The 144,179-nt window shown below is 43.4% G+C and overlaps 1 protein-coding gene and 1 non-coding gene across 19 annotated transcripts; one reads left to right on the forward strand and one right to left on the reverse strand.

Moving 5' to 3' along the window:
• Positions 1-3,063: 3,063 nt before the first annotated feature.
• On the reverse strand, positions 3,064-117,507 carry PWWP2A (PWWP domain containing 2A). Of its 18 annotated transcripts, none has more exons than XR_008707400.1 (5): positions 36,669-37,324; positions 19,307-20,271; positions 7,584-7,703; positions 4,965-5,160; positions 3,064-4,334 (listed from the first exon to the last, which is right to left on the reverse strand). XR_008707400.1 is itself a non-coding variant. In XM_055561261.1 (5 exons), the coding sequence occupies exon 5, from the start codon at positions 20,202-20,204 to the stop codon at positions 18,591-18,593; it is 1,614 nt and encodes a 537-aa protein (XP_055417236.1). In that variant the 5' UTR covers positions 20,205-20,271; positions 29,169-29,329; positions 31,383-31,452; positions 33,593-33,656; positions 79,334-80,157; the 3' UTR covers positions 17,612-18,590. The 18 variants fall into 18 exon arrangements, 17 of the variants coding, with proteins under 17 accessions (XP_055417198.1, XP_055417305.1, XP_055417189.1 ...); XM_055561261.1 differs by lacking the exons at positions 3,064-4,334; positions 4,965-5,160; positions 7,584-7,703; positions 36,669-37,324 and adding exons at positions 29,169-29,329; positions 31,383-31,452; positions 33,593-33,656; positions 79,334-80,157 and having other exon boundaries at positions 17,612-20,271; XM_055561223.1 differs by having other exon boundaries at positions 3,064-5,160.
• LOC129642616 (small nucleolar RNA SNORA33) lies at positions 25,940-26,069 on the forward strand. Its single transcript, XR_008709869.1, has one exon. It is a non-coding gene; the product is annotated as a small nucleolar RNA SNORA33 (small nucleolar RNA).
• Positions 117,508-144,179: the final 26,672 nt, after the last annotated feature.

Here is a 144,179-nt window from a genome sequence, read left to right on the forward strand (position 1 = left end):
TTGGCTGCCAGAGCTCAGTCTTGCTGAGCCTGCAGCCCAGGGGTCACTGCCAGCCCACAGTTCTGTCCATGTTGCTCTCGGATCACTTCTGCTTTTGACCCTGCCTTACTTGTTAAGGCACTGAAATCTTCCTCTAATCCTCCTATGGGTGTATACTGTGTACCTGATAACACATTCCCACACCCTAGGAAAAATCTCCTGGAAGCAATTTCAGTGAGATGTTCTCATCCTTTGCAGCCTACCCCTCTCTGCACTTCAGTAGTAAGCAGCTTAGTCCTTCTCTCATCTGAATTTCCTTTAGAAAAGGAAGCATTGATATGTGAACATTCCACCAGAAGTGGCTGGAAGTTCTCTTTCTTCAGGGAAGCTGCACAGCTAATGCAGAGAATGGCAGTTTCCAGTCACTATCTGTTGTCTGGAGAGCAGCCTTGAGCTCATACTAGACTGAGTCCATTAGTACTCCTGAAAATGAGAAATGGGTTACTTGCTACCAGCCAGCCCATAGAGCATCAGAGTGACTGCTTAAGAACTTCCAAAGGGCAATCAAGGAAACTAGAGGTTAGTTTATGAAAACTAGTGAGGATGTCCTCATACTTCAGAGTATCAAAAATTTCAGTCTTCCTGTGAGTTAGTAATTTTTAAGGTAAACATGGGTACGTGGGGTTTATTTCTTATACCAGTCTGCCTTTACAGATGTTTGAAATGTTCTAGGGTTAAAAAAAATACTCCATTTTCTTCTAATTTCTCAACCCTCTGAGGGCTGCAAGCTAGGAATAAACTCCCGAGAATTTCTATCGGCCAGACTAGAATTAGACTCCCTACAGCTTCCTTTCACATTCCCTCCCTCCTTAGCTGAATGAAGCACGGCAAAGCCTGTCACCCCACTGCCAGGGTAGCCCACAGCTAATAATCTGTGGTGAGATTGAGTCCCAGCTGCCAGTTGTACCTTGCTAAAAAAAAAATACAGCCTACCCAGATGGCAACCCCAAATCAGGCACTGGGGCTCCTCCAAACATGTCATGATTGACAGATGTGAAGGGAATCAACCCAGATGCTCTTCAGGAAGCCTTTAGTTCCAGGTGTGAGGAGCCAGATCTGCAGACAGTGGAACCTCCTAGTACCAGGTGGAGTGCTGTGCCAGTGGAGGTCCGCATCTGACACCCCACCTCATCACACCAGGCACACTGCCCTCCAAGTCAGAAATCAGCAAGTATGAGCGTCGTCAAGCAAACTAAAGAGGAGGAGGAGGCCACGGTTGGGAAGCAAGGGAACAGTGTGAGATGGGAAAGTGTTTACATTTCAAAGGATGGAGGCTTTGGAGGACTCGCTGGTACTTAGTCTGAAGGACACAGGACTGTTGTGTAGGGATAGTTTGGCTGCCCAGAACAGATACGCTATCTGCAGTGCTACCTCAGGGAGTTAGCTGGGAAACTGTCTTTATTTCCAAGAGCCGTGTGACTGACTGGATTCTCAGTCAGCTCCAGAGGCCAGGAGGCAGCTTTTCCAGCCACTCCCTTTCTACCGGCATGAAAGCAGCTCTGTGGAAGCGCGTTCTGTGAGGTTGCTTTGTGTCTCACTGAAGCCCCTGGCCCTGTGTTTCTAGAGCAGGGACACATCAGGCTCCTCTTTACCTCGGGGCACTGCCCATTGCTGAATCCGTTTGCCTCCGTTAGGTTACAGGTGTGGGCGGTCTGCTCAGTATCCACAGGCTTCAGGCCCTGGGCACAGGCAGAATTCAGAAAAGTAGTATTATTCCCTGAGTGAACTATAGAGTTCCCTGCACCTGTGTTTTTGGCCTTGGCTGAATAGGAACTCCAGCTAGTTGAGTGAGACACCTGTTTTCCATACCTCATCTTGGCCAGTGTGGCCACTAAGTGATTCTTCTGTCAATAAGGTAACTGATAGAACTAAGATTAAAATACATGTCTCTACTGAGTAAAGCAGGTTATTCTGTACTGCAGGCAGATTCTTCACTGACTGAGCTACAAGGGAAGTGCCTGTTGAGATAGAAGCATCATCCTAATATCACCCACTCACTTTGCCTCCTCTATGTGAGGTTGCTTCTAAAACCGTGCTCCACAATGCAATGAAGGGCTAATCCTAGAAGTATTAACTCTTTAGGACAATGACCTAGCCACTGGTTTAGCCAGCTCTTTCTTCCTCTGGCACAGAATGCCTGAGTTGTATTCTTTCATCCCAAGGTCATCACCCTTTGATATCAAAGCAAAGGCCATGAAACTTCTTTGTGAATAAGCCAAGATTTGGCAGGGTGCTGTTCACCAGAGAAAAGTATGCTTAAGAAACACTTACAGTATACTCTCTTCAAAGCACTGAGGGAAGAATCATTACTTGAAAGAGTAGAAATGAGCTGTCACGTATAAAAGCAAGAAAACGGCTTACTTTTATGTGCAGTGACATGCCAGCATTCCCAGGGAGATACTCCAGTGGCTTCCTTCTTACACTCATTTAGGTAAACTGAAATGGGAGAATGTTTGCAGTTAAAGACTCTTGTGTATATACTCTGGAATAACAGGCAGCCTTCTAAAGGATTGTTTTACTTAAATGAAAAAAAAAAAAACAAAACAGAATTTACCTGACTTTAGGTTTCTAGATCAGCCTTTAAAAATCTCAGCTGTCCGGTAGGTGTCCAGAGGCTAATTTTTCCTGACAACTGAGTGTTTTTCGTCAAACACTTGACCTCAGATTGGAGGTACTCAGCTTTTAAAGAAGCCACCATTTATCCATAAGAGTAGAACTACTTGAAATTAAGACAAACCCAACAGTAGATGTTTAGTTACATCCAGCTCTGAATGGTAGATTATTTGTTTCTATCAGAAAACAGTAATGTTTGTGCACAAGTTCCTTATTAAGCTAGTTTCCCTTCCTCCATCCTTGGTCATAAAGACATCCCATAAAATCTCCCAGTGATTATAGGTTGTTCTCCTAAGGAAGCAGTGCTGCTTAAAAACAGCTTCCTAGAGAACAAGTGGTTGAATCTTAACAGTTTAAAAATAATCTTTAAAACCTAACTCCTAAGTAGTAAACAAATAGTTTTTAAATAACTAAATTTTAAAAAAATCAAGACTTTATTGAATATATGTTACACAACATTCTTTAACATTTAGGTCTCAGCATAGTTTAGATGAGAAACAATTGTTGTCATTCAAGTCTACAAAATGAAATAGGCTTGTGAAGATTTGAAATACAGATGAAGGTAGCATGAAGCAAAGCTTAAATATTAAGCAACTAAAGCAATGAAGGTGAAATAGCAAACATGGTATGTCTAGATTTTAAATACCACCAAGTTTCATTTTTCAAAAAATGAAAGTCTGGTTTATAACACACACCACTGAGAATTGTCATAAAAATATTTAGATACTTAAAACCTGATCTCTCCCAGTTCTTTTTGCCTTTATGTTACTTCGTCATTTCCATCACTCTGCAATTAGAAGTTTTGATTACGCAAAATCTGCTGTGATCTGGGAGTTATCAGAAATGAGCCTGAAGTGGTACTGCTGGGTTACGGATCTGAAAGAACAAGAGGGACCCCAACCTAAGCTCTGGGCCAGAGCAGAGCGTCGCTTGTGTTTAGAGCTTCCTGCTGCTGCAGTTCCTGAGCTGACTCTTTCAGACTTGATCAAATGTACAATGACTTCATGATAAAAAATTTTCTATAAAGACAATCTTAGAATGGAATCAAGACTTTTAGTTACAGCGTAATTAGGGTTGGCATTAAACTCGCTAGAAGCAAGACTGCCTACCTTTTCTAGGGTTGTAAAACAGATCCTAGCTGGTATAGTAAATGTTCTAAAACTTACCCAGAACTGTGTGTTAATCCTGAGTGTGTGGTTAATAAGTAATTCCAAACACATATAGTAAGATTATGCAAAGTTTGAGCACTGAAGCCAAATGCTCAGTTATCATTTATGTTGCTTCAAATGAATTTTGTATTTTTATTTTTGGCATTTTTTTCCTTTTGTATTAAGTAATCACTATGGATTACCTTTCTGGTTTAAAAAATAAATCAGTATTGCCACTAAAAAACTTCAGGTATATTATTAAAAGTACGGCACCATCAAATATAAAATGCCTTAAAAATGTAGTACTAACAAGTTCATCTGGTTTTCTCAATGTTTTCTCCATTCATTAAAGAAAAAGTAAGGTGTTTTATAATGTGTAATTTTCATAGATAAAACATTATGGTCTCTGTGAATAAGAATTCATACTTTATGCATGAAAACTTCACCGTCTTTATGGTTCCTGCTGCTTGTTCCCCAGGATCAAGTCCCATCGGACACCTCTGAGGAATTCTTGCACTTAGAAAGAGGGGCTCTCTGTGGAGAGAGGTCAGTATCAAAATTCAGATATTATCACCTTTTGTGAACTCGATAAAATCAGTAAGGACAGGAAGAATAAAGCCTTTCCAGCTCAGCAGGATTAAGAACTAGTTCCTACAGAGTATGTTTTCACTCCAAGATTGACAATAGCCTATCCACTTGGAGTCAGAATTTGAAAGTTAAGAATGTAGTTATGAAAATGTGCAGAAAACATTAAATACTGGTGGCAAATAAATACATCTTAATATGTTCTAACAAGCAAATGTATATTTAAGATAACATAGTCCTGCTTTATTAAAGAAAAGATCCAAATTTTCTTGGTGGGGTATAGGGACACTTTACCATCCTTTTAGTAGGATGTTAGATAATCGTTTCTGAGCTGATTAACAGTAAACCTTGGAGAAAGCAGTTTTAATATGAAAAATAATTCAGCATTTCTGTCATCATCCTGTGCCTTTTAGGCGTGTCCAAACTGTACTGAGAACTTCACGTTCAAAAGAAGGTACTGTCAGTGATTCTTCACACACAGAATTCAAGAGTTCTTTGCGTATTTCACATCACTTTCCTCCTCATCTCATGCATAATTTATTGCAATAGGTTTTTTTTAATAAAATATTCCCCTAATACCTTTTCTTCAGTTTAATATAGCACAATATGCAAGTGCCTCTTTATAGACTGTTGGTTTTAATCACTGCCTGAACATTTACTTCTTAGTGCAGCTTTAAAAATCTGAGTCTCCAATTTCATTCAGTCCTGATGCTCTGGTGTTCTCTGTCATTGTGGTACAGGTCCATGAAACCAGCAGCCTGCTAATGTCTTTGTGCTGAAATATAGTAAAGAAAAGGAAGAAAATGTAGTTAAGCACAAGTAATTATGATAAAAATGATGTCCTTGTTTTTTAAGCCCTATATAGATTGTGGGATCACACCTGATTTTTTACTTAAAATCAATTAAATTTGACCAATGTGCATTTTTTTGAGAAAACAACTTATTGCCACTATAAACCAGCAGAAGCATTCCTATTCTTTCCAAAGTATATCTGGCCAAATTCCAATACAAATAAAATGGTTATCACCATCACACAGTCGATCTGCACTTGAGTATATTTTTCAACACTTATTTGTGAATGTTTGCCTAATAAAAGGGGGATTTTAGCCTTGTCCTTTACGCTGCCATTTCACAAGTAACAATATAAAAGTTTGCAAGTCAGTTTTGCTGCTGTGGACCATGAAACACCAGCAGTCTTCCTCTAGCACAGGCTACCTACAGGATTAAGAAGCAAATTTATATACAAAACCAGGTAAAAATTGCTGCAGATGACACTGTCTACACACATGTAAGAACGAAACAGAGAGAGAGGGGTGGAGGGTGCCTCCCCGGGGTAGACACGCAGCACATCCAAAGGCATCAGCAGTACTGTTTTGCAGCCAGAAGACAACTGGTTCCATTGACCACAGTGTCCTTGTTACACCAGCAGACCAAGTTACCAGCAGAGCCACTGTGCACTGTACCTCCAACAGAAAGCCCGACTCTGAACAGAAAATTTATATAGGACGAGGCTTACCAAAATCACTGCTAAGGAGCATGACCAGAAGGCCCAACATTACAACCTCACTTTGATCCCAGGAAGTGGTACAATCCCACTGAAACCCTCTACAGTTGCCTTTCCAACCTGGAAGCCTAAGTACCAGTAAGGGTTTGAGTTCCAAAAGAGGTGATCTCTGGAAAGAATGATGATTTTTTGTCAAATGTATTAAAAAAAAAAAAAAAGATATGGTATCTTCAGTGGAATAATAATAGACAAAGCAAAAAGGGAAAAAGGAAAACCATCCCCATCCTTCCCAGTATTTGACTTCCAAACATTTCAGAGTAGGTGTAGTTCTCATTTTTTGATAGCACTCTTGATCTTATGTAAACTTCCCAGTGCTGCCAGGCTTCATTCACTTACTGGATCAAGGCTTATAAATTTCACAGGGCATTCTATCACATTTCTTCTCCAGCAATAGAAAGTTACTTCTAGCCATAAATACTGCACACATCAAAACAACACTAGTCCATGCTTACTAAAGCAATGGAATCATTAACATGATTTTAAAATCTGACATTGAGCTAAGAAAAGTTTTTATTTTCTAAGACTATTACACTAATATAATACTAATAAATTTAGACTCATGGAAATTTGGAAGTAAATATCCCCATTGTATAAACTGAAAGAGAAAAAAAGGTAAAGAGCCAATTCTATATACAATTCTATTTCTATTTTTGACTCTCCCAATATCTGGCTTCAACCTTAGTGAGGCCTATTCAAGTTGGCAGGAAAGCCAAAGATTGAAGTTTACTATTCCTCCTGTGGGAGATGAAGAAAACTGAAAATGCTATTCCCTCAAGGGGTCACCAGTACCTAAGACTCCTACACAATATTTAGTCCAAAATATTCTAGCCACAATCTCTGATCCAAAATGTGCCATTCTGACCTGGTTTGCAAATTTCAGCTCATACACAATGATACAGCCCAATTACAGCTCTTCACTAGCTTCAAACAGCAGAGTTAAGTAGCATTAATTCAAGGAAGCAAAAAAAAAAAAGATCCTAAATTCAAAAGCAGCATGACAACAAAAATCCCTAAGCCCTTCCTGCCTTACAAAAGCCCCAAAGAAGCTTTTTGTGCATTATCCAAGGAGGTTTTACTAAATGTGAAGAAATAGATTACAGCTGTACTTCAGCATTATCTTTTGCCACCGTCTTGAATTTTGACTTGCCTTATGTAAATGACAAATGAGGTTGATTTAATTCACTAAGTGTATGTTTATATACAGATATATATTCTTAATATATATATTAAGTAATGACTAAATAGTTAATGAATATAAAAGAGACAAAGGACTGAGAAAAGACAAGTCCACTAGTTGACTTTCTGTGGGGCCTCAGTCACTACTTGACATAATTCTGCAACTGGACACCCAGCTTCTCCCACCCTAGGAGATAACTCCTCTCCATCATGAAGTGCTCAGGAGGCGGCTCTCCTTTTTTTTTTTTTTTTTTAACACAACAAGTAATAGTGACTGAAAGCTATTTTCACTCACAAAAACTATCACCAATATGAGGTACACCCAGCTACCAAGGTCAATGAAAACAAAGGAAAAAGAACCAGTGCATTCTTTTATGTCTAGCCTAATCTACTTAGGGAATGATAAGTGATGACATGATGCCCTCTTCACTTTGTGGCAGGGCTTAGCACAGACAGACCTGCCCGTTTCACTGTTAACTTCAATGCTCCCAGTCTGAATCCACAGTGGTCTGTCAGACACTGTAAGGGAGCAGCAGCGCTCGTCACTGTCTGATGTAATAGCTGCCATTTGTTGAGACCTATGGTAGAAAAAACCAAGTTAACAAAAATAGAGCATTTGAGTTCTTTTTCATCCATTTACCAAAAAAAAAAAAAAAAAAGACTAAAATTCAGTTGAATTTTCACAATGAATTTATTCTAGATAGCTTGCTGGCTTCACACAATGGCAAGCGCTGGTAGACTCGAGGTGTGTACACACCAGTCTTGGCCAGGAGAGGGCACTCTCCAGCCCAAGTCAGTTGAGCCGCAAAATGCCTTAAGGCTCATGAAAATGTTGCCCGCCAATGCTAACTCATGGTTTAATTCTGACAAAAATCTTGTACTAGCCTAACACTAGCCTAGTGGTGAGAGAGTCCTGATTGTCTCAGTATTCAACAAGGGCCAAAGCTGTCATCCCTACCTGCATTAACGAGCTCAGAGACTCTGCTTTGAAGAATCGCCAAAACTGCCTGAATCCCTTTCTCTGTAATGCCAGTGGCACCTCTTCGTACCATTCACAGCTGAACTTACTGTGAGGTCAGACCTGCTTGAAATAGGTTTGACAAGGAAAGCTTTCTCTGAGGCTTTCAGAAGAGAGACCAAACACCAAACACTAAAGGGTTACTGTTCAGCCTTATTTTTTATTAACCTATTTGCTTGTTTCTTTTTCTCTAAGTACAGTATATAAGTAAGTAACAACTCATGTATCATATGAGTGTAGGCCACTCTGGGATCACTGATTTAGATAATGTCCAGTCCTATAATATTAAGTTCTAAATCAGAAATAGTAGCTAATCAAAACCTTAAAAAAGGCTTTTCTGATACTGAAAAAGAAGAAACTTTACACACCTGATCTATAAACATGATTACTTACTGAATTTTAACTCAACAGATTTCTTAAATGATGTTCAATAATGAGGTTATTTACCCTTTTGTTTATGGGAAAACAAATACACTATCAGCTATAACCCAACAGCAATCACACAAGTAGAAATATGAATGCACAAAAAATTATCTTTTGAACCTCTCTCCCTCCATGGGTAAAACTTAGGTTTCAACAATCATTCTAAAGAATCTCCTTTTCACATCTAGGCAAGAGGAGGGTCAAAAAGCTGCATCAAAGAATAATCTTACCCTATGCATTAACCCCACCAGTGCCCAGAAATGCTGTGTAAAATATTAACATGCAAGACCCCAGTCCACAGAGCCTGGCCTGTGAGTCTTGTGCTAATGCTGAGTTTCCCCTCAAAGCTTTTAGGGTCTCAAGGTTTTTCTTTAGAATTGACCACACAGGATCCATTAGGAAGAACCAGGAAACCCTGACAGTGAGGTAGTAAATAGGAGAACCTCATGAAAGGCAGGGATTTCACTGGAAAGAACTTATTTTTGTCCTTTTGAAGAGAAAAGCTTACATGCAACAATGGCAACTACTCCCTGGGATGCAAGCAAAGACATAAAGGGGCAAACCAGAACAGGGTAAGAATTTTCCTTTTTTAGAGCACATGAAGATGAATGAAATAGAGGAGGTCACACTCGTAGAGCAAAGCCCAGAATTAAAAACTAAAGAACTAAAATTACATACATCCTGCTGCCTCTCTTAATACAGTGTAGCATGATGCAACATGAACCACCAGGAAAAACATTTTACAGTAGACATTCTGGTTTTTCAGCCTCAATGCTGTTTTTCTAACCAGTTCTTTTTTAGGGTTTTAGACAAACTGCATAGTTCTTCCCAGCATTCCAGGACGCCCACCAAGATGTGCCACTCCCAGCTGGACTCCCTGCTAAAAACTAAATGGTGAGGGGAAATCACAGGTTGGTAAACAACAGCACCTCAAAAATGAGCCGCAGATAGAAATGACTACTCTCTGGAAAATACAACCACAACACACACAGATCAAGGCCTTGGAATGTGAGGTATTTCCCTGCTAGAAATGGGAAACAATCTCCTACTAAAATCACACCAGTGGCACTAAGAAGGAATGTTCAAGTTAATGTCCACTTTTTCACCAATTGGCAAAAGATTAAAATAATAAACACTGAGGTTCCAGGAAACAAGAAAACCAAAAACTGCTAATTTATGCTACTTAAAAGCTGACAAGTATACCTCTGTAGTTCTAATGCCTTTGGAAAGTCTTCCTAAGAGGACTTCTGCCCCACTGAGCCCCACCAGCTCAGACGCTGCTCATGCCTTTGAAAGCCTTCTGAGATGGTGACTGGTCATTAGTACACAAGTGTCTGAAGCACAATTACTCTTCCTCATTCAAGAGCTGCAGTGTTCATGGACTTCTCACTATAACCTCCATGACCTCCAACCCAGTTGCTCTCCACAGGCGACTGTTGAGACTACTCAGATCATGCCACTTTTAGGTATCTAATCATACTATGATTAGTGGGATTTTCAGATTTAAAAAATGGAAACCCACTCCAATACTCTTGCCTGGAAAATTCCATAGATGGAGGAGCCTGGTGGGCTACAGTCCATGGGGTCGCAAAGAGTCGGACATGACTGAGCGACTTCATTTTCACTTTCAGACAAGAAAATTTAAGTTTTTTAAAAAAGTTTATACTGCATGTATGTTGCAGAAAGATACTATCCGAAGCTACCAGAATGAAATTTCTATGCCACATACACAAAGTGGTAGTTATAACAGCAAGTATTTATGTTAAGTCTTATGGCCAGGCACTTTATTGCACTGAACATTTAAATTCTCACAATTACCTTTTGAAGAGGTAATATTTTTCTCCCCATTTCACAGATCATGACACTGAAGTAACCTGCCTAGGATCACACAGCTTGGAAGTGGCAGATCCAAGTCAGGCTTTGCATAGGAAGCCTATCTAGCTCAAGAGCCTGTACTTTCCACCATGTGCCTGAAAAAGTGAAAAAGACCGATCCTTTGCTCAATTAAAAGACTGATACCAAGTACTATTAGTGCAAAAATGTTAACAAACACTCCAGCTCACCTGCATCTGGCAAGTTATAGTCTCATAAGTATCCATTTCTATCATTTACACTCAACAGGATGATCCTCTCACATTTCTTAAAAAAAAAAAATGAAGTCTCCCCAGGCAAGCAGGGGAGGGCGGGGAGGAACCCTATTATAAAGTACAATAGGTAACGTACCTGGGGGAACGGGGTCGGGGGAGGGGATGGGGGTGTGCTCCGTGCTCCTTCCAAGCTTTTTCAATAGCTTTTGTGCTCAGTTCGGCAGCACATTTATCAAGCTTTTTTGGTAGCTTTTAAGTGAATCTTTGTGCTGCAGACAACTAAGTGAGGGATACTGAGGATTACAAAATTATTTTAAATATTTAAACAACAAAAAGACCTTGCTAAACCTTGATGTGCATTATAATTACAAGTTTTTTAGTTTACATGAAAAAATTATAATACAGCTGTAACACTTGGCTATGTTAACTAGGGGTACCTAGTTTTACTTCTAGATAGCTACACCGGATAGAAAAAGAATCATAAGGAGGTTTAAATGATGGTTCTGGTAATAAAAGCGCTCTAAGATTTCTAAGTCAATAAAAGGAAGTTAACTGTCACATTCTTAAAAGGAAAATTCCATTTTTTAATGAGATCTTACAAATATCAAAAACTTAATATTTATGTTCAAACTAAGCTTAAAGACAAGTAATTTTAGAACTGGCCAGTTTTCAACATCAAAGTTTTATGGTTTCACAAACCAAAATGTCTAAAACAAAAGGCCCACAAGTTAGACTACATATACTACAGCCATCTAATTTATTCTGTGAACAGTGAGAATTTGACTCAAATTCACTGTTTCAATAAATCCTGGTAACTTCTGAATCTGGTTTCATTTCCTTTACACATCCCCACAACCAGTCCTTAATTTATGCAAATTCAAGTTTGGCAATTAGTTTTTTCAAAGATTAATTAGATGCATTAAAACCTGACTCTATCCAAGATGGATTTTAAGACAGGGTATAAAAATTCAGTATTTCCTACCAGAGTGTGATAAACAAGATGATCTTAGAATTCCAAACAGAATTATCTACATATGTCAAGGAATATGTTTTTTCATTAGTAGTACTGACATAAAAAGTGGAAAAACAGTACCCATATTATGAAAATATGGTAAAGAGTGGGATGGCATGTAAACAAGTTTTGGAAACTAATTAATTCCATTACTAAAATCATTTAAATGATTTTCATATTCACAAAATTGTTTTTGTCATTAGGAAGTGATGGTTTTAACCCAAAACCTACTCTGGTAAATACAGTCATAAGCAGGGCAAAGACTAAGAGAGTTTTGCCAAGAAAATGCACTGGTCATAACAAACACCATCTTCCAACAACACAAGAGAAGACTCTACACATGGACATCACTGATGGTCAACACCGAAATCAGATTGATTATATTCTTTGCAGCCAAAGATGGAGAAGCTCTATACAGTCAGCAAAAACAAGACCAGGAGCTGACTGTGGCTCAGACCATGAACTCCTTATTGCCAAATTCAGACTTAAATTGAAGAAAGTAGGGAAAACCACTAGACCATTCAGGTATGACCTAAATCAAATCCCTTATGATTATATAGTGGAAGTGAGAAATAGATTTAAGGGCCTAGATCTGATAGATAGAGTGCCTGATGAACTATGGAATGAGGTTCGTGACACTGTACAGGAGACAGGGATCAAGACCATCCCCATTGAAAAGAAATGCAAAAAAAGCAAAATGGCTGTCTAGGGAGGCCTTACAAATAGCTGTGAAAAGAAGAGAAGCGAAAAACAAAGGAGAAAAGGAAAGATATAAACATCTGAATGCAGAGTTCCAAAGAATAGCAAGAAGAGATAAGAAAGCCTTCTTCAGCGATCAATGCAAAGAAATGAGGAAAACAACAGAATGGGAAAGACTAGAGATCTCTTCAAGAAAATCAGAGATACCAAAAGAATATTTCATGCAAAGATGGGCTCGATAAAGGACAGAAATGGTAGGGACCTAACAGAAGCAGAAGATATTAAGAAGAGGTGGCAAGAATACACAGAAGAACTGTACAAAAAAGATCTTCATGACCCAGATAATCACGATGGTGTGATCACTGACCTAGAGCCAGACATCCTGGAATGTGAAGCAAGTGGGCCTTAGAAAGCATCACTACGAACAAAGCTAGTGGAGGTGATGGAATTCCAGTGGAGCTATTCCAAATTCTGAAAGATGATGCTGTGAAAGTGCTGCACTCAATATGCCAGCAAATTTGGAAAACTCAGCAGTGGCCACAGGACTCGAAAAGGTCAGTTTTCATTCCAATCCCAAAGAAAGGCAATGCCAAAGAATGCTCAAACTACCACACAATTGCACTCATCTCACACACTAGTAAAGTAATGCTCAAAATTCTCCAAGCCAGGCTTCAGCAATACGTGAACCGTGAACTTCCTAATGTTCAAGCTGGTTTTAGAAAAGGCAGAGGAACCAGAGATCAAATTGCCAACATCCGCTGGATCATGGAAAAAGCAAGAGAGTTCCAGAAAAGCATCTATTTCTGCTTTATTGACTATGCCAAAGCCTTTGACTGTGTGGATCACAATAAACTGTGGAAAATTCTGAAAGAGATGGGAATACCAGACCACCTGATCTGCCTCTTGAGAAATTTGTATGCAGGTCAGGAAGCAACAGTTAGAACTGGACATGGAACAACAGACTGGTTCCAAATAGGAAAAGGAGTACGTCAAGGCTATATATTGTCACCCTGTTTATTTAACTTCTATGCAGAGTACATCATGAGAAACGCTGGACTGGAACAAACACAAGCTGGAATCAAGATTGCCGGGAGAAATATCAATCACCTCAGATATGCAGATGACACCACCCTTATGGCAGAAAGTGAAGAGGAACTAAAAAGCCTCTTGAGGAAAGTGAAAGAGGAGAGTGAAAAAGTGGGCTTAAAGCTCAACATTCAGAAAACAAAGATCGTGGCATCCAGTCCCATCACTTCATGGGAAATAGATGGGGAAACAGTGGAAACAGTGTCAGACTTTATTTTTCTGGGCTCCAAAATAACTGCAGATGGTGACTGCAGCCATGAAATTAAGACGCTTACTCCTTGGAAGGAAAGTTATGACCAACCTAGATAGCATATACAAAAGCAGAGACATTACTTTGCCAACAAAGGTCTGTCTAGTCAAGGCTATGGTTTTTCCTGTGGTCATGTATGGATGTGAGAACTGGACTGTGAAGAAGGCTGAGCGCCGAAGAATTGATGCATTTGAACTGTGGTGTTGGAGACTCTTGAGAGTCCCTTGGACTGCAAGGAGATCCAACCAGTCCATTCTGAAGGAGATCAGCCCTGGGATTTCTTTGGAAGGAATGATGCTAAAGCTGAAACTCCAGTACTTTGGCCACTTCATGTGAAGAGTTGACTCACTGGAAAAGACTCTGAAGCTGGGAGGGATTGGGAGCAGGAGGAGAAGGGGACGCCAGAGGATGAGATGGCTGGATGACATAACTGACTCGATGGGCTTGAGTCTCAATGAACTCCGGGAGTTGGTGATGGACAGGGAGGCCTGGCGTGCTGCGATTCATGGGGTTGCAAAGAGTTGGACACGACTGAGCGACTGATCTGATAGTTCTTAAAAATGGGCACCACTCGCACAGTGCAGGACTATAGGTTGGTTAGGAAGGAATGCTGGAAACCAGGCTGCCAGAACAATACCACCCAAACTTAGAAGATTTCTATCCAAAACCAAATTACAGATGGATAATAGTGACTACTCAACAATGTGGATGCACTTAATGCCACAGAACTGGTTAAAATGGTAAACTGGGTTAGGTATATTTAATGTGTTTTTAAATACCAAAAAAATAAAATCTCAGCAAATTACAATGATCTATTAATATGAGAAGAAATGAGTTCCACCTACAGTCACAAAAAAAGTAAACAGGAAAAAGGCCCTGTTTGAGTCTATAAAGGTTAAGTCTCTTACTTGAGTAAACAAAGAGCTGAGCTGTTTCTCATCTCAGCATCAACTCTCCATGGTAAAAACACCAAGACATCCTGGAAAACTAAAAATGCATAGATCATCTATATCCCCAGGACTTTAACTGCTAAAGCTTCCATCTGTTAACATTTCTGTTCACTCTTTGTTGAAATAAGGTATACAGTAAACATACACAAGCAAATAGAGTATAAAGAGCCCAGTAACTAAGTCAGAATGAGGTAAAGTAATTGAGAGAGCTTAGCTGTTTTATTTCTCCTGACAACTGGCACGGCACCAGCCTCCTGTTCTATTTCTGAATTCCCTCTATCAGGCATTTTAATTGTTTTAATATCAATCATACTTGTACAGTCCCAAATAAAAAAGTAAATTTGTCCCAACTACAAATAGGGTCTTCAGAGTTTTCTGGCAAATCCCCTACTGGAGACCACCACTGGATACAAATCAGAACACTGTCCTGACTTTACATATTACCAACTTTTCTAGACATTTCCCAGTCTCTTCTCTGCTATGAGTAGTAACAAATGTGAACCAATGCAGCACGAAGTATAGAGAAATTCACAACTTACAAGGGAAAATCTTATTTTTTAGATCCAAATGATTGGTTTCTTAAGGTATTCCAGTTCCCAACTCAGGTATTTAAGGATGTATATGTATATAATGGAATGTAAATGTGTTCTAAAGCATAAGCACCAGCTCAAATAGGGGTGCAACTCAGTACATTCATTTAGTTGATTTTAAGTTCCATATTCCTTTGCCTGCAGTCCACCCTCATATCTATATTCCTACTGTCTTTTCTACTCACTACTATAAACTTTATTCAATATCCAAGTAGGGACACTATCAAGTCCTGCAAATGGGCTTCAGACGAGTGAATTCTACTTTCTCTGTTTCACTGATAACTTAGATCTCTGGTTCTACATCTATAAAGAGCTCCTTCCAAATTTAAACCAGACTCTTTCTGATCTATAAATTCTAGAAAACTAAAACACACTCTGATGCTTTACATTTAGAAATAGACATCTCTAGCCTTCATAGCTTTTACTTTGCTTGGTTTTTCACCCTTGCTAATCTTGTTCTAACCAGTCTTCTTGGATCACTAGAGACTTGGCCGAAGCCTAGTATTCTCTCTGTTCAGGGGGAAATACCCACTTGGTTGTCTCCATAGATAACAGACGGTAAAGAAACCACCTGCAACGCGGGAAACCTGGGTTCAATCCCTGGGTTGGAAAGATCCCCTGAAAGGGCATGGCAACCCACTCCAGTATTGTCTGGGAAATCCGATGAACAGAGGAGCCTGGCAGGCTACAGTCCATGGGGTCACAAAGAGTCAGACACGACTGAGCGACTATGCACAACACAAAGAGCTAAGTGTCTCCTTTTTTGTCATTAAAAAGAAACTTAAAGAGAAAAATGACTACAATTACCCAATCCAATTCTATCTCCATCTACAGTGGACCCTGGACAAATATATCTTAGCTGCTTAAAAAGTTTCTCTTTGAATTAAAACACTGTTTAGTATGCAGCTATTGGATTAGTGTTTAGAACATACATCTTAAAGATTACAGAATTTCTTTCAAACTAGTTTCCTTATTGAAAATTCAGATGAAATATACCAGACTGCTGGTTTAAAACTGAGGGCTTAGTTGGCATGATTAGAGATCATGCACAATTGTGATTATGCTTCAACTTTTTCCTCCAAGGTATGGTATCAAATTCAGTTTTACTTTTATATTCAACAATCATGATTTTTTTCTTCTTTCCCCATGGCTTCTGAAACAAATTTAGTTCATCCCACAAGAGCACATTTGCCCAAGCACTTGACTCCATTAGCAATATCCACTGTCAAAAGATGTTAGGATAAAACTCACCTGGATGGTTTCATCAGACGTTGGAATGACATACCTTAGGTGACTCTGCCTATGTTTAAAACTTCCTAAACCTTAGATTTGAAACTTTCAAAAAATAATGAACAAATTCACTAATCTGAAACAAATACTCTGAAAACCTTTAAGATACTTCCTTAAAACCCCTCAATCACACTGAACTTCTTTCAGCCTATTATAATCAAAGAATTTAAAAAATACTAGTTATTTCTGTTTGCAGGAAAGAATATGTTCTATTCAAGTGAAACATCTTTTTTAAATTGTGTGTTTATTATAATCAAAAAGCATTGACTGAGTTCCCCAGAAAAAATTCTACTTGTAGAAATCAGTACCTTACCTTAAGGAAGCTGACAGACTATTGATTTCAGTCTCCATTAAAATCTTTTCATAATTCCATAGGAACTACAGTATTTCAAACTGGTTACTTAGGAATCCACAAAAAGTTGCTCTCTTTAAAAGTTCCAAGTTTCCAAAAGTGTCAAATTGACATTGTATCATACTTAAAAGGTTAAGTTGGATGCATACAATATGAAACCAACTTACAAATATTGGGAGAAACTTGCCTCCAAAAGGCCATCAGATTTTTCACTAAGAATACAAAAATCTAAAAATGGAAAATAAGAGATCAAATCTTAGGGACAGATGGACCATGTAGAAAATAGTTAGCTAAGTTACAAGCCCCAAAAGCAATGATACCTGAGGCAGAAGATCAAGCAGAAAAGAGAGTCTTTGTAATTACCCAAATGTAAAACAAACCAAAAAAAATGAAGCATGCGGTGAAATATTAAAGCTAAATATCAAGTAATTAAAACCCATGTACTTATGAGAAATTGGCTGGAGGATGGGCTCAAATCTAGAAGCTTATCAGACCTCTAAACTACAAAACCTCATTTTAAGACTATATTGATTTGTCCCTCATTTCAATTTTATCTATGCTCAGATTATATATTCCCTGATAGGGCAAACAGGAAAATATAGGTGATTTTTTTTTTTCATCTTCTCTATATACTATTACAAAGAATAATCCTCTACCATCCTGAAATTTTTCAAAGCTTTTTGAGAAACACACACAAATAATTTGGATTTAGTCGATTTTATTTACAGCTTGTTTTTTTTTTTTTTTTTTACATTTCAAAGCATTACACAATTACAGTTTCTCATTTTCTGACCTGCAAACAGATAACCTTAAACGGAAATATTTTTTTAAAAATTATCAAACTAGGTACATCCAGAATGCAACAATTACATATATGACAATTAATTCACAAAGTGTAATTTACCAGGACATATCCTAAGAATTTAGGAACAGCCAGTCAGTCAGGAGAAATCTGACCAAATTTAGCAATGAACTATTTACATATCCAAAGACAAATCTATCTAAACTCCCAAACCAGAAGTTTGAAAGTTTTTGTTAAGTCCCCACTGAACAAGAGAGAGGGCGCGATGATTCAGACCTAGCCAGCCTTGACAGTCTTAATCCTCAGGACTGGGCTGCTTCCCCCAGTCTGCAACTTAACAGCAAGCATCTCAGTTTGTCAGACATCCAAATATCAAACTCCTGTGCCATTATGCACATAGAAAGTACTGATTAATTAAAAAATAAGAAGTCATTAAATATCCTCACTATTCCCCCCCAGCTCACCAGCCCTTAAGATCCCAGATATGCAACCTGTGTCACACAGTGACAGGCGATATTTTATATATGTATGCATCTATGTACACACACATACATGTACATGTGTGTATATACATATACACACAGTACTAGGTACAAATGGCAATTAACAGTCCCTGCAAAAATTCATTTTCAGTTGAGGCTATGGCTCCTATGCCTTGGGATGGTTTCAGACTTCAAAACTGAAAAATACTGCTAAAATCTCCTTTCCTAAAGACAAAATTTGATTGCTTGTTCAGTTTAAGCCTCTCTGTCTAAAAATGGCTATAAGATTAAGTATAAAAAAGCAGCCAACTGAGTGCAGTTTCTCTCTTGGGTTTAGCCAAGCTGTCTCATAGAAGTTACCCCTCACTAGACTAGAAAACCTGGGGCGCCTCCCAAAGGTTCTTGCCTACCTTACTGTCCATGTTCACGATTCAAACTGTGTCAGCAGAGCCCGCACTTCAGGGGTCAGCTGCTTGGCAGCCTTAGCTGCCTCTGTGATAGCCTTGCGATACAGGCCCTTTCTCTTCTTATTAAAGCGTGACTGGAAGTTTTCTAAAAAGGGGGAGAGTTGCGAAAGAGCCAGAAAAGATGTTGTTGGAGACCCAAACCATGAAATACGGGCCTCCTGTCGGACTAAAATGCCGCTATCTTTCCGGCTCACAGTTATGGTAAGAATACGGGCTGGCCACCAGGGGAAGCCATATATCTTGGCCCAGACAATGTCCCCTACACATATGGTCCTGCCATCTGGTGTGACGCACTTAGAGACGTTTTTGGAAAAGACTTTCATTTTCAAGGAATTACTGAGCTTTTTCTCTTCCTTCGAAGAGGAGGAAGTGGAGGTGGAAGGTGCATGCATACAGCCTGGAGGAAAATCAAAACTTTCAGAAGAACTACACTCAGAGTTGGAGGATTTCAAATCATCTGTGCTATCAATGCTACACACTGAAGCACTGGAAGAGTCAGACTTCTTTTGATTTAGGGTCATGTAAACAGAGATACTGCTTTTGCTGCCCTTTCTGCCCAGTGTCTGCGGTTCCTCCTGCTCACCAGGCACAAGCACTTCAGTTGTGTCCTGAACCCCACTGCTGGCCTCTTCAGGGCCTGTGGAGGGACTCTGATTTTCTGAAGGGGCCTCACCTGCTGAGCGGGTAGAGGTGCAACGGGACTGGGGCTTGGGTGCCATCTTGCTGCTTCGCATTTTCTCCAGTCCGGTCTTCAGAGAAGAGTCATTTTCTTCATTCCTGTACCTCTGGGGCTTTAAACGAACCCGGGGTGGAAGGGAGCCTGAGCTAGGGTTCTGATACCGACGTGTGAAATGGACTTTTGAATGCGCACTTCTGGATGTAGAGGTTTCACTCTGCTTCTTCTGTGCCTTTTCTTTGGCAATTTTCAGCACTTCCCGAGCTTTTGCATGATCCATGTTTTTATTCTGGAGCACTTTTTTAGTATTTAACTGAGCTTTTGATGTATTTGCCTGAGCAGAAACTTTGACTACTCTGCCTCTGCTGTGAGGAATATTTGAAACCTTAACCACAGCACTTCTTTTCTGGCTTTCATTTTGGCTTCTCCCATCCACCTTATGGTCAGTTTTCAGTTTTTTGTTCACAGTAGTTACACTTTCACTTCTCCGTTTTTTATCTTCATATTTAGAAGGGTCACTTGCACTACCACCTTTCCTAATTTCTTTTTTTTCAGCAACAACACTGTTTTTACACTTGTCACACAAAACTTGCCTGGGTCGTAGTTTAATAGCATTCATTATTGAAGTAGGTTCTTCCCTGTACATTTTTCGTTTGGGTCGCTTAATTTTCCGAGGAGGTGGCTGAGGTATTGATTGGTTATATGTGTCCCTGATAAACAAAGGGGGAGGATAAGGTGCTCCTTCATGGAAGAGAGGTGGTGGTTTGGAAGTCCACAGGCTTTCGGCCAAGCTGAGCTCAGGAGGCGGGACGGGAGAAGGGTCATTGGGAACAGCACCATTCACTTCACACTTGACTTCTGTCCCTTCTTGGAATGTATTACTTTGGAGCTGCATGGCTTCGGGTTTATCCTTATATTCCCTTTTGGGAAAAACTGTCACAGGGATCCCATGGGGCCCAAACCTTTGAAAGAAATGAAAGGAAAAAAAGAAACCATTAAGTTAGCATCTACAATTCCATTTCTTGAAAGACCACCTACTGTTTATGTGACCTTCCTTGAAAGCTATTTCACTTTAAAAAACAATCCAAAAACCTACGGATGGACCTCCCCACAAAAGTCCCAAAGCATACCATTCCATTTTTTTTGTCTTACATTTTGGCATACACTCAACAGGAAATACTCAATAGTTGCTCTAAGCAATGCCATGATAGCTGCTGTTATTTTAAATAGATCTTTTCAGTCTTGAATCAGTAAGGAGTTTCTGTCAGACAGCTTAATATTTAATGTCATTTGCTGTAACTCTCTCTCAACTAGACATGTCCAATAAATGCAACTATAAATGTGTAGTATATGGATCTTCCTCTGGTTATATAATAGCTTTTAAAAGCTTCACAAAGCCAATTTGGCCTTACCTACTCCAAAATATTGAATCAGTAAAATCCTATCTCAACTTTATTGTTTAAACCCTAAAGATTCACAGGTATTTACTTCTCTACTGTTCTACCCTAGCTCATCCCATTCATCCACCCCGCCCTATCCCCAAGGGGGTGGGGGTGCAGGGAAACAACACAGAAATATTAGAAATTCAGATAACCTCAAAAGCAGAGAGCTACAGAACTACGGCTTTTGAGCTTTTTAAAATCACATCACACATTAAGAAATATCTTCACATTGCAATCCAATAAAATGTTTATGCATGTATACATGCATGCATACATATGTAAATACACACAACTGAGCAAAAGCGTCACTAAATACTTAACCTTATAATATGTTATACGTAATTGTATTTATTTTTTTCTACTCTGGTCTATTTTCATTTGTTTTGATGCTAGTCAGATGCAGTAAATGGATTTCAGAACTTTACAGATCCAAACCCAGTTTGTGAAGCAATGGTAGAGAACAAAAATCTCTACAATGATCAATTTCTAATAAAACAGGAGTCAAATAACCTTGCTTCTCAGGTGGACTTACTGTGGTTTGATCTGCCTGAGCTAAACATCAAGAACCCTTAAATCTAAACTTGCTATATACTCAGAATCTTGCACATAAAAATAAAAGCACACTACCAATTTCATCAAGTACATGTTAACGTGCTAATTTTAAGCACTAATTGAGTAAAACAGTATTGAACACAATACAGTTCTAATGCCAATCCTCTAAAGCAAAAGTGCGTAGAACCCAAGAACTGGCTTCAAATAGTCAGGTGGAACCCCTGACCTTATTAGATGCAAATGTTTTATATAGATCTGTTTTTCTGGAGAATGGTTGAGTCTTGGTTCTCACATTCTCTAAACCATCCTTATGTCCCTGAAAATGTACTGAATTCTTCACTGGAAAGAAATCTTAAGATTGAGTTCTTAGGGCTACAGATACCTAAACTTGGGCAGGGATACAGGAAGAGCCAACACCAGGATATTTGGTTCCAAGGCCTGAATGGTCTTCTTCCTGAAGTCTTTTGTTAGCTTGACTACCACAAACCAGCAACTTTTAGCAAATATAAGCCACAAAGGAAGAGGAACGCCGTCTTTACCTAGGGTGGGACAAGTCTGGGTCTGTGCTAATCCACAAAGGAAGGACAAATTCCTCACTATGTCAGACTGCAAAATTAAATTTCAACTGTATACTTCAATAAAAAAAAAAAAATTTTTTTTAAAGTAGCTTTCTATTCCAGGATAGCATTTTGTACCCAAGTGTTTGCTTCCTGACTCCTTAATTGCAACGTACTTTGAGTATTTGCCCTTATACGTAAGTGCTCAACACTTTTTCAAGATGACAGGAAGGCAAAGGTATTTCTGTGTTTTCTTCTGGAGCGACATAAAAAACTTAATGAGGTGAGACCGCTATTTTGTATTAACAGAATTCCCTAATTTGTATAAGCCATCATTTGTCCCATTATACTTTCACTTATTTCTATAATTGAGAAAAGAACAAATTTCCTTCCTTTCATTAGGGATAACTAACTGCAATCATCTTAGTTTGTTTTTTTTTTAACAACTTTGTATCCTCAGGCAGTCCTGAACCCCTCTAAATTTAGTTTTTGCTTGTATAAAAGAAAATAGCACTATTTCCTACCTTAGAGAATTCAGGGAGGTTAACAGGTCAATAAATGTTAACCATTTTTCAAGTAATTTAATCTTACTTTCAACTAACAATTTACCTGAGTTTCAGATCCTTTTCTGTCTATCTTATGTATCATCTGGCCAATTACTTTAAATCTGTTTATGTCAAATAAGCGGTGAAATCTCATATGTCCACCTTCATGGAGTTTTTAATAAGAACATTAGTTTCCCCACTAGATCTTTTGCCTTTCCCTCTCATGCATATACAAGTATTACATATTTTTAATAACATAGGGAAGCACTTGATTGTATAATGATAATGGAAATTGTAGGCCAAAAAAGAGAGGGGAAAAAAAAGAAAGAAGTCTAACTGGTAATTGTGGGTAGTGGATTGGCAAATATTTTTTAACTGATAACAAAACTTCCAAAAAGAACTAGAATGATAAATTTAAGAGGAAAAAGGCATCAATGTCCTACTCCATCTTAGTGATCATTTTGGTTACTGTTCCAGGAAGAACACTTAATACCATGGCTGTTTTCAAACTGAGTGTGGAAAGGCTGGTTGCAAAATCAACAGTCATGTCTATTTGTGAGTCATGTCTATGATTTAAATTTTTAAAAATGTGTAAATATATGTAACTGCAGTGCATCTGTCTCTTGTAATATGTGTTTATAGGGGTCACAGATAAAACATATTCGTTACTATGCTCAAGTATGAAAGCCAATGACTTATGAAACTGTAACCTTAATAAGAATATAAAGTAGCAACAAAACTATGGTCTTCTAAAAACCCTAAAATCTAATTTCTCAAATACAGTTGGGGAAATTTACAACACACCACCACTCAACGGTGTTTGAAAAGGGAGATTCTTAAGCCCTGCCCCAAGACTGAATGTGAAGACTCTCCTAGGCTGGAACACAGGATCTAAATTTTTAGCAAGTACATCTGCTTTACCTTTTTCTAAGGTAAAGATATTTATGTCCCATGTGAATGCTCACCAAAGGGTGGCCTCAGCAGAGGAAGATTTTAATGATCAGTGGAGAGGAAGAAAGCAGACTAGTATCCCTTGCATGAGCTTTTTCCAAAACAACTTTTTACAAATACTTCAAGCGTTGAGTAGAAAGATTCAAACCATCTCTCTTTCCCCTCCCCTTCTTTGTGCAGCATGAGGATATTTATTAACACATTAGCAACAACTCATTCTAACTCCTATCCATTTCCAATCTTTAGTACCCAAATCTTCTAAAGGAAAATTATTCAGGTATTATAGCTTAATTAAAAATAGCTTTTGGATATAAAGTAGACAGGAGACCTCCCTGCCCTACTTCTGTGGATTCCTGTGAATCTAGTTCAGAACTAGTTTAAAACTAGCCATCATCTTAATAATCTAGGAGTAATGAATATCAAAATTCTGAGGGCAAATACTGGGGCTTAATAGTTATTTTGTGTCAAAGCAAGAGAATATCACTATGAAAAAGAATCTTCAGCCAATGCAGATGTGAAACAATTGCTCAGAAAAGAAGTTCAGACAAGTTAGTTGAGACAGACGCCAGTGTTCCGTTTGAACCAAACCTCCCTCCAATCAAGTGTATGAAGCAAAGACAAAGGGAATCCTTTCTCATTCAGAATTCTTTTCTCTTATGAAAACCTACAGTAGGAAAAAATTACATGCAATTAACCCATTTTTTAAAATATCTAGATGTACTTATTTCAAGCAGATGTTTTCAGAACATCTACCTCCCTCCTTAAATCACCAATAGGTTCAATCCTAAGGGAGGGAAAACTGAAGCAAGCTGATTTTGGTTCACAGTGCATCTCTGCAAGATTGGTTGTTAGGTCAAATGAAATTAGTTCAATAGTCAGCTACGTGAGGTAGAAAATTTTATAAAAATAAAATACAATGTACATATATGCCTCAAAAAATTAAACACATCCACTTCTGAGTATTTAGCCAATAACTGGAAGAAAAAAAAAGTTTCTCAAAGAGATATTTGCACACACACATACATAGCAGCATTCACCATAGGCTAAAGATGGAAACAACCCAAATGCCTATTTACAGACAAATGGATAAAGTACAATGCACTATTACTCAGACTTAAGAAAGAAATCCTATCACATGCTACAACATGTATTATCCTTGAAAACATTATGCTAAGTGAAATAAGTCCATCACAAAAAGACAGTACAATTCCACTGATAGTAGTCAAACTCACAGGAGTTACTTAATGGGTACAAAGTTTTAGTTTTTTAAGATAAAAAGTTCTGAAGATCTGCTTCACAACAATATGAATACTTAACACTGCTGAACTACATACACTTAAAGAGTATACTTTACGTTTTTACCACAATTAAATTTTTTTAATTGTCTAATGAAGAGGGGCAAGTTTGATGAGAAGCAGTATATTTCCATGGTGATAAAGGAATTATTACTGCAGGGGAAATAGTAATTATGATGGAGAATAACAGAACACCCTGACCTGAGAGAAGACTCAAACGGAACATCACCAGTGAGGCCACATGACCACAGACCTGGAGCCCTGAGCACACAACATCGCCTGTATAACCTGAGCCTCTGATGAGTAACAGGCAACTAAAGGGAGGAAGAGTCCCCATTTCATACATTCTATATTATACTGCAACTAAATGCAGTTCATTTACTCAAGGAAAAAAAGTTTTAAAGGACATTTTTGGGAAAATTGACAAAGTAATGAAACATGAGCTACAAAACAGATACATGTTCTCTTATCAACATTTCCTGAATTTGAAAACTATGCTGTGGTTATGTAGGAAAATATCTTTGATCTTAGGAAATAAATGCTCAAATATTAAGGGGTAAGAGAGAATGATGTATGCAACCTACTTCAAACAGTTCAAGAGAAAAACGTGTTTATATAATGAATGATAAAGCAAATGTGTCAAAATGTTAAAAATCAGTGCAGCTAAGATAAAAGAGTTTAAGTTCTCTATTTTGAGATTATTTCAAAGTTTAAAAATTATTCTAAAAAGTATAGTCTTAAATTTAGTTTACACCTCAGTTCCATCAAAACTTTCAAGCAGGGACTTCCCTGGCGGTCTAGTGGTTAAAACTCCATGCATCCACTGCAGGGTACACGGGTTCGGTCCCTAGTAGGGGAACTAGGGATGCTGTGGCACAGACAAGACAAGGAGGAAAAAAATTAAAACCTCCAAAGAAGTATATAAAAAAGAAAATTTGTTCTGCTTAAGCATAAATGCCCACAAATTCACCTCAAGTGCCACTAAGCACAAAATCTATTCAAATACAAGTATGCTAATTAGTCAGATAGTATAAAACTAGTTCCCAGCCCTAGGATCAACTGCAGTAGGTGAGACAGAATGCAAGAGTCCCTGCTAAAAAAAGGTTCTAGACTAGAGGGAAAGAAAGCACTGAGGATTAGTGACTAGGCAATGAGCCTTGCAATCGACTACACCTGGAAGGGCCCAAGCAGATTAAGTAAAGAGCAAAACAGGAGTGGCAGAGAGTGGTTGCCTGGTTTTGAATGTTGGTAACCAACTAAAGTTAGGTTTTAAAAAAGCAAAAAATTTAAGCCAGCCAAAGAATCTGCTTACCTGAATGTGTTTCTGCAGAAATTTAGAAAATGCTGGCAATAGGAAAGCCATGTTACAAGCCTTAAAGACATTGAAGTCATTAAGGTCCCTGAAAATGGCTACAAGGCATTTTAATGGTGGGAAATACTTAATAAGATGTGCTATTTTTTTTTGTAAAGTGAAAGTGAAGTTGCTCGGTCGTGTCTTACTCTTTGCGACCCCACGGACTGTAGCCTACCAGGCTCCTCCGTCCATGGGATTCTCCAGTACTGGAGAATTCCAGTACAGAATACTGGAGTGGGTTGCCATTTCCTTCTCCAGGGGATCTTCCTAACCCGGGTCTCCACATTGGAGGCAGACGCTTTAACCACTGAGCCACCAGGGAAGCCCCTTTTTCTTTTTTTTTGTAAAGCTTCACTGTAACTAGTGCTAACAACTTGGGAGTTTGTGAATTTTACTAAAGCCACATTTGTTTTTTAGAAAAAAAAAAAAAGGGCAAAAAATAAAAAGCCAACAGGTGATAAGATGCAGCACAGGAATTACCCATCAGCAAACGGACACCCCCTTCCATAGGAGACAGTTCAGAGGCTTACACAAGCAATAAAACACAGATAATCCATATAGTGGGAAAAGAGGACATGTTGACGAGCGTGTGTATGAGGGAGGGTTAGGTAAGAGTATAAGGGAAGAAGAATACTAGTCTCCTAAAAAGACAATGCCAGTGAGGGTTTCTGATTACACAGTGATGGGACCAAAAGTACAAATCACTTGTTAAAAAGTTCAGCTATTCTAGTCTGGTCCCACCATTTAATAAGTAAAAAGAACACAAAACATCTTCCTTTCCCTAAGTTTGAAATTTGTCTTCATCAAAAGTGAGCCCTTTTCAATTATGTTTTAGAAGCATGTAATAAGCAGGACTAAATTTCCCAAATGACACTGTAACTTTCTCTTCATGACAAAGCCCATAATTCCCTCAAAATCCACCTGCCCCAAGGGGTTACTGGGAAGAAAAAATTGAGACACATCCCTCACCATCCATCATGAAAACTCCTAGTTATCTCACTCCTTCATAAAATATAAATGTCATCCTTCCTTATTAAAACGGGAAAGTTATACTTCACCAGTATTACCTGAAGCTTACAGACTTTTTCAAGTTATTTGAAGATGCAGGTTATCCTGCAGGCCACAGTGCATTAGGTTGGGTGGCTATTCAAGCAAACCTATTTAGATGACTGTAGCAGCTGCTGTCATCTTAGTTCTGCCACTTAATAGCTGCTTCATAAAACTATGAATAGTTAACAACTATATAGTACTTACTTTGTGCTAGGCACTATTCTAAATTATTTACAGCAACTGATTAACCATCACAATTTGTAGCTGATGAAAAACTAAAGCACAGAGTGTAATGACATTCCCAAGATCACATAGCTAGTGCGCAGTACAGCCAAGATACAAATCCAGGCAGTTGCCCCCAAAATCAGAATCTTAACCACACTACTGCTGCTTCCCCTCACTTCATCAAGCTACTTAACCCCTCTCCCTCCACCTCTAAGGGAGTGGAGGAGCTAACAGGCCCACATACTGTTTTCTGAACCCCATCGAGGTGGACAGACCTCAGAACTTTTCCCAGCTTTCAAAAGATAATAAGCACTGATTCATCAAGCATATTACTAGTTCAGCGGTGAAATGAAACAACTTCACGCTAAATGGGATAAATACATATAATATCCTCATATAACTTCAGTCAGGTTAGGTTTTGCCACCAAAAAATTTAACAGAAAATTGGTTTCAGAGCTTTTTCAATATTGGAATTGAAGTAACAAGAGTATAAATAATTACTGTATACTAGGGCTGGTGGGCTGCCATCTATGGGGTCGCACCGAGTCGGACATGACTGAAGTGACTTAGCAGCAGCAGGCATAATATATGGTAACTATTATTATAGTAAAATTAATACATATCTGAGACTTCCCTGGTGGTCTAGTTGTTAAGACTCTGCATTTAACTAAAGGGGGCATGGGTTTGATCCCAGGTTGGGGAACTAAGATCCCTGGTTGGGAATCTGTGCAGCCTAGCCTAAATAAATAAAACAATATTTAAAAAATAAAATATATTCGATTTTGTTAACCGAGTGAATGGATATTTTTAATTAAAAGCCCCAAGTATTATAAAGGCAATCTGCAAGGACTGTGGGTACCCAAATGGGTGAGGGAGGGAGGGAAGATGACTTTAGCAACATAAAAACAAAACATCCACGTATTATGAACAAGAATGCCAGGAAAAATTAACTAGGGGTGGGGAGCATGGACAGGCTGCGTAAGTTTTAAAAGAAATCGCTGTAATCCTAAGGATGTACTCCATCTTCTAAAAAGTCTATGTAATTCCCTTTCATAAATATAGGTTTTGGAAGAAAAGAAAAAAGAGGTTAATCGTGAATAATTTAGAGTTTAAGCTCCCACTCATATACCTTCAACTAATCCTCTGAAATAAGGGTCCCCAACCTCCAGGATCTAATGCCTGATGATCTCCAGTGAAGCTGATATAATAACATTAGAATCAAGTGCACAGGAAATGTAATGCACTTGGATCATCCTGCAACCACCCCCCGACCCCAGTCCGTGGAAAAACTGTTCCATGAAACCAGTCTCTGGTGCCAAAAGGCTGGTAACTGCTACTCTAAAAACAACTACTTACCTGGATATTCTGGAAATATGGAAACTATAAAGAAAACACACTTCAATCTTTTACAAAGCAAAATGGTCATAACATCTGTATGGTACTCAAATTATTTAACTCCCTAACAGTAAATTCTTCTTTTAAAATAACCATCCAAGAAAATGATAATGACCATGAAGCAGCAAAATATTTTTACGAGCTGACAAATCTTGATTTCACTTTTGTACAACATCACTTAGAGAAACATACTTGAAAATGAACACTGGTATAATAAAAGAATCTTAATTATCAACATAAATACTCATCAGAGTTTTCAAACACTTGGAAAGAATTCCCTTGGTCCTGGCTCTAAGACACCAATACATAGTCTTAAGTTCTCTATGTTTCCATTATTATTTCTATGTACTTTTGATATTTCTGTATTATATCCAATAGGATCTATCACAGAGAGGTCTAAGTTATTTCTCAATGGATGGACTTTTTTAAAAGCAAGTAATTCAATTAATTTCACTATTTCTGTTTTACCACAAACAGGTTTCCAACAACTTACTATAGGTTAGTCTTTAAAGTCTTTTCCAATTCAATCATCCAGCACTTAATCAATGTGATCTTGTGCTCAACAAGCTTCCAATCTGACATTTTGTGATTCCTCCCATGAAGTAGACTCCACTGTTGCCAGGACCAGGCCAACCAAGGCAAAACATTTAAGACCTAGGACCATATATGAAGAAGAAACCCCATTTTCAAAAATGCCCCAAAGAGTTCACTAAATTGAACTAGCTGAAAAGCAGCTCACATTTTAAAGTCAAGCAGCTACTCTTGGTGGCGTGAGAACAGAGCGCTCTGCCATTTCTACCTACCAGGGTAACTCCCCACAATTGTAAGCTAAATGGTAATGGGAAAAAATAGTTTTATGTATTAGAACAGGGCTGTTTGTAAATCTTAAAGAATTGTATGTCATTCAAAAATGCATCCTCGGGGACTTCCCTGATGGTCCAGTGGTTAAGATTTCGCCTTCCAATGCAGGGCAAGGAGGTTCGATCCCTCCTTGGGAAGTTAAGATCCCACATGCCTCTTGGCCAAAACACCAAAATCTAAAACAGAAACAATATTGTAACAAATCCAATAAAGACTTAAAAAAAAAAATGGTTCCTCAGTGCTTTCCTATTCAAATCACAAAATGTAGTTCTCACAAACCACTGTGACTATCAGCTGTTCATCTTATTCCATGAGCAAAAAGGTGTCTTCAATACACCTGCTAATTCCTACAACTTATAGTTTTAGGCAATTAACTTAATCTCTGAGCCTTGGTGTCTTAATCTGTGAAATGAAGATTAACAGAATTTAACTTCATTGGACTTCCTAGAGTAAAATGAAACAATATCTACAAAGTACCTGGCACAGTGCCTCGAATGGGAGTGGGAAATACATAGTAACTATTGTTAATTATAGAAAGTAAAGCTTGGCAACCTTCTTAAATGGTGGGAATAAGCAGAAAAGAGAAGTCAAATATTATAGGAATTATTTGTTTTAAAAAAGGCTAAAAAACCCCACAATTTTGTTAAGGCCACTTGGTCCAAAGGTAAAGAGACAAAAATTGACTTTTTAAACTTCTAGTGGGCAACCAGACTTAAGGAACAATTTGCAAGTCTAATTACCAGTTCTACACAAAGGATCTGACCTGCCACCCAAGTGGCCCATGTATTGCTTACTTTGTAACTACATTCCAGTCAAATTACCCAATAACTTTAAAAACAGGTTTAACAAACTTATGGTCCTACTATTTTGGCAAAACTACCCCTAAAAGTCAGTTATCTCCAAATATGCTCTAAGAGTCATCTGTATCAGAATCAGCTTGTTAAAAAACAAATTGGTAGAGCAAAGCTCAGAAATCTTAAAGCACATTTGTTTTGAGAAAAACTGCTCAAAAGATTTTAGCCAAAACATTCTCTATTAAATCCATCCAGAGTATAATTTAACCTCCACTTTCCTGCATGATCTGCCACTAAAGCAAGCTCTGTTCTGGTGTGCCTGAACTAATGAGGGAATTAAGATAGAATGGGACTAATAAATATCAAGAAACAAGGATGTACTTTAGAGGCACAAGTTAACTACTAAAAATATCTTTCATTTTTAATCAATGTGAAATTAACTCAGCCATAACAGAGAAGATGAACACAAATTCTTTAATGGCCCCCTACAGAAAAGCTGATCTCAGGAAGATTAAACTTAGTTCCATCAAGAGCATTGCTTTAAGACAGTACACAGTGAAGTATGGTCTTATTCACACATAAAAGGCTGAAATTTAACCTCATTTTATTGGAGACCCAACTCCAATAAAACATGCCTGGCATAATTTGTGTGTAACACATCTAGTTATCCAGTCTACAAAATTCATTTTCAATACTATGATATTACAAGATTCTTTACATTCAAACTAGACTTTTAATGTTCAATAACTAATCACTTCCAAAAAAATCACTGTAGTCCAACCAGCAATGACGAGTTCACTCTCAATACAATATATATACAAGCACAGCAGTGGCTGTCCTAAGCTGCCTGGGTCAAAGTGATTGGCACTCATCTCTATGCTATTTTACTGTCGAAATTCTTTATCAACACATTTGGATATAAGCAGAATAATCAAAAATATTTTTAAGTGTTTTAAATATGCACAACTCAACACAATCATTCAAGCATACTACTTCAGGGCCTAAATTCTCAGCCTGGACACTTAGTATAAGCTACTCATACCACTACTCACTGCTTCACCAGAATGGCTGTATATTTTTCCCACCAAAAGTAGGGCTATTGCACCATACGTTTCATGATGTCTGTAAAGAAAAAAAATTATTGTCTTGGTTTATATTTCCTTAAAAAAACAAGTACATCTATAAATTGTCTTAAGAATTTAGTGAAATCTGAAGTTGTCTAAAGAAATCACCTCAGTTCTTATTAATGCAACCTGCATATACAAACAAAAGTATTTGTAAAAGATCATTTCCAAAATACAACTAGCTACAATCTTTAATAAGTACGTACCACAAAATTAAAAATGCACAAGGACTTTTAAGCGTAAGCATTTACTTCATGATCCCTTAATTCATATCAGTTCCCAAAATACGGGATCAGAAAGATTTTTTAGGACTTCAACGTGGCTTTATAACTTTAAAGATGTGAAGAATAGTAAGAGTTTAAAGATCCCTCTTATAGAAAGAAACCACAGGTTTCATACATATGTCCCTTCAAAAGACTCAGTGGTAAAGAATCTGCCTGCCAAGCAAGAGACCTGAGTTTGATCCCTGGATCAGGAAGATCTCCTAGAGAAGGAAACAGCAACCCACTCCAGTATTCTTGCCTGGAGAATCCAATGGACAGAGAAGCCTGGTGGGGCAAAGAGTCAGTCACAACTTACAAAAAGACTTATTTTGTTTCAAGCATAGATTGAGAGGCCTGAGAAACTACATGTTCAGAAGCTCTGGCTGAAGGTTTTTGCCCTCAGCAAGTTATCTTGCCTGGTTAAACTTTTCTATGTTTGGAATTACTAAAGTTAGAGGTGTGTTTAAGGGAGAGGCCTAGACGTCTGCAGGCAGGCAAAAGATATCATATCATTTCTACTGACCCAAAACAAGGCCCTTGGGGGCCTGTAGGGGGCTACAGTTGTCCCATCTGTTTACTCCTGAGGGAAAAGAACTATTTTTAAAATGTTATGGAAATGCATCCAAGGGGATGCAATTGGAAGAAAGTCACAATGTGGAAAATTCTACCAAAAAGGCTATGGATTAACAAATAAACTGCAAGGGAATAAAAGTAATGGTAGGAGAACTACAGATGAAAACCTTAAGGAACTTAACCAATTGCAATGTAATAAACTTTACTTGAATTCTGATTTGAACAAAACTTAGATGTTAATTTTGAGACACTGACTGCATATTATGATGTGAAGGAATTGCTACTATATTAGATACAACAGTAGTACAGTTAAAATTTTAAAGTCCTTATCTTTTTAGAGATCTGTACCAAAATATTTATGGTAAAATGATGTTTACGATTTGCTTCAAAATAACCCAGTGGAGGTGTGCATATGATAAAACAAATCTGGCTAACAGCTGACATATGTCAGAGCAAGGAACATCCACTTACCATAATACCATGGATGTTCATTTACCATAAGAAAATTAAATATTGTACAACCAATGATTATTTTGTCTAAAATAAGCATTAAGACAGTTTAGCAACCTGAAGGAATGTTTTTTATATAATACTATATAATGCTAGATGAAGAAACAAACGTACCAAAGTCAAAATTTCAAAAGCATAAGGTTAAGGAAGAAAACACAATAGGAACACCAAACTACATTTGGGAGTTACTTGATTACTTTATCTGCTAGTCATTAGACTACTGTCATTAGACTTTGCTAAAGTAGACAGGGTTAATTTAAACTACCTAAGAGGGCTGAGGATAAAATAGTGGATATGCCTAGAATAAACTAAATAATGCAAGCCTCAACGTAAAGCCCTTCAGTTTCAAATAAATACTCCACTACACAATATCTGTTCTAACTAGATATTCAAATATCCTCATTTTTAGGGTGACCATGTTTTTTACTTGCCAAAGCAAGTTACTTTGAATAAAGAAAGGAGATCAACAATCAAACCAGGTACAGGAAACCAGGTACCTGTATAGGATGGTACAGGAAAACCAGACCACTTGGTCACCCTATTTAGGTCTATAAATTGAGGTGTAAAGTTTGTTTGCTTATTTGTGTCTCAAGTGAATTGCCTTAAGTCAAAATGAATTAGCCTCATAAAGACTAGAGACTGAATCCCAGACAGGCAAAGAGATTTGCCCAAAGTCAAGGTATTAACTGGAGAGGAAGATGCTAGAAGTCAGCACCCATGTACCCTGAAACTCTGTCCAGATCAATGTACCATTCAGCACCACTTTCTTTAGGGTTTTTTTTTTTTAATTACATGTGTTCTGCTCCTTTTCCACAAAAAGATTCTCTTCAAAAATGTCTTCTTCAATCAAATAATTCTAAAAATAAAGCAAAAAATAATTCAATGACAGGAAGGTAAAGAATGTCAAACAAATGCTTACAAAAAGCAAACTCTTGATCAAGCCACATATACATATATAAAATCCTGTACTCTAGGATCAGACACTCTTGCTACATGAACAACTCTTCTAACTTTGAAAGACATTTCTGTGCCACACGTCAGAATAAAAAAATTAATAAAAGCATTAACTGGCCCATTGGAAGACTGAAGAAAAGTACACATACTATGATGCACCTAGTAGCCTCCCAAATGTTAATTATTTTCTGATATCTCACTGAAGAGGCAAGAACCAAGGCCTCAGAGCTTACTCCGTTCCCAGTATACAGCTATGAAAACGGGGAGTCTCCAGAGCAGGTATGGCTATGAGCTGACTAAAAATATCTGCCTGGCTCCAACATACACAACCTCTGTATTATCCCATATAGCTATTAACAGAAGGATAAGCATATATTTCAGAAGCATGCACTTCTTTACTTACTACTTAACAGGAAATTTGCCAGCCCAACTGCCTTTCTAATATGAAATTAGAAAATGCACAGGCTTTAGAATCAGATCAACTACATCTGAATCTTTGCAATCTACAAGCTAAATAACTGGCCAAATTGATGGAATTTCCTCCCATATAAATGAAAAATACCCCCAGAATTAAAGAATGAGGTCCAAAGCCTGTTTCTTAACAGGTACTCAAAAAAAAAAACAACAAAAAAAACAGGGAAGCTCTTGTCTTAATTTTTATATTGGAGTACAGTTGATTTGCAGTGTTGTGTTCATTTCAGGTGTACAGCAAAGTGATTTAGTTATACACAGTCTATTTTTTTTCATATTCTTTTCCCATATAGAGGAAGCTGTTGTTATTTCTACCTAAAGGTTTCACTCAATGGCCAATTCAAATAGGAAACAACTTATTTTTATTTATCTCTTGGTCATGCGGCCTTGTGGGATCCTAGTTCCCAGACCAAGGATGGAACCCGGGTCCAGAGAGTGAGAGTGCAGAATCCTACCCACTGAACAGAGAGGGAATTCCTGATACAAACTATTTTTAAAGCAACTGATGACTGTACTCACAGTCTTGGTAAAATCTGTAAAGATTTCTCTCCTGGATCATCAGTTTAACCCCAAAACTGTGCATGAAAGTATGCAAAGCAAGCACAGATTACAAAATAATATTGGCAGATCTATTTTTCCAAATTTTATTATGAAAGGATATTCAACTAATCAATCACTGACCCAATACTTCCTCAAAGAGCTAAATTTTAAAAACTGTTTTATTTCCTCACCACTTCCATAATGTGTATGCTTCCCATGTACGTTTCTAGGAGGGTCAGATTGTGTCTCATACATATAGTATTCAGAATAGCTAGGAGGGTGCCTTACATAAATGTGCTCAACAAATATTTGTGGAATGAAAAGTTAATATGGTTCCCTTTAATGACAGGATCTTTTCATTTCAAAACATTAAAATGTAAAAGGTTCATAACAAGAGCTACAAAAGCTGCTACAAAAGTACATTAGAAGTACTGTAGGTAAAACAGAACTGCAATTTCCTATGAAAGAAAATTTTTAAAAACAAACAAAACACCTGGACAATGAGCACCTCAAAACAGGAAAGCACTATGGATTCCATTTCCACAAACAACTTACCTTTTTGCACCTTCCTTTTGCAGATTTGAAATCCAGATTCTCACACAATCACTGCCCTTCACTTCTGTTTGATTCAATAGCATACACACTACTGACCATACATTCTCTCTCTTGCTAATAAATACATCAGTAGAAAGCACACTGGTCTTATTCTGCTTTCTGTTTTACGAAAACAAAAGTGCAAAAGTCCTAACCCAAAATTCTTTATAAAAAAACTAAAAAAAAATTTTGAAAAGTGTTTGCGGTAATGGTAAAGACTCCCATCTTTTCCCATACTTCTTTTACGCACTTCTTCCCCAAACGAGGAAAGATTCTTGTGTCTTGATGGGAGGGCAAGCAGTTAAAAGCAAAACACACTAAAATAAGCCATTTCTAAACAGGTGAGATACCATCAGAGTGTGTGCTGTTGCAGGAAACAGAATGGAGAGCCGTGAATGGGAGTCTCTGCACTTCATATCTGCAAAAGAAGAGAATAAAAAGGTTAACTTAATTCTAGACTCGGAACACAGTATCTTCACCTGTATAAACCAAAGCCCCAAAACAACCTAATGTAAGAAATGAAAATGTGCTAAAGAGGTTTATGGGTGAACTCAACCATTCAAACTGTATCCAGTTTTAGAAGTTAGTATTTGAACACTTTTATACCACATCATCTTGATATTAAAAGTTAAATAACGAAAATCCCATCTCTTCTTTAAACTTCTCTTAAAATTTATCGTAATTACCTAAATATGCTTCCGTATTAAACAGTTATATAGGGGGAATTCGTTCTAACATTGAGAATAACAATCAAAAGGCTCATTTTGAATAAATGCTCTTCCCTTTATAAGGAGTGACAGTTAACCTTTCCGGAACCCCAATGCACACACCCCTTTCTCCAACCTCATTAAAGATTAATTTCGGAACACAGCAATGTCCCCCACCCTGTATCCCGTACTCTGCGAAAATTCTTCTGCGTTTTGCATTAACCCACCCGACTCAGTGTGGGTGAGCCAGGGTCAGGTGTGAAAGGAGGCTGGGACCGGGGGGGGTGGGGGGGGGGGGAGGGGAGGGGAGGGGAGGGCGGGGAGGGTGAGACCCAGGAGCCCCTCAAGCACTCGCGCCCCCCACCTGGAAGCACACCTGCCTCCAGGCGCCCACCTGGGGCAGGGATCGCCCTTTCGCGGCCCCGCGCCCCTGCCCCACTCGGAGCGCGCGCCACGCGCCGCGCGGTACCCGAGGGCGGCGCAGGCGGCGGGACGCCTGAGAGGCGGGAGCCGGGTGTAGACGGGCAGCCTGGACTCGCTCCCTCCCCGGGGACCGAGCGGGCCGGGGCGTCCCGGGGGGCTGCTGGGGGCGGGCGCGGTACCTTTTGGACAAATCCATGAGGACCCCGGAGAAGAGCTTCTCCCCGAGGCGGAACGACACGACGAGCGCGTCCTCAATGATGTGGTCCAGCGTGACCCGCACCTCCGAGCCGGGGATCAGTTGCGACACCGCGGAGTCCCCGCCCGCCGGCGGCACGAGAGCCGGGGCTGCTGGCTGGGGCAGCGGCGGTTCCTGGCGCTCCTCGGGAGCCCGGGGCTCCTCCGGCGGCGGTACAGGAGAAGGTGGCAAGCTGGGCCCTTCCGGAGGCGCGGCTGCCCCCGGTTCCACTACTCGAGCGGGCAGCTTCTCCTCAGGCTCCAGCTCCAGCCCTGCCGCCTCCGGGCTGCGGGCGAGCTCCCCCGGCGGCGGCGGCGGCGGCGGGAGCGGCGGTTCATCGGCCTGAGGAGAGGACTGCTGCCCGTCAGCCTCGCCGTCCGGCACAGATGCTTCAGTAGCCGTGACCGGGAGGGGGTCAGTGCCGGCCTCGCTGCCGGGGATGGGCTCCATCTCCGGCTCGGCCTCGCCGGCGCCCCCCTCCCCGGGGGACGCTGCAGTCGCTGCCGCCTCTGCAGCCACGGCCGCCATTTTCTTCCTGGCTTCTCCCTCCTCCGACTCGGGTTGTAGCGGCGGCAGCGGCAGCGCTGTTTGGTTCCCTAGGCCTTCCCCTCCCTCCAGCAAACAGTTTTGTCCCGCCCTTACCCCGATGCTCGTTATTGGCACCGCGCCATTGGTCCTGCCCTACACCCCTCCCACACTTGTGACATTTCATTGGTCAGGTGGGGATGTCTATCATTCAGTCGGTCCAGCCTTCTCATACAGAGTAGGAACTTCTCATTGGCCAGACGAGTTGTCAAATGCCTAATCTTAGAGGAGAAGTGGGGGGGCGGGCTCAAAGGGGGCGGGGGAAGTCACAAAAGCTGAGCCTTGTACCTATCGCCTCTTTTTATTGGATGGAAGAGAAAGTAAAGTCTTATGGTTGGCCTACGCTCCTGCCCATTATCAACCAGGTTTTTCTCGGAGGTGGGATAAAGGAGGGAATCACGTGGCGTGCCTGTTCTTTCAAAGGCTACAGAGGGGAGGAGTAACGAGGTAATGAGGGAGGGGAACCGCTTCCCAAGAATCTCTGCGCAGAGGTCCTTAGAATAAATGTTATTTCTAGGAGCGGACCTGCTTGCGGCCGAGTGTGGGCAAGAGAAGCTTCTTTGGGAAGGACAACTAAAGTTTGAAGATAATTCTACAAACACTTTTTGAGCTCCTCCTATGCTAGGCACTGTGCTAGTGCTAGGGATAGAAAGATGTGAAAGACATTCTCCATAACCTCATGGCAGCCGCTTCAGCTCCCACACAAGGAGTGTCTCATTGAGTACTCTCCACTTTCTAGGAACAATGCACCTACTTATTTCAAAGTAGGAAAATGCTAATGAAAACAAGAAGAACATCATACATACTGGATTAAGCTGATGAATGTTTCAGAGACTAGTTCTGCGGCATTGCTGGACTTCCACATGAATAGCAATTTTTCAACCCAAATTCACTGGAAAGTGGTCGCACCTGGTTTCTTGCTTCAGCCTTTATCGTTGCCTCATGTATGCTACAGGTGCAAAAAGCCTCTCTCTTCAGTGTCCTAATGCCCCTACTTGTCTATTCCCACTCTAAGTTTCTTGATTTGTTTGTTTGGAAGACTCTACTGAACCCATTTCTCTCAAAATGTACCTCAGAGTGAGCCTTTTCTCCAGAAGAGATCGTATGCACTGAGAATGCCTACAGGAGGCAAGCAAGAAAGGTTACCAAAATTAGGAGTGAAAAAGGGAATCATAAAGACTCATCACAGCCAATACTTACTAAGCATCCCCTATGTGCCAGGCACTGGTACAAGCACTTGGTATAACACCTCAGGTAATCCTTAAAATACTCCTATAAGGCAGTTACTGGTAATGTTATTTAGTTGCTAAGTTGTATCCAACTCTTTTTCCACCCCATAGACTGTTAAGTGCACCAGGTTCCTCTGTCCATAGGCTTTCCCAGGCAAGAATACTGGAATGGGTTGCCATTTCCTTCAGGGGAGCTTCCCAACCCAGGGATGGAACCATGGCTCCTGCCACATTTCCTGCATTGCAGGCAAATTCTTTACCACTGAACCACCAGGGAAGCCCAACTGTTATTACACCTGTTTTATGAATAAAGAAATTGAGGCACAAAAAGGGTGCCCAAGGTCATATAGTAAATTGCAAAGTCAGAATTCCAAGGTTTTGTGTGTGTGGTTTTTTTTTGGGGGGGGTGGGGGGAATGGGGGGTAGATACATTAGGAGTTTGGGATTAACAAATACACACTACTATATATAAAATAAACAACAAGGACCTACTGTATAGCACAGAAAACTATAGTTAATAGTTTATAATAACCTATGATGGAAAATAACCTGATGAATATATATATATGAGTGAATCACTTTACTATACACCTAAAACTAATACATTATCGATTATCTATTTATATCAATAGATTATCAATCAACTATATTTCAATTAAATATAAATCAAATATATTTCAATTTTTTTAAAAATCTACAGTTTTACATTGAAAGGATTGAAAATGGGAAAGAAAAATCGCCATAGGCCCTATTTCAAGCCCTGGAGCTCTTGGGAAAGGCAAGTAGGAAATCCCAATCAGGGCAGGTTCAGCATCTCCAAAGTAACAGAAGGAAATAAAGGTACTGATCCATTCTGTACCAGAGATTTCCCCCATAAGCTCTCATTTAAAACCCTGTGAGTTAAACCTTCTCCCTGTTCTACAGGTGAGAAAACCGATCCTTAGCCAGGTTACAGGTCTTCTTAGCCATCACACAGATGGCTAGCAACAGATCCTAGAGAATGCAAGTCCTTCAAGAGCATGATTGTTTCACTCATGCATTGAACAAATAATCTGTCCCCTGCAGGCTAGATCTCTTGCAGGAAACAGCCATGGATCCCACCTTACAGAGTTTTTACCATGATTGCTTTTCTATATTTCAACATAATCAATTAAACATTACATATAGTTCTATGAAACTTGGAGACCCACACAGAGTTCCCACATTGCATAATATCCCACAGGGAGAAAAATACAGTTCAGGTCCTAGGATATGATTACCTCTTGCAGTAATTCACTGCAACATACTGCAGTAAATCCTTTAAATTAAGGATTTATAGCAGGTAGTGCGATACCAAGTAACCCTTCTAAATAAATCACCATTTTCAGCCTGCAGCTCAAGATTCTCTACCGGCTTCCTAGCCTCTTCTGCTTGTCCTTCAAGGCTCTCTCTGTTCCTACTTTATCTTTTGGGGTCTGCTCTCCCTTGCTCTTCAAGCTTTCTAATACTGGGGAGATCTTTCATCCATTTATTCAACAAATAAATATTCAAGGCCTACTATATGTCAGTTGGGGATTCCCAAGTGGCTCAGTGGTAAAGAATCCACCTACAATGTAGGAGACCCGGGTTGGTTCCCTGGGTCAGAAAGATCCCCAGGAGAAGGGAATGGCAACCCACTCCAGTATTCTTGCCTGGAAAAATCCCATGGACAGAGGAGCATACCAGGCTACAGTCTGTGGGGTCACAGAGAGTTGGACACAACTGAGCAACTGAGCACACACACACTATATGTCAGTTACCGGGCTAGCAGTCAGAAGGCAGGCAGAAAGAACATGTAAGCCTCCTGGGACTTATTTCTCTACTTAGGGAACTGGAAAATAAGCAATGAATAAATAACATGATTACAAATTGTGAGCAATGCCATACAAGAAATAAACAGGGTGAGGTGATAGGGAATAGCTAGGGGAGAGGCAGAGAGTGTCTCTTCAGATAAGGTGGTCAGAAAAGACCTCTCTGAGGACAAGACATTTTAACCAATGCAAAGGATTAAGAAGGAGCCAGGGACTTCCCTGGTGACCCAGTGGCTGGGACTCCAAACTCCTAATGTAGGCGACCTGAGTTCAGTCCCTGGTCAGAAACTAGATCCCATATACCACAACTAAGACTCAACACAGCTAAGTAAATAAATACATTTAAAAAGAAGGAGGAGCCAGCTATTGACACTGCTGAAGGAACATTTGGGTCAAAAGGAACAGCAATTGCTCAAGTCCTGTGACAAAAGAGGGCTTGGTTTACTCCAGAGAAACCAGTGTGACTTCCCTGGTGGTTCAAATGGTAAAGAGTCCGCCTGCAATGCAGGAGACCACAGTCGAATCCCTGGGTCAGAAAGATCCCCTGGAAAAGGGAATGGCAATCCACTCCAGTATTCTTGCCTGGAGAATCCCATGGACAGAGGAGCCTGGCAGGCCACAGTCCATGAAGTCCCAAGAGTCAACCCTAATGATCAAGAAATCTCTCATTCAATGTGGTTGAAGAGGAACAAGAAGATAAACTAGGGAGATAAGGCTGGAAAGGAAAACAGAAGTCATATTTTATGTACTTCAAATACAAAACCAAGGATCTGCCCTCAGGGGTTTCCAGATCTACTGGGAATCCAGCTTTTACATGTGCTGCTATATCCTAGTCTCCACTGCCTTCAGCCTTCTCCTGGCATAGGGTCAGCAGAGAGGAGGTATTTGTAGGATGGATGAAGTGAAAGTGAAAGTCGCTCAGTCGTATCCGACTCTTTGTGACCCCATGGCTGTATAGTCCATGCAATTCTCCAGGCCAGAATACTGGAGTGAGTAGCCTTTCCCTTCTCTAGAAGATCTTCCCAAACCAGGGACTGAACCCAGGTCTCCCACATTGCAGGTGGATTCTTTGCCAGCTGAGCCACAAGGGAAGCCCAAGAATACTGGAGTGGGTAGCCTATCCGTTCTCCAGGAGATCTTCCCGACCCAGGAATCGAAACAGGGTATCCTGCATTGCAGGTGGATTCTTTACCAACTGAGCTATGAGGGAAGCCTGTACAGAATGGATAGCCACATGGCATTTGTTGCTGAATTGAGAGAGGTTTTGATGAATAGTTGAAAGGTTGGTCCATTTATGCTGCTAGAGCAAAATGCCACAGACAGGTGACTTATAAACAACAGAAAGTTGTTTCCTATAGGTCTGCAGCCTAGAAATACAAGACCAAGGTGCCAGGACAGTTCAGTGAGGGCCCTCTTTCAGCTTGCATAATTTTTGTTGTATGCTCACTGGCAGAAGGGGGCAAGAGTGCTTTTTTGCGCCTCTTTCATAAAGGCATTAGTCTCTTTTCGTAAGGGCCTTGTTTTAGTGACCTAGTGCTCAGTCACATCTGACTTTTTGCAACCCTCTGGATTTTAGCCCACCAGGCTCCTCTGTCCATGGAATGTTCCAAGCAAAAATACTGGAGTGGGTTGCCATTTCCTACTCCAGGGGATCTTCCCAACCCAGGGAATGAACCTATATCTCCTGCACTGGCAGGTAGATTCTTTACCACTGTGCCACCTGGGAAGTCCAGTCTAGTGACCTAATCATCTCCCTAAAGTCCCACCTCCTAATACCATTGCCTAGGTGGTTGAGATTTCAACATGTGAATTTTGGAGGGACACAAACATTCAGACCATAACAGATGAATAGTTGTTTGGTTGGACAAATTGTTGAAAGGATGGGTGGATTGAGAGATGAATGTCAGGGATAAGAAATCCAGCTGACTAACCAAGCGGATTCTCACTGTCTCAAACCGACTTTGATCTGAGTTCTCCAGAGTACTACAATTTGTGTATGTGTTCAGTCGCTCAGTTGTGTCCAACTCTTTGTGAACCCACAGACTGTGGTTTGCCAGGCTCTTCTGTTCATGGGATTCTCCAGGCCAAGAATACTGGAGTGGGTTGCCATACCCTCCTCCAGAGGATCTTCCCTACCCAGGGAAGATAAAGTAAAAACCCAAACACTGGGGTGGTGGTTCATGAAGACGGATAAATATGGCTAATTATGTTTTAGTAGTTTTTGTTTCCTGGGCCTGGTCTCTCGGGAAATCGAATTACAGACAGACAAAAACATGGGTCCTGGAGACTCAGGACAAAAGGAAGTAACTGTCAGCACATGGTCGTGAAGCCATTTTGGCTGAATAAATTGCTCCTCCTGTTCTAGGCCTATTTCTGTCCAAGTAACCAATATTTCTCTTCTAAAATCAGATGACCCACTCCCAGGCCAAGACTGGGATGATAACTACCGACAGACATGTCACTGGCTCTCCATGTGTCTCAGCGGTTCTCAATGTATTAAGGGATCTCTGAGAATCCACTAAAAAGTTGTTTTACATACTGTGTAATCACATTTATATAAAGTACAAAAACAAAACAAACTTACTACTACTACTACTAAGTCGCTTCAGTCGTGTCCGACTCTGTGCGACCCCATAGACGGCAGCCCACCAGGCTCCCCCATCCCTGGGGATTCTCCAGGCAAGAATACTGGAGTGGGTTGCCATTTCCTTCTCCAATGCACGAAAGTGAAAAGTGGAAGTGAAGTTGCTCAGTTGTGTGCGACTCTTAGCGACCCCATGGACTGCAGCCCACCAGGCTCCTCCGCCCATGGGATTTTCCAGGCAGGAGGACTGGAGTGGGGTGCCATTGCCTTCTCCGAAAACAAACTTATGCTGTTACAACTCCTCCTTTCTTAGCAGGAGAAAGGGGACGGTACATCTAGTGACTAAAAGGGAATATGAATGGAGTTTCCTGGGACTCTGATATTTTTCTGTTTTTCATCTACTCACTAGTTATAAGGAATGTTCAACTTATAAAAATTCATCAACCTGTGCACATATGTACTTTTTTGTGTATAGATTTGTATTAGTTTTCCTTTACTGCTAGTGTCTTAAACAACACATTTATTTTATCAGTGTCTTGGGTCAGAAATTCAGGCAAGGGTTAGCTGGGTCCTCTATTTAGGGTCTCTCTCAAGGCTATAACCAAGATGCCAGCAGGGGCTGCAGTGTCATCTGAAAATGTGACTAGGGAAGGGCCCACTTCTAACCTCACTCTCATGATCCCAGCAGGATTCAGTTCCTCAGTGGCTGCCGGCCAGAGGCTGCCCTCAACTCCTTGCCATGTGTGCCTGTCCAGAGAATAGTTTGTGACTGACAGCTTGCTTCATCAGAGCAAGCAAATGAGAAGAGCCAGGGAGAAATGGTGCAAGGAAGACAGAAGTCACAGTGTCTTATAACCTAATCTCAGAAGAGGCATCCTGTCACTTCTGTTGTGTTCTGTTCAAAAGCAAGTCACTAGAGCCAGCCCAAACACAAGAGGAGAAGATCACGCAGGGGTAGAAGTACCAAGAAGGCAAGGATTCCTGGGAGCTGTTGGACACCTCATTTCAAGGTTTTAAAAGATGAAAAGAAAAAATATTCTAGATGTTTCCCCAAACCTCCCCCAACCCCGACACACTCATCCACAGACTCTGCTGAAGCCTCTTATTCAATGCAGATGCTTTCCACAGCATATTACCTGCGCCTAGTAACAGATCCTCACCTCAGACTGGCAGGTGGAAGGGGCCATCATACTAAAAAAAAATAAATCCTGGGATTTCCAGTGGGTAAGACTCTGAGCTCCCAGTGCAGGGGGCCAGGGTTCAATCCCTAGTCAGAGAACTAGATCCTACTCAGCGAACTAGATCCTGCATGCCACAGCTAAAGATCCTGCATGCTACAAGGAAGATTGATCTTGCATGCTGCAACTGAGACCCAGCACAGCCATATAAATAAATGAATATTGAAAAAAAAAGTAAATCCCAATATTGAAGAAAAGAGAGCCATCATCTATCCAGCTATTTAGTGAGCACCTATTATGTGCCAGGCTGAGACAGCAGCCAGAAGAGCCTGGGGGAATTAAGCACATCACAGGTGGGCACCATCCTGAGTCATCTTCCTCCCTGGTCTCAGGTGTTCCTTCACATGGTCCCTGCCCCTCTCTGTATATGCTCAAGAGCTGCCATGTCAACATAGTTCCCTCAAAAGGGACCCTAAGGGTACTGCTTGGGAGGGAGTGGTTCTAGGCTGAATGTCTCAGTTTGTCTGGAACTGAAATATTTCCTGTGACACAGGATGTTCAGTGTTAAAAGTTGAACAGACCTGGAATTTCCCCGGTGGTCAAATGGTTAAGAACTAAAATCCTGCATGCTGCATGGCACGGTCAAAAACAAAACAAAACAAAACAAAACAAAACCCAAATTAAAAAACAAAACAAAACACCACTCAGGCCTAGCTAGGCAAACCCTAATGGTTGGCCAGACTTCATGCTTTGTATCTTACAGAAATGAACATTGATCTTTGCAACGACCAAGCAAGAGGGGGAGCCTCGGACAGGTCAAAGAAAGCTTCCAAAGCTAGAGACTGGGCCTCACAGTCTCCAAAGAATGCACTCTCGGCAACTTTGATCTTTTGGCTGTTTCTTATGTTTCCTTAGCCATTCCCTGGGACAGGATCCTTGGGTAAATGGCAAATCAGTGTGCATTTTTTGGGTCTAACCTTCTAGTTTCAAGCCGACAGGTTAAATCTGACCTTTAAAGTAGAGAATCTAAAAAAACAAAAATAAAACCTGACTTTAGATTCTAAACACCTCTGATTGAACCCACCCCCTCATAATAATTCCAAGAACTTTTATTTACTTAACATTCCTCTAGGTTGGGTTCTCCCCTCATGTCAAATATGGTAGCTATTAGATTATTAGATCCTTGTAAAGTAAGGACTTAATTTTATAACTTCCTTAGCACAGTGCTAGGCCAAGTAATAATGTCTAATATTTATCAAGTACTTACTTTACATCAAGCCTTAAATCAATTAAGCCCTATGAGGTATAATCACATAATTATCACCATTACAGAGTAGGAAACTGAGGAATAGAGAGGTTAAGTAAGTTGTCCAAGGTCACACAGCTAGTAAATATAGGCACCAAAGAGTAACATCTATTTGCTTGTTGATTACAAAGAGCTCCCTGTGCTTTTTCTGAAAAAAACTATCATTTGCTCTGACAGATTTAAGTGAATCTTTCTGAAAAATGGGTGGAAACCTCAGCTAAAGAGATTCATATGATATGACATCCATTCTTGAAAAAACACAAACTCATTTTGATAGAATTACTTCTGTGTCATCACAGTTTCTCTCTGTCTTGCTTTCCTTGTCTCTGCCTCTAATGATAATGATCACCTCTACCTCAAAAAAACAATCATCTCTACATTTGTAGGTGGTGGGCTTCCCAGGTGGCTCAGTGGTAAAGAATCCACTTGCTGATGCAGGAGATGCCAGTTCGATCCCTGGGTCAGGAAAATCCCCTGGAGAAGGAAATGGCAACCCACTCTGAGACAGAGACAGAGGAGCCTGGTGGGTTACAGTCCATGGAGTCACAAAGAGTTAGAGATGACTTAGCAACTAAACAGCAACAACAGAGCTGTTACATTTGCAAATACAAACATAATAGAATATTCAGTTCTATGTTGCTTTGGTTCATTTTTATATCAAGTTCCTACTTTCTGTTTTATTTGTATTTGTTTTTAAAATAGCAGAGATTCTTCTTAGGAAGGAATGTGCATACAGCTATACATAGAAAAAAGCCCTTGTGACATCAGTCTTGTGCATCATTTGACCTCTCCCACAGAACGCAGTGCTTCGGCTCAGTGGTAAAGAATCAGCCTGCCAACACAAGAGATGCAGGAGACATGGATTGGATCCCTGGGTCGGGAAGATCCCCTGGAGGAGGGAACGATAATCCCATGCAGTACTCTTGCCTGGAGAATCCTATGGACAGAGGAGCCGGAGGGCAGGGGTCGGGAGGGTTGGGGGGTCCACTCCATGGGGTCTCAAAGAGTCTGAACACAATGGAGCATGCACAGAGCATAGTGCCTGGCATACAGCAGACCCTCAAAAACATTTGTAGTGACCTCCCTGGCAGTCCAGGTTAAGACTTCGTGCTTCCCCTGCAGGTGGCATGGGTTCAGTCCCTCATCTGGGAACTAAGATCCCACACGCAGGACTGCCAAAAAAAAATGGTAAAATTCATAAACATGACTAAATGAATAGTTATTACTAGGGAGTAGGATCACTGTCGGAGAAGGCAATGGCACCCCACTCCAGTATACTTGCCTGGAAAATCCCATGGACAGAGGAGCCTGGAAGGCTCCAGCCCATGGGGTCGCTCGAGTCAAACATGACTGAGCGACTTCACTTTCACTTTTCACTTTCATGCTTTGGAGAAGGAAATGGCAACCCACTCCAGTGTTCTTGCCTGGAGAATCCCAGGGACAGAGGAGACTGGTGGGCTGCCGTCTACGGGGTCGCACAGTCGGACACGACTGAAGTGACTTAGCAGGATCACTGTGGGTCTCTTTCACTTTTTGCCCATCTGCATGTCCCAGTTATCTTAATTTTCTCATTTTTCTACATAGAACATATATTTCTTACAGAAAATGTTTAAAATCTTTCTTCAGCAAATAAATAAGTGTATAAAATGGAAACTGGGTAGTCTTGTAACAGGAAGATCACAAACATGGGCTGCCTGGGTTGGGTGTGCAGAGCCTCAGGCATGACTCAGAGACATGGGATGTGATGGGGAGAAGGCACAAGAGTTCCGATCTGAGAACCCAGAGCCTTCGCCAGCCTGCCCTTTCCATTCTCCTTTGGGTCACAGCACATCATATTTTGCTCTCATATGTTTACTGGGTGAAAACAAGAAGTCCTCAAAGAGTTCTCAAGGACTGTGAGTGATTCATAAGGAGCTCTTCCACCTTGACTGTTTCAGTGGCTCAGCGTTCATTAGAGGTGGCGCGGCTCCCACCCTCCGCCTGTCCCTGAACCCGCAGAGGTGACCCCTTTCCGTAAGTATTGGCCCCCATATCCAAATCTGAATTCCTTCCATACTCAGCCCTCTCCACCCAGGTTTGTGGCTGCTGGGGAAGAAGGGAACAGACAAGCCAATTTACTTGTCGTCCTTGCTTTGTTCGCTTGACCTTGAGGCTCTTGACTCAGCAGAGCTCCTGGTGGGGGGAGCCCAGTGTGGGGAGGCTGGCAGACTTCTGGAATGAAAGGCTAGAGACCTTGGAGGGCTCTTGAAGCCCGCGCTCCTTCTCTTGGCTTTGGTCACCATAGTGACTTCTCTCTGAAGCCTCAACCCTGTGGTTTTTGCTCGATATTCATTCATAACAAGGCCACCTCTGCTTTTTCCACCCACGGGGGAACAGGCTCTGAGTACATTCACAGTCATGCAGCTGACACACTGGGCCTTTAAAGCAGGGAGGGGAGGGTGGCAGGCCGATGGTGTGCGGGGAGCCTGAGCCTGAGCCTGAGCCTGAGCCTGGTGGAAGGGAGGCAGTGCTCTGCTGTGCAGAGGGAAGGGTCAGAGCTGGGAAGGGGTTGAGACCCCTTCCAGTTCTGTCCCCTCAGTTTATAGAGGAGAAAGGACTCACCCACAATTTCTCATCATCAAGTGTGTGCAGGGCCCATGTTCTCATCCTAAATTTTCTAACTTCTTGGCCTTTTGTACCAAGCACTGGGGTCCCACTTCCTGGGACTGTCACTAAAGGTTACCAAATTTATGGTAATCAGATTGTGATGAGCCCCTGGTGAAAGGTCAGTACTAGAGTTCCTGTAGGGAGACAAAGCATTTTGATTTCCAGTACAGATTTGCAAGTAAATTAGCTCATTTAATCCTTAAAATTACCCTGCAAAGTGACTGTGATTATTTCCTTTTAAATTGAGAAACCTGAAGCTTCAGAGAATGGTTGAATCTGTCTATTTGGAGTCAGAGGCGAATTTGAATGCTACTCTGCAATTTACTAATGATAAAGGATGGTACAATAGCTCATTAGTTCAGGCAATGACTTCAAATTCACTGAGATCAAGTCCAGCCATTGTCCTGCTGTGTGACGTTTGACAGTTACTTCACTTCTCTGAGCCTTTATTTCTGCATCTGTACAAACATGATAATAGAACCTACTTATAAGTCATTGTGAGGATTTAATAAAATAATGAATATAAATCACTTAGCACTATGCCTGACATTCAATAAGTGGTTTTTGTTATTCCAAAATTACAAAGTACTCTCCTGCTAGAACTTCTGGTCACAGACAAAAACAGAAAAGTCTACAATCTCCCAGACTCACCCAGAGCCCAACACCTTTGCTGTGTGTTAGCCAAGGAGCAGAGTACTTGAAAAAAGGACATTCCATAGGGAGGAAGGTGAATTTGGAAAATGCTTTTCATAGCTTGATTTTCAATTTTCCAAAGATTTAGACAAGGGAAGAGAAGGGAAGAATGGAAATCTGTACCTCCCTATAACCTTGCTGCCAATACTTTCAGAGCTATGCTGCCCAGCAGGGTGGCTGCCTTCTTTGTGTGGTTACTGAAGACATGAAATGTATCTGGTCCAAACTGAGATGTGATATAAAGTATAAAATACACACTGACCCTTAAAGACTTGTGGGAGAAAAATTTTATAAAATATCCCGTTGTAAACATCAGGATCCTACTGTATACCACAGAGAACTATATTCAACATCCTATGATAAACCATAATGTAGAAGAATATATTAAAAGATGAATGTGCATATATATATGTAGAACTGAATAACTTTGCCATATAGCAGTAATTAACACAATACTGAAAATCAACATAAATAAATTATTAAAATTCAAAAATAGAGTATCTTCATGTTGGGAATAATTATATATATATATATATTTTTTAATCCCCCCTCCCCCCCCCCGCGCCGTGCCATGTAGCATGCCACCCCTGCTGCTGCTGCTAGGTTGCTTCAGTCATGTCTGACTCTGTGCAACCTCATAGACGGCTTCCTACCAGGCTTCTCTGTCCCTGGGATTCTCCAGGCAAGAACACTGGAGTGGGTTGCCATTTCCTTCTCCAATGCATGAAAGTGAAAAGTGAAAGCGAAGTCACTCAGTCGTGTCTGACACTTAGCGACCTCATGGACTGCAGCCTACAAGGCTCCTCCGTCCATGGGATTTTCCAGGCAAGAGTACTGGAGTGGGGTGCCATTGCCTTCTCCAGCCATATAGCATGAAGGATTTTAATTCCCTGACCAGGAATTGAACACACAGCCCCTGCAGTAGAAGTACAGAGCCTTAACCACTGGACCACCAGGGAAGTCCCTGGAATGATATTTTAAGTAAAATACATTATTAGAGTTAATTTCACCCATTTCTTTTCATATTTTTAATACAGCTACTAGAAATTTTTCAGTTATATATGTGATACATATTGTATTTTTGTAAAACTGAGGTGGTATAGAAAATTCTAATTCTAGCTCAGCTGACCTATGTAGAACATCATCTCACATTTCTCTCCTTTAATTGTCATAACAATATTATCTGAAAGATATTGTTATCTATATTGTACTAGTAGAGGACAAACTTAGGGATACTAACCCTTTATTTTGCCAGATAAAGTCACCAAATCACTATTATTATGTACTATATCATTTCATAAAGAAAAGGCTTCTTTAGTAAGAAGTTGAACATTTCAACTATATAAAACAGTATGTTAACACCCACAACTGTCCCCCATAAGAAAAAAAAAAAGCAGGCATTCTTATTATTTTGCAGGCACTGGGATAATATATACTTTATACCATTCATTTCTATAAAATCCATGAGATTGGTACTATTATCCTCACTTAACAGATGAGGAAACTGAGGCTCCGAGAGCCATTTAGCTTATAAATTGGGGTTATAAGAATATAGGTTACAAGGTCCCCAGAGAAAGAGAACCAGGAATGGCTTTCTTGATATAAAAGAAGCCATTTTTGCCCAAGCCATTTTGTAATCAGCCTGGCTGCACTGCTTGCCCTTGAACACATCTCAGAAATCCTTGATTTTAGAAAACAAAGAAATGCAGGAGCAGGGAAAAGGCAGTCAAACAATAGTTCAGTGGTAAGTCCTAGTTCCTTCCTCAGCATTCAATGCAAAGAAATAGAACAAAACAACAGAATGGGAAAGACTAGAGATCTCTTCAGGAAAATTAGAGATACCAAGGGAACATTTCATGCAAAGATGGGCTCGATAAAGGACAGAAATGGTAGGGACCTAACAAAAGCAGAAGATATTAAGAAGACGTGGCAAGAATACACAGAAGAACTGTACAAAAAAGATCTTCACGACCAAGATAATCATGATGGTGTGATCTCTCACCTAGAGCCAGACATCCTGGAATGTGAAGTCAAGTGGGCCTTAGAAAGCATAACTACGAACAAAGCTAGTGGAAGTGATGGAATTCCAGTTGAGCTCTTCCAAATCCTGAAAGATGATGCTGTGAAAGTGCTGCACTCAATATGCCAGCAAATTTGGAACACTCAGCAGTGGCCACAGGACTGGAAAAGGCCAGCTTTCATTCCAATCCCAAAGAAAGGCAATGCCAAAGAATGCTCAAACTACTGCACAATTGCACTCATCTCACACGCTAGTAAAGTAATGCTCAAAATTCTCCAAGCCAGGCTTCAGCAATATGTGAACCGTGAACTTCCTGATGTTCAAGCTGGTTTTAGAAAAGGCAGAGGAACCAGAGATCAAATTGCCAACACCTGCTCAGTTCAGTTCAGTCGCTCAGTCATGTCCGACTCTTTGCGACCCCATGAATCGCAGCACACCAGTCTTCCCTGTCCATCACCAACTCCCAGAGTTCACTCAGACTCATGTCCATCGAGTCGGTGATGCCATCCAGCCATCTCATCCTCTGTCACCCCCTTCTCCTCCTGCCCCCAATCCCTCCCAGCATCAGTCTTTTCCAATGAGTCCACTCTTTGCATGAGGTGGCCAAAGTACTGGAGTTTCAGTTTTAGCATCATTCCTTCCAAAGAAATCCCAGGGCTGATCTCCTTCAGAATGGACTGGTTGGATCTCCTTGCAGTCCAAGGGACTCTCAAGAGTCTTCTCCAACACCACAGTTCAAAAGCATCAATTCTTCGGCACTCAGCCTTCTTCACAGTCCAACTCTCACATCCATGCATGACCACTGGAAAAACCATAGCCTTGACTAGACGGACCTTTGTTGGCAAAGTAATGTCTCTGCTTTTCAATATGCTATCTAGGTTGGTCATAACTTTCCTTCCAAGGAGTAAGCGTCTTTTAATTTCATGGCTGCAGTCACCATCTGCAGTGATTTTGGAGCCCCCCAAAGTAAAGTCTGACACTGTTTCCACTGTTTCCCCATCTATTTCCCATGAAGTGATGGGACCAGATGCCATGATCTTCATTTTCTGAATGTTGAGCTTTACACCAACTTTTTCACTCTCTACTTTCACTTTCATCTTTCAAAAAAGCAAGAAAGTTCCAGAAAAACATCTATTTCTGCTTTATTGACTATGCCAAAGCCTTTGACTGTGTGGATCACAATCAACTGTGGAAAATTCTGAAAGAGATGGGAATACCAGAGCACCTGATCTGCCTCTTGAGAAACCTATATGTAGGTCAGGAAGCAACAGTTAGAACTGGACATGAAACAACAGACTGGTTCCAAATAGGAAAAGGAGTACGTCAAGGCTATATATTGTCACCCTGCTTATTTAACTTCTATGCAGAGTACATCATGAGAAACGCTGGACTGGAAGAAACACAAGCTGGAATCAAGATTGCCGGGAGAAATATCAATCACCTCAGCTATGCAGATGACACCACCCTTATGGCAGAAAGTGAAGAGGCACTAAAAAACCTCTTGATGAAAGTGAAAGAGGAGAGTGAAAAAGTGGGCTTAAAGCTCAACATTCAGAAAACGAAGATCATGGCATCCAGTCCCATCACTTCATGGGAAATAGATGGGGAAACAGCGGAAACAGTGTCAGACTTTATTTTTGGGGGCTCCAAAATCACTGCAGATGGTGACTGCAGCCATGAAATTTAAAAAATGCTTACTCCTTGGAAGGAAAGTTATGACCAACCTAGACAGCATATTGAAAAGCAGAGACATTACTTTGCCAACAAAGGTCCGTCTAGTCAAGGCTATGGTTTTTCCTGTGGTCATGTATGGATGTGAGAGTTGGACTGTGAAGAAGGCTGAGCACCGAAGAATTGATGCTTTTGAACTGTGGTGTTGGAGAAGACTCTTGAGAGAGTCCCTTGGACTGCAAGGAGATCCAACCAGTCCATTCTGCATGAGATCAGCTCTGGGATTTCTTTGTGTTTTTTTTTTTAATTATTTTATTTTTTAACTTTACAATATTATATTGGTTTTGCCATATATCAATATGATTCTGCCACAGGTATACACGTGTTCCCCATCTGGAGCCTATTATACAGAGTGAAGTAAGCCAGAAAGAAAAACACTAATACAGTATACTAACGCATATATATGGAATTTGGAAAGATGGTAACAATAGCCCTGTATACGAGACAGAAAAAGAGACACTGATGTATAGAACAGTCTTTTGGACTCTGTGGGAGAGGGAGAGGGTGGGATGATTTGGGAGAATGGCATTGAAACATGTATAATATCATATATGTAACAAATCGCCAGTCTAGGTTTGATGCATGATACTGGGTGTTCTTTGGAAGGAATGATGCTCAAGCTGAAACTCCAGTACTTTGGCCACCTCATGCGAAGAGTTGACTCATTGGAAAAGACTCTGATGCTGGGAGGGATTTGGGGCAGGAGGAAAAGGGGATGACAGAGGATGAGATGGCTGGATGGCATCACCGACTCGATGGACGTGAGTTTGAGTGAACTCAGGGAGATGGTAATGGACAGGGAGGCCTGGTGTGCTGCAATTCATGGGGTCACAAAGAGATGGACATGACTGAGTGACTGAAGGGAACTGAAGTCCTAGTTCCTCCTCAGGGGACATACATAATAATATATCTTTTAAGTTCTGCATGAACAAAGGCCCCACCCTGGTGGGGAATGAAATGATGATGTTGACCCTCCCGACTTCAATTAACTAAAGGTTAGTCTGTGACCTTGGCCCCAATTCTATTGTGAATCCTCCTCTGCTCAAGCCTGTTCAGGACTTTGCATGTCCATGGGGTCAAAAAAAGTGTCAGACCTGATAGAGCCATTAACACTTTTTTTTTTAGCTTAAAATTTTGCTGTTGGGGGGACACTGCTTTGAGAAAGATCCCCAGTGTTCTCCTCACCTGCCGCTAGTAATAATAAATCCTACCTTCTAACCCCATCTTTGGTTCAACATATACCAAGAGCCAAGAGGCAAACCCATTTTTCAGGTAACAGAATTTGAACATTAAATGACAAAAATAATGCATCTTAGAAATGAATATTCTGTCCTTTACTTATTTGAAAACAACCCATGGATGGGGAAGTACAGTGCCTCACAAGCAGAAGAGCACTCGTTCTAAGGGATTTTGGGCAAAAGAGCATCAGATGAGGGCATGTGGAAACAGGGTGTGATTGACCAGGAGATCAGGGAGGTCCTGCTCTCCAGGGTAAGGTGAGCCAGCTTTAGCTGAGTTGGAGGACTGTAATTAGTTTCCTAGACAGTCAGGTGTTTCCAGATAGTGTGGGCTGACTTAGGTTTAGATTTATAACTTGGATCAGGCCACTGGCATGCTTAGTCGCTCACCCGGACTCTTTGCAACCTCATGGACTGCAGCCCGCCAGGCTCCTCAGTCCATGGGGATTCTCCAGGCAAGAATATGGGAAAGGGTTGCCAGGCCCTCCTCCAGGAGATCTTCACAATCCAGGGATTGAACCCAGGTCTCCCACATTTGCAGGTGAATTCTTTACCATCTGAGCCACCAGGGAAGCCCCAGGCTCCATTTTGTAGGTCCTGATATATGAATGTGATTTATCAATTCGCCACATTTAATCAATACTCTCAGTTTTACTAGAGCATTGATTAAAACTTTAAGTGTTAGCTCTGCTCTGCACTACTGCTTTCTGTGAATGCTGGGATCAGGCTGGATCTCTAACTGGAATTCATAGGCTAGGATAACCAGGGTCTTGGTCCCTGAGTTAGCTATTTTCTTCATCTCATTTTTGACATTCTGAGGCAGGAGATAAATGGGCCCCAGGCTCAGCAGCCAGAGTTTGTCCCCCTGGGGACAGATACTCCCAGATGAGGATTCAGATAATAGCTAAGTCCTGCCCAGATAAGAGATAAAAGACCACATATTCCTCATTCTCCAAGTCCAGGAGACCTTTCCAATTACACATGCACAGAAAGGCTCCTTGAAGGTCAAGAGGGAGGGGGCATCACCCCATAATAAGTGATGTCAAAGTACACATAAGCCTCTTGACTAGAATCCATCTTGGCTAAGAGATGCACAAGTACACAGGGGAGTGTCCTGCTGCTGCTGCTGCTGCTGCTAAGTCGCTTCAGTCATGTCCGACTCTGTGCAACCCCATAGACAGCAGCCCACCAGGCTCCTCCGTCCCTGGGATTCTCCAGGCAAGAACACTGGAGTGGGTTGCCATTTCCTTCTCCAATGCATTTGCCAAATACACTCAGAACTAGGAAAAGCAAGGTGATTGGCCAAGGGAAACCCAGAAGAAATACCCTTTAAGAGTGATTCAAATCACCACAAGGGTGCAACTCTCTCTGAGCCTGCCAGTGTGTCTATCCACACTTAGACTTTTTTTCCTCCTGATAAACACATTGTTAGTTTCACTACTTTTCGTCTCTATGTGGAAATTCATTTCTACACAGCTGACAAGCCAGGGTCTTGTCCCTGGTGGTCTAGTGGCTAAGACTCAGCACTCTCTCTGCAGTGGCCTGACCTCAACCTCTGGTCTGGAACTAAAATCCTGCATCAAGCCCCCCACAGGCTGAGGCCAACTGAGATCAGCTCTAGGCAAACAGAGATCATTTGTCTGGTCCCCAGAGGCTGCGTGCATGCATTTAAAGCCTTTGAGAGAACATGGCACACCAGGGAGATTATTAGCATGATTATAAGCAGGATGCCACCCAATATTTGGAGGGTACTTTGAGGCCAAGGTCCCCACGACGCAAACCAACTCAGATCAGATAGATCAAAGAAAAACCCTGTTGAAGGAGTCACCTTCTTAAGTAAAATGGTTTGCTCAATGATCTTACACAGCCGAGTCTCAACTTCCCTAAATTATTAATCCAAGGGCAGCAGTGGTGTTGGCCACAGTACAGATACCTCCTTGTTCATCTAAAAGATAATCAACGGCTATCTATTATCAAGAACAACTTTGGTCAGAGTCCAGGGATTTTTATTGGGCAGCTATTGATTTAGCAGTTCAGGCACTCAGACAAGTTTAAAAGTCTGCCACTATTTGGCACTCTCCTCACTCTCCTCCTCATGAAAGAAAGTGCTGATAGCTTATAAATACTTCTTCCTATTCTTATGGTGTGACATGGAACATAAGTTATGGAAAAGAGATTGTGGGAGAACCAAACGGCCACCCTGAATATCCCAGAGCTTGGAGATCTTATTGATAGAAAACCTTTTGAGGTGATCCAAGGCTTCAGCAATACGTGAACCGTGAACTTCCTGATGTCCAAGCTGGTTTTAGAAAAGGCAAAGGAACCAGAGATCAAATTGCCAACATCCACTGGATCATTGAAAAAGCAAGCGAGTTCCAGAAAAAAACATCTATTTCTGCTTTATTGACTATGTCAAAGCCTTTGACTGTGTGGATCACAATAAACTGTGGGAAATTCTAAAAGAGATGGGAATGCCAGAGCACCTGACCTGCCTCTTGAGAAACCTATATGCAGGTCAGGAAGCAACAGTTAGAACTGGACATGAAACAACAGACTGGTTCCAAATAGGAAAAGGAGTACGTCAAGGCTATATATTGTCACCCTGCTTATTTAACTTCTATGCAGAGTACATCATGAGAAACGCTGGACTGGAAGAAACACAAGCTGGAATCAAGATTGCCGGGAGAAATATCAATCACCTCAGCTATGCAGATGACACCACCCTTATGGCAGAAAGTGAAGAGGCACTAAAAAGCCTCTTGATGAAAGTGAAAGAGGAGAGTGAAAAAGTGGGCTTAAAGCTCAACATTCAGAAAACGAAGATCATGGCATCTGGTCTCATCACTTCATGGGAAATAGATGGGGAAACAGTGGAAACAGTATCAGACTTTATTTTTTTGGGCTCCAAAATCACTGCAGATGGTGACTGCAGCCATGAAATTAAAAGACGCTTACTCCTTGGAAGGAAAGTTATGACCAACCTAGACAGCATATTGAAAAGAAGAGACATTACTTTGCTAACAAAGGTCCGTCTAGTCAAGGCTATGGTTTTTCCTGTGGTCATGTGTGGATGTGAGAGTTGGACTGTGAAGAAGGCTGAGCACCGAAGAATTGATGCTTTTGAACTGTGGTGTTGGAGAAGACTCTTGAGAGTCCCTTGGACTGCAAGGAGATCCAACCAGTCCATTCTGAAGGAGATCAGCCCTGGGATTTCTTTGGAAGGAATGATGCTAAAGCTGAAACTCCAGTACTTTGGCCACCTGTTGTGAAGAGTTGAGTCATTGGAAAAGACTCTGATGCTGGGAGGGATTGGGGGCAGGATAAGAAGGGGATGACAGAGGATGAGATGGCTGGATGGCATCACCGACTCGATGGACGTGAGTCTGAGTGAACTCTGGGAGTTGGTGATGGACTGGCAGGCCTGGCGTGCTGCGATTCATGGGGTCGCAAAGAGTCGGACATGACTGAGCGACTGAACTGAACTGAACTGAATGGCTAAGACTCTCTGCTCCTAATGCAGAGGGGCTGGGTCCAATCTCTGGTCAGGGAACTGGATCCCACATGCTGCAACTAAAGATTCTGAGTGCTGCAACGAAGGTTGAGGATCCCATGTGCCACAACTAATACCCTGTGCAAGCACATAAACATTTTAAAATATTTATTTTTATTTATTTGGCTGCGCTGGATCTTAGCTATGGCGCATAGGGTCTTTTTTTAAGTTGTGGTATGTGGGATCTAAAACGGTTAGGAAATGAGCAAATTTAATTCAGATGACCATTTTATCTATTACTGTGGGCAAGAATCCATTTACAGTAACCATCACAGTAATCCAAGTCTATGTCCAAACCACTAATGCCAAAGAAGATGAAGTTGAACAGCTCTATGAAGACCTACGGGACCTTTTAGAACTAACACCAAAAAAAGATGTCCTTTTCATCACTGGGGACTGGAAAGCAAAAGCAGGAGGTCAAGACATACCTGGTGGTGGTGGTGGTTTAGTCACTAAATCATGTCCAACTCTTGCAACCCCATGAACTGTAGCCTGCCAGGCTCCTCTGTCCATGGGATTTGCCAGGCAAGAATCACACTGGAATGGGTTGCCATTTCCTTCTCCAGACATATCTGGAGTAACAGGCAAATTTGGCTTTGGAGTACAAAATGAACAGGGCAAAGAGTTTTGGCAAGAGAATGCACTGGTCAGAGCACCCTCTTCCAACAACACAAGAGAGGAATCTACACATGAATGTCATCAGACAGTCAAATACTAAAATCAGATTGTTTATATTCTTTGCAGCCAAAGATGGAGAAGCTCTATACAGTCAGCAAAAACAAGACTGGGAGCTGATGACTGAGTACATGAACTCCTTATTGCAAAATTCAGACTAAAACTGAATAAAGTAAGGAAAACCACTAGGCCATTCAGGTATGACCTAAATCAAATCCCTTATGACTACACAGTGTAAGTGACAAATAGATTCAAGGGATTATACCTGGTAGACACAGTGCCTGGAAAACTATGGACAGAAGTTCATAACATTGTACAGGAGGTGGTGACCAAAACCACCACCAGGTAAAAGAAATGCAACAAGGCAAAAAGGTTATCTGAGGAGGCCTTACAAATAGCTGAAAAAAGAAGAGAAGTGGAAGGCAAAGGAGAAAAGGAAAGATATACCCATCTGATTGCAGAGTTCCAAAGAATAGCAAGGAGAGATAAGAAAGCCTTCCTCAGTGATCAGTGCAAAGAAATAGAAGAAAACAATAGAATGGGAAAGACTAGAGATCTCTTCAAGAAAATTAGAGATACCAAGGGAACATTTCATGCAAAGATGGGCTCAATAAAGGACAGAAATGGTATGGACTAACAAGCAGAAGATATTAAGAAGAGGTGGAAAAAGAACTGTACAAAAAAAGTTTTATTCACTCAGATAACCATGATGGTGTGATTACTCACCTAGAGCCAGACATTCTGGAGTGTGAAGTCAGGTGGGCCTTAGGAAGCCTTGTTCATGTTCTATGAACAAAAACCTGCAGAGGTTATGGGATTCCAGCTGAACAATATCAAATCCTAAAAGATGAAGCTGTTCTAGTGCTGCACAAAACATGCAGCAAATTTGGAAAACTCAGCAATGGCCACAGGACTGGAAAAAGTCAGTTTTCATTCCAATCCCAAGAAGGGCAAATAGGATTTGGAAAAGGCAGAGGAACCAGAGATCAAATTGCCAACATCCGCTGGGTCATAGAAAAAGCAAGAGAGTTCCAGAAAAACATCTACTTCTGCTTCATTGAATATGCTAAAGCCTTTGACTGTGTGGATCACAACAAACTGAGATGAGAATACTAGACCACCTTACCTGCCTCGTGAGAAACCTATATGCAGGTCAGGAAGCACCACTTAGAACCAGACATGGAACAATGGACTGGTTCCAAATTGGAAAAGGAATAAGTGAAGACTCTATATTGTCATCCTGCTTATTTAACTTATATGCAGAATACATCATGCAAAATGCCAGGCTGGATGACTCACAAGCTGGAATCAATACTGCCAAGAGAAATATAAAAAACCTCAGATAGGCAGATGACACCACCCTAATGGCAGAAAGCAAAGAGGAAATAAAGAGCCTCTTGATGAAAGTGAAAGAGGAGAGTGAAAAAGCTGGCTTAAAATTAAACATTCAAAAAACTAAGATCATGGCATCTGGTCCCATGGCAAATAGATGGGGAAACAATGGAAACAGTGACAGGCTTTATTTTCTTGGGCTCCCAAATCACTGCAGATGGTGACTGCAGCCATCAAATTAAAAGATACTTGCTCCGTGGAAGAAAAGCTATGATGAACCTAGACAGCATATTAAAAAGCAGAGACATTCCTTTGTCCACAAACATCTGTATAGTCAAAGCTATGGTTTTTCCAGTAGTCATGTACAAATGTGAGAGTTGGACCATAAAGAAGACTGAGCACTGAAGAACTGATGCTTTTGAGCTGTGGTGTTGGAGAAGACTCTTGAGAATCCCTTGGATTGCAAGGAGATCAAACCAGTCAATCCTAAAGGAAATCAGTCCTGAATATTCATTGGAAGGACTGATGCTGAAGCTCTAATACTTTGGCCACCTGATGCGAAGAGCCTGTTCATTAGAAAAGACCCTGATGCTGGGGAAGATTGACGGCAAGTGGAGAAGAGGGCGACAGAGGATGAGATGGTTGGATAGCATCATCGACTCAATGGACCCAAGTTTGAGTAAACTCTGGGAGATAGTGAAGGACAGGGAAGCCTGGTGTGCTCCAGTCCATGGAGTGAAAGACAGTCAGACACAATTGAGCATCTGAACAACAGCAAATGTGGGATCTAGTTCCGTGACCAGGGATTGAACCCTGGCCCCTTGCATTGGGAGCTCAGAGTCTTAGCTACTGGATCACCAGGGAAGTCCCTAAATTTGTTTTTAATATGATTTCTAGTGTTGGTGTCCTTAGTAGGGGTAGTGTGGATGCAGTGACTGTGGTATGAAAATCTCCCCATGCCTTTCTCTGGTATTTCAGGCTCAGTTCTTTAAGAGTGATTTTAATGATAGCGTGTTTAGAAGGGAGGAGAATGGTGGAGAGAAGAACTTCCACTTATACCCTCTTTTTAATAGGAGTTGCTTGAAGTTGGAAAACTATCTACCATGCTAAGGGCATGGTGGCTATCAGTAAATGTTAACTGCTTTTTCTTGAGTTATGATGCATGCTCTTCTGCTCAAGGCAAATAATTCTGCCTGTTGTGCTGAATTACCTGCAGGAAAGGTCTGCATTCAATGAACTCATATTGAGTAGTGACCTCATCACCAGCTTGATATTTTCACTGTTTATTTTCAGTATGAGACCCATCCACATAGAGAACTAAATCTGGGTTATATAGGCCTATGTCCTTTAGATCTGGATGTGGGGTACCTAATTGGAAAGTGACTGTCTCGCAGCCATGTTCTTCTGCACATGATAAGGGAAGCCAAGCCAGGCAGCATTTAAGATGTTAGATAGAGACAAAAGCAGAATCTAGAAGCAGTGGGTCTACTTGAGAGAAGATGCTGATCTTAGAACAACAGCGTGAGATGTTTTAGATAAACATCAGTTCAGACTGGTTGAGGCTATTATTAACTGAGTTGCAGCTGTGACTGCCGTAAGCTGATTTGCGTGAGCCCTGGCTCCCATGTTCAGCAGCCTGCTGCATATTTGGCAGGTCTCGTTCTTCCTCTCCTAAAGCCTGGGACTTCCCTCGTAGTCCAGGGGTTGAGAGTCAGCCTTTCAATGCATGGGACATGGGTATGATCCCTGATTGGGCAACTAAGATCCCACATGCTGGGTGGGACAACTAAGCGCCTATGCCACAATTAGAGAAGCCGTGCACAGCAACTACTGAGCCCACGAGCTCTAAAGCCTGTGAGCTGCAAAAAGAGAAGCTGGAGAGCTGCAAGGAAGACCCCGCACAGCCAAAAATTTAAAAAAAAAAAAATTCCTAAAGCCTGATTATTCCTTTCATGGAGGACTACAAAGACTTGTCATAGCTGGGGGGCCCCGGGGCCGGGGATTTGGGAGGGCTGTCTAAAGGTCAGTAGGTGCTTTTTCATGTTTGTCTTCCCCTGAGGATGGTTCTGGTGTGGTTTTGGTGAGTTCCTAAAACAGGGAAGCTTTTGAGGAAAAATTAGGAATCCAAAGCCTGCAATATCCTGCCAGGCCTAAAACCTTTTTTTTTGTTTTGTTTTGTGTTTACGGTAGGCTTGGGAAAGTTCTGTATTCACTGTATGCACTTTAGAGAAAAGTAAAGTCCCCTAGTGCTTTAAATCATGTCCTAAATAGCAAATATACCGATTGCAAAATTCACGTTTTTTCCTTTGAGGACTTGTGACCTTTGTTTGGAAACTGTTAGAGTAAATATATTGAGTCTAATTTAGAGACTTCCTGTGTGGGTGAACATAACAACACATCACCCACATACTGTAAAACTGAGGGGATTGTAGGGTGCTCAGATCTTGGTAGAGGGATTGGGAAAAATAAGTGGAAGCCTCAGTAAATCCTTGAGGCGTTGTGGTCCAAGTATATAGCTGAGTGTTCCATGAAAGACAAATAAATGTTGGTGATTCAGGTCCACAGGGATGCTAAAGAAAGCTGAACTTAAGTCTACTACTGTGATCCATTTAACAGTTGGTGGGACCTGTGATAATAGGTCTTTGGATCGGGTAGAACTGGAAAATGAGGAATCGCAATTTATCGACCTTAGGTCTTGGACAAATTGCCATCCTTGCCCACTTGGTGTTTTAGTTGGGAGGATGGGAGTATTACAAGGTCTGGTGCAAGCAACAATAATCTTTGTAAAATTGAAGATTCAACAATGGGGATGATTCCTTGTGTAGCCTTTGATATTAATGGATATCCAATCAATTTAGACAAAAGTTTGGTAGATTATGTTTTTCTGAGTCTAGCACTCTTGATTTTGCTAAATGTCTGATGATAGAGTTGCCCACAGATTCTGGAGAACTTCAGATAACTCTGGAGTCTCATAGGGTGAAACATCTTCAATACTATTCATTGCAGATTATGGCGTACGTAATGATTGTGATTCGGATGGGCCAGGGAATTCAAGGGTTATTTCTCCATTGGATGTGATCTTTATGTGCCCTTGTATTTTTTTTTTTTTTTGGTGGCTCAGCTTGCAGAATCTTAGTTCCCTGACCAGGGACTTACCCTGCGGCCATGGCAGTGAAAGTGGAGGGCCCTAACCACTGGATTACCAGGGAACTCCCCTTACCCTTGTAACTTATTTTTACAATATTGATTTATTTGGCTGCATCGGGCCTTAGTTGTGACGCTCGGGATCTTCCTTGTGTAATATGGGACCTTTTGTTGTGGAGTTCGGGCTCTCCAGGTGTGGTGCGCAGCCTCCAGAGCTACCAAGCTCAGTAGCTGCCATGCACAGGCTTAGTTGCCTCGTGGCATATGGGATTCTAGCTCTCCAACCAGGGATGAAACCTGCATCCTCTGCGTTATTACCAGGTGGGTTCTTAACCACTGGACCACCAGGGAAGTCCCTGACCTTGTAATTGAGATCAAAAATCTTAGCCCATTAAATTCTAAAGAGGCTGAGTCACAGAGTAGAAAGGTATGATTGTTGGAGATTGGTCCTACGGTCAACTGAACCTGTTTTGATTCCAAACTGTATCTTATTTGAAGTCCCATTTTATCCTGTTTTCTTACTCTGAGAGATAAGCTGTTTTTAAAAGATAGGGCTTGACTTAGGTTTAGATTTGTGACTTGGGCTGGGCCACTGGGGCAGCCTCCATTTCCTGATGGAGGAAATGGGTCCTGATGTGTGAATTTCCTTTATGAGAACTCACATCTGGTCAAACAAATCCAGTTCTCCATCAGTTCTACGTCCCAATAATTGTCCCAGAAAGGGACTGCAGTTTGCATTTGGTTACAAATTTGATGAGCTGTTGTGGCTTTTGTTTTCCTTTTTGAGTCCCATTATAGATTCACATCCTTTCCTTCCCCACACACCCCAGTCTGTACTTGAATTTGCAGAAAGGTAATTACAGTTGAAGTGACACGTGTACTTAAGAGGAAATCAACACCTCTGCCTTCATCCTGCATGAATATGGAAGAGGAATTTCTATCTAACTAGTCTCCCTCATTTTCGCTTCTGCTGGCAACTGTCAGGAATCTCTGGAGAAGGTCGGGCTGTAGCTGGCTGCCTGTCTCTGTCTTACCCACATCTTACCCACGTCTTTCCAAACAGTGCCTGAGGCCCTGGGAGACCACTCCAACTTCTGCCCTCTTTCTACCTGACAGGGGATTAGAATCGAGCTTCCCATACTTGAGTTACAATTGATTTCTAACTTGTCTACCTCCTGGTTTTCGGCTCTCAGGGAGATCACACTTCTGAAAGCTGAGGAGAAACCTGCTGGGTGTGAACCTCCAAATTCAAATCCTGACACTGCAAATTTGCAGGGTGGGTGATTAGAGAGGCTGGCATCTTAAAGCCACAAGTATAAAGGGAGGCCATAATAATCACATCTTTTAGTCATACTGGGCTTGTGATTATAATAACTATTACTTGCTAGATGCTTTGCAAATAAGAAGTCATTTTGTTCTCACAGTAACTCTTATTCATCATACAAATGAGAAAACAGACTAAGGAAAGTGAAGTGATTTGCCCCTGATCACACAGTTGGTGATAGCTAAGCCAACACCACAAGCCTGGCCTGACAGACTCCAAAACTTATTTGTTATATATATAGATATATATAGATTTTTTTTTTTTTGGTCACATATCACAGCATGTGCAACTTCCCCCACCAGGGACTGAACCTGTGCCCCCTTCAGCGGAAGGACAGGGTCTTAACCACCAGTGAGTCCCAGGCTCCAAAGCTTGGAACTGCAAACTAGCTTCCCCAAGGTCGTGTCATGGTTTGTAAGAGATGGAACCAGAATTCCAATTAAAACAAAAATGAGAGACCATGCCTTTTCCCAGAGAACTTGTAAAGATGAAAGAAATGGTGATATCAAATGCTAGTGAAGGTGAGTGAGATGAGCTTTCCTTTAGGCACTCAAGCCTCTGCAATTTGATATTTTCTTTTTGAATAGCAACTTGATAATATAAACAAGGTCCTTAATTTTTCAATTTCTAGGTAAGTGTTTTTTAACTTTATCTACAAAGAATTTTATCACTATGCACCATGGCTCAGTTAGTAAAGAATCCACCTGCAATGCAGGAGACCTGGGTTGGGAAGATCCCCTGGAGAAGGGAATGGCTACCCACTCTAGGATTCTGGCCTGGAGAATGCCAAGGATTCTTATAGTCCATGGGGTCTAAAAGAGTCGGACACGACTGAGTGACTTTCACTTTCACCTTGTTAAAGGGGAGGGAAAAGGAACAACCTAAATTTCACTAACAAGGTTTGGTAAATTAATTATAATATGGCCACTCAGTGGTATATTATGCAACTTAAAACGTTGTATTCAGATTGCTGCTGTAAAAAATGATATTTGAATTTGGAATGAAGGGTTTACCTTGTTCTTGGGTCTCAGACATGTGAAGAACAGTATACCATTGAGAAATTCTAAGAAAGTTTTGAAAATTCACCACTCCAAAGTAAAAGAATATCATCACCATTAAAAAAAAAACTTGTATTTAAAAAGATTTGCATTAACATGAAGTGTTTATGATATAAGTCTTTAGATATAAAGTATTACAATATTATTTAAATGCATAAAAACTCCTGGTAATACTCTAAAGTATTAATATTTTACATTTGAATGTTAGAAATAGAAGGCATTGTAATTTTCTTCTATTTTTCTGCATGATTAAAATTTTCCATAAGGAGCAAACTTGACCAAGGAGGTGAGACTTATATGCTGAGAACTATAAAACATGAATAAAGGAAATTAAAGATGATTCAAAGAAATGGAAAGATATCCCATGCTCTTGGATTAGAAGATTTACTATTTTTAAAATGGCCATACTACCCAAAGCAATACATAGGTTTAAAGTGATTGCTATCAAATTACACAAGACATTTTTCACAGAACTAGAACAAATTATCCTACAATTTATACAATTAAGGGAACCATAAAAGACCTAGAATTGCCAAAGTAATTTTGAGGAAAAAGAACAAAGCAGGAGGCATAATCTTCTCAGACTTCAGACAATACTACAAAGTACAGTAATCAAAACAGCGCAGGACTTCCCTGATGATCCAGTGACTAAGATCTCATGATCCCAAGGACGGTGGCCCAGGTTTGGATCCATGCTCAGGGAACTAGACCCCACATACTGCAACTAAAGATTCTGCACTCCCACAACTGAAATATCCCACATGCCACAACTATGACCTGTCACAGCCAAATAAATTAAAAATAAACAGCATGGTACTGGCACAAAAACAGACATAGAGACCAATGGAACAGAATAGGGAGCCCAGAAATAAACCCAATACCTATGGTCAATTACTCTTTGACAAAGGAGCAAGAATATAAAATGGGGAAAAGACAGTCTCCTCAGCAAGTGGTGCTGGGAAAGCTGGACAGTTGCATGCAAATCACCATGTGCACACACAAAAAACTCAAAATGGCTGAAAGACTTAAATATAAGACACCATAAATCTCCTAGAAGAGAACATAGGCAAACCATTCTCTGATATAAATCACACCAATATTTCTTAGGTCAGTCACCCAAGGCAATAGAAATAAAGACAAAAATAAACCAATGGTATCCAGTCAAACTTACAAACTTTTGCACAGCAAAGGAAACCATAAACAAAACTGAAAGACAAAACTGAAAAGAAAGCAAAACTGAAAAAACAGCCTATATAATGGGAGAAATATTTGCAAATTATGCAACTGATAAGGGCTTAATTTATAAAATATACAAACAGCTCACACAACTCAACAACAAAAAACAACAGGATCAAAAATTGGCCAGAAGACCTAAATAGACATTTCTCCAAAGAAAAAATACATTGGACTATACTCACATGAACGGAGAAGGCAATGGCACCCCACTCCAGTACTCTTGCCTGGAAAATCCCATGGACGGAGGAGCCTGGTAGGCTGCAGTCCATGGGGTCACGAAGAGTCGGATACGACTGAATGACTTCCCTTTCACTTTTCACTTTCATGCACTGGAGAAGGAAATGGCAACCCACTCTAGTGTTCTTGCCTGGAGGATCCCAGGGATGGGGGAGCCTGGTGGGCTGCCGTCTGTGCGGCTGCACAGAGTCAGACACGACTGAAGCGACTTAGCAGCAGCAGCAGCAGCAGACTCACATGAAAAGATGCTCAACATTGCTAATTATTATAGAAACGCAAATCACAACTACAATAAGGTACCACCTCAAATCAGTCCGAATGGCCATCATCCCTAGTGGTCTAGTGGCTAAGACTCTGAGGTCCCAATCAGAGGGCCCCAGTTTGATCCCTGGGGCCACAAACTAGAACCCACATGCCACAACTAAGACCTGGCACAGCAAAATAAATATTTTTAAGTATATATATAATATTTTAAGTCTACAAATAACAGGACTTTCCTGGTGGTCAGGAATCTGACTGCCAATGCAGGGGACATGAGTTCCATTCCTTGTCTGGGAAGATTCCACCTGTCAAGGGACAACTAAGCCCATGCCCTGCAACTAGAGAAAGCCCACCTGCAGCAATGAAGACTCATCACAGCCAAAAATAAATAATAACTACAAATAACAAACATGGAGAGCGTGTGGAGAAAATGCTACCTTCCTAAAATGTTGAAGGGAATTAAATTTGTGCAGCCACTATGAAAATGAGTATGGCAGTTCCTCAGAAAACCAAATATGAATGGTATCCAGCAATTTTACTCCTGGGCAGATATCCAGACAAAATTATAATTTGAAAAGATACATGCACCCCTATCTTTACAGCAGCACTCTTCACAATAACCGAGACATGGAAAAACCTAAATGTCCATCAACAGATGAATAGATAAATGCTGCTGCTAAGTCACTTCAGTCGTGTCTGATTTTGTGCGACCCCATAGACAGCAGCCCACCAGGCTCCCCCGTTCCTGGGATTCTCCAGGCAAGAACACTGGAGTGGGTTGCCATTTCCTTCTCCAATGCATGAAAGTGAAAGTGAAAGTGAAGTCACTCAATTGTGTCTGACCCTCAGCAACCCCATGGACTGCAGCCTACCAGGCTCCTCCATCCATGGGATTTTCCGGGCAAGAGTACTGAAGTGGGGTGCCATTGCCAGGTGTTATATATTTACAATGAAATACTGCTATTGCTGCTACTGTTTAGTTACTAAGTTGTGATCGTCTCTTTTGCCACCCCATGGACCGTAGCTTACCAGGCTCCTCTGTCCATGGGATTCTCCAGGCAAGAATACTGGAGTGGGTTGCCATTTCCTTCTCCAAGGGATCGTCCCAACCCAGGGATTAAACAAACAAAATAGTGCTGTTTACAGCAACATAGATGCAACCAGAGACTATCATACTAAGTATTCAGTAAGTCAGAAAGAGAAAGGAAAAATACCATGATATTATTTGAGCAATCTAAAATATGACAAATGAACCTATCTATGAAGCAGAAGGGCTTCCCAGGTGGAGCAGTGGTGAAGAATCCACCTGCCAATGCAGGAGATGCAGGAGACTTGGGTTCAATCCCTCGGTTGGGAAGATACCCTGGAGAATGAAATGGCAACCCACTTCAGTATTCTTGCCTGGAGAATTTCATGAACAGAGGAGCCTAGCTGACTACAGTCCACAAGGTCGCAAAAAATTGGACACGACTGAGTACACATGTAGACACACACACATGAAGCAGAAATAGACTCACAGACATAGAGAACAGATGTGGTTGCCAAGGGGCAGAGGAGGTGGTGAGGGGGATAGACTGGCAGTTTGGGGCTAGTAATGCAAACTATTACTTATAGAATGGATGGACAACAAGGTCCTATCATATGGCAGAGGGAACTATATTCAATGTCCTGGGACAAACCATAATGAAAAAATATAAAAAAGAAATATATATATGTATGAATCACTTTGCTGTACAGCAAAAATTAACACCACATTGTAAATCAATTAAACTTAAATTAAAAAAAATTTTCCATAAGGATATTTTCCCCTTAATGGATAAATATTAGCCACTATAAAGAGTATTCAAAAGTATGTACTCTGGTCTTTGAAAGCTATTTCAAGAGAAGGAAAGTCATAATCAATAACAACATCTTTGGACTGGGTATAAAGCAGCTCAAAATGACTAATTTGAAGAAAGAGTGATCTTCTATTCAGACTCTGCTCCTCTCCCTTTCCTTTATACCCCTTTACTAGTTTTATTTTCTTTTCACCACTGGTCACTATAAGGAATGATGGTTGTCCCTTCCATACACCTCCCTCACTGCCCCCACCCCTGCACTTAGATAAGTCTCTAGCTGTCAGTAGGCCTCAAAAAAACTTTGCAGAAGGAATGCATTCACTCTTGCCTGACTTTCCCCTAAGGCCAAAGTGCTGTCATCATCACTCCAGCCAGGAGTTCAAAGAAGAGAAATGGCGAAGGGAAGGACAAGAATGTAATATTAAAAGATCTCTGGGAACTTCCCTGGTGGCCCAGTGGTTAGGATGCCACATTCCTCATGCAGGGGACCTGGGTTTGATCCCTGGGTCAGGGAACTAAATCCCACATCTGCAACTAAGATCTGGTACAACCGAAAAAAAAAAAAAAAGATCTTTGGGGTTTCTCTGGTGGTTCAGTGGCAAAGAATCTGCCGGCCTGACAGTGCAGAAGATATGGGTTTAATCCCTGATCCAGGAAGACCATGTGCCACAGAGCAACTAAGCCCATGGGCTACAACTACTGAATCCTGCAGGTCCTAAGAGCCTGTGCTCTGGACAAGAAAACCACCGCAGTGAGAAGGCTGTGCACCACAACAAAGACCCAGCACAGCCATAAAGAAATAAATAAAATTACCAAAAAAAAAGGATCTCTGATCCAGCTCATTGGCAGCCTGCAATGGGTCAGGATTCCCATAATAAATCATGCCCACTGCCAAACTTGAACAGAATATTTCATTGTTGGCCAAAAATGTTAGTAAAAATAACTTCCATATTTGTAATGCTTACCACATGCCAAGGTCTGTGTTAATAAATGTTTATGTATATTAATATCATCTCATCTTTATGACAGCCCTATGGGTAGATATTATTGTCCTCATTGAAGATATTTAGTCTCAGAGAGATTAAAAGTCACCCAGATGGCAGGTGGTGGAGCCAGCATCCAAAATGAGAGCATTATGGTTTTGTTTTCACTCCTTGCTAAGCATGAGAGAATAGAGATTACCAGACGCCATCTAAAGTCACCAACTCAGGATTTCCCAGTGTCTGGCCCTGGGATGCACTGAAAAGTATCCATAGGTGACCTGAAACCCACCAAAAGTTGAAGACCCGGGCCCAGTTTGGTCTTAATCCAAACTCACCTTTTTAACCATTCTCTCACCTTGGACCCAGTACCAATCATATTTTGTTACTTCCCTAGAAGAATCTTTGTTTGGTAGAACCATTGATGGTCTTTGTGAAGGCTGTGGTCCAAAGATCAGCTTTCAGCATGTGACTCTGTCTTTGGAGTAATGGAAACCAGTCCACAGGCTCAGAGGAATCTAACAGAAAGGATCTCAAAAACCCAGATGGTCTAATAACATCTTTTAAGCTCAGAAAGGTGCTTTTCTTTCAGCCTGGAGCCCCACACCCTCTTTAGCACATACCCCTCTATCTTTCAGGTCACAGCTTCCCACAAAGCTTTTCCTATTTACTTGTGTGATTAATATTTGTTGTTTCCTCCTGCACTGGACCAAACAGAGCAAGGACCAGGGCCTTGCGTTGCTCATCTCCAAACCCTAGCCCCAGACCTAGCATGTGGTAGGTGCTCAGTAAATCATAGCTAACCTTTATAGACCTCCTACTATGCGCCAGGTTCTGTGCTGAGCACTTCATGTTTATTAAGTCACTTAATCCTTGCCACAACCTAATCCCCCTTTCACGAATGAACACACTGAGGCATAGAAAGACCAAGTGGTCACAAGAGTCTAAAAGGCTCAAACACACCACACTAGTCCACGTGTAAAGCCCAGTTTTAAACCAAAGCTGTCGAACTCCAAATTTGAAACTCTTGACTGATTCATATTATGGAGGTTGATCAATCGATGGTTTCATTAATGGCCTGTGGAGCAGCCACACCCACAGTTCACCTGCTGGCAGTCAGACAGAACACTATGCTCAGTTGTGTCCAACTCTGCGACCCCATGCACTGTAGCCCACCAGGCTCCTCTGTCCATGGGATTCTCCAGGCAAGAATACTGGAGTAGGTTGCCATTTCCTTCTCCAAGAGACCTTTCCAATGAAGGGATTGAACCCAGGTCTCCTGCATTGCAGGTGGACTCTTTAGCATCTGAGCCACCAGGGAAGCCCTGCTGGATATTAGGGCTAATGTCTGTCTGGGCAGGGCTGGTCAGAGTGTCCAGGCAATGTGGCCAAGCACCAGCCATAAGAAAGATACAAGGTACCCTTGAGATACATCCCGGCTCCATCACTTACTCTCTTTGGACTCCAGTTCTCCCATAGGCTATGTGGGCTAGTAATTATCACCCTCAAGATTATTATGAAGGGTAGATCACCTGATATTCATGAAACAATCTCCCACAATGTGTCATACCTGGAAGCAGGAATGCAACACAGTGTTTCCTTTCTGTAATCAACTTCTGCCTTTCTGCATCTCAGTCTAAAGACTGAGCTCAGGCTCTAGCTTTTCCAACAAATATTCTCCGGCTGAGATACAAAAGCAGCTGTGGCCTTTGCTTGCGTCTGCCTGCTGCCTCACTGAACACTTCTGCTATTTCTAGCTCGTCTCTCATCAAGGTCCTTTTCTTTTTCCAAGGTAGCTAGGATACAGACTTGCTAGACCTGGCTCTGATTTCCCAGAGGTGGCCGAAGCAAGGCCTTGGACAAGAAGCCACATGGAGAAACTGAAAAGCACAGAATCAAGAGAAAAAAATTTGCCCTGAGAATGGAGTCAAGCCCAACCAAGCCATCTCCTCTGACAGCATCTCAGAAGCAGAAACAGGCAAGGGGGTGGGGGAGAGGATCTTTATTCATTCTATCTTTCCTTCCTTCCTCTTTCTCCTTCCCTCCAACCCTCTCTTCCTTTCTTCTTTCTTTCTTCCCTCCCTCCCTCTCTTCCTTTCTTTCTAGACAAAGGTCAGTACTTTTGAAAGGACTGAATGATTTGGAACTCCAAATGACCCAAGTCTCATGACCAGGACTCATGACAAGCTAGGAAGGACAGTATTTTTGTAGGGACAGGCTACTGTGGCAAGTTTAAGCATAAGGAAAAGTCAGGCTCAAAAGCTCATCCCAGTGGGTCTTTGTTTTGGTTGAGTAAACTTCCTGCTTGGCTGCGCAAATAACTGGCAGAACCTCTCCTGCAAGGACAATGGATCTCTTTCTGAAATCACTCTCTGGAGCACCAGTGAGAATAGGGGAAGGGGTACAGGAGGGAGTTCGCACACAGACCTAGGTCCATATGTCCCCTTTTCAAGGTAGGCCTCCAGATTCCTCTTTATATATAACATTTCCCCAATAAACACGTGGACATAGTGAACACTCCAGACCACTCAAGAGAACAGAGTGAAAAGTTAGCCTTCTTTGTACCCCAGTTCTTAGGATTTGGGGTACAACTATTACTATTATCTTCCCCCGCCCTCCAGAGTATGACATAACATCAGGTCTCCTAGTCCAAGCGTTTTGCTTCCTATAAATTATTTCAATCACCAAAATGTATGGAGCCCCTTCTATGTGGCAGGCACTAGGCTAGGTACAAAGGATACTATGATAAGCATAGATCCCAGCCCATGGCCTCAGAAAGCCTACAGTTTAGAGAAGAAGAGCACTAATAAATAAGTAACTGTGGGAATTCCCTGGTGGTCCAGTGGTTAGGCCTCTGAGCTTCCACCTCCATGGGTGGAGATAAGGTTGTGGCTTCGATCCCTGGTTGGGGAGCTAAGATCCTGCAAGCCATACAGTACAGCCAAAAAATAAAATAAACAAGTAACCTCACATACCTAGCTGTGAAAAGTGCCATAAGGGAAAAGTACAGGCATAGAGGGCTTCCCAAGTGGTGCTAGAGGTAAAGAACCTGCCTGCCCATTCAGGAGACATAAGAGACAAGGGTTCAATCCCTGAGTCAGGAAGACACCCTGGGGAGGGCATAGCAACCCACTCCAGTATTCTTGCCTGGAGAATCCCATGGACACAGAAGCCTGGAAGGCTATAGTCCATAGGATCGCAGAGTCGAGCACAACTAAAGCGCCTTAGCACACGCACACAGGCATAAAAAATGCCTGGCCAAGGAAATGATATTCAAGCTGGCACCTGAAGAATTTTAGGAGTTCAGTACAAGCAGGAAAAGGTTTTTCTGCCAGAGGGAAGAGAATATGCAAAGGCCCTGCAAAGGGAAGGCATCTGCAGGAAGAACTGGGAGAAGGCGGTGTGGCTGCACAGAGAGGGAGACGTAAGGTGAGGTTCGAGGGTAGGCAGGGCTGGCTCACACAGCCATCTGGCAGCTCTGGCAACCAGCCCAAAGCTTTTCAGACTTGCGACCATAACAAGGCCCTGTGCCAAGCACTTTGGAGAAATCAAAGACCGTGCAAAAGTTGAAAAAAAAAAGGACAAATGAAGCAAAGGCTGATAACATGGAATTCAAGCCAAGGAGGCAGAACAGTCTTTGGGTGGGTTAGGAGGCAGGACAGAAGCCTTCACCAGGCCAGGAAGGGAGGGAATAAGAGTTGTTTGTACACTCATGCTCATAGCAGCATTATTCACAGTGGCCAAAATGTGGAAGCAACCCAAATGTCCCTCGATGGATGAACAGATAAACAAAATGTGGTCCATATAGACAAAGGAATATTATTTGGCCTTAAAAAGTGGGGCATTCTGACACATGATACAATATGGATAAACCTTGAGGGCGCTATGCTAAGTGAAATAAGCCAGTCACAAAAAGACAAATACTGTATGATTCCGCTTATGAGATACCTAGAGTAGTCAAATTCAGAAAGATAGAAAGATTCAATAGTACACAGGTTGCTAGGGGCTGGTGAGGGGAGGGGAATGAGGAGTTGTCATTTTATCGCCTGTATAAGTTCCTTTGTCCACACCACAGGCAAGATACAGAATAGCTCCATCACCAGAAGGATCCCTCCTGTTGCCCTTTTGCAACCACACTTACCTCCCCACTTCATCCCCAACCCCTGCAACTCATCCATCCTCCATTTCTAAAATTTTTTCATTGCAAAGCATTATGTATGGGACTGTCCCATTTGACAAGTGCTTAAGATTCAGTTTCAATCCCTGTTTGCGGAACTAAGATCCCACATGCTGTGCAGAAGTGCTTAAGATTCAGGTTCAGTCCCTGTTTGGGGAACTAAGGTCCCACATGCTGTGCCGAGTGGGGCCCCCCCCCCAAAAATGTTGTATAAATTGAATGACACTGTATGCGGTCCTTTAGAATTGAGCTTCTTCCACCTCAGTTCCATGGAGATTCATCCAGGTTGTTGCATGGGTCAGTAGTTTACTCTTTTATGTTATTAAGTGATAAATTATTCCATGATATGTTTGTACTTCAGTTTGCTTGACCTGTCACCACTGAAATTTGGGTTAATACCAGTTTTTGACTATTACAAATAATGTTGCTAAGAGTGTTTATATACTGGCCTATTTTGTGAGCGTAAGTTTTTATTTCTCTGGGGAAAATGCCTAGGAGTGCTATTGCTGGATTATATGCTAATTGCAGTAATTAGTTTTTAAAGAAACTGCTAAACTATTGTCCTATATGCAGGACAAGAAGCAACAGTTAGAAACAGGCATGGAACAATGGAATGGTTCCAAATTGGGAAAGGAGTACATCAACACTGTATATTGTCACCCTGCTTATTTAACTTACATTCAGAGCACATCATGCAAAATGCCAGGCTGGATGACTCACAAGCTGAAATTAAGACTCACAAGCAGTGAGAAATATCAACAATCTCAGATATGCAGATGATACCATTCTAATGGCAGAAAATGAAGAGGAATTGAAGAGCCTCTTGATGAAGGTAAAAGAGAAGAGTGAAAAAGCTGGCTTAAAATTCAACATTCAAAGAACGAAGCTCATGGCATCTGGGTCCATCACTTCATGGCAAATAAATGGGGAGAAAGTGGGAACAGTGACAGACTTTATTTTCTTGGGCTCCCAAATCACTGCAGACGGTGACTGTAACCACAAAATTAAAACATGCTTCCTTCTTGGAAGGAAAGCTATGACAAACCTAGACAGCTTATTAAAAAGCAGTGACATTACTTTGCCAATAAAGGTCTGTACAGTCAAAACTATGGTTTTTCCAATAGTAACGTATGCATGTGAGAGTTGTACCATTAAAAAAGCTGAGTGCCAAAGAATTGATGCTTTTGAACTGTGGTCCTGGAGAAGACTCTTGGAGAATCCTTGGATAGCAAGGAGATCCAGCCAGTCCATTCTAAAGGAAATCAACCCTGACTATTCACTGGAAGTGCTGATGCTGAAACGCCAATACTTTGGCCACCTGATGCAAAGAGCCTACTCATTGGAAAAGACCCTGATGCTGAGAAAGACTGCAGTCAGGAGCTAAAGGGGGCGACAGAGAATGAGATGGTTGGATGGCATCACCAATTCAATGAACATCAGTTTGAGCAAACTCCAGGAGATAGTGAAGGACAGGGAAGTCTGGCATGCTGCAGTCTATGGGGTCAGAGAGTAAGACATGACTTAGTGACTAAACAACAAACTCTTTTCCACTGACACTCCCACCAGTAAAATGTTAGTGATTCCTATTCTCTGCATCCTCAACAGTATGTGTTGTCTAATTTTTATTTTAGCCATTCTGATAGATGTGTAATGGTGTCTTATTGTAATTTTAATTGCATTTCCTAATAGTTAATAATGTTGAACATAAAGATGTGATTATTTGTTATCTACATATTCTTTTTGATGAGCTTATTCATGTTTTTAACCCAATTCTAATTAGATTGCTTTTTTAAAACTACTGACTTTGATGGTTCTTGATATATTCTAATACTAGTCCTTTGTAAAATACATGGTTTCCAAATATTTTCTTCCACTGAGTAGCTTACTGTTCATTGTCTTCATGGGGACATTCACAGATCAAAAATTTTATATTTTGATAAGGTCCAATTAATCAACTTTTTCTTTTATGAATCCTACTTTTTGTGTTAAATCTAATAACTGTTTACCTACTCCTAGATGTTTTACTCTTTTTCTAAAAGTTTTAAAGTCTATGATCCATTTTGATTTAACTTTTGTATGAAGTATGAATACTTCTTCATCCAGGTGGGGCTTCTCTGGTAGCTCAGTCAGTAAAGAATCTGCCTGCAGTGCAGGAGACCCAGGTTTGATCCCTGGGTCAGGAAGATCCCCTGGAGAAAGAAATGGCAACCCACTCCAATATTCTTGCCTGGAAAATCCCATGGACAGAGGAACCTAGTGGGCTACAGTCCATGGGGTTGCAAGAGCCAGACACAACTTAGCAACTAAACCACCACCAGAGATGAAGTGTGAGGTTTATGTGGAGGCTTTTTTTTTGCCTATGGACATCTAATTGGACTTGTTTGATTTTTCAGAAGACACATTTATTCAGCATCATGATCAGACTTCAGCTTCCCTGATAGCTCAGTTGGTAAAAAATCTACCTGCAATGCAGGAGACCCCAGTTTGATTCCTGGGTTGGGAAAATCCACTGGAGAAGGGATAGGCCACCCATGCCGGATTGTTGGGCTTCCCTTGTGGCTCAGCTGGTAAAGAATCTGCCTGCGATGAGGGAGACCTGGGTTCGATCCCTGGGTTGGGAAGATCCCCTGGAGAAAAGAAAGGCTACCCACTTCAGTATTCTGGCCTGGAGAAGTCCATGGACTATATAGTCTATGGGGTCTCAAAGAGTCAGACACGACTGAGTGACTTTCACTTTCTATGATCAGACTATTAGATTTAGTCATCAGCAACAAAACAAACAAAGAAAAAAACCCAAACCTACATTAGAACCCTTTTATTCTGATTAAACTCCTAGAAGAGATCACAAGCAAAACATTCTCTGACAAGTCGTGCTAATGTTTTCTTAGGTCAGTCTTCCAAGGCAATAGAAATAAAAACAAAAATAAACAAATGGTACCCAAACTTATAAGCTTTTGTATAGCAAGTTATAAATAAAACTAAAAGACCACCTACAGAATGGGAGAAAACATTCTCAAATAATGCAACTGACAAGGGCTTTACTGCCAAAATGTACAAACAGCTTGTACAACTTAACAGTAAAAAAAAAAAAAAAAAAAAAAAACAATCCAATCAAGCATTTGCCCTAGAGACCTAGTCTTTGCACAGGTTCCTTGAAGGACAGGATATTAGTAGCAGCGTTTTAAACTGGAAGAAAGTCAAGGAGAGGTAGGAAATAAATGCAGTAAGTATATGGATATGCTTAATGGAACTGAAATCTAACAAGAAAATCCCTTCTTGGAGCCCCATGACCCCCTTGGAGCCCTGTGATACCTGGAGGTGGTGGAGGAATTTCCCAAGCATGAAAAGAATGGAAGCAACTCATGGAAGAAGGATAACATATGCAAGAGACTAGTGGTGTGAAAACATGGAGACATGTACTTGGTGACAAGGAAGTAGTTCTAGGAACCTGTAGCAGGACAGATCATAGGCACAAGTCACCTCTAACAAGAAATCAAAACAAACCACTCAAACAACCTTACCCTCCAAGGGCAAAAACCAAAAGAAAGAAGGAATATAACCCTAAAGCCTGGGAAAAGGAGACCTCAAGTGGAACAAATTAGGGGAAAAAAAAAAAATCCAATAATAAAACAGGCATTTATCCAAAGAATAGATAAACACATGGCCAACAGGCACACAAAAGATGCTCAACATCTCTAATTATAGAAATGCAAATCAAAAGTATAGTGAGGTACCACTTCACACCAGTCAGAATGACCATCATTAAAAAATCTCCAAATAACAGATGATGGAGAGGATGTGGAGAAAATGGAACCCTCCTCCACTGTTGGTAGGAATGGAAGTTGGTGCAGCCACTATGTAAAACAGCATGAAAGTTCCTCAGAAAACTAAAAAAAGAATTACCATATAATCCAGCAATCCTGCTGCTGCTAAGTCACTCCAGTCATGTCCGATTCTATGCAACCCCATAGACAGCAGCCCACCAGGCTCCCCCGTCCCTGGGACTCTCCAGGCAAGAACACTGGAGTGGGTTGCCATTTCCTTCTCCAATGCATGAAAGTGAAAATTGAAAGTGAAGTCATGTTCGACTCTTTGCGACCCCATGGACTGCAGCCTCCCAGGCTCCTCCATCCATGGGATTTTCCAGGCAAGAGAACTGGAGTGGGGTGCCATTGCCTTCTCCTACTCCAGGGCATATATCTGGACAAAACTATAACTAAAAAAGATACACTCACAACTATCTTTGTAGCATCACTACTCACAATAGCCAGTGGAAACAACTTAGGTATCCATTGACACAAAAATGGATAAAGATGTGGTAAATATATACAATGGAATACCATTCAGCCATAACGGAGAACAAAACAATGCCATTTGCAGCAACATGAATGCAACTAGAGATTATCATACTAAGTGAAGCAAGTAAAAAAACAGACAAATACCATATGATATCACTTACATGTGAAATCTAAACTATGACACAAGTCAATCTACTTATGAAATAGAAACCAGCTCACAGACATAGGGAACAGACTTGTGGTTGCCAACGGGGAGGGGATTGAGGGAGGGATGGAGTGGGAGGTTGGGGTTAGTAGATGTAAACTATTATATAGAATGGATAAAAAACAAGGCCCTACTATATACCATAGAGAACTATATTCAGTATCCTATGATAAATCATAATGGAAAAGAATATTCAAAAAAAGTATACAAATGTATACCTAAATCACTTTGCTGTACAGCAGAAATTAACACAACATTGTACATCAATTATACAATTTAAAAAAACTCTTTGTTGTGAAGCTTTACATTTTTCCACAGGACAGAAAGTAAAAATAACCTTTATACAATTAGTCACAAATACAGTCCTTGAGTTTTTTGTTCCTACACATAAGGAGTGACTAAAACACGTCTCCTTTGTAGAAACTAGGCCCTGCCACCACCTTGCTTGGCTGAGTTCACAAATCTCTTGTAACCTGTAGCTTCTCTGTCACTTCTCTGGCTCTCCTCTCCTGCTAAGCGTAATTTCCTGGCAGTAATTAAAACCATCTGCCACTGTCATAATTACTGCTGCTGCTGGAACTGCCATAACCACCTTGGTTTCATGGTTTGACAAAATATTGGTCTCCACCACCAGAAAGGCCAGAGTTTTCATCTCCAAAGTTTCCTCCTTTTGTGGGCCTCAAATTAAAAAATTAATTGTAATTGCCCTAGCAACTAAAATATCACTAGCTTCCACCACCTCTGAAACTGTCTCCACTATTACCAAATCCATTACAGTCATCCCCACTTCCATAATATCCACCACTACACCATGACTGCCAAAAAAGCCACACTGACCACTGAACTTTCCTCCATGACCAAAACCGCCGCGACAACAACCACCGACTTTCAGGATCACTCCTTGGCTGGATGAAAGCACTAGCTATTTCTTGCTTAGCCCAAGCTTCCTTGCTTCATCAGTACAATTTTTTTCTCTTTCTCTATGTTCCAGCTTTATTGAAATATAGTTGACAGACAACACTATATAAGTTTAAGGTCTGCTATGTGATGTTTGATATACATATATATTGTGAAATGATCGTCACATTACAGTCAGTGAACACAGCCATCACCTCATACAGATACCATGTGTGGGGTAAGAACACTTTGAGATCTACTCTCAACAAACTTCAAATATACCATACAACACCGTTAACCACAGTCACCACGCTGCATATCAGATCCCCAGAATGTACTCATAACTGAAAGCTTGTACCTTTTGACAGTATGGAGTCATGGCCATCAGCAGTTACAAAAGCACAGATGCCTTCTTCTTGCCACTGCTTCAGTCAGTCATGCTTTCAGACACTTCAGTTTTCTCACAGTGTTCAAAAGAACCTCTTGGATGATGTTCTTCGGTATCTTCTTTAATGCAGCCAGCAAAAATATTTGTCACTGTTATCCTCTCTGGACACAGCCCTCTTTGGTTCCACGAATCTGCCACGTACCTCGTGTGGCCTCGCACCCACGGCTGCAGCCCCCTCCTCCACAGTGGCAGGGGACAAGCCCAAAGCCCTGGAATGCTAGGGGTTTGGACCTTTCCTGACCTCACTCAGCGAGCAAGCGTTCCCCACAGCTCAATATGGCTCCTCAGACTTTGATCTGTTGTTTCAAATTTCAAGGCTCTAATGAAGAGCCTCGCAGCTGTTGGCCCTCTTTGGGGGCCTCTAACTAAACAGGAGAGCAGTGGGAGGGGGCTGGAGCATGCTTACTCAGCACTGACCAGCAGGAGAAAGTGGGTTTGCTTGACTTTGAATCATCACCTGTCTCCTCGTTACTCACTCCCAGTACACACAGAGAGGCTCCACTCCTTTAGGACACGGGGAGTTACGTTTTGTTAGATAAACTGACATTACCTCTTTTATAAATATTCACAGAATCTCCCTAGGGTACTAGAGACCTTTCTAGGTGTCCCCAGAATAAGTTTGGACACCATTGTTCCAGAAGCTTTTGGGAGTTTGATGTACTGATTGATTTCACATGATTTCACATTGATTTCACATGACAATCATGCTAACAGTTACCACATGTGATGTACATATGCCAATTGCTTTGCACTATTTATCTCTTTTTATTGTCACAATATGCCTAGCAATTAGGTATTTTCATGCCTATTTTATGGATAAGAAATTGGGGATGAGAGAAGTTGATAGGAGAACTGGAATTTAAACCCAATCTTTCTGATTTTAAAGCCTGTATTGAAAGTGAAAACAGAACCCACAGAATGGGAGAAAATTTTTGCAAATCATATCTGATAAGGGAGCTTTATCTAGAACATACAATTATTCTTATAACTCAGTATTAAAAACGCAACCCAATTTAAAAATGGACAAAGACATTGAGTACACTTTATTCTGGAGAAGATATACAAATGGCCAAAAAAGCACGTGGAAAGCTGTGTAATGTCATTAGCCATCAGTTCAGTTCAGTTCAGTTCAGTCACTCAGTCGTGTCCAACTCTTTGCGACCCCATGAATCGCAGCACGCCAGACCTCCCTGTCCATCACCAACTCCCGGAGTTTACCCAGACTCACGTCCATCGAGTCAGTGATGCCATCCAGCCATCTCATCCTCTGTTGTCCCCTTCTCCTCCTGCCCCCAATCCCTCCCAGCATCAGTCTTTTCCAATTAGCCATCAGGTAATGTAAATTAAATTTAAGAGATACCAATCTCACCCACTAGGATGGCTATTATATTAAAAAGATGAAGAACAGCAGTGTTTGGTCAGGATGTGAAAAGGTTGTGACCCTCATATACTCTTGATGGGAACGTAAAAAAGGTGCGGCTGCAGTGAAAGGGTACAGCTGGGTGTTCCTCAAAGGGTCAAAACAGAGTTACCATGTGACCCAGCAATGCCAATCCTAGGTAAATATCCAAGAGAAATGGAAGTGTTATGTTCACACAAATACTTGTATGTGAAAGTTCATAGCTACATTATTCATAATAGCCAAAAAGCAAAAACAATTCAAATGCCCGTCAACTGATGAATGAATAAATGCACTGTGGCATATTATATAACAGAAAATTATTTGGCAACAGAAAGAAATGAAGTACTGATACATGCTATAACCTGGGTGAAATTTGAGAACACCATGCTAACTATAAGAAGCCAGACACTGAAAGACTATATATCTTTTGATTTCATTAAGTGTCCAAAATAGGCAAATCCAGAGAGACAGAAAGGAGATTAGTTGTTGCCTACAGCTGAGGGAAGTCTAGGGGAAATGGGTCTGAGAACTAAGATCCCACGTGCCACGGGGCAACTGAGCCCATAAGCTGCAACTAGAGAGAAGCCTGCCCAATGCATTGAAAGATCCCATGTGCTGCAAGACCTGATGCAGCCACATAAATAAATACTAAGAAAAAGGAAAAAAAGGATCAATATTCGGCCATACATACCCCTGCCATGCAGATGTCACTAAAATAGATCACACTACTCGATATTCAGCCTCAGAATCTTCTCAACGCAGTGTTCTAATCAGCTACCGTACCTTACCACCGATGGTGCAGAGTTAGTGCATAAGCTTAACACCTACTAGCTATGTGTCTGAATTGGGTTGTTTCTAACATCCTGATGAATCTGAGCCTCTAGGTTTGCAATCACAACAGAAACGGTATGGGAGTGGTAGGAAAGGAACACAGGCATTAGAATCAGAAAGTCCTGGGTGTGAATTCCAACAGTGCCACTTACTAGCTTTTGCAATCTTGTGTAAATTAGCTCTCATTGAACCTCAGTTTAGTCTTCTCTATAAAACAGGATCAGGGTCCGATACACATACAGGGTTGTACAAATTAAATTAGATAGTGGTTGTAATGTAGCTTTTGCTTGCACACAGAACACAGACCCATGCAGCAAGTGTGTTCGACACTAGGAGACTTGTCTTCCACCCTGCTATGCCCCCCTCTCCATCCCTCAGAGCAGAGAAGCCCTGACAAGTGTGGCTCCTGACATGTGCTGCCTGAAGTCCCCTCCTCCCAGGGCTGTCTCTTCTGTCAGTGTCAGATGCTTCTCTGCCCTTTCAATGCCCCCGGGGCCTGCCAGCACGTCAGGGAGCTCAGAGCAGCCTCACAGTCTTCTGGGCAAGGCAGAAGCTGGAAAGAACCTTCAGAGATCAGTGAACTGTGGGCTTTCCCTCTGGTTTCACGCTTGGCTTCTGCTTAACAGCAGCAGCACCAGATGCTGGATGCAGGTGTGGATATAGTTTCCTAGAAGCAGGGCTGTAGCTAGGCTTTTTTTTTGTCATTTAGTATAGGTACCCAGAGCCATTGTGGGAAAACTGGGCTTATAATTTCTCTAGGTCCTAGATGGCAAGTTCATGGCCCAAGTATCACAAACCTTCCCACCTCATCCCACCCCCTTACCCCATGCTGTCTGAGAGTGGAATTCTCTGGGAAGTAGACTTTGAGATAGAGATTTGCATGTGAAAAATTTACTAAAGATGCTTTCAGGACCAACAGCAGTAGGGTGGGAAGGAAGCAGCCTGGAGCACTGCAGAAGTTCAATTATGATGTATATGCAACAAAGGTCCCAGTGCATCCTACTGGGAGCTTGGGAGCTGGAGTGACCTGGGCAGCATTGCCTCCTACTCTTGATGTACATTGACCAGTGGGGTGTAGCACTACAACCACGGGCAAGTTCTGGAGAGGCACCCCAATAACACCCTCAGCAGACAGGCGAAGAACAGCTTGATCCTGGAGTCGTAAACCTGCTCGAGGATCCGTCATATGTGGTCATGATATGTTGTATTTCTTCTAAAAGGCAAAATGGAGCTTCAGGATTCTCCTCCAGACTGCTCCAGGCAGCCGTCAGTAATCCATGGGGGCTGACATGCTAGAGAAAATATATGCGTCATCCCTACCCTAATCTTAACCCTTCATTTTGCCAAGTCTAAAGCTGAGGCTTAGGGACTCCCTGGCAGCCCGGTGATTAAGATTCCCCTTCCAAGGTGGGGGTGCAGGTTCAGTCCCTGGTTGGGGTGCTAAGATCTCGCATGCCTTGGGGCCAAAAAACCAAAACATAAAACAGAAGCGATATTGTAACAAATTCAATAAAGACTTAAAAATGGTCCACGTCAAAAAGAAGAGGCTAAAGCTCAGAGAAAGAAAGCCACTTGCTCAAGGCCACACAGATGAGTTAAAATCAAAGGCAGGACTAGAGTACAAGTCCCTTAGCTCTGAAACTGATGCTCTAGACCTGTTCAGATTTAGATTTAAATTATTCAAATTAAATAAAATTAGAGACTGTTTCCAAATCGGGAAAGGAGTACGTCAAGGCTGTATATTGTTACCCTGTTTATTTAACTTATATGCAGAGTACATCATGAGAAATGCTGGACTGGATGAAGCACAAGCTGGAATCAAGATTGCTGGGAGAAATATCAATAATCTCAGATACGCAAATGACACCACTCTTATGGCAGAAAGCGAAGAAGAACTAAAGAGCTTCCTGATGAAAGTGAAAGAGGAAAGTGAAAAAGTTGTCTTAAAATTCAACATTCAGAAAACAAAGATTACGGCATCCAGTCCCATCACTTAATGGCAAACAGATGAGGAAACAGTGGAAACTATGACTGACTTTATTTTTGGGGGTTCCAAAATCACTGCAGATGGTGACTGCAGTCATGAAATTAAAAGACACTCGCTCCTTGGAAGAAATGTTATGACCAACCTAGACAGCATATTAAAAAGCAGAGACGTTACTTTGCTGACAAAGATCCATCTAGTCAAAGCCATGGTTTTTCCAGTTGTCATGTACGGATGTAACAGTTGGACTATAAAGAAAGCTGAGCGCCGAAGACTTGATGCTTTTTGAACTGTGGTGTTGGAGAAGACTCTTGAGAGTCCCTTGGACTGCAAGGAGATCCAACCAGACCATCCTAAAGAAAATAAGTCCTGAATATTCACTGGAAGGACTGATGCTGAAGCTGAAACTTCAATACTTTGGCCACCTGATACAAAGAACTGACTCATTGGAAAAGACCCTGATGCTGGGAAAGATTGAAGGTGGGAGGAGAAGGGGACAATAGTAGATGAGATGGTTGCATGACATCACCAACTCAATGAACAGGAGTTTGAGTAAAGTCCGGTAGTTGGTGGACAGGGAGGCCTGGTATGCTGCAGTCTATGGGGTCGCAAAGAGTTGGACCCAACTGAGCAACTGAACTGACTGAACTGAGAGTTTAGTTTCTCATTTTCACTTGCCATCCTTCAACAAAGCTAGCAGAGGTGATGGAATTCCAGCTGAACTGGTTCAAATCTTAAAAGATGCTGTTAAAGTGCTGCACTCAATATGCCATCAAATTTGGAAAACTCACCAGTGGCCACAGGACTGGAAAAGGTCAGTTTTCATTCCAAACCCAAAGAAGGGCAATGCCAAAGAAGGTTCAAACTACAGCACAATATCACTCATTTCACATGATAGCAAGGTAATGCTCAAAATCCTTCAACCTAGGCTTCAACAGTACATGAACTGAGAGCTTCCAGATGTACAAGCTGGATTTAGAAAAGGCAGAGATCAAATTGCCAACATACGTTGGATCATAGAAAAAGCAAGAGAATTCCAGGGAAGCATCTACTTCTGCTTCATTGACTCCACTAAAGCCTTTGACTGTGTGTATCACAACAAACTATGGAAAATTCTTCAACAGATTGGAATACCAGACCACTTTACCTGCCTCCTGAAAAATCTCTATGCATGTCAGGAAGAACCACTTAGAACCAGACATGGAACAATGGACTGGTTCCAAATTGGAAAAGGAATAAGTGAAGACTCTATATTGTCACCCTGTTTATTTAACTTATATACAGAGTACATGCAGAATGCCAGGCTGAATGACTAACAAGCTGGAATCAAGACTTCCAGGAGAAATACCAATAACCACAGACAGGCAGATGACACCACCCTAATGGCAGAAAGTGAAGAGGAAATAAAGAGCCTCTTGATGAAGGTGAAACAGGAGAGTGAAAAAGCTGGCTTAAAACTCAACATTCAAAAAACCAAGAGCATGGCATCCAGTCCCATCACTTCATGGGAAATAGATGGGGAAACAATGGAAACAGTGACAGACTTTATTTTCTTGGGCTCCCAAATCACTGCAGAGGGTGCCTGCAGCCATGAAATTAAAAGACACTTCCTCCTTGGAAGAAAAGTTATGATGGACCTAGACAGTGTGTCAAAAAGCAGAGACATCGCTTTGCCCACAAAGATTTGTATAGTCAAAGCTATGGTTTTTCCAACAGTCACATATGGATGTGAGAGTTGGATCATAAAGAGGACTGGGTGCTGAAGAATTGATGCTTTTGAATTGTGGTGCTGGAAAAGACTCCTCCTGAGAGTCCCTTGAACAGCAAGGAGATCCAACCAGTCCATCCTAAAGGAAATCAGTCCTGAGTATTCACTGGAAGGACTGAAGCTGAAGCTGAAGCTCCAATACTTTGCAAAGAGCCTGATGCAAAGAGCCTACTCATTGGAAAAGACCCTGATGCTGGGGAAGCTCAAAGGCAGGAGGAAAGGGGGGCGACAGGGGATGAGATGGTTGGATGGCATCACTGACTCAATAGACATGAGTTTGAGCAAACTCCAGGAGACAGTGAAGGACAAGGAAGCCTGGCATGCCGCCGTCCATGGGGTTGCAAAAAGCGGAACGTGATCTGAGTGACTGAACAACAACAACACTTGAAGCACTCAATAGCCACATGTGGCTGATAGCTACTCTATTTGATGAACACACGTTATTAGAACAGTTGCATCATGGAGAAAAATTCTACTGGGCAACACTGCCCTGGACCCACCACCCATGCTGCCCCTTTTTCCTCAACTTCAAAAGTTAGGACATCCCCTAGACACTTTTGTTTCCCTTAGCAACCCATCTGTCAGTGCTTGGTAATGGTGAGTCATGACATGGGATATGTAAATGTGAATGTTAACAGAAATATCTACCTAAGTGCAAGTCCTCCTGGGGCTACTAGGGACCCAGAGATGGATTGTTTTCTGCAAAAGGAAGTCATTATTTGTCAGGAAAGATGTACAGTTCATACTTCATTTACTCATTCATCTATTCAACAAATATTTTATCAAGTTAAGTCTAGATTCAGGCACTAAGCTAGTTACTGGGGATTTGTTGTTATTATTGATGGTTTGGTTGCTAAGTCATGTCTGACTCTCTGCAACCCCATGGACTGTAACCTACCAGGCTCCTCTGTCCATGGGATTTCCCAGGCAAGAATACAGGAGAGGGTTGCCATTTCCTATTCCAGGGTAACTCCTGACTCCGGGATCAAACCCAAGTGTCCTGCATTGCATCTCTTGCATTATAAGCAGATTCTTTACCACTGAGCTACCTGAGAAGCCCAAATACTACTGGTACTTTTGGGAATTTATACATAGCCAACCAAACCTTATCATGACTAAGAATGAAATTAACTCCCTAATAACTCAGCCAACTTATTAAGTTAAATCAAGAAGTTTAACTTAAGAGATTGCCACAATAGAATATTCTAGAGTATTACCATAGTCATTTTCTCAAAGAATGAACCAGAGATCAAATTGCCAATATCCGCTGGATCATGGAAAAAGCAAGAGAGTTCCAGAAAAACATCTATTTCTGCTTTATTGACTATGCCAAAGCCTTTGACTGTGTGGATCACAATAAACTGTGGAAAATTCTAAAAGAGATGGGATTACCAGATGACCTGACTGGCCTCTTCAGAAACCTGTATGCAGGGCAGGAAGCAACAGTTAGAACTGGACATGGAACCACAGACTGGTTCCAAATAGGAAAAGGAGTACGTCAAGGCTGTATATTGTCACCCTGCTTATTTAACTTATATGCAGAGTACATCATGAGAAACGCTGGACTGGAAGAAGCACAAGCTGGAATCAAGATTGCCGGGAGAAATATCAATAACCTCAGATATGCAGATGACACCACCCTTATGGCAGAAAGTGAAGAGGAACTCAAAAGCCTCTTGAGGAAAGTGAAAGTGGAGAGTGAAAAAGTTGGCTTAAAGCTCAACATTCAGAAAACGAAGATCATGGCATCCAGTCCCGTCACTTCATGGGAAATACATGGGGAAACAGTGGAAACAATGTCAGACTTTATCTTGTTGGGCTCCAAAATCACTGCAGATGGTGACTGCAGCCATGAAATTAAAAGACGCTTACTGCTTGGAAGGAAAGTTATGACCAACCTAGATAGCATATTGAAAAGCAGAGACATTACTTTGCCAACAAAGGTCCGTCTAGTCAAGGCTATGGTTTTTCCTGTGGTCATGTATGGATGTGAGAGTTGGACTGTGAAGAAGGCTGAGCGCCAAAGAATTGATGCTTTTGAACTGTGGTGTTGGAGAAGACTCTTGAGAGTCCCTTGGACTGCAAGGAGATCCAACCAGTCCATTCTGAAGGAGATCAGCCCTGGGATTTCTTTGGAAGGAATGATGCTAAAGCTGAAACTCCAGTACTTTGGCCACCTCATGCGAAGAGTTGACTCATTGGAAAAGACTCTGATGCTGGGAGGGATTGGGAGCAGGAGGAGAAGGGGACGCCAGAGGATGAGATGGCTGGATGGCATCACCGACTCGATGGATGTGAGTTTGAGTGAACTCCGGGAGTTAGTGATGGACAGGGAGGCCTGGTGTGCTGCGATTCATGGGGTCTCAAAGAGTCGGACACGACTGAGCGACTGAACTGAACTAAACTGAAACAAAGATATTCTTACAAAATGGGTATCATAACCTGGAACCCAGGTGCTGGGGATACTAAGATCAGTTAGATGCAGGTCTTGCCCTTGGGATCTAGTAGGGGAAACACGAGGTATACCTTGATGGAAGCATCTAGGAGGGACACCTGTAGAAAGTTTTCCAGGTAGGTAAGTGCTTTTGCAACCACAAAGGACAGAGAAGTGAACAGTTGTAGAGTGACTGTGTCCCCCAGGGAACCTTTGGCAATGTCTGGAGACACTTCTGGTTGTCAGAACTGGGGAAAGGGGTGCTACCGGCAGCCTAGTGGAAAGAGAGCAGGGATGCTGCTGACTGTCCTACAATGCACAGGGCAGTCCCCAGGACAAAGAATGATCCCACCCAACATCCTGCTACTGTCAGGGTGGAGAAACCCCGGGCAGGGGCTACACTGGGGATCTGCAGGTGCCACCTTCAGTCCCATAGCCATGAGGAGGGACGGTGAGTAAGAGCACACAGGAACTGAGAAGCTAGGTTAGAGGGCCTCAGGAGGCTATTGAAGAAGCTGAGCAGGTTCAGTGGCAGGATTAGATCTGCACCTGAGAAAAGCCCGTGTTGGGGTCCAGGGTAAGTTACCCCAAAATGTGCCTCAATGGCATATTGATCATTTTGAATTAAACTTTCTTACGAAATGGCCAATGCAAGAGTGACAGTCTGGCCTCCTTTCTGTTTCCCTAAAAACAGGAAATCTCTCTCCTGTGAAAAGGTACATTTCTTGCATCTGGAGGTATAGAAGTGTTGCAGGAAGGGGGACCCCTTCCAGGGGCTGCAAGTGGGCTCCTGTCTAACACTTGGAAGTGAATGATCTGAGGTGAACACACATACTGACAAAGCAAGAGGCTTTGTTGAGAAGGGGAACCCGAGAGGAGAGCAGCAGGGTAAGGGAACCCAGGAGAACCGCTCTGCCCTGTGGCTCAAAGTCTCGGGCTTTATGGTAGTAGTGTTGTCTCTGACCAACCATTCTGACTCAGGGTCCTTCCTGGCGGTGCACGCATGGCTCAGACAAGATGGATTCCAACGAGAAGGATTCTGGGACTTTGGCAGGACACGTGGACTGGCGTCTCCTCTCTTCTTTGGACCTTTCCCAAATTCTTCCGACTGATGACCACTTGTTAATTCTGTGTTCCTTACCAGGACCTCCTGTTGTAAGATAACTCATGCAAGAGGTTATAATCTTGCAGGGCCAAGGCAGGTGGTTTCAGTCAGTGGGTCCCCTAACAGAAGGACACCTTTATCACCAAAGATAAGGAATTAGGGCCGAGAATCCTATATAAACAAACCTTGTTACATCTTTTATTTACTATTCCAAGCCCAAACTCTGTTTAGATTCTTCATTAATTGAGCACCCAAAGCCTAAGTGTCTTTGTACTATCAATTCCTCACAAATATATTGCTTCTTTGTCTAAAAAGTATAAAAGCCGCCTGCTTTGGCCACTTCACTCCTATAGGACCTCTCTGTACACAAATTAAGATGTGTTTCTTTTTCTCCTGTTAATCTGTCTTGTGCCAATTTTATTATTAGTCCAGCCACAGAACTCAGCAAGGATAGAAGGGAAATTTTCCTTCTCCCCGACACCCCTCCTAATTATTGGGTAACCAACAGACTGAAGGGCTTGGAAGCTGGGAGGCCTCGGGAGGCTGTTGATGGTGGTGGCCACGGAGACACAGCAGAGACACAGCAAAGAAGGTGGACTGTGGAGGAGCCATGGCGCCTGGTGAAGGGCTGAGGTAGAACAGGGGAAAACTGAGCACTTGTCACTGCTGTGACTGAATAACTTTTTGTCTAATTGAAACTGAGCAGGACCCTGCAGGGCCCTCCTGGGTACAAAAGGCCCTCTGTGCCCCCTGTTCTTGTTTGCAGAAAAAGGCTTTAGTCTCCTAGGTCTTCCCTGAGTTCCAAAGAGCAGACTCAAGCTGTTACTAATTAGGGAAGTGAGGGAATGCAGAAACAAAGGAAAAGCAGTCAAGAAACATTAGTTCAGCATAGGAGTCCTAGTTCGTCCTCAAGGGATTTACATAACACTCTAACACACAACTTTGAGTTGTTTCGATGGAACTAGGACCCCCACTCAAGTGGAGGATGGTGACTTCACGCTGAGCATAAGCACACAGACCCCAGACTGGTGGGAACTGGGAGGTAGGTGATTAAGATTTCCAAAATACCACCCTGTTATCTCACCACCAATCAATCAGGAGAAAATCCTACCTCATGCCAAATGCTACCTATAAAACCTCTCCGCTGAAAGCCATGGAAGAACTCAGGCCATCTGAGCACAAGCCGCGGTACGTCTTGTGTGGCACCCTGCAAACATACGCTGCACTTTCCTTTAGCACAGCCCGTGGTGTCAGCATATTGGCTTTGCTACATGTCGGGCGAGTGAACCCAAATTCAGTTCAGCAACGTAATTAGCTGCTTAATGTCTTTCTTCTTCCCCACTAGACTGAAGCTCCAAGAAGGCAGGGATGGCACATCTTTTCCTTCACTTCCTGGACCTGGGCAAGTTAATTCTTTTGAGCTTTGGTTTTCCCATTTATAAAATGCAGATGACACTGGCAACCCTCCTTCTTAACTAAGTATTAGGATTAAATGGACAATCCAGCAATTCCACTTCTGGGTTATAAAGAAAAAATGCTGCCATTCCAGTTTTCCATGAATTTAGCCACTAGTCACTGCTGTCACCCACCTGAGGGTAATTCAGGATGGAGAAGATAAAACAGGAAGCATTCTGTGCTTTAGATATACTGGCCTCTAGAGAACTCAAGTGCATATGTAACGAAAAATGTCAAACTACCCCATACGTTGCTGTTGCTGTTGCTTTAGTTGCTAAGTCGTGTCCGACTCTTTTCTTACCTGGTGGACTGTAGCCTGCCAGGCTCTTCTGTCCATGGGATTTACCAGGCAAGAATACTGGATTGGATTGCCATTTCCTTCTCCAAGGGAATCTTTGCGACCCAGGGATCGAACGTGTGTCTCCTGCATTGGCAGGCGGATTCTTTACCGCTGAGCCACCAGGGAAACCCTTACTCCATACATAAGAAAGTACTAAAATTGTTAACTTGAGATGTCTGTTCTTTGTGATTAGCAGTAATCTTTCCATGCTTGATTACATATTTCCCCAGCAAAAAGTCTATATACATTCTGCCTCCTCCCTTTTCAGAGCAGTTTCTCAGAGGTATCTGAGAGGCTGCATTCCAGGCTAGAGTCCACAGTAAGGTCCCTAAATAAAACTTGACTCACAACTTTTACATTATGCATTTTTCTTTCAGTTGGCAGAGTATATACCCAAAAGAACTGAAAACAGGAACCTAAACAGATATTTGTATATCCATGTTCATAGAGAGTACTTTCAGTACTATTCAAAATAACAAGAAGGTAGAAGCAACCCAAATATCTGTCAGTGAGTGAATGGATCAACAAAATGTGGTCCATACATACTACAGAGTATTACTCATATGTGACTAAATGAGATTCATACGTGACTAAATGAGATTTTCATAATGCTACAACATGAGCCTTAAAGACAACAAGCTAAATGAAATCAGCCAGACACAAAAGGACAAATATTTTGTGATTCCACTTTTATGCTAGAATAGGCAAATTCATAGAAATAGAAAATAGAACAGTGGTTACCAGAGGCTGGTTGCACCACAGTGTGAATGTACTTAATGCCACTGAATCGTATGTTTAAAAATGGTTAAGACAGCCAGTTTTATGCTGCATATATTTTACCATCACCACAACAAAAAGCTTTTTGTGTGTGTGTGCTGTGTGTTGGCTTCTGTGGCATGCAGGCTTAGTTGCCACATGGATGTAGGTTCTTAGTTTCCCAACCAGGGATCAAACAAGTGTCCCCTGCATTAGAAGGCAGCTTCTTAACCACTGGACCACCAGGGAAGTCCCAACAAAAAGATTAAATGAGATCATTTTATAAGGCCTCTTAGCATAGGAATATTCATTATTCTCATTTTTTTCCCCTATGAATGTTCTAATAAAGGGAGGAACCAAGAGCCAGGGGAGCAGAAGCAAATTTTATATTTGCTCTGGGGTTACATTGAGCCTTGTTTCTTCAAATTGTCATACAAGCTGGCTCACTGTCTGTTGTCGCCCCAGGGACCATTCACAGCTGAGATAACACTGGAGTGAGGCTACAGGATGGAGGGTACAGGTCTGGGAAGCCAAAGCTATGGCTTCTATAAGCCTGAAACCAGCAGGACTATCAGTCTCTAGAAGGGTCTCCACACCCTTCCAGGGCAGGAGCTGGGGTGGGGGTGGGGAGTCCACCTGGGTCTTGCCCCCTAACAGCCTGAGGGTCCATCCTTTGTCTTCACCAGGCAGGGATTTCTGGGCCTTGAGACATTTGCATTTGGTATCTTGACTGCTGACCTGCCAGCAGCTGCTAAACCATGATATGCTCTCTCTGAAACTCAATGGGCAGGCAGCAAATAAGTCAACCTGGCCTTCCCAGCTTTTGTGTCATAATTCGTATTTTATTCCTTGTGTAGACAGAAAATAGCCAGAGCACCTGCTCTTAGAGGTGTCAGTTGCCACCAGGTGTCAGTTGCTCTTAGAGGTGTCAGTTGCAACATTATATGTATACCATTTTAGGGGAAAGATTTTTAGCAGCCTTAATCTAACCCACTCATTTCACATCACAGCAAAGCCAGCACCATGCCAGAGAAGTCTACAGACTCGGGTTCAAATCCCAGCTGTCTACTTACAAACTCTGCAACTCAGAGCAAGTTCTTTAACTTCTGGAAACCTCATTCGTTCTCAGTAAAATAAGGATTATGGTACCTTTCTCTTGGAGATCTTCTGAGGAATGAACTCCAAGGCAGCTGGCTGGAGGGAAGCTTGGCTGCAACTCCTCCAAGAATGCCACCTGCACGAACCCCACCTTTCTGCACTCTCACCTGGTGTTACTGTCTCCCTGACATTTATCCTCACCTGAGATTGTCTATGCGTATACTTGTTGGTTTTATTCTTCACCCTTCCTCTGCCAGAAAGTAACTCTGACCCACGTGGTTCAGCACCAGAGGCTAAATCTAGCACATTGATGGCATTTAGTAAATGTTTGTGAAATAAATGACACTCAAGAGTCACTCTGGGGTTACACTGAGCCTTGTTTCTTCAAATTGTCATACAACACATGGGCACTTTAGGTAAATTATTTCAGTAACTGTTAAGTCATCAGCCTAAGAGAGATACATTTAGCTGTGTGGACCAGAAATAGTTCATATCTCCAAGAAAAGGAGAGAAATAAAGGCCTTTGTACCAGACACTCCTCTGCTGGAACCCAGTGTCTAGGTAACCTGGGAGAAGCCCTGTGTTTCTGAGGGTGAAGGTGGGAAGAAGATGGATGTAAAGAGGATAAGGCTGAGTGGGGGAATAAAACAACCCAGAGTGGGACTGGGTTTTCTAGGATTCTGACTCTTGTCTAGGCAGTACATTGTGGACTTGGGTTCTTAGAAATCACTGTGCCAAACCAGGGCAGCTTAGCAGTGAAATACATAGGCTCTAGGTCCTCGGACCATCCCTTACCTCCTGTGTGATCCTGTAACCACAGAACCAGGCCACACTGGCTCTATCCTGGTCCTAACAAGACACTGAGCTGTTTTTCAGAAGTGATAAACAAAACTGCAAGCCATGCAGAAACACGTGCAGAGGAGAAAATTTTGACCTCAAACAACACCTGGAACCAAATTCACCTTCCACCCTTCCACCCACAGAACCAAAGGACCGGGACAAGACTGGAACTTGAAAGCTGGAATCCAGAAGAGAAGGACTGGTTGTCCAGGAATATCTGGTTGAAGCCCCTTTCCCACACCTGACCCTAAATGGCCAGGTTCCAGAGCCCTCCAATCAGAATCTGCCTGGCCAGGGCTTTAGCATACCAACCCCTGGTTTTCTTGACAGTCCAGTGGCTAGGATTTTGTGCTTCCAATGCAGGGGCCACAGGTGTGATCCCTGGTCAGGGAGCTAAGATCTGGCATGCACCGAGGTGAGGCCAAAAACAAACAACAAAAAGAAGCGTACCAGCCTTCCTCCCCTAATTCATAAAAATTTGACAGAGCCGCCAAATGGGGAAACAGATTAGAGCTGATCCACCTGTCTCCTTGCCAGCCCACCATGAGATACAGCTCAGTCTTTTCTCAAAGCCTGGTGCCATAGTATCAATTTCTATGCATGTCGTGCAGTGAGCCCTTTGCTCAGTAACAACCTGAAGTCAGGTGCGTTTCCTCTCCGGGTTTCAGTTTTCTCATCTGTGAACTGGGATGATAATAATACAAGGTACTTTACAAAGATAATTACAAAGTTATCTTGTAGTTGAATGAGATCAGTCACCCAACAGTCAGCATGGTGTGCTATTGAAATATATTTCTATTTCTGAGATGAAGCCACTTCCGCCTGGGATACCAAGTCAGCAAACCAAAACCCAGATAACTTCCATGTCCCTGTAAATGTTCCACCTGACCAGACACACAGTATGCCCAGGCAGCCAATCACCAAAAGCCATACTAACCTTGGGCTCTATACTTATTTCCTTGTTCCTTATTCTTTATCCTATAAAAGCTTCGTACCTTCTGGCCCATTTTGCAATTCTATGGACCCTTAGGAACAGGGACTTCCCTCTTCATTAAGTGTTAACGTTTTTGTATCACCTGAATTGTCTTCTTTAGTCATTTTTAACAGCACTCAGCACAGGAGAGCAACAGAATCATCCTTAGCTATGTTTTCATTCAGGTGAAATGTTGAGATCCAGCATAGAGAGAGACATGACTGTCAGTTGGTGGCAGGGCTTAGAACTCACTGCTCTCCATTCCTGCTGTGTCCACTCTCTGTGGTGGCTGTCATCTCTTGTCCCCAGGGCCTTAGGTCTAAGAGGGGAGCCTGAATATGTAAAAAAATAAATCTCAGTTACAAGCTCAACCACAGTTCAAAAGCATCAATATGAACTGTGGTGCTGGAGAAGACTCTTGAGAGTCCCTTGGACTGCAAGGGGATAAAACTAGTCAATCCTAAAGGAAATCAACCCTGAATATTCATTAGAAGGACTGATGCTGGAGCTCCAATACTTTGGCCACCTGATGCAAAGAGCCTACTCATTGGAAAAGACCCTGATGCTGGGAACCACTGAGGGAAGGAGGAGAAGTGGGCAACAGAGGACAAGATGGTTGGATGGCATCACTGACTCAATGGACATGAACCTGAGCAAACTCTGTGGGATAGTGCAGGATAGGGAAGCCTGGCAGGCGGCAGTCCATGGGGTGGCAAAGAGTCAGACACGACTTAGTGATGAACAACAACACAAGGATGACAAATGAGGCTTAGTATGTACAGTAAAGTAGATGCATGTCTTACGATGTTAGGTCTTCAGAAAGGACCCCTATCCAGAATGACAGTAACGAATATAGTGTATTGAGTGCTTTCTCATATGTGTAAGACATAGTTTGACTGTCTAAAACGATTATGTTATTTAGTCTCCAGCAACCCTAGCAAGCAGGATCTGTCATCACTCCCACTTTATAGATGTGGGAATTAAGGCCATAAGAAGTTTAACTGATTCAAGGCCATAATAAGAAAGTTTTGGGACTTCCCTGATGGTCCAGTGGCTAAGACTCCACACTCCCAATGCAGGGGACTTGGTTGCGATCCAGATTCAATCTCTGAGGAACTAGATGTGCAACTAAGCGTTCACATGCCCCCAACTAAAGATACGGTATGCCAGAACTAAGACCCGGCTCAGCCAAAATAAATTAATTAAATAAATATTTTTAAAAGTTCTAGGGAATTCCCTGGCAGTCCAGTAGTTAGTGGCATGGGTTCAATCCCTGGTCTGGGAACTAAGATCCCACAAGTCACAAGGCATAACCAAAAAATAATAATAATGAATATAAAATTTTTTTTAATTGAAAATAAGAAAGTTCTAAGTGGAATTATGTGGCATTCTGTCCTTACCCTACCACAGATTGACGTTCCAGTATTAAAAAGTCCTCCTGTGGATCATAATATCTTTTTTTTCCTCTTGTGTTTTTGGCCATAATATATGGCTTGTGGGCTTTCCCAGGTGGTGCAGTAGTAAAGAATCTGCCTGCCAATGCAGGAGATGTGGGTTTGACCCCTGGGCCAGGAAAATCCCCTAGAGGAAGAAATGGCAACCACTCCAGTATTCTTGCCTGGAAAATTCCATGGACAGAGGAGCCTGGCAGGTTGCAGTCCACGGGGTTGCAAAGAGTTGGACGTGACTAAGCAACTTGCACACACGTGCTTGGACACACGTGCGCACAATACTGCTTGTGGGATTTTAGTTCCCCAACTAGAGATCAAACCCAGGCCTCAGCAGTGAAAGCATAGAGTCTTAACCATTGAACCACCATGGAATTCCCAGATCATTACATCCTATATACTATACTTACTATAACATATAAGACTATACTAAGCCCTGGCAATTATGTGCATATTCAAAATGTATGAATCTGTTCACAGTAGAATCTCAGTGCTGACAGGACTATTAGCAATAATAACAGCTAATATCGTGTCAACTATTCTGGCAAGTTCATGTAAATTTTATAAACAAGACCACAAAGTAGGAATGATTATTATTCTTGTCCAACAGAGGCAGAGAGAGGTTAAGTAAGTGGCCACTGGAATGGCATGGCTGATGGCGAATAAGCAGAGCAGGGGGTTGAACCCAAGCAAGCCCCAGGCAATTCTGTGTCTTCACCTTGCCTGTCCTCACTCTCGGTAAATGACCTGCCCTGCCCTGCTTGATAATCTGTTTGAAGGTTCAGGTGACCCTTTGTGAATCTGAACAAAATAAAAAGTCATAAATACTCTCCTTAAACACATAACTCTTTGTGATTTTAGGGACTTTCCAAAGCCTCTGTCTGATATTTATCAGAAAACCTACCAAAAGGAATCTCAGCTCAACCTAGACCCTCTACTTCTAATCGCCCCACAACACCCTCATCATTGGCCTTCAACCTTGCTTGACCATCTCTAAGACTGGAAACATCCTACCTCCCAGGCAGCTAATTCTTCAAACAGCAAGATTCAGTAGCAACTTCTCCCCTCTGCCGAGATGATGGTGCCTCCCAGAGCTCAAGCACAGAGCCTGGAGCCTTGGAGAGCACGTCAGCTCCCAGATGGCTCTTCAGAGGACAGCCCTGGGTCTGTCCCATCCTACCCTTGCTTCCTAGAAAGCTTCTGATAGGCAGGGAACCCAAGCCTCTCATCCAGTTCCTTATCTCCCTCTCGAAGCAAGAGAAGTAGAGATGAGGGCAATGCTTCAGAAAGGATGTCCTTGTCCCTGCTGGTGTGGATGGAGAAGGGAGCCTAAAGACCCTTCTCGATCCAAGAAGTGCATGTGGATACCCTCCCACTGGCTTGCTATGCATCCTTGGTCAGAGACTGGACTAGCACCTTTCTGGGCCCAGGTTAGTCCTTTTGCAAAACTGCAGCGGGGATGGGGGTAATTATATTGAGGTTGCAAACCCAAATGTTCACTGGGGCCAAGCTAATGATAGAAATATCCAGGAGTATTTATTACCTCTACAAGAAAAAGTTTCTCTTCTGATTTCCTTAAAACACGCCACTCTCATTTTCTATTTCTTATGGAGCTCTGGAGGCAAACTAAAGTAATGAAGACAAAACTGCCAATGGTGAAGAAAATGGCAAGGGGCACTTGGTCTCAGTGGAGGGGACAAAAGGGGACTGTAGCCCCTTTCCTGTCTGCAGGGGCAGCTGAGGGATGCTGACTCTGTCGACAGGAGCGGCTGACCCTCAGCAGCACCCATGTGGACCCGCAGGTCTGGTATTAGCGGATCTTACGTGCTTTCTAAAAAAAACCGGACACATTAATTTCTATGTGAAACCTCCCAGTTTTTAGAACGTTGGCTCAAATTTTTCTTAAACAGTGGGAGAGCCAAATACAACATGTTCTGATCTGCAATCCACCAGCCTGCAATCTCTGGAGCCGGTATTTTTAAAGCTTTTCTGCTGAACGTTCTCTGGAGGAGAAGTGAAGAGAGGAGGAGGACAGGAAGGAAGGAAGATGGCAGGAGCCGCAGGGGAATCTCTGAGACCTGGTTTGGCCTCTGCTGAGCCTCAGAACCTCTGCTGGTTCAGCAAAGGGGAGAGGGAGGGGGAGCGGGGGGTCCTTTCCAGGCTGGGAGGCTGTGTTTACTAAACTAGCCTTTCCTCTTGATTTCAGTTCTCACTCGGGAGAAACATAATGGCCCCAGGCCTCAGGAGTGTCTGAGCAGGTCTGAACAGGAGGCTCTGGTTTGTGGTTGGAGAGGCGGTGCCCTGGCTGCCGGGCTGATGGAGAGAGGACAGGACAGGAGAGGAGAGGGGGCCCAGCATCCTAGGGCAGAGGGGGCCCTAGGCCTCAGCCTCAGGCTGGACCGCTGCCTGCTCCCTGGCTTGCTTCTAGCTCCCAAGGAGCCCTGGATATCTTTCCAACTGTGTCAAGGAGGGAGTTTATAGCCCATGGTCAGCATGGCTGACTGCCAACCTGGCAGGTGGCCAGAACCCAGAGCACATTGAAAAGGAGTATAAACAAGGCCCCTGGTGGGCAGCTGTGACCCAGAATCTTCCAGTAGAAGAGAAGCAATCAGGGAAGAGGAACACTAGAGGGACCCTGCCCCCTGCCTCTCAGGCTCCCAGGACTCGGCCAGCAGCACGGACAGAATGGGCACCAGGCAAGCAGCCATCATAAAAGAGCTGCAGGAGTTCACTTAAGGGGCCTTTCAGCCTCTGAGATGCTGTGAGCCCATGACTGTGATTCAGCTTTTCTCTCTGTATAGAGGGCATCTGTGGTTGCCCCTCGCCTGGGATCCATTGTGCTCCTTTTGTTGGCAGCACCCTAGTTATCTTTCTAGAAGCCACCCCTCCTCCACTCACAGCCCATGTGGATCAGGTGAGGCTAACCTGGTCTTCCTTCCTTCCTGGATCCAGGATGGGCAAATGGGTCAGGCCTGGCCTGACTGATCAGCCCATTTCTTCTTCTGCTGGAGACCAGCAGAAGCCTCTGATGGCTTCTGGTCTCATTCCATGAGACCACCCCAAGGAATTTTGCTGGAACTTTTGGGAAAAGAGACATTGTCAGCAATCAGCTTCCTGAACAGCTGGAGGTGCTTGGAGACCATCTGGCCATGACACAGGGGCAGCTTGCTTGAGGAAGACACCATCACAGAAGGAGACCCCATGGAAAGAGAGGTAGAGAACCAGACAGAGGTAGGGAGAGGGGACCAGACTGATGGATACATGGATGTGTATAAGAGACAGGAGATGTGATACCTGATGCTATAGTTAGAGCCTCTGGATCTAGTTTTAACTGATGAAGTATTGAATCCCTAGACTTTTCAGAAAAAGAGTCAAGAATATGCCACTGTGGCATAAAAATTACTTTGCGCAGAAGGCATTTTGAGTTCCTGATATTTTTTTATCTGTTTAAAAACACAGCTTCTGAAAAGAACTCAATTGTCCTAAATCCCTCCCTGGGGAGCAACAAGGGACGATTGATCAGAGAAGAGAATTACCCACATAAACAGACATTGTCATAAAGTGATCGTATCTCCCATCTAGCCTCCTAAAGGCCCATTTCTCTTTCCTCATAGTCATTTGTTTTCCTGGACGTGCCCTTCTCTCTCCTCCCCCTCCCCAGTTAAGATGGTACATATACCCCAAATTCTAATCACATTCTTGAGTCACATTTTTCTGTAAATGCCTAGTTGTTGTGAATAAACCTATCTATTTTTCTTAATAATTTGTCTGTTGCTGGTTTAATCTGCAGGCCCCCAGTTATTAACATAAGAGGGTAGAAGAAAAGTTTTTCCTCCCTTACCTCAGTTATATAAGCAAAAAAACAAACTACCTCTGACATCAGTTTCTAGGACTCCAACATTTCATAAGAGATTATATAATTATATTTTGTAAATCTATCATTTAATCTATAATTTGCTTAAGGAGTAAATTCTACTTAATCTACATTTTTTTTTCTTTAGGCCACAGAGAAGCCGGCAATGACCCAGGCCTCTGAAATCCTGCCCTGGTTGCCTGAAACTAGAGGTGTTTTCCCAAGAAGGCTCAAGGATCCTGGCTGCATTCCTACCCTGCCTGAACACCCAGCATATATCCTAGACAGCCCTAGTCAGTGCCTAGACCTGCGAAAGAGAATGTCATAGGTCCCCGCAGTGCCTTTATTCATTCGTTAATTCAGCACACATTTATGGAGCACCAACTCTGTTCAGAAATGAAGTTCTTATCCTCAGAGATCTAGAATTTGGTGAGAAAAACAGATCAATCAGAAGAATTTCATCAGAATGTGACGAGTGCTATGCTAGAAATAAACACAGAGAAGGGACCTCCAGACTGGGGAGAGTGACAGGCACGTTGCAGAAGCTTCCTAAAGGAAGTGACCCCTGAGAAGAATTCCACAGGATGAGAACGAGTCAGCCCAGCTGGATAGAGGGTAGAGGATGTGCTTTCCAGGCAGAAAGGAACAGGAGATACAAATTCCAGGGGGTGGGCGGGGCTTCGGCCTGCCAGTAGGACAGACCAGGAGAGACGGGAGCAGGAGGAGGTGCAAGGGATTGCCATCAGGGAGCAGGACCTGTTTGACAAGCTGGTTTGGATGAGCACTGCTTCCTGTGTGTGTGATCACACAGATAGTTCAGCACCAAACATGAGGCCAAGGCAAAGCCTGACTCATGCCTCAGAGGAAAAACAAAGCAGAGGATCCTCAGCCAGGGCCCTGGGTCAAGAGTGTGCAACAGAGCCCCACCGCACAAGTATTGGGGATCTCTGCCCACAGAGGGAGCTTGGCCCTCCTTATTGGAAATGACTGAAGGCAGGGCTCAGAATCTCGTCTTCCATCTCCTCTCCCACTCCTTTCTCCTTGAGCTCTGCAGGGCGTGTGAGATGGGAGTGATCATAGGTAAAAGCAGGTACTTTGGGCCAGGCAACCCTGGGCTCCAGTCCTATATAATAGCTGGGCCATGAACCCTCAACCTCTTCCTCAACCTGTGTCTCCTCCTCTGCAAACTAAAGCTAACAATAGTACTGATTCAATAAAGGAAAGCTTATCTGGTGAGTCATGAATTCATCCATTTACTTTTTTTTAAAACATTGTCTCATAGCATCCCTCTCTTCTGGGATCCATACCATGCTATGTCCTCTGTTAAGACTTTCAGTCACAGGGACTTCCTTGGTGGTCCAGTGGCTAAGACCCAGGCTCCCAATGCAGTGGGCCTGGGTTCAATCCCTGGTCAGGGGATTGAACACATGCTGCAACTTCATGCCACAACGAAGATTAAAGATCCTATGTACTACAGCTAAGATTGTGCTGTCAAATAAATTAAAAAAAAAAGACTTTCAGTCACAGAACTTTGGCCTCTTCCATGCCACAGGGATGGGGCATGGACTGTGCCCAGCCAGTTATACTGTCCTCTTTTGGCAACAGTGGTTGATTCCTAGGGTGGATTAGAGACTCAAGTGTGCCAACCAGAGTCTGGATCTCTCCTCCCTGGTGGTACTGACCTGGAAGAATATGAGTCTGGGGAGAGCCCGTCTACCTGTGGGTGAAGTCACTGCTTAGAAGGAAACAGAGCTAAGATAATGGCAATGATAACCACCATCACGATGATGGCATCATCATGCATTGCTGCTGCTGCTGCTAAGTCCTTCAGTCGTGTCCGACTCTGTGCAACCCCATAGATGGCAGCCCACCAGGCTCCGCCATCCCTGGGATTCTCCAGGCAAGAACACTGGAGTGGGTTGCCATTTCCTTCTCCAATGCATGAAAGTGAAAAGTGAAAGTGAAGTCGCTCAGTCGTGTCCAACTCTTCGCGACCCCATGGACTGCAGCCTACCAGGCTCCTCCGTCCATGGAATTTTCCAGGCAAGAGTACTGGAGTGGGGTGCCATTGCCTTCTCCTCATCATGCATTACTTAAAGTCAAATCTGATCCTGAACTTCCTGGTTTGAAGAACAAATTCATTCACATTTTCCTCATGCCAGTCTAGTTTGGTTTCCTTTGCCTGAAGCTCCAAGACTCTTAAGCCATTTGGCATGTGAAACGCTGAGCACAAAATCTGTCCCCATAGGAAGAGCTCAGAGAACTGTCACCACAATGAAAGAGGTGAAAATGGTCTTAAGCTCCTTTGCCATCACCCCTTTCCTTCCCAGAACACAGTCTCACCCCTTTCCATCCGGCCTGGGGAATGGGCTGCTGACTGTGTTGGCTTCCCATTTGTAAGAATGGGCTGGGGGAAAAGGGTGGGAGGGAGGTTCAAGAGTATGTATGTATACTTATGACTGATTCATGATATACAACAGAAACCAACACAACATTGTAAAGCAATTATCCTCCAATTTAAAGAAAGCTGGCTAAAAAAAAAAAATCAGCTCAAGATTTCCCTTCCTCAGAGGCTTTCAATCTGGTCTCCCTCCCTGTGAGCATGGAACTTCCCTGGTGTAGCTTCATAGGAGGCTTTGGGCCAGAAGGAATCAGGGTGTAATAACCTTTGTCAGCTTAAAGCAGAGCATCTTGGGGCTTCCCTGGTGGCTCAGTGGTAAAGAATCCACCTGCCAGTGCAGGAGACACAGGTTCGATCCCTGGACCAGGAAGGTTCCACATGCCTCAGGGCAACTATGGCTATGTGCCACAACTCCTGAGCCTGTGCTCTAGAGCTCACAGGCCACGACTACTGGGCCTGTGAGCTCTAGAGTCTGTACTCTGCAACAAGAGAAGCCAGTGCAATGAGAAGCCTGCAGCTACCGAGTAGCCCCTGCTCACCAAAACTAGAGAAAAACCCTCGCAGCAACAAATACCACACAGTCAAAAATAAATAAGTAAATAAAATAATCCTGTCACTGCAGAAGTGTGACTCAGTCACCATCTTTCTGGGCTTCTCTTTCCTTGTCTATAAAACTGGGGCAATTACAGCTCCTGTCTCTCAGAGAAGCTGAGAGGACTAAATGAGAAAAAAGTGAATAGCACCTAGTATTGACAGTATGCTCAATATATTCCAGGCGTTGTTCTAACCACTTTACAAACTTAGTCCAACTGACTTCCACAATAAGCCAAGGAGGTAGGTACTACTATTATCATTCCCACTTTACAGATGAAGAAACTGAGGCACACAGAGGTTAATAACTTGCCCAGGGTCTCAAAACTAGGAAGGGGTAGAGATGGGCTGTGAATCCAGACATTCTGACTTGAGTCCACATAAGTGGCTAAGACTCTAGGCTCCCAGTGTAGGGGGCTGGGGTTTGATCCCTGGTCAGGGAACTAGAGCATGCATACCACAACTAAGAGTTCACAAGCCTCAGTTAAATATCCCCCATGCTGCAATTAAGATTCACCAAAGCCAAATAAATGAATATTTAAAAACAAACAAAAACCCATGCCAGACAGTTCAAGATAAGGAATTTAATATGGGCAACTAGTTAGAGAGGGGCTAGAAGAGATGAAAACCAAGGAAAGGTAGGGCAACTATAGAGATTAACAATTGTATGCTTGTGTGTGCTCAGTTGTATCCCAATTCTTTGTGATCCCATGGACTGTAGCCCGCCAGGCTCCTCTGTCCATAGAATTTCTCAGGCAAGAAAACTGGAGTGGGTTGCCATTTCCTTCTCCAGGGGATCTTAACCCAGGGATCAAGCCCACATCTCCCGAATTCACAGGCGGATTCTTTACCACTGTACTGCCTAGGAGCTCTAACAACCATATAGGAAATCACTATTTCTCCAGGGCTAAAGGGACCAAGGGAGGAGTTGGTGTCACTGCAGCCCAAGAAGGGCCTTGGCTCCTGGTAGGAGCTAGGATATTGGAGGAAGAAGCCATCCTCTGGAGTCATTGCCAGAGGCTGCAGAAACGGTGGTGTCAGGGGTTTGAGGGGGTGAGGAGGTGGGCACAACCCAAGTTCTCCCTACCCTCTGCTCTCTGATCCTCCAGTACCTCCCACTGGCCAAACTTAATAGGAAGTCCCTGTGTGGCTCAGTTGGTAAAGAATCTGCCCAAAGTGCAGGAGATCTGGCTTTGATGCCTGGGTTGAGAAGGTGCTCTGGAGGACAGCACGGCAACCCACTCCAGTATTCTTGCCTGGAGAATCCTCATGGACACAGGAACCTAGCAGGCTGCAGTTCATGGGGTCAGAAAGAGTCAGACATTTAGACCAAGGGACTAAGCACAGCACAATAGGAAGTCAGCGGGCAAGGGATAGATCTGAGAGCAAACAGTAAACGATCCACACGCCACCACCCCCTTGTGCCATCTAGCCTCCTCATCAAAATGCAGGGCACGTAAGGGCAACTGCACCCACAAATGGGAATTGTGGGGACAAGAATTTAGATCCCTGACTTCTAGTTTAATGTTGTGTCTGGTACAGGAGCAGAACCTAGCAGTTATGAGCATCCTGTGACACTGAAAAGCAGAGGAAGAGGCCACTGGGGCTCCTGATGGTGCCTCTGGGTCGTGGCCTTGGCACATCTAGAGGCTTCTATACACAGCTCTACACAGCTGGGTGCAGATCTGCCACAAGAAGCAAGCATTGTTTTTCTGTTTAAAGGGAGTGAGAGCAGCCTGAATATCCCCAGCAACTGCTCTGAGATCTGAGAGAAACAGATGCAGCTGCTGCTGAAAACCAGGAGGCAAATAAGTGGAGTGAGGTGCCTGTCAGCTCCCCACACCCTCCTTTTGCAGAAGCCATTGTCTCAGTCCCTGCAAAGTCCCCTGCAGGCCCCGTATAGGCTCCGTGAGAAGCTGGGAAGCAGCTGCCACTTGCAGCCCTGGAAGCTGGCAGGATTCCACAGGTGCCAGCATGAGCATGGGCAAAAGGTCCAGGCCAGAGCACAAGAGATGTCAAGTCTGAGCAGGTCCTGCCAGGATGGAGAAGAGGTGGTCATTGGAACCCTTCCCTTTGACCAGGATTCTGCCTTTAGGGATTTATCACAGAGATAATCTTGCTGCTGCTGCTGCTAAGTCGCCTCAGTCATGTCCGACTCTGTGCGACCCCATAGACGGCAGCCCACCAGGCTCCCCTGTCCCTGGGATTCTCCAGGCAAGAACACAGCAGTGGGTTGCCATTTCCTTCTCCAATGCATGAAAGTGAAAAGTGAAAGGGAAGTCGCTCAGTCGTGTCCGACTCTTCGCGACCCCATGCACTGCAGCCTACCAGGCTTCTCCGTCCATGGGATTTTCCTGGCAAGAGTACTGCAGTGGGGTGTCATCGCCTTCTCCGGAGATAATCTTACACAAGTGCATAAAGGCTTCTGGACAAGGCTATTCACCGCACTGTGGGTTATGATTCACAGAAGACCAGGGGGGAAAAATGTAGCCAATTGGAATTGATTTGATTGAGCAAATAATGGTGTAGCTGAACAACAGAATGCTCTGTGCATCTACAAGGAATGAAACATCTGTATGAGCTGTAACAGATTCTAAAGTAAAAAAGGCAAGGGACAGAATAGTGTGCCTAGTGTACTGAGGGGGCAGGGCAGCAGGGGATATTCTTACATATATTTACATATTTATATTTACATATATATCTATGTATATTTACACAAGCACCTCTTGCTATCCAGATCTATTTGGTTTCCGAATTCAGATAGCAGGGATTCAACGCAAGGGATGCTACATTATTGGAATCTTTGACTCCTGTCTTTCCTTTCAGATAGCAAATAGCAGGAGTTCATTAACAAACAGTTCATCCAAGAGGCTATATGAATCTATTTTGTCCCTGAGTTGGAATAGTGTTTGGATAACCAGGGTAGACAGTAGGGATGTCTGTATGTATAAAACTATATGTCTGTTTATGGAAAGAAAAAAAAAAGCCTGTGTCTGTGTGTATCTTCTCTCTGGAAAGATGCACAGGGAATTAATTAGTAGTGGTTGCCATGAGGAAGCGTAATTCAGCCCTGGGGAAATGAGGACTTGTTTTTCAGTTTACAAATATGAGTTGAGGTGGTTTTAATACTTGGGCCCCCAATTCTTTGAGAGGTGGAGTCTATGTCCTGTCCTGTTCCATCAGAACTGTTTTGTATTTGCTTAGAAGGATGAAGAATGGCAGGCATGATACTATGTGACCTTGAAGCCTAGGTCATAAAAGGTCCTGCAGTTAGATCCGGGACACTTTCTCTCAGATCCCAGCCACCATGCCAGGAGAAGTCCAAGCCACGTGGATCGGCCCTAGATGGGCACTGTAGTCCAGTGCCACCTGGGCTTCAGCTAACAGCATATGCAACCATGTGAGAGAGCCGTCTTGGAAGTCAGTCCCCCGAGGAGCGTTCAAATGACTGCACCCTTAGCTGCCATGTGACCAAATCAATGTCAGAAACCCCAGATGAGAATACCCTATATGAAGCGCATCCGCATACAGAACCACAAGAGTCAATGACACATTGCTGTTTCAAGCCACTGAGTTTTAGGGTAGTTCTTTGTGTGTATGTGATTATTAACTGAAACATATATATCATCACACATATTACCTATTCAAAACTAAGAGCATCTTCCTTGTAAACCCACAGGGATGGTACTAAATGTTAAATGTGCAGTATCTCAATGATTCCTTACAAGTTCACTGTATCTCCATTTCACAGATGAGAAAACTGAAGCTCTGAGAGTTTCTTTGGTTACTTGTCCAAGATCACACCTCAAGAAAAGAAGCCCTACGGGACTTCTCTGGTGGTTTAGTGGCTAAGACTCCACATCTGCAATGCAGGGGACCCAGATTCAATCCCTGGTCAGGGAACTAGATCCCTCATGCCACAAGATCCCATATGCCACAATGAAACCAAAGATCCTGCAGGGCATAACTAATACCCAGCAGGGCCAAATGAATACTTTAAAAAAAATAAACATTAAAAGAAAAATATAGCCCTGAGATAAGAAACAAGGAGGCCTCTAACGTCTCAGGGCTACTGTACCTCCTGGGACCCTGCTCTCACTCTTTCCCACTATGGGCCTCACCCTCTCCAGTGAGGGGTTGGGGAGAGGTGAGAGTTGGAAACTCACAGCCCACAGGGGCCTGGTCAGTAACACAGAGGGCCAAAGTGGACATGGTGGACTCAGCTTCTGAAAGCCAGCTCAGAGTAGCCAGATCCTTGGATTTTTAAAATAGAATCCAAAAATCAGATTTTTATGCACAATCTATTTTTGTTTTAAAGTTAGCAACTAGTCTTTTTTTTTTTTTTTTAACTTAGTAGACTGAAAAGCAAAACAAAGACAGAAGCCTGTGGGTTTGCCTCTCTGGACTAGATCTCCAAGGAGTCTTCTGCACAGACATCCTGACTTTCAGCAGAGCCTCACTGGGGAGATGGTGCAATTCCAATCCCAGGAGGCTCAGATCTGAGAAAGGAGACGGGTGGTGAAGACAGAGACACCCCAGCCTCTCCAGCGGTGGTGAGGGGAGGCAGGGGGTGCCAGGAAAGCAGGCCACAGGGAGCCACAGCAGTGCTGGAGGGCAGCTGAGCCTGCGGTCAGCTGCCCAGAGCTGCCCGCCTCCCCCAGCTCAGTCTGCTCTGTGGGACTGAGAGAGGCAGCCAGAGCACCAGGGGAGACTAAATTTCTGTTGCAATGGGAAACCACCTCCGCCCACACTAGCCGTTTTCTCCACCTCTCCTGATCACCCTGCTGCTTTTCCAATGGGAACCCTGCCCCCTTCCTCCTGTGACCGACCCTCCTTAGCGAAGGGGATCGATCCCCTCCTCAGCCATCTCCTTGGGCCTCTCTCCCCACCCCCCACTCCCTAGTGTCTTCGATTCCCTCCTGAGCCTGCTGCCCATTCCATCTTCAGCTGACTAGTCTTCCTCTGAGATCCAGCCTGACAGAGCGCAGCAGAGTGATTGATGAGCTAGGGAACTCTGGCTGGCAGGACAGCCAGCCAGAGACAGGGCTCTCACAAGATAGCTGAGCTGCCCAGGGAAAGCCCCCAGCTACCAGTGTGCTCCCTGAGGTTCCCCCCCTGCCCCCCGCTCCCCGTGCAGCCCAGATTGACATGGCAGCCACTCTGGACAGAGCAGATAACCACAAGGGCCACTGGGTATACAGTACCTGGCACACAGCAGTCCCTCAGCCAATGAGAGCACTCTGCTCTCTCTCTGTTCGAAAAACAGAGACCCAAGGAGATGAAGACGGTGAGCTTCTTAGGGCTGGACATGTTCTCATTCAGCCATGCCTCTCAGTTCAAGTGTTTATAATTTGTACACTCATTCATTCATTCATGCAGCCATGAGAGTTTGCTAGGAGCAACTAAGATAATTGCTAGTGTGATCAAACCACTGGGACACGGGGGTTTGAATCCAGGCTCCATCACTTCCTAGCTGTGTGAACTTGGGCATATCACTTTACCTCGTTGGTGGTTCAGCCACTAAGTTGTGTCTGACTCTTGTGACTCCCATGGACTGTAGCCCACCAGGTTTCTCTGTCCATGGGATTCTCTAGACAAGAATACTGGAGTGGGTTGCTGTTTCCTTCTTTAGGAGATCTCCCCGCTCCAGGAATTGAACCCGGGTCTTCTACATTGCATTTCTACTCTTCTAAAAAGCTGTTTTCTTTCCTGCCTCTGAGCTGTGCACACACAGTTGCCTCTTCTAGGATTGCCCACTTCTCAGGCTGTTTCTATCCCCTCTATGTTCATCTCAACTTAATTTTTTTTTTTTTTCCTGAACTTGTTAAGGCCATCTCCTCCTATAAGAATCTGTATGGGCTCAGGAACAGACTGTGTTTTTCTTACTTCTGGATCCCAAACCCTTGGCACAGCCCTGCCCTTGGTAAACTCTCTGAGTATAGGTTGAATGAATGAGTGAACAAATGAATGACGGTGAGACCTGAAAAATGAATTGAGTTAGACAGGCAAAGAGCAGGGAAGGGAGTGCTAGTCCAGCCAAAGGGCTTGACTTGTGCAAAGACCAGGAGGCAAGAGAACGTGGTGTAATCGGAAAATCAAGAAGACCGACAGGTCTGCAGCTACCTGTATTTTCTCCAAGCCCTCTGCCCAGCTAGCACACGTGGGATCCTCAGTAAGCACGGAGGCCTCCCTACTCTCTTTCATGTGTCAAACAAAGAAACAATAGTAGGATGGGCAGAGCTCGAGAGCCCCCCAGGGAAAGCTGCCTCACTCTACGCCAGCCTCAGGCTGACGCATCGTACGTAGGCCCTCTATAGCTTTTGGACAGTGACTAAGGCTGAAAGGACATTTACGCCTCCGCTGCAAAAGTGACAGGACTCGATCATTCCAGAAAGTTATTACAGCTCCAATAAAGTCTTTACAGCCCAACCTGCCCAGGAAATGGGGAAGGAGGAAACTGAGGCCCAGAAAAGGGGATGGATTTGTGTTAGCTCACCCAGCAGATCAGTGTCAGAGCTGGGATGGGAGCCCGGATGTCCTGCCTGCTAACACAGAGCTTCTCCCTCCAGGTCTCCACTTCCCCAGTCCCCCTCCCTCCCCCTCTCCCTCTCCAGCCTTTGGCCTTTCAAGATGTCAGAAGCCAGCAGATTGGAGCCAACAGAAAATCTCTGAGTGCCTTTTACAGAGTGAAGGCATTGTGTTACAGGGAGGGCAGATGGGGCGACCCATTAGTCAGCTAACACTGAGTTCCTGTGGGTTCCATTAGTGCCTCTGATTAACCCATTAGCACCCACTGGAAACAGGAAGCACAGAGACCCCCAGAGGGGATGAGTAATGGAGTGAGCCAGCTTTGATAAGGCCAAGGGAGCAGAGCTGGAGAGACAGAAAGGGGTCTTTCCTCTTTCCTTAGAAGGTGAGTTTCCTTGGAGAGGGTGCCAGTTAGTGTCAGCGATGAAGAAGCCCAGGAAGGACTCAGAAGTCCGACATTTCAGAGCCGTAGGGAGCCAGCTGAGCTGATCCTTTGTAGAGATGTGAAAACTAACAGCAGAGAAGAGGAATTTGTCTCTGAGTCACTCATGGAGAAGTCAGGATTCCTGGCCATTATACTACATTACAAGACTCAAGTGTGCTGCAGGAATTACAGTGAAACATTGAGCCAGCCGTTATTGGAGCACCAAGCTAACTGCTCTACATATTTATCTTATTCTCACAGCAACCCTGGGAGGTAGGTACTTTTACCCCAAAACTGAGGCTCAGAGTGGTTGAGTCATCTGCCCCAAATCACAAATCTAATAGGTGGAAGAGCCAATATTCAGATGCACGCATACTGATTGCCAAGTCCTAATCTTTGTCATCATGCTGTCTTGCTCAGCAGCAGAAATAGATAGAACCACCATTTGATAAACACTGTCTGCAGAGCCCTTCACTTGGTCGTGCTTTTTATTTTAAGCACTTGAAGAGGATATCCTCTTATTTTACAAGGAGAGCCCAAGGCACAGTGAGGCCAAGGAGCCCACCTATGTCATACACACAGATATTGTCAGAATCAGGATGCAAACCCATTGATCGTACTCCATTGTTAAGGCTCTAGGCCACTCCACCACATGATTGTGAAGACCCCCCACTCTAGGACAAGTGTGTGAATGTGCTCTCTGCTTGGCATGCAGGCTGATCCTTCTACTTATTTATCTTCATCCACTCAGACAACAAATGTAATATTGAGGGCCTGCTGTGTCTGCCAGGCCCCTACTTACAAGACCAATGGGATTCCAGTATTTGTGCAGTTTCCATTCTACTTGAGGGACAGGAAAGACAGACAGCAATTTCATTAGGGTAGGGATGACCTAGTCCTAGCGGACAGAGAAGGCCAAACTGGGACTTATAGGTCAAATAAGCATTTCCCAGGCAGAGGAGCTGGGAGCAGGACGTGCAGTGGTCCAGAGGTATAAAAGTCCACCAAAAGCTGGGTTGGGCCAGAGATTTATCTCTGGGAGGAGCCAGTGGAACTGGACATTCAGGAAGTGGCTGGAAGGAGGATTTTATCCCCAAGAAAATGGGGACCACTTTTGAATATTATCTGTGCCATGAACATCTGCACTGAGAAAGCCAGACTCTGGAAGAAGGATGTGATGGGCTGAGGGTAGATGCCTGGAGGCGGGTTTGGTGGAGTTTCCAAAGATAAGGAGGACTAGGGTGATTGATTAGATATGGCAATGAGAGGCAGGGAAGAGGTCTGGTTTCTGACTGGGCTGACAAGAGAATGGGGGTGGGGGTTGGGAGGATGAGAGACAAGTTCCTTGGACCTGTTGAGTGTGAGAACCCAAGGGGCTCTATCTAAAGTATGGCTGGACTTACTAGCCTGGATTTCAGGCCTATGGGTCTTAAGATTTTGCAGAGAACTGACTCCAGACTTCCTTACCACATGCCTCAGTTTCCTCATCTGTAAAATGAGTAATAATAACATAATCTCATAGAGTTGTGAAGATTAAAAGGATATAGAGTATATAGTTAATGTTGAAAGCATTTAACATAGTCCCGGGTATGTGGGGGTGCTTCTTTTTTTCCTTTGTGTGCTTTTTATTGGCTATCTAGATCATTCCACCAGGACCTGTGATTTTCCATCATCTGAAACCATGTAACACTCAATGCAGCAATGCTGTTATTGCAGGTAGGATGTTAGTGCTATCTAGCCTGATCTTGAAATTAGAGTAGACCCATCCAGTTAACTCTGGAGATTCAACTCACTCACTCCACAGAGAAGACTTTTAACCGTTATCTTAATCTCTCTACCCCTCTCCTCCTCACTTGTCCTCATTATCTGCTTCCTCTTGAGTTCTCTCCTTTAATCATTCCCTGTTATATAAATCTCCCTCCATTACTCCATGAGGATGCTTAATAAAGGCTAGTGGAATCAATATATGAATGGATGATTCTTTGGGCTGTGTCTGCTACAAGTTATTTGGAAAGAGTCATGGACCTTTTTTATACACCATGATCTAGTGGGATTTATCCCATGGATACAAGGACTTTTCAATATCCACAAATCAATCAGTGTGAAACACCACATTAACAAACTGAAGAAGAAAAACCATATGATCATCACGATAGATGTAGAAAAACTTTTGACAAAATTCAACTCCCACTTATGATAAAAACTCTCCAGAAAATGGGGGAAAAAAAAAAAAAAACCTCTCCAGAAAGTGAACACAGAGGGAACCTGCCTCAACATAATAAAGGCCATATATGACAAACCCACAGCTAACATCATTCTCAACAGTGAAGAGCTGAAAGCACTTCCTCTAAGATCAGGAATAAGACAAGGATGTCTACTTTTGCCACTTTTACACAATATAGTTTTGGAAGTCTTAGCCATGGCAATCAGAGAAGAAAAAGTACAAATTAAAAGAATCCAGATTGGAAAATAAGAAGCAAAACTGTCAGTCTTTGCAGATGACATGACACTCTCTGCAGAAAATCCTAAAGATGCTACCGGAAAACTACTAGAGCTCATCCCTGAATTCTGTAAAGCTGAAGAATACAAAATTAATACATAGAAATCTTTTGTATTTCTATACACTAACAATGAAAGATCAGAAAGAGAAATTGAGGAAATAATCTCATTTACCACATCAAAAAGAATAAAATATCTAGAAATAAGCCTACCTAAGGAGGCAAAAGACCTGTACTCTAGTACTCTATAAACTATAAGATGCTTATGGAATAAATTGAGGATGACACAAATGGCAAGCTACATTTGAAATGGCAACCCATGTTCTTGGGTTAAGAGAATCAATATTGTCAAAATGAGTATGCTACCTAAAGCAATCCATAGATTCAATGCAATCCCTATCAAAATACCAATGGTATTTCCACAGAAATAAAACAAAATGTTTTAAAAATGTGTATGGAAACACCACACATTCTGAATAGCCAAAGCAATCCTAAGAAAGAAAAACAGTGCTGGGGGCAAAGCAGACTATAGTCAGTGTTGGCCCTGACACCAGACTATACTACAAAGCTACAGACATCAAAACAGAATGGTACTGGCACGAAAACAGAAATACAGATCAGTGGAATGGGACAGAAAGTCTAGAAATAAAATCACGCACCTACGGTCAATTAATCTATGACAAAGGAGGCAAGGATACACAACGGGGAAAAGACAGTCTCTTCAAAAAAAAAAAAAAAAAAAGACAGTCTCTTCAATCATCAGTGCTGGGAAATCGTGACAGCTACATGTAAAAGAATGAAAACAGAACATTCTATAACACCATACACAAAAATAGGGGGTTTCCCTGGTTGTTCAGTGGCAAAGAATCCACCTGCCAGTGCAGGAGACACAGGTTCGATCCCCTGATCTGGGAAGATCCCACATGCCATGGAGCAACTAAGCCCGTGTGCCACAACTCTTGAGCCTGTGCTACAGAGCCCGGAAACTGCAACTACCGAGTCCAGATGCTGCAGCTACGGAAGCCCAGTACCCTAGAGCCTGTGCTCTGCAAAAAGAGAAGCCACTGCAATGAGAGGCTCAAGCACCTCAACTAGAGAGTAGCCCCTGCTTACTGCAACTAGAGAAAAGCCCACACAGGAACAAAGACCCAGCCCAGCCACAATAAATAAATAAAATTATATATACAAAAATAAACTCAAAATCGATTATTAAAGATCTCAGTGTAAGACAGGATACTATAAAACTCTTAGAGGAAAACATAAAAGCAGTGCACTCATTGACATAAATTGGAGCAATATATTTTTGGATCCACCTCCTAGAGAAATGAAAATAAAGATAAAAAAAACAAATGGGACCTACTTAAAGTTAAAAGCTTTTGCACAGCAAAGGAAACCATAAACAAAATGAACAGACAACCTACAGAATGGGATAAAATATTTGCAAATGAAACAACTAATAAGGGATTAATCTCTAAAATATATAAGCAGCTCATGTAGGTCAATATAAAACGACAACAACCCAGTAAAAAATGGGCAGAAAACTTAGATATTTCTCCCAACAAGACATATAGATGGTCAAAAAGAACATAAAGAGATGCTCAACATCACTAATTATTAGATAAATGCAAATGAAAACTATAGTGAGGTATCACCTCATACCAGTCAGAAGGGCCATCATCAAAAACTCTACAAACAATAAATGCTGGAGACGGTGTGTAGAAAAGAGAACCCTCCTACACTGTTGGTGCGAGGGTAGACTTATACAACAACTATGCATGTTCCTTAAAAAACTAAAACTAGAATTACCATATGATTCCCTGATCGGGGAACTAAAATCACACAAGCCAGAAAAACAGCAACAAAAAGAAGGTATCAGATCAGATCAGATCAGTCGCTCAGTCATGTCTGACTCTTTGCAACCCCATGAATTGCAGCACGCCAGGACTCCCTGTCCATCACCAACTCCCAGAGTTCACTCAGACTCACGTCCATTGAGTCAGTGATGCCATCCAGCCATCTCATCCTCTGGCGTCCCCTTCTCCTCCTGCCCCCAATCCCTCCAGCATCAGAGTCTTTTCCAATGAGTCAACTCTTCGCATAAGGTGGCCAAAGTACTGGAGTTTCAGCTTCAGCATCATTCCTTCCAAAGAAATGCCAGAGCTGATCTTCAGAATGGACTGGTTGGATCTCCTTGCAGTCCAAGGGACTCTCAAGAGTCTTCTCCAACACCACAGTTCAAAAGCATCAATTCTTCGGCGCTCAGCCTTCTTCAAAATTTATGGTTACTAAAGGGGAAAGGCTGGAGGGAGGGATAAATTAGGAGTTTAGAATTAACATATACATACCACTATACATTGGAGGAGGAAATGGCAACCCACCCCAGTCTTCTTGCCTGGAGAATCCCATGGACAGAGGAACCTGGGGGACTACAGTCCATGGGGTGGCAAAGAGTCGGACATGAGTGGGCCACTGAATCACCATCACCACCACCACCATACATAAAATAATTCACAAGAATCTCTATTTTGAAACTTTCTTGAGATAAGAATGATTTGTACACTTTTAAAGACTAGAAAAAAAATAGGCAAAGGGAAATCCACCAGGGAAGCCGCTCATGGGATTAGTGCCCTTATAAAGGAGGCTCCAGAGAGATCGCTGTCTTTCATTTTTTTCTGCTGCTCAGCATGAAAGAATCTTAATTCCCTAACCAGGGATTGAACCTGTGCCCCCTGCAGTGGCAGCTCCAAGTCTTAACCACTGGACCCCAATTCATGTTGTTTATAAGCCCTCAGTCTGTAGTCTTTGCTTACTGCAGCCTTAACAGACTAAGCCGGGCCATGTAGGTCACTGTAGGGACGCTAGCAGATGGGGTAGAGGGAACCAGAGAAAGAGAACCAGGCATGGCTTTCTTGACTTAAAAGAAGCCTCTCTTTTTTCTTGGCTCTACTACATGGCTTGTGGGATCCTAATTCCCTGACCAGAGACCAAACCCAGGTCCCCGGCAGAGGAAATTTGGAGTCCTAACCCCTGGGCCGCAAGGGAATCCCCTAGAAGTCATTTTTGACCTAAGCCATTTTGTGATCTAAGCCTGGCCACAAAACTTGCCCTTGAACAAGTCTCAGTAATTAGTGATTTTAAGGGAAGTGAGGGAATACAGGAACAAAAGAAAAACAGTCAATAAACAATAGTTATCAGTGACAAAACAGTCCCAGTTCCTTCTCAAGGGATAGACATAACAATCTGATTATGTCTTTGAGTTCTGCGGGAACTAAGGCCCCCACCCTGGTGGGGAATGGAATGATAATGTTGACCAACATGACTTTAATCAACCAAAGCTTAGCAGTAGTAGTGTGTGCTCAGCTGTATTTGACTCTTTGTGACCCCATGGACTGTTACCCACCGGGCTCCTCTGTCCATGGGATTTCTCAGGCAAGAATCCTGGAGTGGGTTGCCATTTCCTTCTTGGACTTTGTCCAATATGGCCCCAATTCTGTGATGAATCCTCTTCGCCTAGAACCCCTTTATGAATATGCATTGATTGCCCTTAGCTTAAAACTTCCCCAAGTTTGCTGTTCAGGGAGACACTATCTTAGGAAAGATCTCTGGTAAGTAAGATTCTTCTTACTTGCTGCCAAGTGATAAAGCTTTCCTCTCCCCCATCTTTGGTTTGGTTGTATCTTTCCCCTGACACCCACCAAAAGGCAGATCCAGTTTCCAGGATTAAAGGCAATGTCTGACCAGTGAGAGCTGCCCAGGAGAAGCCTGTAGGAAAGAATAACAAGAAGAGTTGTGGGCAGTCTAGACTGGTAGTAATTAGTCCACAGGAAGCAGCGTGGACAGAGGAGAGAAGTGGGTGGCAAAGTTCCACAAGGAGCAAGCAAGCCTCTACCCTATAGACTGATCCACAGGGGTAGGGGAGAAAATGAACAGCTGCCCCTGAGGGTCCCGGGTAGGGGTGTTAGGTGAGGGAGCGGGGGGAGGGCAGGTTTCAGGCCAAAAAGGGGAAAGGAAGGTGCAGAGAAGAGGCTGAAAACTCAGCAGTTTTCTGATGAGGACTGTGGTCTCGTGACAGCACCATAGCAGGGTGGTCGCAGAAGCGGGGATCCTGGGTCAGATTAGGAGCTGTGCGGGGAGGGGTGCGGCGGGGGCGCTTGTGGGAACCAGGGTCCAGGGGAGGAGGGACGGATGCGGTGCGAAGCTCGGGTTTGTGGTGGTGAGGGATCTAAGAGTTTGGCAGTTACACCTATTCTGATCCACACCTTTAATAAATGTTTACTACTACTTCTACTATTTCTCCAGGCAACCAGAGGAAGGACCTTCTGAATTCCTCCTGGGCGGCTCTCCCAGTTCACCCCGGAGGGAAACAGGCTGGGGCGGGTCTCGGATTCCAGCCGAGCGGCTGGAGCCACTGTGCACCCCACGGCTGCCCTCGGGCAGTTCCAACCGATCCCTTATCAGCCAGTAGCTCCCCAACCCGGCGCGGATCAAATGCTGCTTTCAGAGCCGAAAGGAGCTGGGCGTGTCTTCCGTGCTTTGCAAAATCAGGGGGTGCGGGGGGGACGCATGGGCGAAGTTGGAAAGCCTGGGCCAATCTTCTGGCCCTAGTAGGCCAGAGCAAGCAGAGCACGGGACTCGCCTTAGAGCTGGGCTGCAGCGGGGTGGGGGCCGAAGCCGCCGGAGGCACCGAGCGGAGAACCGGGGAGCAGAGACCGAGCGGGGAGGCGGGGCGGGCGGGCGGCGGAGACCGAATCGCAGGGGCCTCCCCTTTCCCGCTTGGGAGAGGCCTCCACAGACATCCCCACACCCCCCGCCGCTGCAGGCCTCCTCCGGCCCAATTGACCCTTAGAGGCCCCAGGGGCCGAGGCGCCCCCTAACCCAGGCGCTGGTCCAGGCCTCTCTACCCTGAGGGAGGCAGTCCCCAACCTGGCTGTTAGCCACGTGCTGGGTGGCCTTGGACAGGTTGCCTCCAGGCTCTGGGTCTAAGTTTTCACGTTAAAAAGAGGATGCTGGACTCAAATTCTCCAAGGAGAATTTCTCTCAGCTCCAAGGAGTTGAGCTGGACTCAGCTCCTCCAGGTTGTAGCAGTTTCTACAAGGACATACCTTCTGATTTGGAACTCTTCTTTCCCCTGTGGCCTTCAGGTGGACCCTGGGTTATCTCAGATGCTATTTATCCATTTTGTATTCTTGGGGGCAGAACTGTTCCTGTGCATCTGTGCTTCCCAGCAGAGGTCTGCACACTTTTTCTAAGAAGGGCCAGATGATAAAAAGTTTAGGCTTTCTAGGCCATGAGTTCTCTGTCACAACTATTCAACTCTGCCCTTGGCAGCAAACGCAACCATGGAGGATGGTGAACTAATGAGCGGCGCTGTGTTCCCATAAGACTTTGTTCATGGCAGCTGATTTCAATTTCTTTTAATTCTTGGGCATCAAGACAATATCGCTGTTTTTAGATATATCGTTTCTTTCACTTAAAAACGCAGAAAGCATTCCTAGCCTAGCAGGCTGCACTAAATCAGTTTGTAACCCCTGGTTTACAGCCCAGGCTTTGTAATGTGGGGTTTGGAGCTGATTCCTTCACTTTTCTGGAGCTGTTTTCCCATCTACAAATCCCTGACAAACTTCAGCCTGGTTGTGGATGAAGCCAGACCACAAATGAAGCTACTACATAATTGATGTTATTTTCTGTGTTGCAGCTGGTGTCCGCAGCAGAAGATGGTGGCTTAGAAGTCAGGATGGTGTCTTGTGGGGTCCCACACTCCCCCCATTTCCTGAGTGCTTATTATGTGACAGGCACTGTGTTAGCGGTTTGCATGCTAAGTTGCTTCATAGTGTCTGACTTTTTGCGACCCTATGATCTATAGCCAGCCAGGCTCCTCTGTCCATGGGATTTCCCAGGCAAGAATGATGGAGTGGGTTGCCACTCCAGGTGATCTTCCCGACCCAGGGATGGAACCCCTGTCTCATGTCTTCTGCATTGGAAGCCCGGTTCTTTACCATTAGCATTACCTGCTAAGCCCACTGGGTTAGCTGCTCACATGCAAATCTCAATCATCCCAGGCTTAGAGACAGAAATTGTAGGCAGGTAGCGTAAGGGGTCCCAGAGAAGGAGAACCAGGCACGGCTTTCTTGACAGAAGAGAACCATTTTTGGCCTAAGTCATTCTGTGATCTAAGCCTGGGGCACAAAGCTTGCCCTTGAATGGGTCTCGGTAATTAATGATCTTAAGAAGGGACGTGGCATCACTGACTCGATGGATATGAGTTTGAGTAAGCTCCGGGAGTTGGTGATGGACAGGGAAGCCTGGCGTGCTGCAGTCCATGGGGTCACAAAGAGTTGGACACGGCTGACCGACTGAACTGAACTGAAGAAGGGACGGGAGGGAATGAAGGAACAAATGAAAAACAGCCAAGAAACAATGGTTCAGTGATAAAATAGCCCTAGGCCCTCCTTAAGGGACATACACAACAATCTGATTATGTCTCTGAGTTCTGCAGGAACCAAGGCCCCCGCCCAGGTGGAGGAGGGAATGATGATGTAGACACTCCTGCCTTCAATCAACTAAAGCCTGGACCCTTCATGAATATGAATATACCCTTAGCTTAAACATCTACTTCTGCTTCATTGACATCACTAAAGCCTTTGACTGTGTGCATCACAACAAACTGTGGAAAATTCTTCGAGAGATGGGAATATCAGACCACCTTATCTGCCTCCTGAGAAATCTGTATGCAAGTGAATAAGCAATAGTTAGAACTGGACATGGAAAAATGGACTGGTTCCAAATTGGGAAAGGTGTATGTCAAGGCTGTATATGTCACCCTGCTTATTTAACGTATATGCAGAGTAAATCATGAGAAATGCCAGGCTGGATGAAGCACAAGCTGGAATCAAGATTGCTGGGAGAAATATCAATAACCTTAGATATGCAGATGACATCAACCTTATGTCAGAAAGTGAAGAGGAACTAAAGAGCCTCTTGATGAAAGAGGAGAGTGAAAAAGCTGGCTTAAAGCTCAACATTCAAAAAGCTAAGATCATGGCATCCAGTCCCATCACTTCATGGCAAATAGATGGGGAAACAATGGAAACAGTGACCGGCTTTATTTTCTTGGGCTCCAGAATCAGTGCAGATGGTGACTGCAGCCATGAAATTAAAAGACGCTTATTCCTTGAAAGAAAAGCTATGACCAACCTGCTGCTGCTACTGCTAAGTCGCTTCAGTCGTGTCCGACTCTGTGCGACCCCATAGATAGCAGGCCATTAGGCTCCCCTGTCCCTGGGATTCTCCAGGCAAGAACACTGGAGTGGGTTGCCATTTCCTTCTCCAATGCAGGAAAGTGAAAAGTGAAAGTGAAGTCGCTCAGTTGTGTCCAACTCTTAGCAACCCCATGGACTGGAGCCTACCAGGCTCCTCTGTTCATGGGATTCTCCAGGCAAGAATACTGGAGTGGGGTGCCATCGCCTTCTCCGATGACCAACCTAGATAACATATTAAAAAGCAGAGACATTACTTTGTTGACAAAGGTCCATCTAGTCAAGGTTATGGTTTTTCCAGTAGTCATGTGTGGATGTGAGAGTTGGACTGTGAAGAAAGCTGAGAGCCGAAGAATTGATGCTTTTGAACTATGGTGTTGGAGAAGACTCTTGAGAGTCCCTTGGACTGCAAGGAGATCCAACCAGTCCATCCTAAAGGAGATCAGTCCTGAATATTCATTGGAAGGACTGATGCTGAAGCTGAAACCCCAATACTTTGGCCACCTGATATGAAGAACTGACTCACTGGAAAAGATTCTGATGCTGGGAAAGATTGAAGGCGGGTGGAGAAGGGGATGACAGAGGATGAGATGGTTGGATGGCATCACCGACACAATGGACATGAGTCTGAACAAGCTCTGGGAGTTGGTGATGGGCAGGGAAGCCTGACGTGCTACAATCCATGGGGTTGCAAAGAGTCAGACATGACTGAGTGACTGAACTGAACTGAACTTAGCTTAAAACTTACCCAATTTTGCTGTTGGGAAACACTGCTTTGGGAAGAATCCCCAGTGTTCTCATTGTTATCATCTACTTGTTTAGTTGTGTCTGACTCTGAGACTCCATGGACTGTAGCCTGCCAGGCTCCTTGGTCCATGGGATTTCTCAGTAAAGAATACTGGAGTGGTTTGCTATTTCCTCCTACAGGGGATCTTCCTGACCCAGGGATCGAACCTGCATCTCCTGCGTTGGCAAGCAGATTCTTTACCACTGAGCCACTTGGGAAGCTCCTATGTTCCAGTATTAATCCTTCCTTCTCCCTTTCTGGGGCTTGGTTGTGTCTTTTGAGTCAGCATCCACCAAGAGGTGAACCCAGTTTGGGGTTAACAAGATGACATATTCCTACTTTACAGGTGAGGAGGCCGAGACTCAGAGCCCAGATTTGAACTGGATGTTAGATCAGAACCCCTTTCCTTGTTTCCTTGTTCTTCTGTTTGATAAAACTTAAGAGTTGCTTAGTTTAGCAATGTGATCTCAAACAGAACACTATTTTTCTAGACATTTATAATCTCTCTGGTCAAAGGACGAGAATTAATTCCCATTATGTGCATCTGTCATTTTGTTCCCATTTTTTTCAGAAGAGAAAACTGAGGCTTGAAGAGGTTGAGGACTGAAGTCTAGGCCTGGCTGAGCCCTAAACCAAGCCCTTTTGACTGAGAACAGCTTCCATGTAACTGGTTAAATAGGCTCCAAGCCCAAGCCCCGGCTGGGTTTCCTCCTGTCCCTTCCCCCACGTCCGTGTTGGCAAGTTGTTTTGATTCATCCTCGAAAATATATCCGGAACCTATCATTTGAGGGAGGGAGAAGAGCTGCTTTAGGGCTACTGTGATCTTTTGAAAATGCAGAGTAAAACACTGGGAACTTTCCTAGCTGACTTGGAATGAGATCCCAAACCTTCCCCAGCCCACAGGACAATGTGCCTGTGTGCCATCTAGCCCAGCTCTAGCCACCTCCTGTCTCCCACTCATGGCCACATTCCCTTGGCCCCCGCCTCAGTGGCTTCCTACCTTCCACTATGACAAGAGACTGAAAGAGAGAACACAGGCGCAGTATGGTCACAGGGCAACCGCCTGGTAAATGGCAGCGTGATGACAGCGTGATAGTCCCTCTCAGGCTCAGCACTGTTGACATTTGAGGCAAGATCGTTCTTTTGTTGTGGGGGCCATCCTGAGCCTTGAAGGGTATTTAGCAGCATCACTGGCTTCCACCCACTAGAGGCTGGTGGCAACCCCTCTCAACTAATGATAACCAAAAATGTTTACAGGTATTTCCACATTACCCAAGGAGACACAATTACATACAGCTCAGAATCATGGATCTCAGGGAAAATGCCACAGGAGCCAAGAGGGTGGCGTGGAGGCAGCAAGAACAGGAGGTGGATGTGAAAGGCAGCAAAGCCCACATCCCCCTCCTTGCAAAACTCCACTGTCAGCTCCTCTTGCTCTGTCCCAGGAGACCCTTTGTCTCTGCAGGAGGCTTCCTTCTGATAAGGCTGCAGTAAACTGCGTGTGTGTGTGTGTGTGTGTGTGTGTGTGTGTGTGTGTGTGTAAGAGCTGGAGAGGGAGGGGAGAGAGGGAGAAAGAAAAGAGACAAAGAAAGGAGACAGTGATGGGTATGAGAATGAGAGATGCTGCTGATAGAGGGGGAAAGAGCTCTGTGAGGCTAGAAGCCCCTCTGGCCTCCAGGTCCCCAGCCTCTGAACTCTCTGAGCCGCATCCCTGGGGGCTTATGGCAGTAGAGTCTAGGGTCCTTTGCCCCTCTTCTAAGTGAGCCCAGGAGATGACTCAGTGGCCCTATCCTCAGGCTGGATGGAGTGTGGAGGGGGAGGCACCAGCCTGGTCTCACCCCTCCACCTGCGGCCCACCAGCTGTTCCTTTCCATCTGGCCTCTCAGATTCCTCAGAATTGGACTCCGCCCCACTCTGATTCAGCAACCACCCCCCTGTATCTGGAGACCTGGAGTCCTCTCCTAGCTGCCTCCCTGCTTCCACCCTCGCCCTTCCTATCATTTGTTCTCCATGCAGATGGAATGACCTATTATTAAAATTGCGGTTCAGATCATGCCATCCTCCCTCACAGCCCTCCAGTGAATTCCTTGGACCCCAGAATCAAAGCCAAACATCTAAACCCCTGGCACACATTCAGGCAGATGTGGTCCTCAGCCCCCAGCTTTTACCCTTTTACCTGACGTTCCGCTGCCTGATCTCCCCAGTTCTGTGTCTGCAGCATGCCTGGCCAGACAGGCCTTCCCTTCCCTCCTCACCTTAAAACATTCCCTCAAACGTGGGCACTTCTCCCGTCCCATGTGTTTCAAGGCACTTTGAACCACACGGCTTACCTTCTTTGTTTGTCTGCCTCGCCTTGCCTGGAATCTCAATTCCTTGTCTGTCACTAATCCCTGCATCCACAGGGCCCATGTGGCTGGCACATAGTAGGGGCTCCATACACACTTACTGAATAAACAAAAGAACGAACAATGTGATGGTCTCAAGAGCCCCTGTCCTTGCTATGACTCTGCCGACTGAAAAAAGATGTACAACTTGAGAGCTGTGAGTTAAGGTTTATTTGGGGGCAAAATGAGGACTGCAGGCCGGGAAGCAGCATCTCAGAGAGCTCTGAGAGACTGCCTGAAAGCGGCAGTGAGGGAAAGTCAACATATAAGGTTTTGGTGAAGGGGGAGTTCAATACCGTGAAGCACTCAATTTACAAAAGGTTTTTTGATAGTCATGAGGGTCTGATGTCACCATGAAGGGATTTAGTGCTTCTCTAGATAAGAGGAGATGCAAGGATTGATAGCATAAAATCTGTCTCTATAAACATCCATCTATCTAAAGACCCGTCCCACCAGATTCCCTGGAGCATAGAGTGCCTCAGTCCACCCTGAACTCTCTCAGGGATTGTTGAAGGTCAACAGCTATAGCAGCATGGGCTTCAATCTCCGTGGAGGCAGACAGTAAATGCCTTTGTTGTTCAGTCATTGGCAATGCTCTTGGTAACTGCCAATTTGTAGTTGACAGCTCCGTGCCTCATCACAGGCTTTGTGGCCTTGGGCTCAGTGAGGCTCACTGGCAGGGCCGGCTCAGCCTAGAGTGATGGGGCAAGAGGCACAGATTCAGCAGCCCTGTGAACAGATGAAGATGTCATCAGAGGCAAATGTGAGATGTCCCTGGTCACAGTGGAGGGGGACACTTGGGGAGTTGACTCCACAGCTTCAAGAATCCTTTCCCTTCTTTCTGCAGTTTCAGGGGCGCTCTTTTTGAGAGTGCCTCAGTGTTACTATTATTAAGCTGGCTTCCCTCCACACGGAAGGACAATCCTGGGCGTAGTGCCCGCCTGTGCCCAGAGATGATCCTGGTGGGGAAAAGGGGTCGCCCCTCCTCCCCTGGGCCCCGCCTGCCCAGGACAGCCTGCGGAGCGCGCCACCAGAGGGCGCTCCAGGTCACCGCATCTCCTTGCAGCGGCCGCCAGAGGCAGCGGGGCTGGGTTTTGCTGCCTGTCCCACCTGCTGGGGCCTCTCTCTCTCTCCCCATCTCCCTTTCCTTTTCCCTCTCGCTCTCTTTCAGGTCTTCCTGTAAGAAGTGCGGCTGTACATGGCCTTCTCCATGGAGAGAACTCCACATCCTCACCCACTACCTGCAGCCAGTTCCTCTCTGAGCCCCTCACTGCGCAGTCACAGGCCTCGTGACTTTCTGAATGGAAAAGGCTTGTCGGGGTCTCTCTGCTTCACCTCACTGAGGGTGAATCTAAGGCAGTGAAACAAGATGTTAAACCTGGAATTTTTCTTTTTTGTCCTGATAGCTCGTGAGGTCTTGGCTCCCAACCAGAGATCCAGCCCAAGCCTCTGCAGTAGAAGTGCAGAGTCTTAACTGCTGGACCGCCAAGACTGGATGTATATCTTGACTCTGTCACTTAAGACCTGGGCCACCTTGAGTTGGTTCCCTAATCTCTCTGAGCTCAGGCTGCAAACATTCCAGCCTCTTAGGGATGTGGGAAGTTATACATGCAACATGTTTATTGCTGTGCCTGGAGCTTCCCTGGTGGCTCACACCATAAAGAATCTTTCTGCAATGTGGGAGACCTGGGTTCGATCCCTGGATGAGAAGGTGTCCTGGAGAAGGAAACAGCTACCCACTCCAGTATTCTTGCCTGGAGAATCCCGTGGACAGAGGAGCCTGGTGGGCTACAGTCCATGGGGTTGCAGAGTCCATACGACTGAGAGACTACTACTTTCAGTTTCTGGAGAGAGCTATTATCATTGTGAAAGTGGCCTACTTAAGGCCACCTGTCAAGCCAAGGTGGCAGACCTGGGCCCAGAATCCTCTCACTCTGGCCCCAGCCCTTCCTCTGATGGGCAAGGGTCACCTCTGGTTGCTTATGGGATCTTAGTTCCCTGACCAGGAATTGAACCCAAGCCCTTGGAAGTGAAAACTGCGGAGTCCTAACCACCAGACTGCAAGGGAATTCCCAAGGGAGATTTTCTTTGTGGCCCTTTTTGTTACTCTTGAATACTGAAACATGTGAATATATTACCTATTTTGAAGCTTAATTCTAGAACTCTCTTTAATGAAAGAAAATGGTGACCAAAGCAAAATTATATAATACAACATAATATGATAGGACATGATATAATGTAATATATGTGGGTTAGAGAGAACTCATCTGGGATTCCTTCTCCATCCTCTTCTTCCCTCCTTTCTCTACTTCCTCCTCCCTCTCTTCAGGGAACTGCCTTCTTTGGACCAGCCCAGATGGTGAGCTGTCTCAGAACTCATTCATTCATTCACTTGTCATTGATCTATTCACCAAATGTGCTCTGGGACAGAAGGATTTAGGCAGACATAACTACTTTCTGCTGTCTATGGGGGAGAGAGAGATTATGAACCCACAACTACCCAACAGAGTCACTGCAATTAATATGAGTGCCGTGGCAGAGAGGTAACGTGGCAGCACAGAAAATGGGCCTCACCTAGCCTCCAGGGTTGGAAAGGCTTTTCTGAGGAAGTGACTCCCCGCTCCGACCCCTTTTATTCTTGAACAAGCTCTTATACTTTCTTTTGAAAGAACTAAAAAATGTACAAAAGTATAGAAAATATTATCATGAACCCCATGCAGCCATCACCCAGCTCCCACAATGAGCAGCATGGTTAATCTTGTTTTGCTTCTGCACCACCCACTCCCCCACTTCACCCAATTATTTTGAAGCAAATCCCAGGTGTCTTATTATTTCATCTTTAAATACTTCATTGTGCCGTGCTGTGCTTAGTCGCTCAGCTGTGTCTGACTCTTTGGGACCCCATGGACTGCAGCTCACCAGGCTCTTCTGTCCATGGGGATTCTCCAGGCAAGAATACTGGAGTGGGTTGCCATGCCCTCCTCCGGGGATCTTCCCAACCCAGAGATCGAACCCAGGTCTCCCAAATTGTAGGCAAATTCTTTACCATCTGAGCCACCAAGGAAGCCCAATAATACTGGAGTGGGTAGTCTATCCCTTCTCCAGGTGATCTTCCTGACCCAGGAATCGAACAGGGGTCTCCTACATTGCAGGCAGATTCTTTACCAGCTGAACTACCAGGGAAAACCAAATACTTCATTATGTATCTCTAAAAGATAAGGATGAAAAATCTGCATGCAATGTGGGAGACCTGGGTTTGATTCCCAGGTTGGGAAGATTCCCTGGAGAAGGGCAGGGCAACCCACTCCAGTATTCTTGCCTGGAGAATTCCATGGATAGAGGAGCCTGGTGGGCAACAGTCCATGGAGTCACAAAGAGTCAGACACGACTGAGTGGCTAACACTTTCACTTTCAAAAGATAAGGACTCTTTAAAAAGAAAAATATCTCAGTGGTAAAGAATCCACCTGCCAATGCAGGAGACATGGGTTGAATCCCTGATCCCCTGGAGAAGGAAATCGCAACCCATTCCAGTATTCTTGCCTGGAAAATCTCATGGACAGAGGAGCCTGGTGGGCTACAGTCCATGGGATTGCCAAAGAGTCAGTCATAGCTAGTGACTAACCAACAACAAAAAATCACAACACCATCATCATGCCTAAACAAAAGGAATGTTTCCTTAGGAGAGGAAGTGATATTATGCTTAGAGCAGGAGAAGCAGGTGCAAAGGCCTGAGGTAAAGAGGGGCATTTTATATATATATATATTTAAGGAATAAAGAGAAGACCTGTGTGGCCGAAGCAAAGAAGAGAAGGGTAGTGGCAGCGGCTGGACCATCTAAGGGTTTGTAAGCTGCAGTAAGGACTCTGGCTTTGAACCTTACCCTTATAGCAATAAGTAGCCCGTGAGAAAAGTGAAAGTGAAAGTCGCTCAGTTGTGTCTGACTCTGAATTCTCCAGGCCAGAGTACTGGAGTGGGCAGCCTTTCCCTTCTCTAGGGGATCTTCCCAACCCAGGGATCGAACCCAGGTCTCCTGTACTGCAGGTGGATTCTTTACCAGTTGAGCCACAAGGGAACCCCAACAATACTGGAGTGGGTAAGGTAGCCTATCCTTTCTCCAGAGGACTTCCCAGCCCAGGAATCGAACCAGGGTCTCCTGCATTGCAGGCAGATTTTTTACCAACTGAACTAGAAGAGAAGCCCATAGCTTGTGAGTGGCTTTAATCAATGTTGAGGGATGATCTGTGGGCAGTGAAAAAACAATTCCAGCTGAATACCTGGGCCTCCCATTGAACCTGAACTGTGCTTTCATGTTTTGGAGGTTGAACAGTTATTTATTTCCTTCAAGATGTTCAGACAAGGGCTTCCCTGGTGGTCCAGTGGCTAAGACTACGCACTCCCAATGCAGTGAGCCTGGGTTCAATCCCTGGTCGAAGAACTAGATCCCACAAGTTGCAACTAAGAGTTTGCATGCAGCGACTAAAAATCCCAAGTGCTGAAACCAAGACTCGGTGCTGCTGAATAAATAAATTAATAAATATTAAACAAAAAACATGTTTCGACATCTGTGTTCCTGTTTGACGGAGTGTGAGCTCTGGAATGAGGCCGATTGGAATTCAAATCCCACCTCTGCTCTTTATAAGGGCTGTGAGTGGGGAAATTTCTCTCCCTTTCCAAGCATCGTTTCCCTCCTCTATAAAAAAGACCTACAGATTCTTTGCTTCAGAGTTCCCTGTAGAAATGGGGTGAAATTCCATAGGGAAGTTGCAGGCTTCCCTGCTTCCTGACCCCGCCATATTGTCCTTCCTGAGAAATGTGCTGTAGAGTGAAAGAGAAGCCCAGGGCTCAGGGCCCACCAGGGTAGGAGGCACCCAGCCAGCAGCCTTGAGCTCCACTTTCTGCTCTCTCTGAAATCTCGACCTGAAGTTTACAGCCCTTTGGGTGGGGCTAGGGTGGGGATCATGGAGGGAAGCCATATGGTACCTAAGCTTGCCCATTGGCTGTTGGAGAATGGTGGTGTCCCAGGTAGAAAACTGCAAGCTCTCAGGGAATCATAAAACATGGTGAGTCCCCTCCTCCACTGCCTGTAGTGTGGTTTTAGTTTTTGATAAGGCCTGAGTCTTCTTCCTGGCTCGGGACCCAAGGCCTCCCAGTCAAGGGTAAGATCCCAGTGATGATTCAACTGTTACCCTTGGCCAGGATTTGCAGTCTCAGCGTATTCACCCAGGAGAGCCACAACTCGGGCAGGTCAACCCCACTGACTTTTCCTCTTTTTGTGTGCCCACACGTGAGCCCCTGGCTCAAGTGGACGCTTGCACCTACACGCACATACACATTACACATTTCCTTATGTGTATATGCACCTTTCTCCACACAGACTTGAGTACCTACATGTGCACCTACATGTGCATATATGCACATAAACAGGTGTGTGTGTGTAAACCGACACATACACACACGCACACATATACACACTGCCCTGCACATACCCACATTCCTTAAAACAAACACACACAAGCAAAAGTGCACATGATCAGATACACCCACCTTCGTGTTCAGGACGTACTCCTGCTGTGGTAGAACGTCTTTAAAGATGCCTGCCATTACTTCTTTTCTTCTCCGTATGTGCATGCTGCCCTACCTATCCAAAGGTAAATTCTATTCCTTTCCTCTTGGATATCTGTGGAAGAAGCAACATTCTGAGATTTCTGAATCCAAGCTTTATGAGGACTGGCAGTTTTACTTCCTCCTTGCTGGAAGTCCGCAGCTATGTAAGAAGTGCAAACATCCTGAGGCCACCATGCTGTAAGGAAGCCCACGCTAGTCATAAAAGAGAGAGAAGCCATGCTGAGGGGCATTCACATGTTAGACACGCAAACTTAGACCTTCCAGCTCAGCTTACTTACTAGAGGAATATAACTTTGTGAGTGACCCTGATGATGCCATTTGGGGGAAATGACCATCCAGCCATACCCTGCACAAATTTTGATCCACAGAATGATGGGAAATAATAAATAAAACTTTGCTGGTTTAAGCCATTATATTTTGGAACAGTTTGTTATGCAACAATAGGTTATCAAAACAACCACACGCAACACATAATCACTTATGTTCACATATACAAAAACTCATGTACACTTCTGAAAAGGCATACCTGCATACATGCACATATCTTTGTACTAGATATCTTTTTTTTTTGCTGTGCCATGCAGCTTGCTGGAGAAGGGAATGGCAACCTACTCCAGTATTCTTGCCTGGAAAATTCCATGTTCAGAGGAGCCTGGTGGGCTACAGTTCATGGGGTAACAAAGAGTTGGACTCAACTGAGCACAGCACAGCAGCATGCATTAAGGAGAATTCTCTGACCAGGGATTGAACCCAGGCCCTGGCAGTGAAAGCCTAGAAACCTATTAGACCACCAGGGAACTCCTGTACTAGACACTGTTGACTGTCTATCCAACTCCCATTCCTACTCGTCTTCCTTCCTGACTGAACTGTCAGCTGACTACCATTCCACCAAGCAGCTTTGGGCTTTGAAAGGCTGTTTCCATCCTCAGTTCCAGGAGAAGGATCCTGATGAGTCTAAACCAAACTTGGTGGTCTCATCCCCTCAACAAATAGGCTTAGCTTGGCCATGTTTAGTTCTACCCCGTGAGACACGGGGGGAGGCAGGCTTGAGCTTCTGGGAAAACTTCCTCTCCAGAGAAAGCCACCCCAGAAACACTGGATTTTTTTTTTTTTTTGCTGTGCCATGAGGCATGCAGGATCCTGGTTCCCCAATCAGGGATCAAACCCATATACCTGCAGGGGAAGTGTGGACTCCCAACCACTGGACCACCAAGGAAGTCCCCGTCACTGGATTCTTAATGTCTGAGTGTGGGATATGGAAATGCTACAGTCATTTTGTTACCATGAGAATGCAGAATTAAGCCAAGAGGAGAGGTGGTTGTTGTTCAGTTGCTAAGTCATGTCTGACTCTTTGTGACTCCATGGACACCAGGCTTCCTTGTCCTTCATATCTCCTGGAATCTGCTCAAACTCATGTTCATTGTGTCAGTGATGCCATCCAACTATCTCATCCTCTGTCGCCCCCTTCTCCTCATGCCTTCAATCTTTCCTAGCATCAGGGTCTCTTCCAGTGAGTCAGTTCTTTGCATCAGGTGGCCAAAGTATTGGAGCTTCAGCTTCAGCTTCAGCATCAGTCCTTCCAATGAATATTCAGGGTTGATTTTCTTTAGGATTGACTGGTTTGATCTTGCTATCCAAGGGATTATCAAGAGTCTTCTCCAGCACCACAATCTGAAAGCATCAGTTCTAGGTGCTCAACCTTCTTTATGATCCAACTGTCACATCCATACATGACTATGGGAAAAACCATAGCCTTGATTATAGGGGTTTCCTTGGTGGCTCAGATGGTAAAGAATCCACCTGCCAATGCAAGAGACCTGGGTTTGATCACTGGGTTGGGAAGATCACTTGGAGAAGAAAATGGCAACCCACTCCAATATTCTTGCCTGGAGAATCCCATGGACAGAGGAGCCTGGTGGGTGACAGTCCATGGGGTCGCAAAAAGTCAGACACAACTGAGCAGCTAAGCATGCATGTATGCACCTTTGTCAACAGGCCCTTAAAGACATTATTGATCAAAGTGGTCAGTCAGCTTGAGAGTCCTCCTTCCCCACCTTTGGAATTCCAGTCACATGAGATAAAAGCTTATTTATTGTTTGGGAAGGGTTGTTTGCTTGTTTTTTGCTTGAAGTCTAAGGCATCCAACTAATATCTGCCCTCCCTTCAGTAAATAAACACTCTCACATAACTATATACAAACAGATCCAGAGTCATGCTCAGAAAGTCACAGCTGAGCACATGTGCACTCTGCTTTGCATGGAAACACCAGCACATAATAATACTGCACATGTATAACCCATGATGTATAGTCTTCTCTTGTGTTGTTGGAAGAGGGTGTTTGTTATGACCAGTGCATTTTCTTGGCAAAACTCTATCAGTCTTTGCCCTGCTTCATTCCATATTCCAAGGCCAAATTTGCCTGTAACTCCAGGTGTTTCTTGACTTCCTACTTTGCATTCCAGTCCCCTATAATGAAAAGGACATCTTTTTGGGGTATTAGTCCTAAAAGGTCTTGTAGGTCTTCATAGAACCATTCAACTTCAGCCTCTTCAGCGTTACTGGTTGGGGCATAGACTTGGATTACTGTGATATTGAATGGTTTGCCTTGGAAACGAACAGAGATCATTCTGTCGTTTTTGAGATTGCATCCAAGTACTGCATTTCGGACTCTTTTGTTGACCATGATGGCCACTCCATTTCTTCTGAGGGATTCCTGCCCGCAGTAGTAGATATAATGGTCATCTGAGTTAAATTCACCTATTCCAGTCCATTTCAGTTCGCTGATTCCTTGAATGTCGACATTCACTCTTGCCATCTCTTGTTTGACCACTTCCAATTTGCCTTGATTCATAGACCTGACATTCCAGGTTCCTATGCAATATTGCTCTTTACAGCATCGGACCTTGCTTCTATCACCAGTCACATCCACAGCTGGGTATTGTTTTTGCTTTTGCTCCATCCCTTCATTCTTTCTGGAGTTATTTCTCCACTGATCTCCAGTAGCATATTGGGCACCTACTGACTCTATACATGGACATCACCAGATGGTCAACACCAAAATCAGATTGATTATATTCTTTGCAGCCAAAGATGGAGAAGCTCTATACAGTCAGCAAAAACAAGACCAGGAGCTGACTGTGGCTCAGACCATGAACTCCTTATTGCCAAATTCAGACTTAAATTGAAGAAAGTAGGGAAAATCACTAGACCATTCAGGTATGACCTAAATCAAATCCCTTATGATTATACAGTGGAAGTGAGAAATAGATTTAAGGGCCTAGATCTGATAGATAGAGTGCCTGATGAACTATGGAATGAGGTTCGTGACATTGTACAGGAGACAGGGATCAAGACCATTCCCATAAAAAAGAAATGCAAAAAAGCAAAATGGCTGTCTGGGGAGGCCTTACAAATAGCTGTGAAAAGAAGAGAAGCAAAAAGCAAAGGAGAAAAGGAAAGACATAAACATCTGAATGCAGAGTTTCAAAGAATAGCAAGGAGAGATAAGAAAGCCTTCTTCAGCGATCAATGCAAAGAAATAGAGGAAAACAACAGAATGGGAAAGACTAGGGATCTCTTCAAGAAAATTAGAGATACCAAAGGAACATTTCATGCAAAGATGAGCTCGATAAAGGACAGAAATGGTATGGACCTAACAGAAGCAGAAGATATTAAGAAGAGATGGCAAGAATACACAGAAGAACTGTACAAAAAAGATCTTCACGACCCAGATAATCACGATGGTGTGATCACTGACCTAGAGCCAGAAATCCTGGAATGTGAAGTCAAGTGGGCCTTAGGAAGCATCACTACGAACAAAGCTAGTGGAGGTGATGAAATTCCAGTTGAGCTATTCCAAATCCTGAAAGATGATGCTGTGAAAGTGCTGCACTCAATATGCCAGCAAATTTGGAAAACTCAGCAGTGGCCACAGGACTGGAAAAGGTCAGTTTTCATTGCAATCCCAAAGAAAGGCAATGCCAAAGAATGCTCAAACTACCGCACAATTGCACTCATCTCACACACTAGTAAAGTAATGCTCAAAATTCTCCAAGCCAGGCTTCAGCAATATGTGAACTGTGAACTTCCTGATGTTCAAGCTGGTTTTAGAAAAGGCAGAGGAACCAGAGATCAAATTGCCAAAATCTGCTGGATCATAGAAAAAGCAAGAGAGTTCCAGAAAAACATCTATTTCTGCTTTATTGACTATGCCAAAGCCTTTGACTGTGTGGATCACAATAAACAGTGGAAAATTCTGAAAGAGATGGGAATACCAGAGCACCTGATCTGCCTCTTGAGAAATTTGTATGCAGGTCAGGAAGCAACAGTTAGAACTGGACATGGAATAACAGACTGGTTCCAAATAGGAAAAGGAGTTCGTCAAGGCTGTATATTGTCACCCTGCTTATTTAACTTCTATGCAGAGTACATCATGAGAAATGCTGGACTGGAAGAAACACAAACTGGAATCAAGATTGCCGGGAGAAATATCAATAACCTCAGATATGCAGATGACACCACCCTTATGGCAGAAAGTGAAGAGGAACTCAAAAGCCTCTTGATGAAACGAAAGTGGAGAGTGAAAAAGTTGGCTTAAAGCTCAACATTCAGAAAATGAAGATCATGGCATTCGGTCCCACCACTTCATGGGAAATAAATGGGGAAACAGTGGAAACTGTCAGACTTCATTTTTCTGGGCTCCAAAATCACTGCAGATGGTGACTGCAGCCATGAAATTAAAAGACGCTTACTCCTTGGAAGGAAAGTTATGACCAACCTAGATAGCATATTCAAAAGCAGAGACATTACTTTGCCAACAAAGGTTCGTCTAGTCAAGGCTATGGTTTTTCCTGTGGTTATGTATGGATGTGAGAGTTGGACTGTGAAGAAGGCTGAGCACCGAAAAATTGATGCTTTTGAACTGTGGTGTTGGAGAAGACTCTTGAGAGTCCCTTGGACTGCAAGGAGATCCAACCAGTCCATTCTGAAGGAGAACAGCCCTGGGATTTCTTTGGAAGGAATGATGCTAAAGCTGAAACTCCAGTACTTTGGCCACCTCATGCGAAGAGTTGACTCTTTGGAAAAGACTCTGATGCTGGGAGGGATTGGGGGCAGGAGGAGAAGGGGACGACAGAGGATGAGATGGCTGGATGGCATCACTGACTCGATGGACGTGAGTCTGAGTGAACTCCGGGAGTTGGTGATGGACAGGGAGGCCTGGCGTGCTGCGATTCATGGGGTCGCAAAGAGTTGGACATGACTGAGCAACTGATCTGATCTGATACCCCATGATACACACCTACACGCAAAGGAAGTATATATCCTTCTACATACACAGATACGGGGGCACGACACAGACTTTCTCAGGACATGCATGCAGTGTCATTGTAGAGTACCGCAGATATAAATGCTCCTGGGCAATGTGCATTTTTGTACAGAGAACACAGACACACACACTGGCCACATTAGTGTCAACATGAATTTAGCGATTTCTGCCCATGTCTGAATAGCAACAACAAACAGAGCTCTGAGGGGCTCCCTGGCTGCAGTGAGAGCCACTGGCAGAGGCCAGCAGCACCTCATGTGGGACTGACAGAAAGTTCTGGAAATAGGAAGAGGGACTTGCAGACCAGAACATGGCCCAGGAGGTGGGAAGTCAATTCCAGTGACCTAGACATGCATGGCAGCCTCATGGTCATGGAGGCTGAACTCAACACAGCACCAAGGAAGGCTGTGAGAAACTTGTTTCTACCCTCAAAAGGGAAAGAAAACCTCCCCCATAGCTGCCCAGCACCTTCTTCCACACTAACACAAAAACCTGTGCTGTGACAAAGCCCAAGCTAGCTTGCCCTCCAAGGGCCTCTTTTGGCTTTCTCTGTGGGCAAACATTTGACACTGCATGAAAGAGGATTTTCACCATTTATGGCCATGGGCATTCCAGTTAAAGATGAATACATGCAAAGGCACTGTGCTGCAAAACAGCATCGTGAGTGTGTGGGGTTCCAGTGACCATGGGTTTGCAGCAAAGTCAGGGCACAGCAGAAAATGAGGCTGGGGAGGGGGCAAGGGCCACATCAGGCCCCTGGGTTTATCTCTAAACTCCACAACCCCGTTCAATCACCCTGACTCCCAGTGCCAAGCAACTCTGCACTTAGGCCTCACCCTCCATTCATTGGTCTTCTCATGCCAAACTCCTACATCAAACTGATAAACCAGATGTTTTGGGAGATAAAGTAGCAATAAGCAAATTTCCTTTCTGGCTTGCTAATGAGGTTATTTGGACTTTATTCTCTCAATACCCCTTCTTTTGTATCTTCCTATAACCCAGACAATCTACCAAGGATATTTTTGTTAAATTAGTTTTTATTTATCATCTGATAATGTAAATTCATCTTTCAGAAATTTCATATTTCTAAAGTTTAATAAAACACAAGTTCTAAAATAAAATGTATGATACAATCCTATTTTGGGTAAAATGTTGGCATGTATATTTATGTGCATATCATAATAACGTCTGGATGGGTACATACACCAACTAGCAAACAACTGTCATATCTGAGTTATGGGATTACAAATGATCTTTCTAGTTTTTAAGCTTTTCTGCATTTTTCGAAATTTTATGCAAAAACCATAACTTACTTTTAACATCAGGAGAAAATGAAGTCAAACTAAAAAAAGATTTTAGGGACTTGCCTAGTGGTCTAGTGGCTAAGACTCTGTGCTTCCCCTCATTCCCCCTAGTGCAGTGGGCCCAGGTTCGATCCTTGGTCAGAGAACTAAATCCCACACGCCACAACTAAGAGTTTGCTGCTGCTAAGTCACTTCAGTCATGTCCGATTCTGTGTGACCCCACAGACGGCAGCCACCAGGCTCCCCTGTCCCTGGGATTCTCCAGGCAAGAACACTGGAGTGGGTTGCCATTCCCTTCTCCAATGCATGAAAGTGAAAAGTGAAAGTGAAGTCACTCAGTCGTGTCCAACTCTTAGCGACCCCATGGACTGCAGCCTATCAGGCTCCTCCATCCATGGGATTTTCCAGGCACAGTACTGGAGTGGGGTGCCATTGCCTTCTCCAACTAAGAGTTTAGATGCTGTAATTGAAGATCCCATGTGCCACAACTAAAAGATCTCACATGCCAAAACAAAGATTGAGCATCTATGTGCCTCAACTAAGACCCCACTTAGCCAAATAAATAAATAAAAATAATATATGTTTTTAAGGAGTTTATCTACTTTTTAGCCAAACGCATAAAGCTGGTTGTTAGAAAGGAAGAATAAAGAGAGAATTTCAGGGAGAAATGGGGAAAGGAAACATGAAATCAACTTGTGGATGATAGACTTTTCCAGGTGTCCTTAGAGCCCTGACCTAACCCTTATCACCAGAGTCTTGCAGCCATGCTCTGAACCAAGGCCAGACAAATAGCTAAAGAAGGTCATAGACACAGCTGCCACCTCAAGGATCATCTGATGCCACTGAGGTGGCAACCTGAGTCACATGTGCAGGAAATGCATGCCTGGCAGTAAATGAGAGGTGAGCTAGAGAGCTAAGTCAGCTGGGGGTGAGGAGACATGGGTTCTGTTCCCAGCTCTGGCACCCAGCAACCTTGGGCAAGTTGCCTCACCTCTGTGAACCTCAGTGTCTTATCTGTCAGAGGTATAATGATGATAACTGGGATACTGTGATGATCAGATGAGATAACCTATCTGTGACAGCTTTGTGAACTCTGACGGGTGCCATAGGTCACCTGTCAATCTGCAACAGGGCCTCTAATGTAAAGGAATCCATCCCTATGATGAAAATTCAGACTCAAGCTGTAGGCCATGTGGAGCAGGGTCACCTTTGAATGGGGCTTCCCTAGTGGCTCAGCAGTAAAGAACCTGCCACCCAGTGTAGGAGACATGGGTTTGATTCCTGGGTCAGGATGATCCCCCAGAGGAGGAAATGGCAACCCACTCCAGTATTCTTGCTTGGGAAATCCCATGGACAGAGGAGCCTGGTGGGCTGTAGTCCACCAGGTCACAAAGAGTCAGACACGATATAGCGACTGAGCATGAGAACCACCTTTAGATGGTCTTTAAAAGTCCTACCACACAGACTGCAGCCTGCTCAGCTCTGACATTACATACAGAACATAAACTCAGAAAGGGAATTCATGTCTTCACTCAAAGACCCACACAGCTGGATCCCCACTGTAGAGCAGTGCAACCCAAGGAGAAAAAAATAGAAGCGGCCACTTCCTGGCCTTCTCTGAGTGTTCAATCCTTTCCATAATTTAACTGCCTGCTCTGGGTAATTACTTTTCTCCTGCTTATGAGCTTAGAGCAATAGTATTTCCCGATTACTAGAGACTTAATAAGGCTAAATTATAATGAGTGTCCTGTGGAATTACATACCGCATTAGCACCAAATGAGTTCATTAGAAATTCATTAGGAGTGATTCCTATGGCTGCCACAGGTATTAATCATGGTTAGCTAGCGGCAGGAGAGGGGGCAATGAATAACTGCACAGGAACTGTATGAAGACCTTTCGGCACCTGACTTTAGCCTGAAGCAATATTTTACAAGGGTCACAGGCTGCTTTGGTTCTAAGTTTGGAGGGCAGGTTGTTTGGATGTTGTTGGGTCTATCCTCCTTGCTTCCTCCTCCTTGCTGGCTATGGCCCCAGCAAGGGTCAGATGGGAGACATGGCGGGGTGGCTCTGGGCTGCTGAGAAATTATAAAGAGGATTCAGGGTTCTTGCCTGCCCAGCATGCACTTCCCCTTCCTCTGTATGAGGCCTTACCTGTTCCTTGAAGGGCTGCCTCTACCCCTGCTGCACGTGGGTCTTCATGGGACTGTCAGTCAAGACCCTCCACCCACCCCCAGGAGTTGAATACAACCTAGTTAGGCCAACAGAACTTTGTCTCCTGGTACTTTTTTTTTTTTTTTAAGTGAGCTTGCTTGGTTGCTCAGTCGTGTCTGACTCTTTGTGACCCCATGGATTGTGGCCTGCCAGGCTCCTCTGTCCGTGGGATTTTTCAGGCAAGAATACTAGATTGGGTTGCCATTTTCTCCTTGAGGGGATTTTCCCAACTCAGGGATCAAACCTGAGTTTGCTGTGTCTCCTGCATTAGCAGGCAGATTCTTTAGCACTAAACCACCTGGGAAGCCCAGGGTGTCTACATACTGGTTCAGTAATAAATTATTTACAGTATTATGTGCAATTTAAAGACAAAAATACACACAAATACAAACCTATGCATGCTAAGTCGGTTCAGTCGTGTCCAACTCTTTGTGACTCTATGGACTGTAGCCCACCAGGCTCCTCAGTCCATGGGAGTCTCCAGGCAAGGATACTTGCCTGTAGTGGATTGCCATCCCCTTCTCCAGGGGATCTTTCCAACCCAAGGGTTGAACCCACGACTTTTACGTTTCCTGCATTGGCAGGCGGATTCTTTACCACTAGCACCACCTGGGAAGCCCAACACAAACCTACCACTGTAATAAAATGTCATGGTATTTTTAACAGCTATGTATTTCTGTGTATGATTCCACTTGACTCAAGAGGCTCCTAGGTCATTTGCTATAAATTGAATTTCCAGTTAAGACTTGGAAATCATAACATAAATAACACTACAGCACCTTGAGACTTTGCCTGCTTTAATGATACTGGCTGAATTGACTGGCTGTTTTAAAAGCTATTTTTAATCTTTTTGTATTTTCAGGAGAATTTTTACATTCTCTTATATTAATAGTATTCATTAATATGATTCAGTATCATTTAAGGAAAAGAGGCTCACAAGGTGAAAAGTCAAAATGACCACTAAAAAATAGTCCTTTAAATTAGGTAGCCTTTATTAAGTATTTGCTAGGTCCTATGCGCCTTCCTACATACCTTCATGTGTTGAGTTATCCAGTCCTCCCCATGTCTCTAGGAGTCAGGTTTAACTGTTAGCCCCATTCTGCCCACAAGGAGTCCCAAACACAAAGGTTAAGTGAACTGTCGATATAGCCAGTAATTGGTTGAGCTGGGAATTTGAGTCTCCAGTGGAGGACTATAAGAAGGGATGGTGGGGGACTTCTCTGGTGGCTCAGTGGCTAAGAATCCATGCTCCCAATGCAGGGGGCCTGGGTTCAATCCTTGGTCAGGGAGTGAAGTGAAAATGTCAGTCGCTCAGTCATGTCTGACTCTTTGTGACCCCATGGACTGTAGCCCACCAGGCTCCTCTGTCCATGAAGAATTCCCAGGCAAGAAATACTGGAGTGCGTTGCCATTTCCTTCTCCAGGGGATCTTCCCAGCTCTGGGATCAAACCTGCATCTCCTGCTTGGCAGGTGGATTCTTAACCACTGAACCACCAGGAAATCCCCCAGTATATCCATATGGTGGATTAATTTAAGGTCATTAAAGTGATAGCAGGGGATGGGGCTGGCAGGCAGGCAGGCAGAGTGATGTAGAAGACTTGATAAGGGTAGTTGGCATAGGTAATGGAGTTGGGAACCACCACTGATGAGGGGTAATACCACTGAGCTGTTCAAAACTTGGCTGAGAGCCGACCATGAATTTGTAGTGGTGGTGCGCTCCTCCCCCACCTTCGGTTGCGTGTTTTCTTCTGGTTGTAGTCAGCAGTCTAGTGAGGGGAGGTGGAAAGACTTTTTTTTTTTTTTTGGCCAAAGATGGGACCTGGGAAGCCAGGGTGGCCAAAGGACATTGAGAGTCCTAGCAAAAGAAGTAAAGCATCTGGGATTTCCCTGGTGGTCCAGTGGCTAAGAGTCTGCCTTGCAGTGCAGGGATGCAGGTTCAACCCCCAGTCCAGTAACTAAGATCCCACACACTGTGGAGAAACTAAGTCTACGAGTGGCAACTCCTGAGCCTGATCCTGCAACTAGAAAGTCCGCGTACTGCAGCGAAAGATCCCACGTGAAACAACGAACATCCCATGTGCCACAACACAGACCCAGTGCAACCAAATAAATAAATGTGAAGCACCCATGGGCTGGATAGGAAGGGAAATGAGGCCAAGAGTAGGAGATGAACCTGGGGAAAGGGAATGAGCCATGAGGCTAGGAGATTCATTCAATGGGGTGGGGACTGTTTTCTCTTCTGCTGTGTATCTTCTTTCCCTAACACAGCCAGGTGCTTAGTAAGTGTACTTTGAATGAATGAATGCATGGGTTGTAACTCTGATGTTAGAGCCAGAGACTGGCATTCTGCTTTTCATCAGAGAGCCACAGTGGTGGCAGATATCACTTCAGGTCAGAGAAAACTGAGTTCACACCCAATCTTGATCAACAACAAGCTGTGTGACCCTAAACAAGCCACCTAACCTTTCTGAGTCTAGGCTTTCTTTTCTGTAAATAGGGATAAGGACAGATTTCTCAGAAGTTTGTTGCAGGGATTAAATGAGATGCCATGTGTCGAGTCCTTAGCACTGTGTCTGGCATTTAGGGATCACCTGCTAAGTACCATAGGAGGAATTATGGTCTCCAAGAGCCTGCATGGTTCTGGAGGCTGCATCCGAATTCAACTGCTGCATTTAGTTAGAGGTCACGACTGCAAGACCTGAAGTAAAACTGCCTTTTCAGTCAACTAACCATGACATTTCTGAGCCTGTTTCCTTATTTATATAGTAGGGATAATATCAAGGCCTACCCAATAGACTGGTTGGGAAAATTTGAGTAATAATTTATGTAAAGCATTTAGCTTGCTGCGGGTGCACAAAGATGCTGGCTGCTAGGATTCCCCATTATTGGAGATGAGGAAGAGTGGGCTTGGTTGAGGGCCTAAGAATAGGAGTTTTGGACCTGTCAGTCTGAGATGGCACAAGACATGAAGTGGGGCTGTTAGGTGGGCAGTTGAATGTAAATTCAGAGAGGAGGTCTCAGATGGGGAAAATATCTGGGAGTCATTGACATACAGATGATATTTCAAGCCAATAAACTGGGGACTTCCCTTGGTGATCCAGTGGTTAAGAATTCCCCTCCAATGCAAAGGACATGGGTTATAAAACTGGTCACAGAACTAAAATCCCACATGCTGTGGGCAACTAGAGATCCCACATGCCTCAACTACTGAGCCTGCACATTCTAGAGCCTTTGCACCACAAGAGAAATCCATGCATTGCACAAAGACCCAGCACAGCCAAAACTAAAACAACAATAACAAACCAGCTAAAAATTCAGCATTAAAAATAATAATAAGCCCATGGACGGGATGAGATCACCAAGGAAATAAGTGCTTAGAGAAAAGGCAAGAATAAGGACTGAACTCGGGGGCACTGGATGCTTAGCGATGATGGACATAATTGTCACTGCAAAGCTGGTGACCAGACACAGTGATGCTGAGGCTGCATAGCCAGCCTGCCCCAGCAACATTTATTTAACACGCTCTTATATACTGTGCCAGGCTCTGAAAAAGTTGCTTTACGAAAATTAACTCATTTAATACTCATAGCAACCCTTTAAGTTAGAAGCAATTATTATCTCCATTTTGCAGATGAGAGAACTGAGACACAGGAAGATAGTTAACTTAACCAAGTACACTCTGCCAGCAAGTAGCGGAGCTGGGATTTAAACCTAGGGAGCCTGACCTCAGAGCCTCTCTCTCCCCTAATTTTAAATTTCTAGGTTCTATTTGTGGATAAACCAAGTGTCAACTGGATTTTCCAAGAGAATGCTTAATTTCTTATTCTCTGACCATTGAGAGCAGAGCTAGGAGAACTGTCGTGGAATAAATTGCCATCAGAGGTCCCACTCAGCCTGGGTACTCCAGGATTAACCCTAGTTAGCATTTCAGATTCTTGGTTGAGGAAAGAAGAGGAAGGGGATGGGTGGCTGATCAAGGAATCTATAACTCTGATGGATCACTCACTTCATACATGGCCTTGGAAAGTCTTGGGGTGAGGAGGTTAGGGGGAGGTCAAGGGTTCATGTTCCAACTGTGGACTCAAGCACCTGCATTTGCTACTTTCTTCACTTGTTATTCTCAGAAATAATGGTGGCTGATTTGACGCAGGAGCCAGAGTCCAGGTGGGAAGTTGGGGTGGCCCAGGGGGGATTAACCTTGGGGCCATTCTTTATCTCCATGGGGAATAACTGCTCTAGGGGTTCAATTGCCCCCATAAAACCTCACTGTGACACGGAAGCGGTTTGAGTTCATTTACTCCTCTTGGAAGGTTCTCAATGAGTGTCTGAACAAATAGGTGAACCTCAGTTGAAGAGGGAGAGAGAGAGAGAGTGGGTGGGTGGAAGGCTGGAGGGTCAAATGCACAGGGATTCCAGTTAAGAGGAACACAGCTGAGTCAGGTGTCCCGGTGCCAAGCCTGTCCCTTCCCACACCCCTGCCCCTCCCATCCTGTCTGTGCTGCTGGCTTTGGATGAGCTACTGAGGAGAAAACGGTTCTGACCATTCACAAGGAAGTCCATGTGAGAGAGTGAAGTCGAGGTCTGGTGAATCCATCTGGTCCATCTGCCAGCCACTGCCCACGAACCCTGGCCTGGAGCTTCTCGGGGTAACACAGCACAACTACCGGGGATTCCAGGGCCCCACCAGGCTGACCAAATCAGAACTCCTGTGGGCCAGGGCCCATAGGTTTCCATTTTTCACAAGCCCTCCTCTCCTGCACCCTTAGCAGTGTATGATTAAGACCACACTTGGAAAACAGTCTCACAGCCTATTCCAGACTGCTCTGAACCAATAAAACAAAATCAGAGATGTCCCAGTGCTTACTAGGTACACAGCCATAGACAAGTAGGAAATGCAGCCTCTTTCCTTAAAGGGATTATAATCTGATTGGGAGATAAAAGACACATTTTGTGAAGAGTTAAAATAATGCTACAATAAATATAGTGGGCATCCCTTGTGGCTCAGTGGTAAAGAATCTGCCTGCAATGCAGGAGACTTGGGTTCGATCCCTGAGTTGGGAAGATCCCCCGGAGAAAGGAATGGCAACCCACTCCAGAGCCTGGTGGGCTATGGTCCATGGGGTTGCAAAGAGTCAGACATGACTGAGCCTCTAAGCACACACACACACACACACACACACACACAGAAATAATATTATCATTCAATGAACACCTACAAAGTGCTAGGTCCTGTGCTAAGCCCTTTATTTATATACTCTCATTTAATCCTATTTAGTCTCTGGAAGACGGGTCTGATTTTGTTTTATTTATTTGGCTGCATTGGGTCTTAGTTGCAGCACCCGGGATCTTTGTGGCCATGTGTAGGATTTTAGTTGCAGCATGCAGGATCTAATTCCCTGACGAGGGATCGAACCCAAGTCCCCTGCATTCAAAGCTCAGAGTCTTAACCACTGGATCACCAGGGAAGTCCCAGAAAATGGGTATTTTTATTCCAGCTTGTCAGGACGCCTGAGTGGTCTAAGGCGTCAGACTCAAGCTTCTGCTTCCCATTTACTAATGGTTTATTTGCCAATTTTCCTCACACTAGCCTTCCCTGACCCTTAAGAGGTGACAAGAGTGATGCCTCTGTTTTTCAAAATATTCCGATGTAACAGACTTTATCTCATTTATCACACCATGTTGCAACTGCCTGTTTACTAGGCTGGGTATCTCACAAGACTTGAGGACAGATACTTGGTAGTTCCAGGGTCTAGTGCACAGTAGGTACTCAGATAGTGTTTTCTGAATGAATAAAGATTCTGTCTGAAGTCTCGGTTAATATTGTGACTCTAAAGCCCAGGTTTCCCCATGAGCCATTACAAGCAGCTGGTACACACCAGGCAGATTCCTGTAACTGATTTATCTATAAGTTGGAGTAATCGAAGAAGGCTCCCTGGAGAACGTGGAGTTGGGAGGACAATTCAAATTTGGAAAGACAGGTGAAAGGTGAGCAGTCATTCCAGGCAGGCCTAGGCACAAAGGTAAAAGGGCATACTTCCTAGAGACCCCAGGGGATTTGAGGAGACTATATCCCATCCCCTAAACCTCTCTAGCTTAACCATCTTACATCTAACCTACATCCCAAATACTACTGTGGAATTACTTTCCTCCAAGCTTTCCTGGGAGACGGCAAATGCTCTTATTGGCTTCCTATGCCTGCTGCTGCTAAGTCACTTCAGTCGTGTCCGACTCTGTGCTACCCCATAGATGGCAGCCCACCAGGCTCTGCCATCCCTGGGATTCTCCAGGCAAGAACACTGGAGTGGGTTGCCATTTCCTTCTCCAATGCATGAAAGTGAAAAGTAACTAGACCAGTGGATTTCTCCGTTTGGAAAGTCCCTTTAAATAATGAATGGGGTAGTTTCAGTTTCCATGAAGAAATAAGATCCATTAATGTCTATGATATACTGCTAGGTGGGGGAAAAGGCAAGGGAAAACAGTGTCTTTAGATATCAGCAACCGGGCAATCAGGGGCTAACCCAATTCAGTCCCAATGTGGCAACACATATTAAGAGTTGTAAGAATGTTCCAGATCCCATAACTTGGTAATCCTTTAATGCAAGAAAATACATGTAAACAAGCTCACTGTGGCCTCACATTTAAAGGGGTAACCTGGGCACCCCCTAAAATTCCAACAGCAAACATTATGCAGCCGTTTCTAACAATAAACATGGCAGCTTTGTGACTTCCCTGGTGGTTCAGCAGCTAAGACTCTATGCCCGGGTTTGATCTCTGCTCAGTGAACTAGACCCCTCACGCCACCACTAAAGATTCCGAATGCTGCAACTAAGACCCAGCACAGCCAAATCTGTATCGATATATAAATGGCAGTTTTACAGAAACATGGGACTGTATTTACAAACCAATACTGAGCAAAGAAAAAGAGAATGGAACATTGGATTTACATGGTGACTATGGCTACTATATATATATGTTATAATTAGAGTCAGTGAGAAAGAAAGCAAGGATGAGAGAGGACAGAGAGGAGCGAAAGAGATAAGAGAAAGAAAAAGTAATGGGATTATGGAAGGTTTTTGGAAATGTCTTTAAATGATGCTGAAAATTGTCTTGGTAGTAAATATGAACTATACT

The sequence above is a fragment of the Bubalus kerabau genome, chromosome 1 (genome assembly GCF_029407905.1).
Source record: "Bubalus kerabau isolate K-KA32 ecotype Philippines breed swamp buffalo chromosome 1, PCC_UOA_SB_1v2, whole genome shotgun sequence".
NCBI classification, from domain to species: Eukaryota; Metazoa; Chordata; class Mammalia; order Artiodactyla; family Bovidae; genus Bubalus; species Bubalus kerabau.

Excerpts from the sequence above, each read along its gene's own strand:
- PWWP2A (XM_055561209.1), bottom strand. The coding sequence starts at position 37,252 with ATGGCGGCCGTGGCTGCAGAGGCGGCAGCGACTGCAGCGTCCCCCGGG. Across the intron at positions 20,272-36,668 it reads CTCATGGATTTGTCCAAAAG|GTTTGGGCCCCATGGGATCC; the intron begins GTACCGCGCCCG and ends TTTCTTTCAAAG.